The 128,337-nt window shown below is 43.8% G+C and overlaps 3 protein-coding genes across 5 annotated transcripts in view; all 3 read left to right on the forward strand.

The window, feature by feature from the left end:
- The first annotated feature begins 41,806 nt into the window (after window positions 1–41,806).
- On the forward strand, window positions 41,807–95,143 carry SKOR2 (SKI family transcriptional corepressor 2). Its single transcript, XM_087958643.1, is given in 11 exon segments — window positions 41,807–42,530; window positions 55,567–56,756; window positions 56,759–57,222; window positions 57,225–57,980; window positions 69,829–69,892; window positions 72,980–73,051; window positions 79,930–79,995; window positions 80,424–80,522; window positions 87,620–87,687; window positions 92,226–92,291; window positions 95,030–95,143. Coding segments are annotated over 9 exon segments (2,808 nt in total). The 5' UTR covers window positions 41,807–42,530; window positions 55,567–55,600; the 3' UTR covers window positions 92,289–92,291; window positions 95,030–95,143.
- A 15,231-nt stretch (window positions 95,144–110,374) lies between these two features.
- On the forward strand, window positions 110,375–120,407 carry IER3IP1 (immediate early response 3 interacting protein 1). Its single transcript, XM_026687701.2, has 3 exons — window positions 110,375–110,558; window positions 115,063–115,164; window positions 120,169–120,407. Exons 1-3 carry the CDS (start codon window positions 110,468–110,470, stop codon window positions 120,222–120,224), a joined length of 249 nt encoding a protein of 82 aa, XP_026543486.1. The 5' UTR covers window positions 110,375–110,467; the 3' UTR covers window positions 120,225–120,407.
- Window positions 120,408–124,232: 3,825 nt separating this feature from the next.
- The window catches only part of HDHD2 (haloacid dehalogenase like hydrolase domain containing 2), a 19,220-nt gene continuing 15,115 nt past the window's right edge, over window positions 124,233–128,337 (forward strand). Inside the window, exons 1-2 of one of the 3 annotated variants that reach the window (XM_087958690.1) lie at window positions 124,233–125,035; window positions 125,437–125,538. In XM_087958690.1, coding sequence (XP_087814816.1) covers window positions 125,438–125,538 — 101 coding nt within the window. In that variant the 5' untranslated portion in view covers window positions 124,233–125,035; window position 125,437. The remainder of the gene's footprint in view (window positions 125,036–125,436; window positions 125,539–128,337) is intronic. The other 2 variants (XM_087958689.1, XM_087958691.1) reach the window with 2 other exon arrangements.

Below are 128,337 nucleotides of genomic sequence, written 5' to 3' on the forward strand. Positions count from 1 at the left end.
CTGTGTCTGTCCTGTTGGGTTGCAGAATCGAACCAAACAGTTATGGAGGTGCAGATGACAGACTCAATCATTCCTCTGTAGAACTGGATCAGCAGCTCTTTGGGCAGTTTGAGCTTTCTGAGTTGGCACAGGAAGAACAGTCTTTGTTGTGCTTTTTTGATGACGTTTTTGATGTTAGGTGTCCGTTTTAGGTCTTGTGATAGAACCTAGAAATTTGAAGGTCTCTACTGTTGATACTGGGTTGTCTAGTATTGTAAGAGGTGGTAGTATGGATAATAAACTGGTAGAGGACAACTCATTGACTCTCCCAAAGGTTCAAATCGAGACAGGCCTCCGTCTCTGTGGTAGCTCTGTACACCAAAGGAGTTAAGGTATGGTTTGCTTAAACCTGGTTTATCAAATACTCAGCTAATAAGCAGGACCAGGTGGGTAAAATGGTGTAAGCAGAGTCTTCTGCTTGGGTGGGGGAGAGGGGGTTGGACTAGATGACCTACAAGGTCCCTTCCAACTCTATTAAACTTAATCTCAGTTCAACCAGACAGAATCCCAATGTATGTTATGTATTTTATATTAGGTATTATAAATATAAGGGAAAAAGATAAAGGCATCATACTCCATATAGTGTACAGGAGAAGTATTTCTTCTTTTTTTTAAAGAAGAAAAATAAATGATTGGCTGGAATAGAACAGACAAAGAATAATAAATATTAGGATATGAATTGAGAGGAGGGGAAAAAAATAAAATAAAATTAAGAAAATTTAAAGGAGAGGAGAAGTTATATAGAAAATTGAAAATGTTAATAAGATATGAAATGGTATGTAAAATGAATATGAAACTGAACTTGTGTCTGTACCAAGAGTTTTAACCCGGGACTAAGCAACTTTCAGAAAAGATATTTTTTATGCTTTTATGTTTTGTGTTTATGTGTATTTATGTATTGTTTGTCTTGAAAATAAAAACTTGTTTAAAAAAAACAAACTTAATCTCAGTTCAGAAAACCAAGCCAAAAGCAAGCAGGTTGATCCGACATTCCCTATGTAGGTGACTTTCTTCAAAGTTCTAACAGGTGGATAACCTTCCTTTGAATTGCCAGGTAAAACTACCCATGCAGGAAATGCATCCATGATGAGCCAGTTTGATTCTAGTGGTTAAGGCCCAAAGCTAGAAAGTGGGAGAGTGTGAGTTCTAGCTCCCCTTTAGCCATGAACATCAAAGCTGGGGTGACTTTGGGCCAATCACAATGAGACTGTGTTTGTCAGTTCGAGTCCTGCCTTAGACATAAAAACCAGCTGGGTGACTTTGGGCCAATCACCAGGAGATGGTGAGTTCTAGTCCTGCATTAGGCATGAAATCCGGCTAGGTGACTTTGGATCAATCACCAGGAGATGGTGAGTTTGAGTCCTGCATTAGGCATGAAATCCGGCTAGGTGACTTTGGATCAATCACCAGGAGATGGTGAGTTCTAGTCCTGCATTAGGCATGAAAGCGGCTGGTGTCTTTGGGCCAATCACCAGGAGACTGTGAGTTCTAGTTCCATCTGGGTGACCTTGAGCCAGTCATTCTCTTTTACCCCAACCCACATCACGGGGTTGTTATCGTGGGGAAAATAGGAGAAAGAAGATGTGTTAGATATGTTTGCCTCCTGAAGTTATTGGTAAAAAATAATAAAGGTAGGATACAAATAAATAAATAAATATAAACCAAAGGAGATTCATTATCTGGCTGAATTCTGAATACTGTATATTCAAAGGCCGGGGGCTGGGGGGAAGGGAGAGGAAGTTTGAAATCCATCCTTGGAACTCCTTATAACTTATAACTCCTAGATTGAGACATTTTAAGCAATAATTTAAATCAATTTGTGTTGCGTTAGCCTGAACTTTATGTAAAGAAGTTAAAGGTAGATCTTTGGATGGGAGATCACCAGGAAGTCCCAGGGACATAGACTAGACTGAGAATTTAAATATATATTTAATTTCTAGACTGAGAATACAGATAGATAAATAGATAGATAGATACAGATATATAGATGTAGATATTTTCTTAAGTTTTCATGGGTATTTATATATATGGTATTCAGCTTTGTTCGGGTATTTTCCCACGTCATTATAGTTGTGCTTTTAAAGTTGTAGCAACGTTTCGGCAGAATCTCATCTGCCATCATCAGGCTTCTGTACAGTGTTCGTCTGTGAGTCAGACTTTCACAGCCGTTTCTGTTTTAAATTTGGTGCTAGCCATTCTGGCACAGCAGTAGGCTAGCACCAAATTTAAAACAGAAACGGCTGTGAAAGTCTGACTCACAGACAACACTATACTGATGAAGCCTGATGATGGCAGATGAGATGCTCTGCCAAACGTTGAATACCAACTGAAAAGCACAACTATAATGATCTATAATATATATAACTATATAAGCTGAATATATATATATATATATATATATATATATATATATAGATAGATAGATAGATAGATAGATAGATAGATAGATAGATATAGATAGATAGATATAGATAGATAGATAGATAGATATAGATAGATAGATATATATAGATAGATAGATATATATAGATATAGAGATAGAGATAGAGATAGAGATAGATATAGATATAGATATAGATATAGATAGATATAGATATAGATATAGATAGATATAGATATAGATAGATAGATAGATAGATAGATAGATGATAGATAGATAGATAGATAGATAGAGATAGAGATAGAGATAGAGATGATATAGATATATAGATATAGATATAGATATAGATATAGATGATATAGATATAGATATAGATATAGATACAAATATAGGTATATCCATCCCAGGAGGAGGCAAATAGTAAACCCGGGAGGAAAGAACTAGAAAACTATGCGAGGTTTGACTGGAAGGATTTTTGGTTTTAACTATGTTGACCAAGCCGGGTTAAAGCTAAACAGAACTTTAGAAGGTTGTGTGAGCCCAACTCAACCCTGAACTGAAGAGTGAAGAGGGAATTTGAACTGAGCCTTATTTCTGGCAGGCTGAGTGAAGTGGGGGGGGGGGTGAAAGGCAATCAGATTTTGTAGCCCAAGGCAAGGAACAGGATTGTGTTTGAACCACAGATGCCCTCCATGGAGTGATTGAATTAGAAAGCCAACCACATCCAGAATGTGGTGCGAAGTCAGAGAGGTTAGTTAGGAGTTCAGTTAACCACGGAGCACACAACATAAACTGCAACATCGGTATACAGGTAGTCCTCATCTTACAGCCATAATGGACCATTTGTTTCTAAGTGGGAGAGATGTTCAATGAGTTTCGCCCCATTTTATAACCTTTCTTGCCACACTTATGAAGGGAATCACTGCAGTTGTTGGTTGTTAAATGAATTTGTTTTCCCCAACTGGTTAGCAGAAGAAAACCATCATACCACCAGTTTTTTCAGTGCTGTTGTAACTTTGAACCGTCCCTTGTAAACGAAGGACAACCTGCACTCAGAAACTTGTTCACTCTCTCTATATGGATCGCTTATGGGGACGGTGCACAAGTTTCTTTAGCTAAGTGCTGTGTATCTTCTACAGGTTTGGTGATACTCCCTGGGACATTTGCATAACCAACATCAGGTGGGTTAAGTTAGGCCAAGCTTGCGTTTGATCTTGTTTAAAGTGTAAATTCAAATGTAAATGAAAAAATGAATTCAATTCAGCACAGGGATTTGAAACACAGCAAATCTTTCCAAGTAGTTGAATGCTGCGTGTAACCATTCATCTTTTACGTCGCGGGAACAATTACTCTCAGGGTTGGACAAGGCTGACTGGGGTGAGGCTGGGAGCAAGAGTTGGAAGTCCCTGGTCCTCAGCAGATGGCGGCACCCAGCAGATCCCAGCTAATCACAAGGAAGGTTGAGTATTCGGAGCAGAGACCGCAAGTCAATTCTAAGGCTGCAGCTTAGAATTAGGAAATTTAAAACAGCAAAAATGCTTCCATATTGTTGAAGGAAAGGGAGGGAGGGAGGGAGGGGAAGGGGGAGAAGGAGAGAGTGAAGGAAAGGGAGAAGAGGAGGGAGAGGAAAAGGGAGGAGTGGGAGAGGGAGGGAGGCAGAGAAAGGGAGGGAGAGGGAGGGAGGAGAAAGGGAGAAGAGAGAGTGAAGGAAAGGGAGAGGAAGAGGGAGGGGAAAGGGGGAAAGGGGAGGAGTGGGAGAGAGAGGGAGGGAAAGGGAGAGGGAGGGAGGGGAGGGAAAAAGGAGGGAGAGGAGCGGAAGGGGAAAGGGGAGGAGTGGGAGAGGGAGGGAGGCAGAGAAAGGGAGAGAGGGAGGGGAGGGAAGGGGAGAAGAGAGAGTGAAGGAAAGGGAGAGGAAGAGGGAGGGGAAAGGGGAGGAGTGGGAGAGGAGGGAGGAGAGAGAAAGGGAGAGGGAGAGGGAGGGGAGGGAGGGGAGGAAGAGAGAGGAAGGAAAGGAAGAGGGAGAGGGAGAGGGGAAAGGGGAGGAGTGGGAGAGGGAGGGAGGCAGAGAAAGGGAGAGGGAGCGGAGGAAGGGGAGAAGAGAGAGGAAGAAGGGAGAGGAAGAGGGAGGAAAGGGAAAGGAGGAGGGAGAGAGAGAGAGGGAGGGAAAGGGAGAGGGAGGGAGGGAAGAAGGAGGGAGGAGCGGAAGGGGAAAGGGAGGGGTGGGAGAGGGAGGAGGCAGAGAAAGGGAGAGGAGGAGGGGGGAGGGGAGAAGAGAGAGAAGGAAAGGGAGAGGAAGAGGGAGGGAAAGGGGGAAAGGGGAGGAGTGGGAGAGAGAGAGGGAGGGAAAGGGAGAGGGAGGGGGAGGGAAGGAGGGAGAGGAGCGGAAGGGGAAGGGGAGGGGTGGGAGAGAGAGAGGGAGGGAAAGGGAGAGGGAGGGGAGGGGAGGGAAAGAAGGAGGGGAGGAGCGGAAGGGAAAGGGAGGGTGGGAGAGGGAGGGAGGCAGAGAAAGGAGAGGGGGGGAGGGGAGGGGAGAAGAGAGAGTGAAGGAAAGGGGAGAGGAAGAGGGAGGGGAAAGGGGAGGAGTGGGAGGGAGAGAGGGAGGGGAGGGGAGGGGAAGAAGGAGGGAGAGGAGCAGAAGGGGAAAGGAAAGGGGAGAGGAGAGAAATGCTACCTGGATTGATCCTATCAAATAGATCAGAAAAATATACAGGTAGTCCTCAACTTACAACAGTTCATTTAAAGATCCTTCCAAGTTACAACAGCACTGGAAAAAGTGACTTGTGACTTTTTATCACACATACGACTGCTTGCAGCATCCCCATGGTCACGTGATGCAAATTCAATTGCTTGGCCAGTGGTTCCTATTTATGACCGTTGCAGTGTCCCGGGGTCACATGATCCCCTTTCGCGACCTTCTGACCAGCCAAGTCAGTGGGGAAGGCAGATTCGCTTAACAACCGTGCGTCTAACTTAACCAACGCGATGATTCACTTTAAGAACTGTGGCAAGAAACGTCGTCCGATGGGACAAGCTCACTCAGCGGCATAAAGGTTGGACTCCACTGTGGTCGTAACTCGAGGACTAGCTGTAAAATAGCTTCAGCCTGACTGTAATGCGAACTTGAGGGCAGCAGAAGACAAGGGAGAACTCTTTGGGGCAACCTGAGCCAACTTTTCTATCCTAAGATGCCCTCTGGGGGAGCCCAATATTTATGCCGCTAAGTGAAACTATTTGTTAAGTGAGTTTGTCCCATTTTTGCGACTTTTCTTGCCACGGTTGCCAAGGGAATCATCGCATTTGTTAAGTTAGTATGATGGTTCTCCCCAGCCAGTATGGACACATGGAAACTGAGGAAGCCCCTCATTTGAAACCAAATAACTTACATGTATTCACTGGAGAACAACAGTTCATTTTTGCTGCCTCTTCTCGTCGCATCTCCCTTGGACAAGATGCCCAGGACATGTTTAACCTTGGGATGGAATTAACTCATTTTTCTAGACTCCCACAATGTCAGGGTATATTCATTAACTGGCAGGGACATGGTTAACAAAGTCAGCAAGTGAGTAAGCATGGCAACAGACCAGCCAATGGGAGCTGACAAACTGGGTGTGGGTTGGCTCTGTGTGCTTTGCTGAGAATTGAAAGTGAAACTAACTTGCTTGCTTGCCGAAACTGAGTTCTGCTCTCAGCTGCTGCTGCTGCTGCTTGGTGGTTTTGCTTGCCTTACGTTGAAAGAATCTACAAATGGTGTTGTAAACTTTACTCATGTTAATATGTTTATAAAGAAGTTAATGATCTTGCTAAATCTGTGTGTTTTCTGGACGTGAATTTCTGCTGTAAACTCTAACACAGAGGTCTCCAACCTTGGCGACTTTAAGCCTGATGGACTTCAACTCCCAGAATTCCCAGCCAGCTGGCTGGGGAATTCTGGGAGTTGAAGTCCACCAGGCTTAAAGTCGCCAAGGTTGGGGGCCCCTGCTCTAACACACAATACCATCAAGCCCAAGGAGAACTAACAGGGTATGGTGGTTCAGATATGGAACAAAACCAGAGAGACCTGGGTCCAAATCTCCACTTCAACCCTGTGAATTCACTAGGTATCTCTGGAGATTTTCCGTCATCCAGGTCACGGTTGTCCCAAAGGTGCTTTTTCAAGAAGCAACTGGACTTTCTGGTTTTTCGTTTCGCTTCTCAGTTGAGTTCAACCAAAACTGAAGAAGCTTCTTGGACGAGAAACAAAACATCTTCAATGAAAGTCCAGTTGCCTCTTGAAAAAGCATCTTTGGGAGTGACTTTGGGTGATTTTGGGCCAGTTCCAGAGGTGGTATTCAGCAGGTTCTGACCAGTTCTGGAGAACCAGTAGCAGAAATTTTGAGTAGTTCGGAGAACCGGCAAATCCCACCTCTGACTGGCCCCGCCCCCATCTCTTCTCTGCCTCCTGAGTCCCAGATAATCAGCTGGGTCTTCTTTGGTTGTCCTGCACAGGAGAATGGAGCTGGAAAGCAGGTTAGTGGGGTGGGGAGGAAACGGGAGCCTTCTCCTGCCACGCTCACCAAGCCACCCCTACAGAACCGGTAGTAAAAAAAATAAATAAATTAAATCCCACCACTGGCCAGTTCCTCTGTCCCAGCCCAGCCTACCTCACAAGGATGTTGTTCTAGGGAACAATGAGTTGAAGGGAATACTATGCACACACCCTTTGAGCTCCTGAAGGAAAAGCGAGATACACATCTAGGAAATAATAACCGACTGGGTCCCTTTCAATAAAAGGATTCTAATCCAGTTTTAACCCGTAAGAAATTTGGTATCTAGGAATGCAGTTCTTAAGACCAGTGGACTCTCCTCTCCCCCCTCTCGTCCAGTGTACAGGGCATCACTGGTGCTGTACAGATTCCTGCAAATAATCCCCATCTGGGGGTCACCACGATCCAACCAGTTGGATCCAGATAATCCAGTGTTTGTTTTCAGTTTGGCCTCTTCTGTGAAATCTTACTTAGTCAACAAGCCGTGGTTTACCAAAACCCGAATTGTCGTGACATCAGAGGTGGGTATTCAGCAGGTTCTGACCAGTTCTGGAGAACCAGTAGTGGAAATTTTCAGTAGTTCGGAGAACCAGCAAATCCCACTTCTGACTGGCCCCGCCCCCATCTCTTCTCTGCCTCCCATCGAGTCGGCTGGGTCTTCTTTGGTTGCCCTGCACAGGAGAGAACGGAGCTGGAAAGTAGGTTAGTGGGTTGGGGGAGGGAATGGAGATTTTGCAGTATCCTTCCCCTGCCACGCCCACCAAGCCACACCCACAGAACTGGTAGTAAAAAAATGTTGAATCCCACCACTGCATGATGTACCTTCCTCCACACTCCTTGTGCTCTTCATGGAGCTCCACAGAATTAACCCAGGTTTTTAAAAAGCAGATTTCTAGGTTCAAGGTGAAGATTGGTAAAGGTTGTCAACCTGGATATTCTCAGTCCTCTAGATCAGGGGTCTCCAACCATGGCAACTTTAAGACTTGTGGACTTCAACTCCCAGAATTCCTGGGAGTTGAAGTCCACAAGTCTTAAAGTTGCCAAGGTTGGAGACCCCTGCTCCAGATCACGGTTGTCCCAAAGATGTTTTTTTTCAAGAGGCAACTGGACTTTCTGGTTGGTTTTGTTTTCTCGGAAGACATTTTTGCTTCTCATCAAAGAAGCTTGTTCAGTTCTGACTGGCTGGTGGGGAATTCCACCAACCAGTCATAGCTGAAGAAGCTTCTTGTGGGTGAGAAGCCAAACGTCTTCTAAGAAAACAAAACCAGAAAGTCCAGTTTGCCTCTGGAAAAAAAAAAAAAAAACCATCTTTGGGACCTTGGCATGGTTGAGTTCCTGGGTCGATTCCTACTCTAGGTGTCATCAGGTCAACTCAAGACCGATCGCTTCCCATCGCTGGTGACTTTTTTTTTTTGACTCGCGCAACGACCAGCCAGCCCAGAAACGGGGTTCCGCGTGTCGTGTGAACGCAGCCGGTGGCCAGGGCTCCTATGGGAGGCGATCGCGCGGGGTCTCTCCGTTCCCCAACCCAGCCAACTGGCTCGTAGGCCTGGCAGAAGCTCCGAGGGCGTTCCGCTTCCTCTCAGGAGGGGAGAGGAAAAGGCGATGGGAGGAGGTTGATTGGTTCCAGTCGTTGCCGAGCCCTGGAGGAGGAGGAGGAGGAGGAGGAGGAGGGGCCGGTGGCAGCAGCGACCCCCACTTGCTTGCCTGCCTGCCTGCTTGCCTAGGAGACGGCGGATGCCCTTCGCCCGGCCCACAAGAGGGTGGGCGAGAGCCACCGCCGGCCTCCAAAGTTGCCGGAGACTAGGGGAGGGGGCCACCTCCCCGCTTGGCAGGGCGGGAAGCGCCGTCGAGCCGCCGCTCCGCTCGGATGGCCCGCCTGATGACAAGCGCCCGGGCCGCTTGCGGGAAGCTGAGCGCGCGGTGCTGAAGCAGGTAAGTCGCTGCGATCGGGCGGACAAAGGTTTGGCGGGCGCTCTTCTTCCCCGTGCGGGGTCCCCCTCCCGGGGGCTGCGAGGGGGCAGGTGCCCGGGGCCCCCGATCCCTCTTTCCTGCCGCTTTCAATCTGCCCAGCGGCCAACAGGAACCCTGATGTCGAGAGGGAGGGAGGCATTGAGGAGTAGGTACCAATTGCGGGTTTCTTGTTCGGGTCCCCTTTTGCCTCTTTGCAGAAGTATCTGTCTTTAGGGCTTCTTTCTTTCCTTTCTTTCTTTCTTTCTTTCTTTCTTTCTTTCTTTCTTTCTTTCTTTCTTTCTTTCTTTTCTTTCTTTTCTTTTCTTTTCTTTCTCCCTTCCCTCCTTCCCTCCTTTTTCCCCTTTCTTTCTTTCCTTTCTTTTCCTTCTTTTTTCTTCCATCTTTCCATCCTCCCTCCCTCCGTCCCTTCCTTCTTTTCTTCCTTTTCTTTCTTCCATCTTTCCATTCTCCCTTCCCTTTCCCTTCCTCCCCTTCCTTTTTCCTTCTTTTTTCTTCCATCTTTCCATCCTTCCTTCCTCTTCCTTCCTCCCTCCCTTCCTTCTTTTCTTCCCTTTCTTCCTTCCATCTTTCCATCCTTCCTTCCTTCCTCTTCCTTCCTCCCTTCCTTCCTTCTTTTCTTCTTCCTTTTATTCCTTCCATCTTTCCGTCCTTCCTTCCTCTTCCTCTTCCTCCCTCCCTCCCTCCCTCCTTTTCTTCCTTCCATCTTTCCATCCTTCCTTCCTCTTCCTTCCTCCCTCCCTTCCTTCTTTTCTTCCTTTTCTTCCTTCCATCTTTCCATCCTTCCTTCCTTCCTCTTCCTTCCTCCCTCCCTTCCTTCTTTTCTTCCTTTTCTTCCTTCCATCTTTCCATCCTTCCTTCCGCTTCCTTCCCGTCCCTCCCTTCCTACCTTCCTTTTTTCCCTTCTTTTTCCTTCCATCTTTCCATCCTTCCTTCCATCCTTCCACCTTCCTCTTCCTTCCTTCCCTTTCTTTCTTTCTTCCTTTCTCAATCCTCTGTCATTTTCTTTTTCTTTCTATCTTCTCTCCCTCTCCCACCACCTCTCCCAACTCATCGCACAAACCAATCATCCTACTAACTTCACGCTTATTATAATCGTCCTATAATTTGTTGCTAGCACCATCTTAATTTGCTGAGGGTGGATCTATTTGATTAAGACAATTAATCTTCGATTACAGGACTCCGATGTCACTTGACAATAAAACTTCATCCGTGATATTTATTTGGTGCTACTGCTTCCTCCCTGCATTTCCTTTTTATTTCCAAATTAGCTTTCTTCCCTCAAATTGAAGCTTCCCCCTACTTTTGTTTTTAATGTTGCAACTGGATGATATGAACCGACTGACCTCTGTCGAGAGACTTGTGTAGAAGGCCACATAGTACAAACTACAGTGAGCTGCATTTAGGTTTTGCTTTCCAAGTGCATTTTGAAAAAGTTGGATTAGCTTAAAACTCCAGCTGTTGTGGCCGGACATTTTTTTTTTAACCTGGGTTTTCGATTTAATTTAAGGAAATCATTTCCCAAATAATTAATGTCTGTGAAGAGTCAGTGGAAAGAGCCCAAGTATTCTTCTGGGGCTTCAGAGCAAGTATCTATTTTGAAGTTTAAAAACGGAAGCAGCTCCTTGGGGAAAGCAAAGGATGATTCAGAATCATAACTACCCAAAGGCTGAAGCAGTGGGGAAGAAATTGCCCTGATGCATAATCTGAGCCCCCAGGATGAATTTAAACCCTGGAGGGGTTTAAAATAGAAGAATTGTCTCTCCTTTTTCAATGAAATCAAACGTTTACTTCTGCTTGGCCCCTCTTCCCCTTCTCCACAAAAGTCTCCCCAAGTTGTGAGATTTTATTTATAATATTTTGTTTCTTTTTTAAAAAAAAACAAAAAAACCTGTATTGGATCGAGTGAGAAAGTTCAATTCTTTAAAAGGCTTCGAGACGGGCGAAGGTGACGGTGGCTGGGAAGGCGCTGTCCGTTCAGCACCACCAAAGTTGCCTTGCGAAGGTTCGTGGAATCACAACCACAACCCTTCGCCGCTTTTCAGCATCCTTTCCCACAGATCATCTTTCTTAGCTGCCCAATAATCCTCATCTTCACGGTACCCCAAATCCTAAACTGCATAAATCCTAAACTTTCAGCTGCAGAGAGATCTCTAATTTGCATAGCTTGAAATCAGCAAAGACCCCTGCGCAAGGATCGCTGCCGGCAGCAAGGACCCCTGAAGTAAAATAAGTTTTCGTATATAACTCTTATATCCCTAGGCGAGATGGTGGGAAGTATTTTATATAAATAAGTTAAACACGAAATTTATTTTTATTTAGGGTATGGCATCTACAGAGGTCATGCAATCATTTATATATAAATTTAGCTTGAATAAAACTTCAGTATATATCTATCTACCTATTTACCTATCTATCATCTATCTATCATCTATCTATATATCTATCATCTACCTATCTATCTATATTTATCTAGTGTATGTGGACAATACAATATAGGAGATTTTAAAATTTTGAAATGATGGAATTGCTTGAGTGCCTTTTGCTTTCTGTCTGGCTAAGTTATTTCTTCTCTTTATTTGCCAAAAAAAGAGTGAGAAATAAATAAATAAAAATGACAGTTTCTTGCTTGATTACTGGGCATTAATCATTAAGAATCATTAAGAGTGCAGGTAATTGAAAATCTGAACACAGAGGAATTCCCCCAAGTTCAAACCTTCACATTCCACCCTTGCATGTTGTCTCAGTTACGCTCCTCAAATAAAGGACTTTTTCTGTCCATTTCCTGGATGCCACGTCATAGTGGTGCAAAAAAAAAAAAAAAAACCTGCCAGGAAGACAAGACCTTACACATTAATTGGGCACCAGGTGGGCAAGGGACATAAAGCAAAAAAAAATGGTGCCCATCTCCACTACTACTGTGTAAACAGAGATATCACTACTTTTTCTATAAAACTCTCAGAAAAGACCATACTACCGTTAGGGTATGGCATCTGCAGAGGTCATGCAATCCCTGATTGACAAATTGAGTTTGAACAAAGCATTTGTTTTTGAATAAAAATAAAAAAGGGGTCTTAAGTTTAGGCAAGTGGTCTGGTAAGATGGAGGAAGGGATTGCTGAAATTATTTAACCTGCAGCGATAAAGGCACAAACCCAGCCGAAAAGGTGGCTGGGTAATTTATGGTCCAGAGTGTTATAAGAATCCAAGAATCTTTCTCTTAGCATGCCATGTGAACCAAGCCATCCCGGGAAGTTTATTTGTTTAAGCATTAACCATTATGGGAACTCAACAGCTGTTGTTTCGTTAAGCCAGGTTTCATGTGAACCCTGGTATGTGTGTGTGTGTGTGTGTATATATATATATATATAAAATCTATCTATCTATCTATCTATCGTTTTCGCGGGTACTTACATGTATGGCATTCAGCTTTGTTCGAGTATTTTCCCACGTCATTATAGTTGTGCTTTTAAAGTTGTAGCAACGTTGCAGCAGAATCTCATCTGCCATCATCAGGCTTCTGATGATACAATTCAATACAGAAGCCTGATGATGGCAGATGAGATTCTGCCGAAACGTTGCTACAACTTTAAAAGCACAACTATAATGACGTGGGAAAATACCCGAACAAAGCTGAATGCCATACATACATACATAGAATATAGAATATTTCTAGTCCTTGAAAGATCTGATCTATTGTAAGCCAGCACTGAGGACCCTATAATTAATTCTACTTGTCCTTGGGATCTCAGCAGCCAGTTTAGCTCCCGCTTTGGGGCCATTTCCTCTTTTTTTCCCCCTTCTACTGCTCATCAACCACTCTTTTTTAAAAAACGTCCTTTAAAAAAAGAAAAAGGGCTGCCCTTTCATTTGCCCCCTCCCCACACTTTTCCTCCATCCTTTCCAAGTCGCATCCTCAAGCGGCTGCCAGGTTAACTTCCCAGGAAGCTGATGAAAACATGCCAGTGAAGAAGTAGAACTGGGCAACAGGCGTTTTTCTCTTTGGGGCGTCTGGTTTGGGCTCTAAACCTCTTTACATCTTAAATTATGTGCGCTGAATACATCCTGCCTGTATTCTATTTAGTCTCTGAGTGGATTTTTTTCCCCCTTGTGCTTAAAATATGACATCCTTTCTTGCCATCAATTATTATTTTTAAAAAAATCTAATTAAAATTCCATCCCTGAGCATCTCTCTCGCATTGCCTGACTTCAATCATATTCAGCTTTGCTTCGAGTTTATCTACTTCATGGCCGTTCTTGATGAGTAGATTAGGTTGTCTTGGTCTCTTCTCTTCTCTTTTCTTCTCTTCTCTTCTCTTCTATCCATTCTTATTCAATTCAATTCCATTCCATCTCTTCTCTTGTCTTCTCTTCTCTCCTAACTTCCTGGGGTGAACCTGATCTGATTTCTCCAGCGAAGTGGGCGGGGGTAGCAATTAACTGTCCTCAATATTTTAAACGCCTACAGCTAAGGACTGACGCAGAGTCCGCTTAAGCTGCAGGAATTGGTTCCTAACTAACACATCCCAGTTGGTGTCTGCGGATGTCTGTTCGACAACCCGTTTCAAGTTGTTGTTTGAAGCGAAAAAAAACAAAAAAAACGAGGGAGGGCCCGATCCACCGTCTGGGAAAGACTGCAACCCACGCCATGTGCCTGGAGTAAACCTCACTTACACACGCTCTCTCTCCCTTCTGAGTTACGCTTAAGGAGTAAAAATAAATAAATAAATAAATAAATCCGGGTATTCAACGGAAGGAAACCCCCTTTGGAAGTCGAAGGGATTCCTACAACCGCGTTTGAGGTTCGGTCTTCCTTCAGACCGAGAAGAGGGAAGACGCAACACGGGGGCGGAGGGGATCAAGACCCCTTTTCCGTAACTGCGGGAGGGGCGGGGGCGAGACTGCAGCGCCCCGGGCTCGTTGGTCGGTTGATGGTTGGATCGCGAAAGGATCCAAGCGCGGCTTGCGTTAGGGCGGGAGTGTGTCTCTGTTCAAAGGGGCCCCGCTTGGTCGATTCCTCCCGAAGGAAACCGTCCCCGCAGGCATTGCATCAGTCCTACGACAAAATCGATCCTTTATTGGCTCCTGTAAAGATCGGCCTATGGTTGAACGCCTGCCGCTCGTTTACAAAAAACCTCCCCCCCAAAAAAAAAAAATTGAAATCCGGAGAAACAGAAAAGTGACGGGGTAGAGGAGGGACTCGAACTCATCTTCCCGAGCAGGGGAAACCTAGGAAAGCCGGCGAAATCTCCTTAGGAAGGCGTCGGAGCTATTCGTCTAATTCCCTAGGCCGGACCCGCCTTTCTCGTTCAGCCTTTGAAGATCCGGGACGGGAATCCCGCTCGCCCGACAGAGTTGATTCTGAAGGTTTCGGAGTTTCTTTGATGGTTCGGGACCGAAACAGGCTCCGGGTGCAGTTTATTTTATTTTATTTTATTTTATTCCTACTCAAGGCTCTGCCCCCGAGGCACCTGCGGATGTCCCCAGAGATTAGGGTGTGTCTGGGCTCGGTTAACAAAAGGGGATCGAATTGCGTTTTGTAAAGGTTCGTTAGAAAGACGAGCCCGCTGGGGGGAAATCTCTGAGCATGGATGTTCTTCCTAAAAAGAAACCTTAACTCCAGCTATACATATATATTCTCCACCCTGGGAATTGAAGATAATAAATAGTAAATAACAACGCAGTAGCTTCTAATTAAGATCTTCTCCCTTTCCTCGTCCGGTTCTGCGCAAAATAGACCGGATCCAACCACAGCTTCCTAGAAAGCCCCCCTTTTAAAAATGATAATAATAAATCTCCCTTAAATAAAGTACCTCAGAAAAGAGCCAGCCACACTGGATGTTGTCTATTTTGTATGGGTAGCTGCCTACCCCGAGCAGGTTGCAATCCGTCCGGTCATCTTTCAGTTCTTGTCAAAAAAATAAAAACAAACCCCAACCCTGTAAAAACATGTTTCCATGTTCCATTGTCCTAAATATTAATAATAGAGGAAGAATTTAAAAAAAGAAAAAAGAAATAAGGATAAGGTGTGTGTGTGTGTGTGTGTGTGTGTGTTTATTAACCTTTTCCTCACGGATTTTCTTTTTTTCTCTCCTTTGTTTGAGCCCACTCAAAATCTAAAACACTTCCCGAGGGTGGGAGGGATGTATTCAGAGGACATCCTGACTCGGAAACCAGTCTTGCCTGCTGTGTGAACCCAAGTGACTGGGAGTTAAAGCGGATCTGGGACCAGCGTCTTGTGCGAACGCCCTGGGTTTTTTTAAAATATATATATTTATTTATTTATTAAATATATTGGCAGCCCCATCGTAGCACAGGGTAACTCCGGGCGGCTTACAATATTAAATGGATAACAACCATACAAGAGGCTAACCAACGAGGCCTCCCTCCTTATTCCCAGGGGAGTCAGTCCCCTCGCCCCCTAGTTTCCCTCCCCCCCCCCTTCCCTCTCTATTCCATTTCGAAGTCTCTCTCCGTGAAAATCCTTCTGAAACGGAGGAAAAAGGAAGGCGGGGGCGCGGGGTTGCTTGTGGGTGGGGGGGAAGGTTAGGAAGAGTTAGGAATCTTTGGCGGATTCCGAAGTGTCATTAACATTCCGCTTTAAGTGAATGTTAACAGTAAATAAAGTATTCTCTTGATTGTAATAGTAGGAGCAAAGCAACCATAAACCAGTAGGTGGTCAGATTGTCTTGTTATCTCGGTGTGGCTGAGGCAGGGAGGGAGCTGAAAGGAGAAGGGGAGGGGGAGATGGAGAGAGAGAGAGAGAGAGAGAGAGAGACTGCGGGGTTCGGCTGGTTAGTTTTACAACGACCCCTGCCTGGCCCCCATTTCTCTACATCTTTACTCAAGAAGGAAGCCTGGTGACGCCCTGTAATACTTCTTCCTTCCCTTCAACGGATGCCAGCCTGTGCCAACCAAAGGGAAAGGGCGCGTGGTCAATCTTGAAAAAAAAAAAAGATAACCAGGTGTATTTGATAATTGGATTGAGGACCACCAGGAAAGTCTAAAGTTGTAAATGAGACGGAGAAGCCAACGAAACAGCCCAGCAGGAAAATGGCAGTGACAAACCCTTTGTCATTTGTAATACAGTCATTAAGAACTCAGCTCAATCGGAAGAGATCTTTTCCTCTTTATGCTTGGTTTGTTTGCTTATATCTCACTTTTATTATTTTACAAATAACTCAAGGCGATGGGAACATATCCAACACACCTTCTTCCTCCTCCTCCTTTCCGTACAACAACAACCTTGTGAAGTGGGTTTGGGCTGAGAAGAAATGACTGGCCCAGGATCACCCAGCTGGTTTTTTTTTTAATGCCTAAAGTGGGATTAAAACTCACAGCCTCCTGGTGATTGACCCAATATGGCTTTCATGGCTGAGGCAGGTCTTGAACTCACCGCGGTCTCTCAACTTTCTCGTCTGGTTCCTTACCCACTAGACCCAACTGGCTCTTTTAATTCGTTCTAAGACTTAAAAGAAACTAAACCTTTTTTTTTTTTGGTCGCTATTTAAGTGTGCTAATATCAGCGTTAAATACATTTGGCACGAAAGCCAGCTCATATCAAGGAAGCCGCCTTCCCCATTAATAAGGTGGGAGTAAAGAGGCTTGAGTTGTCCGCTTTTGATCTTCCTTTCTCCGCAGAAATGGACACCTAGGCGGCCGCAATCCATTAGGGGAATCCGCTCCGTTGCATTCTTGGTTGCAGCCTTACTAAGGACTAACGCCATCCAGAAAGTGGGAATTGCTCCTGACTCTTTTCCTTGGCTGAAACGCAGCGGAATCCTGGACTCGTTTCCTCTGAACCCAGTTTGGAGTGATTTTGAATGAATCGGAGAACTATATATTCTAGGATAGGATCCAAGATGTCACTAGACTTCCTTTACAAACACTGCAGGCATTGGCAAGGAGCTTAAAGTAGCAGCGTTAAACAGCAGTTAGAAAAGATTAAAATCCAATCTACTCTTTCTTTCTTTCTTTCTCTCTTTCTTTCTCTTTCTCTCTCTTTCTCTCTTTCTCTCTCCTGCCCCCCAACTTCTCAAGTTTAAAGTCCCTCCACAGTGGCTGAATCCACACAACCATGGCCGCTCTAAACCGGGTTTATTAGCAATAGCACTTAGACTTATATACCGCTTTAGAGTGCTTTACAGCCCTCTTATCAAATTATATCTGCCCTCTTAGGCTAACGGACACTAGCTTAATTCACTACATTATGTGATATCGGGTTCCCACGAAAAGGTAAAGCAAACGTTGGATTCCCACAACCCCACTGAACGGGAAATCACTGCCACCCGATGCAGACGAAGTTTATTTTCTGAAATTGTAGCCAGGAGACGAATCTAAGCTGGGGCTCACTACCAAGCCAGGAAACCAAATCCATTAGAATATAATTTCCGAAATCGTTACAGTCATCTCATGCTCTCTCCCTTGTTGTTTTTATTATTATTATTATTGAGAAGAAAGCCATCGGCTGTAGTATGAAGGGGGGAGGGGGGCACAGGGGACTCTAAAGAATATTCCGCCCCACTCGAAATCTTGAAAAAAAGACCCTTCCTGGAAACTCTGTTATTCGTGGGAGCTAAATTCTCCTTGAACTCCCACCCAGTTCAACAGCTATCCCCTATCTATCTAATCGCCTATCACGTATATATCTCTACTTATCTATATTTCTATCTATCATCTCTCAATCAATCGATCTATCTTCCATCTATCGATCGTCTATCATCTATGTCTATCAACCTATATCTGTCATCTATCAATCTAACATCTCTTTCTCCCCTATGCCGCTCGCCTTCCTATCCAAAGAGACTCTGGCTATTTTATTTTATTTTAATCTGAATTTGACCCACACGAGTCCTTGAAAACGTTGGGAATCCGTTTCTGCCCCCTGCAGTGGGTTATATTATCTTCTCCCCCCCCCCCGTTTTTTTTTGGGGGGGGGAGGGGAGGGAAGGGTAGGCGGAGTGGCGATGGCTCAGCCGTCTTCCTTCCCTATCGGAGGCTTTCGCTTCCGCTCCTCTGTCTATATAGACCGGAACAGGGGAATGAAAGGTTGTTGCGGGAACGAAAGCGGCCAAGAAAAAAGCTTCAGCGGCTGTCTACCTCCGTCCGTCCGTCCCGTCCCCCCCCCTCCCCGCGGGACGGGCCCGCCTCTATTCCCAGGGAGAGCCCCAGCTGCGTCTTTGGCGCTGCCGTGATTGTCTCTCCTTCCTGGAGTGCCTAGTCTTGCAGAAAAGAGCTGGGCCCTTAGGTACAAGATGCCTTGGGTCATTTGACGACGGGAGGGAGGGAGGGGGGAATGGAACACACACACACACACACACACACACACACACACCTCTGTCTCAGCCTAAAGCTACCCCAGCTCCAGATCTCCAGAAACCGCCTTGCATACTGGGCGCTGCCCTCTTTTGTCCTCTGAAATGGTGTTGGGTTTCCTTAACAGATCATCAGAGCTGGAAGGGACCCTGTAGGTCATCTAGTCCAGCCCCCTGCCCAAGCGGGAGACCCTACACCATTTCTGACCAATGGCAGTCCAGTCTCTTCTTGAAAGCCTCCAGTGATGACGCTCCCACACAACTTTCGAGGGCAACTTCTGTTCCATGGGTGGAATTGTCCTGCCTGAGCGGGGATGAGGGCGGGGAGGGGGTTGGACTAGAAGACCTCCCAAGGTCCCTTCCAGCTCTGTGTTATTCTGCCATTCCTTGCGTTGCTGAGAGAGAGAGAGAGAGAGAGAGAGAGAGAGCCCTCTCGTTTGCTCGCCCTGGCGGCGGACGGGCGTGGATTTCTCCGCCTCGCTCCCAGCTCGCCTTCTCTTCCAAATGCTCCTTTTGAACGCTCTCTCTCTCTGTCTCTCTCTCTCTCTTTCTCTCTTTCTCTCTCTCTCTGTGTCTCTCGGTTTTGCCTAGAAGGGGATTCAGGGGAAGAGATTGGGGAGTGGGCGCGGGGTGGGGGGAGGCGGGAGAGAGCCGGAGAAAGAAGAGACCCTCTAATTGAGTGGCCTCCTCTTCCAGATGCGACCCCGCGCGCTCCTTTTCACATTCAAATAACCACCCCCCGAATTGGGAAGACGGGTCTCTCGCTGGGCGAGCTGGAAGGAGTAGGAGCGGTTGCCAAGCAAGGAATAGAACCCCCCCGCCTCCCATCCCATCCCATATCCCCAATCTGCTTTTTAAAAAATAAAAATAAAAAGTTAAATGGACACCCGAGCAAAGAGAAACACTTTCGAACCGACGGCTTCCCTCTCTGCCCAATGGCTTTGCCTGCGTCTTTGCTGGATTTTATTTCCTTTCCTCCCCTCCCTTCTTTACGTGTTTTGTCTTTCCTGGGCAGGTTGTTTAACCGTGGTCAGGTAAAGCGTCTCGGCTCGTGTTACATGCTTGTTTAGGACTAACCTTGTTGTGGTTTTGTTTGTTTTGGTGGCTGAATCTATTAAGGATAGCCAGCCCCCCCGTTGCGGGTGAGTCGTTGATTCGGTGCGTTTTCCCAACCTCAACATGTATTGACGGAGTATCAGTTTATGCTTATTAGGTTGACACAGTCAAACGAAAATCCGGTATAATTATTATTGTGGTTAGTCGCACAATCAGCCAGATATTTAGACTGAATGTGGCATTTTGATCCACCTATCTAAATAATAACAATAACAATAACAATAACAATAACAAGAACAAGAACAAGAAGAAGAAGAAGAAGAAGAAGAAGAAGAAGAAGAAGAAGAAGAAGAAGAAGAAGAAGAAGACTAAGACTAAGACTAAGACTAAGACTAAGACTAAGACTAAGACTAAGACTAAGACTATAAACAGCAAGATTAGGAACCTTGCTTCATTCAGAAGACAGACTTGGGGTGACGTGATGCCACTGTTCCAATATTTGAGGGGCTGCCACAAGAAAGAGGGGGTCAACTTTATTTTCCAAAGCACCAGAACACAAGAAACAATGGATGGAAATTAATCAAGGAGAGAAGCAACCTCGAACTAAGGAGAAATTTCCTGACAATTAGAACAATTAATCGGTGGGATAACTTGCCTCCAGAAGCTGTGAATGCTCCAACACTGCAGGCTTTTAAGAAGAGATTGGACAATCCTTTGTCTGAAATTGTATAGGTTCTCCTGCCTGAGCAGGGGGCTGGACTAGAAGACCTCCAAGGTCCCTCCCAACTCTGATTATTCTGTTAGACGAACCTGATAGCTCAATTTTACAACATGTTGAAGTACATTGTTTCTTCTTGGATAAATATTGGTGGAGTCCCCTTACCAAAGTCGGATTGTGGGGAATCTCAATCAGACACCTGTCTTGGGTGATGAAGGATTGCCTTCTGTTAACGGAGGCTCTGCCCTTTAGCCTACCTCAAAGGGTCGTTGTGAGGGGCATCTTCTTCTCGTAACATCCTCAACCAAACATTGCCATTGAATGCAGCAGAGAGATGGCATCTTCCAGACAGGTCTTTTGCTAGGCTAAAGCTTGGGTTACAGGGCTCTGCCCCCCCCTCCCCGAAAAAAAGGTGGAGGAACAATCTTTACTGTGTTGGTTGAGCAGTGAAAATTAACCCCGAGGCTCGTAGAGCAAATCCAGGGAGGGGAAGACCCCCTTCCCAGTCCCATTCCGCAGAGAGAGGGACGCACGTGGTGAAGAGAAGTTTTCCTTTCCAGGCTCCGAGGCTTTCCTGGAAATCATTTGCCTGCAGTCGCTAAGGCAAGGAGAACTGAGAGGGCCGCCCATAATAGAGTTGGGAGGGACCTTGGAGGTCTTCTAGTCCAACCCCCCCCCCTGCTCAAGTAGGAAACATATCCCATTTTGGATAAATCATTATTCAATACCTTCTTTGAAGCTTCCCAGTGTTGGAGCATTCACAACTTCTGGAGGCAAATCGTTCCACGGATTAATTGTTCTAACTGTCAGGAAATCTCTCCTTAGTTCTAGGTTGCTTCTCTCCTCGATTAGTTTCCACTCATGGCTTCTTGTCCTGCCTTCTGGTGCTTTGGAGAATAGCTTGACTCCCTCTTCTTTGTGGCAGCCCCTGAGATATATAGGAACACTGCTCTCGTGTCACATCATATCTGCATCTGAACAAGGGAGCATCCAGCCTTGGACCGAATCAGTTCTGAAACATGCCAGCCCAGTGATGGAATGGGAGGGGAAGGTTTTTTTTTTTAAGGGTAGCATCTTCCCCGTTTAGTAGACCCTCCCCATTTGGTAGAATAAACGGGGTGGGTGTGTCTTTTTTTTAAAGCTGGTTGGTGCAATTCAGTGCAACTGGCTGAGAATGAGGATCTTGGCTTCAGCAGCAAAGATCTGAACAATCTGATGACTTAGACAGAAGAACCTCCCATCCTGTGTTTTGTAACTGAGGGCAGCCTTGCACAAAATGCACACTCTTCTGACAACAGCACTACCCTCCTCGTTACATACATACTGATGGACACGTGCACCCAGCAAGTTTCGCTTCCTCCATCTCTGCAGGGCTGCCTTCACAGCATTATGGGCCCCCGGGCAAAGCAGTGTACTGGGGCCCCTGTGACAGCTACTCACGGGAATAAAAATGTAAATGGTCGATAAAATTAAACATATATTTGCATGTTAGTATTAATTTAAAATGCAGCAAAATGCAATAAGTATGTTGCTGTATTTATAGGATACAAGGTGCATGGAAGGGTTAGCATACACAGGTTAGTAATGGGGCCCTTATGCTCCTGGGGCCCACAGGCAACTACCCATCAGGCCCATGTGTTAAGACAGTCCCGCATCTCTGAGATTCCCAGCAACTGAGATTGTTTGCTGGTGCAGGATAAAAAGGGAGCCATTCCTGCGTCCCAAACTTCGTGCTGTGACAATGTGGCAGCCTCTCGCATTCCAAGAGAAAGACAATGGACTACGTCTCTCATAATGCCCAACCAAGCACTCACCTAGGGTCCATCAGAAGTATAATTCCACAAGAAGACTAGAACGGGAAAAGACACCATTTGCACTACTGTATACCATGAGCCACGGAAAAAAAAAAAACAAATTAACCAAGGTTACTGTTACCCAAATTCAGTATTTTGAGGGAATGCTGCTAACTTTCACAGCTCCTGCACAGATACCCTCTGTCTAAAACTGGGACACCAGTAGAATAAGGGAAGGTGAATGGTCTCCCTTTTTCATGATTCAGCATTTCCCTTTACTTCCCTTGCCCTGCCCAGCATCTCACCTGCCTGACTTCAGGTGATTGGCCTGGATTACATAGTGCTCAAATGCCCTACTTCAACCCAGGAAGTATTTTCCAAAAGCAAGATTGCATTTGAAAACCTAGCACCTCGGGGAGAGTATTTATATTAAGTCTCTGATTTATTCACTCATTGCTTGAGGCAATGTTTCTCAGGCTTGATGATGTGTGGACTTCAAACTCCCAGAATCCCCCAGTCAGCATGGCTGGCTGGGGAATTCTGGGAATTGAAGTCCACACATCTTAAAATCGCCAAGATTCTGAAAATAACAGAATAACAGAGTTGGAAGGGACCTTGAAGGTCTTCTAGTCCAGTGGTGGCTAATCTTGTTGGGCTCCTGTGACAAAAATAGCATGCACATTTGTGCTCACGTGCTAGCACCCAGAAGGCAATGTGCACGCCTGCCCCCATGCCCCATGCACAAGTGTGCGATCCCCTCTGCCGCCGCTCCCCTTACCTACACTGCATATGTGCGTGCCTCCCAGCTGATTTTTGAGGTCCTTTTCAGCCTCCCAGAGGCTCGAGGGAAGCTTCTGTAGCCTTTGGAGGCCAAAAAATGGGTCCGTTTTGTCATTCTGGTATTTCCAGAAAAACAGGAAGTGATGGAACAGGCCTGTTTTTCGGCCTCCAAAGGCTGCAGAGGTTTACCTCGAGCCTCTGGGAGGCCAAAAAAGGCCTCAAACAGGCCAAAAATCCGCTGGGAGGTGCATGCATGCGCAGTGCAGGTAAGTTTGGCTGTGGTTTGCATGCCCATACAAATGGCTCTGCGTGCCACCTGTGGCACGCGAGCCATAGGTTTGCCATCACGGTTCTAGTCCAAGCAGACCCTATATAGCATTTCAAACAAGTTGACTGTCCAGTCTCTTCTTAAAAACCTCCAGTGTTGGAGCACCCACAACTTCTGGATGGAAGCCGTTCCACTGATTAATTGTTCTTACTCTTAGGAAATTTCTCTTTAGTTTTGGTTGGCTCTCTCCTCGATCAATTTCCATTCGTTGCTTCTTGTCCTGCCTTCAGATGCTCTGGAGAACAGATTGATTGGCAGCACCTCAAATATTGAAACACTGCTATCATGTTACCCCTAATCCAGGGCTCTTCAAACTCAACAGCTTTAAGACTTGTGGACTTCAACTCCCAGAATTCCTCCTCCAGTCATGTTAGCCCAGGAATTCTGGCAGTTGAAGTCCACAAGTCTTAAAGCTGTCAAGTTTGAAGACCCCTTGTACTAATCCTTCTTTTCATTAAACTAGACATACCCGATTCCTGCAACCATCCTTTGTATGTTTTATCCTCCAATCCCTTAATCATCTTTGTTGCACTTCTCTGCACTCTTTCCAGAGTCTCAACATCTTTATTATATATTTAAAATTATATATGCACAGTATATAATACTAGCATAGCAAGACCAAGGCTTGCTGATTCCAACATGGCAGACTGTTGCTCAAAAACTTGCATACATTTTTAACAGGCCTTTTCTAGCGTAGAAAAAAAAAGAACCGTCCTAAATCATTACAGGTGTGGTGCATGTTGTTCAGAGGAAGACGAAATTGGGCCTCTGTATGAATCCAGTTTGTCTCTCTTTAGCACCTTTTCTCTCTGCTGTTTTTAATACATCGCAGAATCTTTGCTTTCAGACTTGTTCCTTCTCCAGTGACCCAACAAAATCTCATTTCCCTGCCATTTCCTCTTGTGGCTACGTCTTAAATATACCCAAGTCAGTGTTGTTGCTTCTTGTTGATCTACAGTAGTTGGATTTCTAGGGTTGGGGCTGACATTCCAAGGCACAAACCTGATTGAATCCTACTTATGACGTTGAGAGTTGTGCTCACTTTGAGAGTTATGCAGCCAAGAATTTGGATGGATGGATGGATGATGTATACATGACATCCCAGTTATATCTACCTGATCTAGCAGCGTGGGAAGGCTGGGGATGTTATGGGTCCGCTTTTTTAAAGAGGTCCATCCGGTGGGACCAAGAAGAGCCTTCTCTGTGGTGGCTCCCTCTCTATGGAGCATCATCCCTGCAGAAATAAGGTTGGGCTCCATCTTGACACCTTCTGAAAGGCCTTGAAGACATGGTTTTCCCAGGGGACCTCAGAGCAATACAGATCCTATCAAATGGTTTTTTATTTTTTTTATTTTTTTATTTTGTCAAGCAATTATAAGATAACAAGTATAAGTATAAACATGGTTATGAATACATGAAATGGGTACATACAAGAAAAATAAAAGAAACAATAGGACAGGGGCGGTAGGCACGTTGGTGCGCTTATGCACGCCCCCTACAGACCTCCTAGGAAAGGGGTGAGGTCAATAGCAGACAGTCTAAGGTTAAAGTTTTTGGGGTTTGGGGAAGAAACCACAGAGTCAGGTAGAGTATTCCAGACATCGACCACTCTGTTGCTGAAGTCGTATTTCCCGCAATCAAGTTTGGTGCGGTTTACCTTGAGTTTGTATCTATTGTGTGCTCTTGTATTTTTATGGTTGAAGCTGGAGTATTCATTAACAGGTAGAATATTGCAATGTATGATTTTATATACTATACTTAGATCGGACCGCAGGCGGCATAGTTCTAGGTTGTCTAGGTCTAAAATTTCAAGTCTGGTGGCATATGGTATTCTGCAACGAGCAGAGGAGTGGAGAACTCTTCTTGTGAAATATTTCTGCACTTTCTCAACTGTATTAATATCAGATACGTAATGTGTATGGGTATAATGTAATTATGTATAATTGTTGTCATTGAGGGCAAGGGAACGAAGATTTATTGGGGTTTACATTGGGATGTTATTTTTGAAATTCACCCAGAGTTACTCTGAGTGAATTGGGCAGGCATATATATTTTCTTAAATAAATAGGATGGATGGAGCCATACATGCATGTATGTTAGGATTCAATCTCAGAATTTTACCTCCAGCCTGGTTGTATTTTGAGGATTACCTGTACAAGGGCTATAGAGGGTCTTAAAGATAGCTAAACCAGTGGTCGCCAACCAGTGAGAATATTTTGGTGGTCCACAGAGAAATGTCACCCCTAAAACACCCCCTAAAGCAATTTATCCAGGCTGTGCAGGAACACAAGGCTGCACTGCCCACATGGCCCGTAGGAACACAAGGCTTGTGTCGCTTGCATTGCAAACAACACGAGGTAGTGAGGGGAGGGGGGAAAGGGCGGAGGAGGGAACTTGCCCCACTTGTCCCATGTGCCTGGCCTGGCCACTGGGCAGCTTCTTTCCGCTTCTTTCTTCTTCTGCTTTTGGCTGCAGGCAAGGAAAGCAGCAAAAGTCTTTCTTTCTTTCCCTCAAACTCTACCAGAAATGAGTCTTTGGGACTCTGCAAGGCCTCCTGCTCCAAGAGGTTGCACTGGCAAAGACTCATTTCTGACGGAGTTTGGGGGGGAGAGAAAGAAAGACTTCTGCTGCTTCTGCTGCTTTCCTTGCATTAAGCCAAAAGTCTCTCTCTTTCTCCCTCCCTGAGAACGGAGCTGGAGTCGATATCCTGCAATCCCAAATAAAGAATGATCAATCGGTAGGAAAATGGAGTGGGGAATTTTCCTGCAGACTTTTTTTTGTCATTTTCTCAGGGTCTCTGGACCACGGGATTTAAAATTCTGAGTTTAATAGTGGTCCCTGAGGTCCAAAAGGTTGGCGACCCCTGTTCTAGTCCAACCCATGACTCATTGGGTCATCCTTGCAGATATATTTCCTTACTTAAACAGATAAACAGAATGACCAAGGAGGAGCAACTTCCGGCTTCTCGCCAGCTTCTCTATTGACTTTGCTTTGAGAAGCTGACTGGGAGAGCATTGGAAGTCATGGTGACATGACTGCAGGGACCACAAGTTTGCGATTCAGCTGATGTGAAGATCCTTGAAATTTAAATTATATGGGAATAATAGGTCCTGAATTTTGTATGCATTTGAGGTACCCTTGATTCAAAAACGTTCACGCTATAATGGACTGTTTGGGCTAATTGAAAGCTACAAATAGAATAACAGAGAGAAGAGTTTCAGTAGTATATACCTAGATGACCAGCACTTTGAACTGAATCCATAGTCCACTGGTACCTAATGCATTCATCTTAGGATCATTTTTACTCTATCCTAGTGAGGTTTCCAACCAAAAATTGGACTACTGCATTTTTTAAGCTCCAAAGGAAGCCCATATAAAGTAATTTACAATAGTCACCTAAGTGGCAATTAAGTTACAATTGCCATGGCATTTTAATGAGCTATTTCTGAGGGCTTGGCTTTTTGGGGAAAATTCAATTTAAAGGATGGTTAATTAGGACCCTGTTGTTTGCTGAAGTCCTCCTTCTGAGTCAAATGAGTCCAGATGCTTGCAGTAGGACTGTCAGACCTGGGTTACAAACATCCTGATAGCATCAAAGACATTCAACAAAGAAACCTCTCTTTGCTGTATTCTAGTAGTCATCTGGAGTTTTGGAGTCCAGATCTGTCAACCCTATGCGATGTGTCAAGCTATCCAAGGTGGTGTGGTCACTCAGCTTAACCCAGTTAAGATGCTGGGCTTGTCGGCTGGAAAGCCAGCAGCCCAGGTATGAGACATGAGCACCATGCAATGGGGAGAGCTCCTTTCCTTGCTGCAGCTCCTGGCAACCTAGCAGTTTGAAAGCATGCAAATTTGAGTAGATAAATAGGTACCATTTTGGTGAGAAAGTAGCAACTGTCCATGATGTCATGCTGGCCACATGACCACAGCACTGGCTCAATGGCCTTGAAACAGAGATGAGCAATGAGTCATGGAACAAAATCCGCAGGGACTCCTTGTCCAGATTATCCACTATTTCAATGTTGCTTTATTGCATCAAACCTTCTTCTTCTCCTTTTTTTTTGTAAATTTTATTTAAGTTTTCACAAAGAGAAAAAAAAATACAATAAAACATCTTTTTTGAAAGTAGCATAATCCCAGGTTACATTTCTTCGTACTGACACAAATTCAGGTTCATGCTCATTTTTATATTCTATTCCATATCTTATTACTATTTTACATTTTCTGCATAGCTTTTCTCCTCTTTTAATTTTCTCAATTTTATTTTAATTATCTCATCTCAATTCAAATAATTGTATTTATATTTTTTGTCTGTCCTGTTTCAATTATCTATTATCTTTTCTCATTAAACAAAATTTCTCCTGTAGTTACTGATTGGAGTATGACGCCTTTATATCTTTTCCCTAAAGTTGTAACATTCAATATAATACATAACTTCCATTCGGATTCTGCTTGGTACATTCTTAAAATACACACTGTATTCTTAAAAAAAATATTATAAATGTATATAATAAAAACAACATTCCATTCCAATTCAATTCTATCATTAATATTAATATTCATTAAAGTCTTAACATCTTTAACATTACTTTTCAATTAAATATCATACTTCTATGGGAACAATTATAAACTTTCCACAGTTAATTCCCCCCCTCTTCACTTATATTTTATAAAACATTAACTAATTAAAATGTTCCCGTTCCTTCCTAATTCAATTTTCTCATTTATTTTATTTCACTTATTTTATTCACAAACATTTCACTAAATTACACTAACTATTTTATCCCTCATTTTAATCATACGTTGTTTCCAATTTTCTAAAGTTATTTCTATTACTAATATAACAATACAATCTTATGTACCTTTACAGAATCCCCTTTTCAGTTAGATTTTCACCCATTATCTCTAAATAGGTCCTGTTTCTCTATATCTTGCTCCGGTCCTTTGTAACTTCTTTTCCTTTCCTTCTTCCCTCTCTTCTTCTCTCTCCCCTTTTTACCCCCTTGTCTCTCTACCTCTATTTCTCTCTTCTGTATTCCCCTCTTCTGTTGCTTTCCAGTATTATACATATTTTTCAAATTATTTTTCCTTTCTTTGGTTGTTTTTTTAAGTCTTAAATTCTCCATTCTCTTTCCCCCCTTTCTTTTTTCTTCCCCACATAAAATGGCTTGTTCATTAAAGATGGCTTCTTCTTTGTCCCAGTCTTCTTGTTTTGCAGTCATTTCTTGTTGTTTCTCATAGTTCCAAATTTCCATTTCTAAGAATTGAAAAACGAAGCCAAAAGAACCCTTCCCTTCTTGTGCATCTTCTTTGTACTTTTTAAGTTCCATTTTCAATTCATCCAGAAGTGGTGCCATTGTATAAATTTTTAAACAACCACCTGATTGATTTTAGTCATTCAAATATAATAACCAAGAATCCAAAGATCACCAAATAATCCAAATACACGCAAGCTGTTTCTTTTTTTTTTTTTTCACACTTTCTCTTCCTGGGGTTACTATTTAGTTGCAAAGTTTCAGTTAAAATGTATCTTTTAGAAGTCTTGTTGAAGTTTTACTGTAGATTCTTTTTAATTCCAGGCAGTCTCCTCCCTCTTCCAGATGCTGCCCTTATTCTTTTTCTCTCCCTTCCTGCTTATGAAAAAGAAAATTTTTAATGTCCAGAAATCTTTATTATCCCTTTGGCATTTTGTTTTATTTTCAGCTTAATTGCCTATTGATGTCAAAGCGGATTTTTCTGATTTCTTATTTAAGTCTCTTAGTTGTCAGTATAGGGAAGGAGAGAGAAGGAAAAAAAAGCCAAACCTTTCCCTTTTCACTTTCCTTCGCTGCTTCCGACTCTTCTTTGGGAGCGATGTTATTTCTTGTAAGTTTAAATTCCAGGGTACCTTAGTTGTTGCTTTTACAATTTAACCCGGTCAGCCAAAACTTTCGCTTCTTATCTTCCTCCTGCATATTCTTTTCCGGTCGAGTTCTTCTTTGAGGTGGCCATTTCTGACCACCGCTGCAACCGCCTTCGGGAAAGGGAGTAATGGCCAGCTGAGGAGGAGAGATGCAGCTCTCCTCGACCCTGCTGGCAGTCTCCCCTCTCTTCACCACCTCTACGGGGTGGCTTAGCCCCGAAACCATCCAGCTCGGGGCGCTCCAGTGGCGAGCCCAGACAAAAACCACGCACGATCGCGGATTTCTGTCTATCACCGAAGCCCTTCAAACCGGAAGTTCCAGACCATTGCATCAAACCTTCTTAAGACCTTTTTGCTCTTGCACCATGGCACAATATGCCGTGGCAAACATCTTTCTGGCCATGACTGCATTATATTGTTTTTATGTGATCCCCAGCTCAAAAAAAAAAAAAAGGCAGGTATTCTCAGTTCTGGTATGAAAATAGTGCCTCTCCCTTCTTCCATCTTGCCCGAGGGCAGCTTCAAATAGAGGGATAACCTAGACTGCACATCCATGACAGATAGTCCTCAATTTACAACCATTTATTTAGCGACCATTTGAAGATACAACGGCACTGGGGGAAAAAGAGACTTACAAATTGTCCTCACACCACAACCATCACAGCATTCCAACAGTCGTATGATCAAAATTTGGGTGCGAGGCAACCAGCATATGTATTTATAATGGTTGAAGCATAACAACTTCAGTGATTCTCTTAAGAACGGTGGCAAAAGATAGTAAAATCAGGCGTGATTCATTTAACAACTACCTTCCTTGGCAACAGAAATTCTGCTCCCCATTGTAGTCATAAAGTGAGGACTGCCTGAATGACCTTCAGATGGCAGCATAGAGGCTTAGAAAACTGTATGTCTTTGCTGCTCCCTAGTGGTCACATGAAGTTCTGCAGTTCGATCACGTAGTCCTCAAATGACCTTCCCCAATCCTGTTTAATTAAGGTTACATGGTTTGGGCTGATTAAGTGGGTATTATTTTAATCAATTTAACATCTTAATTGGCTTTCAAAATTGGGTCCTGAAGTACTTACAAAAGAAGAAATGGCAAGCACTCCTTTGAGAGAGCTATTCCCATCCTAATGGGAGAAAAAAGTTTTTTTTTTTCTGGGTCGGTTTTGGCGCTTAGCTGCCTCTTCTGAAAACAACACATAGATTTGTTTGTTTTCCAGTGCAAACATGCGCTGTTATAATTGGTTAATTGACTGCTCAATCAATTCTGATAACTTGCATTTATCAATCTAGATTTTTTTTCCAGTTGAGTGACAGTCCTCATTTTCATATGGGGTTCCCAGAAATTTCCCCCCCTATAGATTCAGATGAACATTTGTTGACTTGCCAGTTAGCAAGGCAGCTTCTGCAGATGAATGAATAAAGAGAAGAATAAATGTGTGTATAGAACACTGTTGAAAAAAATGTCACATTTGGAGGTCCACAGTTACAGGCAAGAAAATTTGGAAAGGCCTCTAAAATCCAATGTGATCTCCCACAATCTATTTCAAAGGACTTTCGTAGGAAGCTGGTTTTTAATGAGAAAGGTTTAAATCAGTCTTGCTAATGCTAGTAGAAATTCAAGTCAGAAGTTCAAATTTTCGCTTAGCCTGGCCTGGAAGTGCTAGGAATTAAACAGCAATCAATTAATGGCGTGCAAACATAGGCTTCACCACAAGTTATGGCTTTCGTGTAACATTTTTTTTCTGGAGTGTCAGGAGCAGAATAACAACAGAATGACAGAATGGAAGGGACTATGGAGGTCTTCTAGTCCAACCCCCTATTCAGGCAGGAGACCCTATACCATTTCAGACAAATGGCTATCCAATCTCTTCTTTAAAAGTTCCAGTTTTAGAGCATTTGCAAATTCTGGAGGCAAGTCATTCCACTGATTAATTGTTCTCACTGTCTGGAAATTTCTCCTTCCAGGTTGCTTCTCTCCTTGATTAGTTTCCATCCATTGCTTCTTGTTTCAGGTGCTTTGGAAATTAGGTTGACCCCTCCCCACCTTTTCTTTGTGGCAATCCCTTAGATCAAGGACCTTCAAACTTGGCAAGTTTAAGACTTGTGGATCAACTCCCGGAATTCCTGAGCAAACATGACTGGAGGGGGAATTCTGGTAGTTGAAGTCCACAAGTCTTAAAGGTCTCAAGTTTGAAGACCCCTGCCTTAGATAATCCCTTTAGCAAACAGTCCCAGTTGAACATAAGTAGTCCTGTATATACAACCATTCATTCAGGGGCCACTTGAATATACCACAGCACTGGAAAATGAACCTCTGGCCAGTTTTGACACTACTGTGGGAACATACCCATGGTCATGTGATCAAAATTCAGGCACTTGGCAACTGGCGAGATGTGATCACCCTTTGCAATCTTCTGACAAGCAAAGACAATGGGGAAGCCAGATGAACTCAAGAACCGTGTTACTGACTTAGCAACTGCAGTGATTCACTTAGCAGTTTTGGCAAGAAAAGTCATAAAATGGACCAAAATTCACTTAACAACTGCCTTGCTTAACAACTGGCTTGCTTAACAATGGAAATGTTGGGCTCAATTATGGTCGTAAGCCGAGGACTACCTGTATTGCAGGCATATCAGGACTGCAACTACTAAAAGACCACACCAGATTGAATTCTAAGCCTAGAACTTATTTTGGGAGGGCAGTTTAGGGAATGCTGATAGGAAAGGTCAAGTTATGAGTCTCAAGATGTTACTAACTGCCTCTTCCAACTCATCTTATTATTGTATGTACACTGAGAATTTATGCACCGAAGGCAAATTCCTTGTGTGTCTAATCACACTTGGCCATTAAAGAATTCTAATTCTACTACTTCAACTTCTAATATTTGACCATTGATCATGCTGGTAAAGGATACTGGAGACCAAAAAGTTTTGTCTTCTTATTTCTCCAGAATTCTTCGACGGTATTTATTTATTTTTCTTTCTTCTTTCTTTGCCTCACATTAACTTTCTAAGGCAGGTGAGGATTTCTTCCAACTTGGGGAAATCTCTAGATGTGTTAACCTACCATTCCATCATCCCTAATGGCCCAAAACATCAGCAGCGTCCCAAATGTTGGGATCCTGGATTAAAGTAGATATGTGGAAACTCAGACTCAAAACCCCTGTGGTTGATTGTCATGGTCTCATTTTAGTTCAGATTGGATTTGCAAAGCACAGTGAAGATGCTGTATGCAGGCAGGCAGGCATGTCCATAGGGTGTAGTCCAGAAAGTGTAAATCACATCTACATGGTGGAATTGAAGTTGCCACCTATGCAACACATATTTTTAAAAAAGAATGTGGGATTTTGATCATACCAGCCACCATCCAGTGGCTGCCATCTTGATTTTTTGATTCTTTTTAGTGTATCCTACAGACATCCCTGGATCCCAAGTTGTTCAGTGTCATTTGACAAAACATAGTTATGCAAACATTGGCTTGTGAAGGAGTCTAATCATCTGTAATTTTCAGAAATAAAACATAGAGGAGAATCTTTCTTGTCAGGGAATTGTGCAGTGGTGTCCAAATGGAGTCAGAGGCAAATTCCTTGTGTGTCTAATCACACTTGGCCAATAAAGAATTCTAATTCTACTACTTCTAATCTTTAACCGTTGATCATGCTGGTAAGGGATACTGGAGACCAAAAAGTTTTGGTAAGGGTCTCCAGGTCAAGGGCTTTGTCTTCTTATTTCTCCAGAATTCTTCTAATCTACGGTATTTATTTTTCTTTCTTCTTTCTTTGTCTCACAATAACTTTCTAAGGCAGGTGAGGATTTCTTCCAACCTGGGGAAATATCCAGATGTGCTAACTTACAATTCCATCATCCCTAATGGCCCAAAACATCAGCAGGGTCCCAAATGTTGGGATCCTGGATTAAAGTAGATATGTGGAAACTCAGACTCAAAACCTTGACACGAACTTGTACTTTTACATAAACAATATATTTTGCATTTCTATTTAGAGCAAACAAGTTAGTCAGGCACATCACTACTACATCCTGAGGTAAATTGTCAGGTAAATCACAGAAGCAGCATAAGGAGCACACAGAAGAAAAAGGCGGGAAAAAAGGGAAACCTCCCCCTTTCTGCCCAGCAACCAATCCTCATGCAGGAGCCCGCATTCTCCAACCAATCAACTACTATTATGTCTTCTGGCCCATTTATACCTTTTACTGTTCCAGCTCTTAAATTAAATATCTTAACCTTTCTGAATTGGATTTCATGAGAGAGATTACAATGTATGTCAACTTCACACAAAGGATGCCCAGATAATTGAAAGGGGTGGAAAATGGAGTACAAAAGTTTCTGGAAGCACATCAGTTTGAGGAGGCTGCTTTTGAAAATTTGGAGGAAGCTAAACTGGTATGCACAACACCCATATATGCCACTGCATGTATGGATGTTGACATCATGGCGTAGTTGATGTTATTCCTTCTTGGCAGATGCTCCTGTCCATTGTTACATTAGCTCCCAATGTCTATAGCTGAGGTGAATATTGTGAGCTGGTTGTGACACGTTCCTATGCATTACTATATTTGGAGTTGATAGCAGTTGTAACTATCTTTAGTCTAGGGCAGAGTTTCTCAACCTGAACAACTTTAAAATTGTAGACTTGTGGACTTGTCCAATTGTGTGGACTTCAACTCCCAGAATTCCCCAGCCAGCCTTGCTGGCTGGGGAATTCTGGGAGTTGAAGTCCATAGATCTAAATATTGTTCAGGTTGAAACGGAATCTAGCGGAACTGAACTTCAAGAAAACATGTCTCAGTCAAGCTAGATTATCCATCCCTTGCTAAGGAACATATACATACTTTTATTTTATTTATTAAATTTATTTGCCACCCATCTCACTGATAAGGTGACTCTTTCCTAAAATGAACCAATGTCCTGCATTTACACAACTCTTTAAGCCATCTACTAACCAAAGAGGGTGGATCCATGCAACAGGCTAAGCCCACACATACATACAAAAAGAAGCAGGCTCAACCTTTTCCCAGCTTAGCATATTGCAGAGTGGGATGCAGGGATGCCTGTAGGATACACTAAAATAAAAAATCAAGATGGCAGCTCCAGGATGGTGGCTGTGTGGTTTCTTACAAACCCAAGCAAGAGTGTTTTGTGAACACAACCCTATAGAACCGTGATGACGAACCTATGGCACGTGTGACACAGGTGGCACGTAGAGCCATTTGTGCCGGCACACGAGCCGCAGGCAAACTTACCTCACTGGGCATGCGTGTGCCTCACAGCTGATTTTCGGCCAGTTTGAGGCCTTTTTCGGACTCTCAGAGGCTTGAGGAAGGCTTCTGCAGGTTTTGCAGGCCGAAAACTAGCCCCGTTTTGTCACTTCCTGTTTTTCCGAAAATACCGATAGTGACAAAACGGGGCAAGTTTTCGGCCTGCAAAGCCTGCAGAAACCTTTCTCAAAGGAGGCCGAAAAAGCCTCAAACGAGCCGAAAATCAGCTGTGTGACGCAGTGCAGGTGAGGGAGCAGCAGGGGTGGGTGGGTGGGTGGGGATTACGCACGCATGCGTAGGGCACTGGGGGGAGCGCATTGCCTTCTGGGTGTTGGCACGCAAGTGCGAGCGTGCAAGCACGCACAATTTTTGGCACAGGAGCCCAAAAGGTTATCCACCACTGCTACAGAACAAACCTTTTGACTAAATGAACTCGGTGGGATTGTGTCAGGCCAAGAATAACTGGAACGAATCAGCCGGAGTTCAGTTCTTTATTTACTTACATGCAGCAGACAGAATCTTGCCAGACTAAACCCTTACTACAAGCAGTCCTTGACTTACAACAGTCCATTGAGTTTACTAAAGTTACAGCGGCACTAAAAAAGTGACTTAGGGCTGTTTTTCACACTTATGACCATTGCAGCTTCCCCAGGATCCAAATTCAGACGCTTTGACAACTGATTCATATTTATGACGGTTGCAATGTCCCATGTGATCCCCTATGTGATCCCCTCTTGCGACCTTCTGACAAGCGGGGAAGTCAACGGGGAAGCCAGATTTACTTAACAATCGTGTGACTAAGTAACTGCATTGATTCACTTATCTGTGGCAGGATAGGTCATAAAAATGGGGCTAAACTAACTTAACTGTCTCACTTAGCAACATAAATTTTGAGCTCAATTGTGGCCATAAATTGAGGACTACCTGTACTCTCAGTTATAGCCTGGGAGATTCTAGGAAGCGGCTATCCCATCTCTCTTTTTGTGTCTTCTATTCAGCTGTGGGCTGTGCTGTTTCTTGTGTCACTCCCCTTCCTCCAATGTGCTCCACCCAATATTTATACCACTTCAGGGGTGGTCATCAGCAGGTTCTGACCAGTTCTGGAGAACCAGTAGAGGAAATTTTGAGTAGTTTGGAGAACCGGCAAATACCACCTCTGATTGGCCCCACCCCCATCTATTCTCCGCCTCCCAAGTCCCAGCTGATTGGCTGGGTCTCCTTCTGTTGCCCTGCACAGGAGAACGGAGCTGGAAAGCAGGTTAGTGGGGTCGGGAGGGAATGGGATTTTGTAGTAACCTTCCCCCACCAAGCCACGCCCACCAAGCCACACCCACAGAACCGGTAGTAAAAAAAAAATTTCAACCCCACCACTGGAACACTAGTGTGAAAGATGTAAAAACAAACTGAGCTTTGATCATACTGACAACAGCTACCACTTTGACTTATTTTATCATACGAACGAAAGTAAATAAATATATCTCCAAGGATAATGTTGCAAGATCCAATCCGAGTCGGTCACTGGGACCAAAGCTTTGTTCTTTTTGGGGGGCTCATACTGAATCCCATCATCATTTTATCACATCATATAATTTTATCGACTCCCTTACCAGCATGTATTCGTGCTACAGGTGAACGCTCTTACATTTTCCCCCTGTGGAAAAATTCAGAAATACCAAGCAGAAGGAAATAGGTTTATTGAAATATCCGTTTGGGCGCCTGCTTTACAGTAAAGAACAACCTCGAACAAAGGGAAAGTAAATATTCTAATAGGGTGCTAAGGGCTCCAAAGTGGGAAATCCTAGGTCTCTGATTAGCCGGACAATTTGAGGAAGCTAGGCAGGTCCTTCTCAATGGATCTGGGCTTAGTTCTGTTCTTAGGGGAAAAAATGCCCCTTTTGGGAGGGGAGCAGCGTTGAGGAAGTCCAATGGTAAAGCATGTTGAGACAATGAGGGGCGTGTCCTTCATTGAGGATGGAAGGTTGAGGTTTCTCACCTTGTGACTATCTGGCAATTCTCTCCTTAGGGCTACCTTTGAGTTGTATTGTAAGCAGGTGATGGGGCTGTTTTTCCCCACCCTTAGACTGGACTGCACAGGAGGGGGGGCTTGGCCTGGGGCAGGGAGGGTCAGTTTGGGTCTGAGAGGATTGGGCAGAGAGATATGAAACTGCCCACCTGCCCAACTGCCCACAGGAGGAAATGGATGCAGCCTTTATTTTGTACTTGCAGATCTATTCCCTCCCCCCCCCGCCCCCCCCATAGACACCAAGTATCTTTCCTGGGCTCAGATGCTGAGCAGAGTCGGGCTGCTTATGACTTGGATGGGAGACCAACAAGAGCTCCAGGCGAAGTAAGCCACATCCCAGAAAGTGGCAAAGGCAAAACCATTTCCGCATTGCTCCCAAGACAACCCTATGGACGCTGAGACAACTCAAAGGGTGACTTTAGGGTGGTTTCCTTTTATTGCAGTTTATTTATATACCTTCTCTTGCAATGATTTCCTGACAACACGGAGAGGGGACCACGAGGTGATCCTTCCCTTCCACTCATTTTTTATCTTCACCATAATTTTCTGAAGTAGGCTAGGCTGGGCTGGGCTGGGCTGAAAAAGCCCCGAAATAGCTACCGTGTCAAGTGGGAACTCGATTCTGACCCTTCTTGGTCCTATCCCCATGACTTCTCCGATAACAGCCCTTGCAAGTGAGTTGGGTTCCTTCTCGAACCGCAAAAAGAACCAGCTTTCCTTTGGAACGAGCTTCTCTCCCACGCCTGCCTTTTACAATTCAAGCAACGCCGATCAGAAGCGGATTCCCATCCCTCTTCGCGGGTAGATAAAGCCATTTAAATCAATTAAACGTCGGGGGTGGGGGAGGGAGAACCGATCTGCCGAAAGTCGTGTCCGCCTGGCTGGAAGCGCCGGGGAAAACGCCGCGACGTCCAAGATGAAATGAAACCGCGCATTTCTCGTTCACAGCAACCAGCGGTTCCTCGGTTGACGGGCGGAGAGATCCCATTAGCCATCGATCCGTCGGATCCCTGGGACTGGAGGCTGCTCTAAGGAGAACCAAGAGGGAATTCGCGCCTGGAAACCAATTCGTAGCCCCAAAGTGGCTGATAATGCTTTAAGAAAGTTGGTCGCAGTGACGGAGATCCAAGTCCCAGTTAAGCCGGACCTGTGCCAAGCGCTCAAGCAGCCTCGTTTTTCCTCGTTTCCTTGGGAGCTGGGAGAAGGAGGCCCGGCCTACATCGGCCTGAAGAGACGGCTGGCTGCTCCTTTCGGCTTCACGGGATCCGTTTCCACGGTGCGCAAAAGTGCCTCGGCCGCGGCCAGCCGCAGTGCTTCCCAATTAGCTGAATTTGCACTCCTTACCCGGCGGCATAGGAGAAGGTCCCAGTTTAGGGTCACCGGATCTGGGCTAGGAAAATCCGGGGAGTCACCAATCGGCAAGGAAAAAGTCGCTTCCCCACGACAACCTAATTCAGCGGATCTCTCTTGGTGAGCCGACTAACCGATGGGCTGGGGTTTCCGTAAAATACTATTTTAAAAAGTATTTCAAGTTAGCACGAACGCAACTTAGCCCATTGTGAGAATGCAGCCATTAAGCACACGTACCTTATGCTAATTGGGCCAAGCTTGCTTCTTCTTAATACTGGCTAAATTCACACGACACACAAACTCGCAATCCAACCAACCCCGCTTTAGCTTAGTTTAGCCTTGGTGTGATTTGGGAAATCAAAATCCTGCCGCCAACGTATGGTTTGGCTCCTCTTGGTAACTCAGAATAGGGTAATAGCCGAGTAATCCCCGATCCGATTAAATATCGGAAATTGTATGTACACGTGTCTTGCAAATGGAGCTCCGGGGTTTGATGGCCGCAACCTCTCTAAGACAAAACAGGTCAACCCATTCTTTCAAAACTCTTTTTAAAAGCGAAGTACACATTCAGAGGTGTTTCTCAACTGGTTCTGTTTCAATCGAAATCCGAAAACCTGCAGCTCTTTTTAAGAATCCGGCATTCCATTTCTTTAACATTATTCCTGATAGAACCAATCCTCTCGAGAAGAAACTACTTATTTTAATAAGCAGAGACAGACGTGCTGTCGGAGGGACTAATCCCACGGGTTATAAATCTCGTCTGAATCTGTGAAGGCAGGGATATTTGTGCCGCAGTCCAGGGGTCACGTCCCGTGAACCTCAAGTTCTGTGGGATGTGACTCGCTTGTTCGCGCCCAGCCCTTCCCCACGTTCCCTTGGCGGAAAGGTGTCCCTAAACCCCAGCGAAAGGGAGTGACTTTCATGCAGTTCCTCGACTTCAGACCAACTATCCTGATTGTGAGGACCTACCCAGGCCCCAGTACAGCCATTGATGGCATTTTAGCTTCTGCGGTTAATTGTTGGTGGAGAGCATAGATCTCAAGTGTAACCCTCTGGGTTGATTGAATAAACTAGGATTGCCCTTACGCATGTTGTGCGAAAGCCAATGTCCCCCGGAAGTTAGTCTGTGTAACAACTCATGTATCTGCACTTCGTTGGAAAGAGAGCGAGCACGAACCGGTGGTGTTGACACAATTAAGTAGGGATGAGATCAAGTTAAAGATCTACCAGATTACTAGTGACCGAGTGAGCAGGGGTGGGTAAGGTGAGGGGTGGCTATTTCTTTCTTCTGCAACGCGAACCTTCTTGGCTTGTCAGTTTGGTTTCGTGCGAATGAGACGGGCGAATTAAGCGCGTTGTGTGAAGGTGGACTTCAGGGAACACGGGACGGCTCACTTGTCACGGCCCGAGATTAGCTCCGTTTGCTCAGAAAGAAAGCCAGCTGCTTTCTCCTGGGTCGGCATTCATTTTCCCCACGCATCCTTCCCCTCGTGGAAAAGGTTCCACGGGAACACTTTCGGCGCGCCGATTTCCACGGGACTTTCGCGCCGGCCAAAGGCTCTTTTGTTTAAAGCAAGCCGCAGCAGCCTCGCCCAGAGACGGAGAACTACATCTCCCATGCTCCACTAGCAAACACCAAGGAAACTGAAGACTGTTTCAACCCGGATAAAGAGGAACTAAGGAATTTCTCCAAGAAAGACGCTCTTTCTTATTGGCAGGCAGCTCGGCCTTCCTCTCTGCCCAATCGGATGAGCAGCTTAAGAAGCAGGATCGCTGAAATCAGATCCAAGTTGGGTCTCCTTTGGCCAGGGTGGTGGGTGCAAAAGTCTGGGAGGGCGCGCGGGAAGCTACCGGGCCCTCTTCCTTTGGCGAGGAGGGTTTATTCCTCCGCGGAAAATACCGCCAAGCGTTTGGCTTCCTTATGGCTCCGCGGGATTGGCAATGCTTAGATGCCTCTAAAAACCTGCAGTGGCCATTTTCAGGCTTGTATGATGAAGTTGCGCCCGAAGGCCTCCTTTTGCATTAATAAAGAGTACATTAATTAAAAGAAGGGGCAATTCAATCGGGAACCAGAGCCGCTCAGTCCTTGGCTGTGGTCGGTGAGATCTCGCCAATTTAAAAAAAAAATCTTTTTTTTTCCCAGCGCAGGGTTACTTTCAGTTTAATTCCAGCAGGCTCAAGATAGTTCTCTAATAGGATGGGGTCGGAGGCCTTGTATAGGCTCAGGCGCGCCAGGGAATCACACGATGTGCTAAGCCAGGATAAAACCCAGGTTGGATCATTCGTGATTCAGGGTGTCTTGGGAACGTATGAATGGAGGCGTGTTGCTAGAATATATCCACGTGTTTTGTGAATTTGGCTTTAGGTTTCTTTATGTTAGGTGGAACTACCAGTTTTGGGGTTTTTTCCTGGAGAATCCGGAAGATTCTGCCCAAGGATTCCAAGTTTTGATCGGCCGGGCAAGGATTGAATTTTCCTTGCACACTTTGCCTAGGGAGATTCTCAGCTGGTGGTTGTCCCAAAGATGCTTTTTCCAAAAGGCAACTGGATTTACTTTGTTTTTCCTGGAAGACGTTTTGCTTCTCATCTGAGAAGCTTCTTCAGTTCTGACTGAATGGTGGAGGAATAAATCCTTCCATTCCCCACCATCCAGTCAGAGCTGAAGAAGCTTCTTGGATAAGAAGCAAAACGTCTTCAAGGAAAAACGAAGTAAATCCAGTTGCCTTTTAGGAAAAGCATCTGTGGGACATCCTGCACACTTACTTTCTAATGCTTTCCAACTGGTCTGTCAATGTTCTCACCCTCATTTCTTCATCCGTTGTAATTAAGGGGTAGTGACTCTGCCTACTTTATATATCCTGGACACCCATCAGACTCCGTTACCAGGGCTGGTCCAACAGTACTGGAGGACTCCAATTCACATGTTGCCCATCGTGTGTTCTTAATTCCAGATTTATTCTTATTTTCGCGGAAGCAGAAATCAAGACCTATTCATAATATTTCAAGTCTTACCTTTGGGGATCGGAGTGCCGGGCTCACAACCTCCCAATTTACTTGTGAATCTTGTGCTCTATAGGTATTTTACTGGAGGCTGCAAGTAAACTGGTCCTTGGCCTATTTCATCCTTAAGTAAACCTTGTTTTGGATTCAATCTCTACGATTTCTCTCTCGGGAAAACAAGCTTTGGGCGCCATTTTCTGCAACTTTCTTTGAAAGGAACTTTTGGTCTTGAAAGGCTAAGAGTCGAGCTTCCGGGAAAAGTCGCAGGTTGTATGTGGAGGTCAATATTTCTGGGTTTAAAAGAGATTGGGCCCTTTCTGACCGATTCTTTGAAAAAGGGGTCCATATGTCTGAGTATTCAGATACAGTTCAAGTGATCAGCTCCGCTTGCTCTGGTTTAAGTCCAAAAACAAAACAAAAAAACCCAGGAGAAGATGGGCCTGATACAGCGTTTCTCAACCTTGGCAAATTTAAGATAGGTGGACTTCAACTCCCAGAATTCTATGCTGGCTGGGGAATTCTGGGAGTTGAAGTCCATCTCTCTTAAAGTTGCCACCATTGAGAAGGACAGCCCGGTGTATTCTCGGATAGGAGACCACCAAGAAATGCCAACAAGGCATCTTTGAAGGTGGCTTTACTAGATCGAGAAAGGATCGGGCTGCAACCTTCCAGGCAACTGAGATGTCAATCATCCTTCCAACCTGGCAGAGCGAGGGGTTAAAATGATGGGACTGTAATCCAAAATCTGTGATTACTTGCAATCAATAACTAATCGATTGAAATAAGGATAAACGTGGCGACAGAAGTGACGTCTTTACACACATTCTAAATAGACCTTGAGAAAGCAATGGCTTGCTAGCTGTGTGCGTTGTAACTGTATGCATATATCTCGATGTGATAATATGCTAATTATATTCGCTACTAGATATTTTTTTTCCTTTTAATGTACAACCCATTACTATCTTGCAAACTGGGAGGTGGGGGGAGGCGGGGCGGCGAGGGAACCGGAGAGCGAGAGAGAAAGTCAGTTGTAATATACCTCTGTCCAACACGCATCTCCAAGTCACAGAAAGCTTAAGCGGTTGGTTTCACACGATAAGCCAGGGTAGAGTTTAACCTTGGTGAGTTTTGGGCTGGCTTAGATTCGCCAGGCTTGAGGGTTAGTTCCCCGTCCAACAATGACTGAATAGAATGGAATGGAATGGAATGGAATGGAATGGAATGGAATGGAATAGAATAGAATAGAATAGAATAGAATAGAATAGAATAGAATAGAATAGAATAGAATAGAATAGAATAGAATAGAATAGAAAATATGGAATAGGATAGGATAGGATAGGATAGGATAGAATAGAATAGAATAGAATAGAATAGAATAGAATAGAATTCTTTATTGGCCAAGTGTAATTGGACACACAAGGAATTTGTCTTGGTGCAAATGCTCTCAGTGTACATAAAAGAAAAGATACATTCGTCAAGAGTCAAGAATCATAAGGTGCAACACTTAATAATAGTCATAGGGTACAATAAGCAATCAAATCATACTAGGAAACAATTAATTGGGTCAACCCCGGATTCGGTGCGTTGTGTGAATGCAGTTCCGAGAAACGAAGCAGTATTTCGACAAGCCCCCCAAGTTTTAACCCTCGGGGAAGACGCAGCTCGCCCCCCTCGCCCTCACCCTGGATCGCCTCTTTTGGGTTCGGGGAGGTTTCTCTTCCTTCTCGCAGGAAGCGCGATGGGGGGGGGCGGTGACGTCACCGTGGCCACTGGGTGTCGTCCTTTCGGTCCGCCTCAGAGGCTGTGAGAGAGAGAGGGAGAGAGAGAGAGCGAAGAAGCGCAGAGCGTGGAGATTCCGACTCCTCCCGGCGCTAGCTCGCTTCCACCGGCTGCCAAACGGAGAAGGCCGCTTCTGCTACCGCAACTAACTGCCTGGGCTCCGGATCCAAGGCTGCGCCGCCACTTTGCGCCCGAAGATCCAGCGAGCGGGCTGGCGCTCCAAAGGCGGTCTGGATGCGTCCTCCTCGGAGGCTGGCGGACGCCCCCGCGAGCAGCAGCCGGACTTAGCAGAGGTAAAATCGGGGTTGCGCCCGTCCTTGGCGGGTGGGGTGTGTGTGTGTGTGTGTGTGAGAGAGAGAGAGAGAGAGAGAGAAAGAGAGAGAGAGACGTTTCTCAACCCAGGCCAAAGAACTGCTTCAAGGGAGCTTCCACGTCTAGAGGCAGTTTATCGTCGAAGCTTGGACGGGGTGAAGCCGTGGTTCCTTAGAAAGACGCGATCTTTCAAAGCCCGCTTGGCAGGGATCCGGACTTAGCCTTCGACCTGGATTGACGACAAACCTGGATGATGGGATGCCTCTTCGTTCTTGGGAAGCCGTGTTTTATTCTAGAAGGGAGAGGAGAACAGCTGGGAAAACTGGGACGAGAAGCGGAGGGGGGAAAAGAAAAAAAAAACTGGGACAAACGGGGCTTCTCGGTTTGTCTTGGCGCAACTGCCGTTTTTCTAATCCGGTCCTCTCCCCTTCGCGAGTCTTTTAACCTCCTTTTTTTTTTTTTTCCTCCCTTCCCTTCTTCTTCTTCTTCTTCTTCTTTCTCGATGAATTTCCCACCCTCCCAAACCCTCCAAAAACAGCGCCGGGCTTCGCGTCTTCGCCAGCGAAGGGTACAAGTCGCCTTTTCTCCCACTTTTCCCCCATCGAGTCCAAGGGCTCTTTCCCAACGAGCAACCCCAGCTGGAAGAGCCGTCGGGGGGGGTCGCTTCTCAGACCCGGGATGGGGCGGTGGGCAAACCCCGCCACAGCGCAGGAAGGTGGAGGCGCGGGGAGTGGGGAGGGGATTTCTCTGGGTGGGAATCTAAATTCCCCCCCCTCCTGTTTTTGGTGCCGAGACTTGGAAGGCAGGTGAGTTTTCGGTGTGTGTGTGTGTGTGTGGAAATGGTGCTCCGGAGCGATGAGGATGAGAGGAAAGGGTTGATCCCAGCGCCTTTCGATCCAGCATCCTCTAACAGATACTTGGAGGAGCTGGGGAGATTCCCAGCCTCCCCCCTTTGCCCCCCTCAACCCGGGCTGGAAGGAAGAGGAAAGTACCAAGAAAGGAGAATATTTGGCCCAGGGTTGAAACGAGGGGTCCTAGGTGCTCTCTGCAGCTTGCTTGTTTCTTGCAGACGTTTCATGACCCAAACTAGGGATCGCCACCAGTGCTAGGCTGATTTAGCCCTGAGGATAGGATATGACCTAGTTTTGGGTCACGAAAACGTCAGGATGAGAAAAGGTCGGGTCCCATCCATCCCCAGCGGCGGAGTTCCCGCCTGTCCCGAAGGCTTACTGCGTCCCACTTGCTGCCCCGACGCGGCCGTCGGCGGGCGCAGATCCAGCATCCCTCAAAGGGGCTTTTGCGTTCCCTTCCTCCAAATTGCTCTTTCTGAATCCCCCGCGCGGACAAGCTGGATTCCTAGTCTCGGCTCCGGGCTCCGCCGTTGCCCAGCCGGCTAAGTCAGCAGACGCCGTCGGCTCGCAGCAGAATGCAAAAAAATTCCATTATGCCCAGACTGGTCCGGTTGCAAAAAAGTCTAGGGTGAAAGCAAGCAAAAATGAAACGAACATTTAAAAAGAAGGCAGCGCCAGTGCCAAGATTACACACACACACACACACACACACACACACAAACGCCTGGGCTGAGTCTTTGGCACTTGGAGGGAGGACGTCCCCCTTCCTCCAGTTTAAAGCATCCTCACTCAAATGGGTTGTAATCTGGTGGGGTGAAAAGACAATTTGGTCCCTTCCCTGCTACCAAGCACAGGATATTTATTGACAAATACCTTTCATTAAATAAGTTAAGAATCTTATCTTGGCTGGCTGATGCAACCCGACCAGATCTAGGCTTAAGTATTTGTGGACTCGGGCTGCGGAATAATCCGTTTTTTTTTTTTAATTTATCTGAATCCTGAAGGGTTGTTATTGTTATTTAGACCCTAAACGGTGATACGATGGTGCAGTTTGCCTTGTGTGGTGTGTGTGTGTGTTACATTCTGTGTTAGAATCTGTACAATTACAGACACACTAGTTTGCCTTATTCTTGTGATCTTTCTTCTCGTGTCTCGGCCCTGCCACATTTTTCTGCCTTCTCCTTCAATTTTGGTCCTTAGTTGTGTGTTTGTGTATTGGTGTTCTTTTCTGAAAAAAAAAAAGTCAAGTTGGAAACCTCAAGCCAGTCCATTGCTAGGGATTGGATTAGTTGCAAGAATGATTATTTAGTACATAATAATTAATAGTTCGATTATAAAGCAATAAATAATCTGTGACCAATGTTCCGAAAATCCCTAGAATTAAACCCTGGCTATGTTGGCATTTTTGTCCAAATACTTTTTTTTCACATTTCCATTGGAGTTTTGGCCCACTGAGATAAAAGACACCCCTTTTTTAAAGGTATTTTAATATATGATGTGAGGAGGGGGTTGGTTAATATAATGCTTACTGAGTAAACTGGAAAACTTCCCCATTTTAGTTGCTTTCTTTAATGGAATGGCTGAAGGAGGGAAAAATGGATATTTCACAAAAAGAAAAGAAAAATCGAGGGCATAGGCAAGATAAGTTTATTTTCTTGGGCATTTTTTTTCCAGAGGAATCGTTTATCCTCACAACACACACACACACACACACACCGCATACACACTGTCAAACTGTCAAACTCAGTGGGGGTTTATGAGACACCTTTATGCTACTTTGTGGTCTTCAGTTTATCAGAGATTCCGAGATCCAGAAATTAGGCAGCTGGAGAAAGAGCTTCCGGAATGCCTCAATTTTTTTTTTTGCAGCTTTCCAGTCCTGGATCCTGCAATGTTAAGAGAAACTGGTCTGCAGGGTCCAACAGAACTGTGGGTTTTATGTAGCTGAAGTGGGAGGGTTGTGTATGAAGGCAGTCCTGACTCCTGGCAAAGGAGCTGGAATGAACTTGGAATCAAGCGATAGAATCACTGACTGCTTCATCCGCAGAACTGAATGGGCAGCAACGATGCTTTTTCTCCATCCTGTACTGGAAGTCGTTCCTTGATCGCGTTGCCATTCAGACAATCCTAACTACCTGAGACCCTGATCAGATCTTCCAAAGCACTGAAAACATCTTGCACTTCAGACTTAAGAGTCCATTCCATGCCTGAGTCCTGGGGCCTTTAGTTGTGATGGGAAGGAAATGGCTGTGCCTCAGACTTTGAAAGATTCGCACACAGAAACACAGAAACAAACAGGGACACAGGAGAAAGAGAGAGAGAGAGAGAGGAGAGAAGAGAGGGAGGAGAGAGAGAGAGATAGTGAGACAGTGAGAGAGAGAAGGAGAGAGAAGGAAGGAAGGAGAGAAAGAGAAGGAGAGAGAAAGAGAGGGAGGGAGGGAGAGGAGAGAGAGAGATAGTGAGACAGAGAGAAGGAGAGAGGGGAGAGAGGGAGGGAGGAGAGAGAGAAGGAGAGAGAAAAGGAGGGAGGGAGGGAGAGAGAGAGAGATAGTGAGACAGAGAGAGAAGGAGAGAGAGGGAGGGAGAGGAGAGAGGAGAAAGAGACTGAGACAGAGAAAGGAGAGAGAGGGGGGAAAGAGAGAGAGGGAGAGAATGAAACACAGAGAGAGGAGAGGGAGGGAGAGGGGAGGGGGAGAGAGAGAGGTGTGTGCCTCGTGGAAGAATAGTTTCAGGAGGTAAAAGTGGCCTCTGATGAAATCCTGCCTAATAGGGGCCTAGAAGACAGGGATAGCTTATTCTCCTTTTTTTTGTGTGTGAGAATCTAAGATAAAACAGAATTTCTCAGAGAATTCGTGCAGGTAAGCTAACAAACTTTAGATAACAGGAGCTGAACCTTTGTGAATAAAGGGAGTTGGTGTCAGAAGGAGCATTGCAGGGAATAGGAAGTACAGGCCTGCCTCTATTTAAATAGGCACAGTCTATTCTAGGCCAAATAACTAAGAGGTTTCTTTCTTCTTCCAAAAAGACACTTTTTCGAATTGAACTGAATACTTTATTTGGCCAGCTGTGATTAGACACTCAAGGAATATTCCCAATATCCCATTCCATTTGAAATATAAGTCCCATCCTAATTTTTTTTGCCTTTTCTTTTTCTTCTTTGCCCTTTCCTTCCTTCCTCCCTCCCTTTTTATGTATTAAAAATGTAGCTGTTCAATTGATCTTACATAACTCCTTTTCCCTTTGAATGACAGTTTAACTTTCCTATTTCAATTTTCTCAGCAGTGAATCGAGATGTTTAATTGAATTTGCAGAGGGTTTTTTTTTTTTTTGCTTCTTCTTACCTCCATTGCTCTAGTTCTGTTCATTTCTGTACTGGGATCTTTACCAAACAACAACAGCATAATTCCCATAAGAAAATGCAGGAGGCCTTGAAATGCCTCTTTGGTCCGAGTGTATTTGTTCACTGATTTATTAGAGAGGACAAAGCTAGTTTTTTGCTTCAAGCGGATGTATCAGATTTGCAAGATACTGAACTGTGGTTTGATTTAATCCTGAAGATCTTCCCTCTTTGAAATTATATTGAAACTCCCACAATGTTACCCTTTCTGTCTAATATGCTTGAATTAAGGATTCCTTTCTCTTTCTTTCTTTCTTCTTCCTTTCTTCTTCTTTCTTTTTTTCTCTTTTCTTTTTCTTTCTCCCTTCCTTTCCTCCCTTCCTCTTCCTTTTTTCTTTTTCTTTCTTTCTTTTCTTTCTCTTTTTTTCTTTCTTTTTTTCTCTTCCTTTCCTTCTCTCTCTCTCCCTCCCTCCTTCCTTCCTTCCTTCCTTCCTTCCTTCCTTCCTTCCTTCCTTCCTTCCTTCCTTCCTTCCTATCTTCAAATTGCCAAGATTAAGAAACATTGAATTAAGGTATTTTGATCCATTCTATCATTTCACAGGCAGCAAGCAGTGGAAAAGTATATTCTTTAAAGCTGACCCTGTTGAGTTGGGAAGTAGCTTGGTGGGTCTCCTTGCTCCAGCATCAGAAAATGGGCCTCCTGTCCATTCAAGCTGGCAAGCAGGCTGAGCAACACAGCGGCCCCATTGTATATTTATGAAAGTCTGGAGTTAGCAGGCCATATTAACTACACAAATGAGCATAACTGGCTGTGATTGGTTATTTCAGTTTGTCATGGGGGGGGGGGGAAAGGGAGGGCAGAACAGACTTCCATCTTTCTGGGTTTTGGTTTTCCTTTATTTTTCCTTTTATTTTATTTGTTCTTTGAGCTAGCTTTGATGCCTGGCGACTGTCAGGATTAGTCCCTGCATTTTTCTTGGCAACAGTTTTTGGAAGAGGTTCGTCCTAGCCTTCTTTGTAGGCCTGAGAGAGGTGGGAGTGGCTATCCAGCTGGTGATATGCCTAAGGCAGAATTAGAACTTGTGGCCTCCTGGTTTTTAGCTCAGTGCCTTTAACTACTAGGCCATGCAGCTTCTTTGGTTTTCCTTAGCTCCTTCATTATTATTATTATTATTTCGTTTTTAATGAAGGGATCACAGGAGGAAATAGGGGGTTTCTTTGAGTGGAAAGGCATTTAACATTTGGAGACATAAATGTTTAATTGGTGCTCTGGTAAGGGCTACAAATACATAGCTGGCACTGAATGAAAGCTAATGTAGTGTAAGTCAGAGAAGCAATGTTCTTTTATGTATGCAGCTAGTCCTTGACTTATAACCACAATTGAGCCCAAAATTTCTATTGCTAAGCAAGACAGTTATTCAGTGAATTTTGCCCCAATTCTTTCCTTCTTGCCACAGTTGTTAAGTGAATCACTGGAGTTGTTAAGTTAGTAACACAGTCATTAAGTGAATCTGTCTTCCTGATTGACTGCTTATCAGAAGAATCACAAAAAGGGATCACATGAACCTGGGACCCTGGAACTGTCATAAATATAAGTCAGTTGCCAAGTGTCTGAATTTTGATCATGTTTCATAAGAATGAAAAATGGCCGTAAGTCATTTTTTCCCTGCCATTGTAACTTCAAGCATTTACTGAATGAAATGTTGTAAATCAAGGACTATCTGTGTTCCATTTCATTCTTTTCCTTCCCTTCTCTGACCAGCGGCAGGCAGAAGTGCATGAATCCTCAAGGTTGGTTCAATAACCTTTCCTTAAAATTTCCCCCCCATTTTAGTGTATAGTTTCCTCTGAATGAACAGAGTATTTTGCCTACATGAGAACACAGACAGCTGAGTTCCCAGTTAGCATAAATGATAGCAAATCCAAGTACTTGAGCCATTATGCGTGAGCATGAATTTGGTTTAACTACTGAGTGGGGAGTTTGCTATTGAATCAACTTCATCCATGTTTCTTTACTGCCATTGGCTCAACAGTTGATGTCTTGCAACTGCTGAGTCTGGGAACGGGCTGTGAATGGGTGTTGTATTGGCATAGATATGAATTTTGATGAGGGAGTTTGGCTGGCGACATCTCATTCAGACATTCAGAGAACCAATTCTCAGTTTCCTGAAAATTAACAGCCTATCTGATATAGTGGTTAAGGTTTTAGCCCAAAACCCAGGAGATTTGTGAGTTCTAGTCCCACTTTAGGCATAAAGCCAAACTGATGACTTTTGGGCCAATCTCTAGGAGACTGTGATTTCTAGTCCCACCTTAGGCACAAAAGTTGCCTGGGTGACTTTGGGCCAATCACCAGGAAATGATGAGTTCTACATCTCACCTTGGGTGAGGGTACAAAAGCCAGCTGGGTTATTTTGGGCCAGTCCCTCTCTCTCAATCCAACTCATCTCACAGGGTTGTTGTTCTGGAGAACGTAGGAGGAGGAGGATGTATTTGGATATGTTCACCATTATTTACAAAGTAAAAAAGGCAGGACAAAAATCTAATCAGAATAAAATAAATAAATTTATGAACAAATTTGATTAAATATCCAATATCTCTTATCAAGCCAGTCAGGTGTAGCAATAAGAGCATAAGCTTAGGTCCAATGTATAAATCCCTTATTTGACGTTGAATTTGAGCTAGTCCCCATCTTGAATAGTCAACCAGCAAAGGGGGTGCTGTGCTCAGGACCTTGGACAGAGCACACCAAAAGAGAGAATTGATATTTCAGCAAAACGTAGAGACTTTCTGTAAGTTAATGTTGGTCTTTTTCTTCATCTTTCTTCTTTTCTATCCTCAAAGAGCTGTGGTGCATTTCCCTCCCCATCACTTGTTAAGGTACAGGATAGGGGTATTCCAAGTCAACAAAGCAACTTCCTTGAGCCTCAAAGGTCTCGTGGCGGTTCAAAATTGCAATCTGATGGAAGAGAGTATTTGTAGCTCAGAGCTGAATTGTGGGGACTTATAATTTATGACCAGTTTTTCCCCCGCTTACAACCATTGCAGCATCCCCATGGACCCATGTGATCAAAACTTAGATTATTGGCAACTGGCTCATATTTGTGACGGCTGCACTGCCCCAAAGACATGTGATTCCCTTTTGCAGCTTTCTGACAAGCAAAGTCAATGGAGGAAGACAGATTCACTTAACAACCGTGTTACTAATTTAACAACTATAGTGATTCACTTAACAACAGTGGCAAGAAAGGTTGAAAAAAAGGGGGGGAAACTCTTTTAACAACTGTCTTGCTTAGCAACAGAAATTTTGGGCTCAACTGTGGCCGAGGATTAGCTGCATTGACCTGACCCAAGACTGCAACGATTAGGGGAGATTTGCTTATGGCAGCATTCCAAACAAGGGAAATATTTCCGCAACTGGGAACAGCCGGCGAGGCTAACTTTAATTCCACAGTCTTCAATGGAAAAAAAAAAAGATACTTGATTAGAAAACTTCAAAGAATTGGGGAACCAGTAGCTGTCACATTTGACAGTACTTAATTAAAGTGGAAGACACTTTTCCAGCTTCCAATCAAGAATGACTAGCTTGGATTTCAATCTACCTTCCCATCAAACTGACATTCTCTGGACTTGTGGCTGTACTGAATCTTAATTACTTAGCTGCTAAGAAAGTCCTTCACAAGTCCACGGAGAACTGAGATAGTGGGGGAATGCCCGCTGATTTTGGGGTGTGGTGGAGTGGGGTGATGCTTTGGTAAAGTCCTGTGGCTAATTAATTTTTTGTTAAATTCCTGTTGCTAATTTTCAAAAAGAGGGATATTTTTATGCATGTAGTTCTCCTGGTTGGTTTTCTTGCTTGTTAGTATGCATCCTGGATAGCCATGCTAGTGCTGTTCCCTCGTGCAATTTCTGCCAGACAAATCTCTCTCAAAACTTGTTTTAATGTTGCAAAAGAGGCTTCTGTTTTACTACTTTATTCTCAGGGCACTTTAATAACACTTTTCTTGTGGTGGGAGAAGAGGCAACTGGTGGAGCTGTTGGTGTTTTGTGAGACCTTTTTCCATTTTGTTTTTTCCAGAAACATCCTTGCTGCCCAGCCAACCCAACTGAAAAGGGCCTCTGAGAATGAGCCCCCAACTGGAAACCTCTCTTATAATTTAATTTTAATTGTTTCATATGTTAAGAGTCTAGAAAAAGTGCAGAGAAGAGCAACAAAGATGATTAAGGGACTAAAGGCTAAAACGTATGAAGAACAGTTGCAGGAACTGGACACGGCTAGTCTAGTGAAGAGAAGGATCACGGGAGACAGGATAGCAGTCTTCCAATATTTCAGGAGAACTCAGCCTATTCTCCAAAGCACTGAAAGCAGGACAAGAAACAATGGAGGGAAATTAATCAAGGAGAGAAGCAACCTAGAACTAAGGATAAATTTCCTGACAGAACAATTAATCAGTGGAACAACTTGCCACCAGAAATTGTGGGTGCTCTAGTACTGGAGTTTTTTTTTTTTTTTTAAGAGACTGGACAACCATTAGATGTTAGAAAGGGTTTCCTGTTTGAGCAGAAGGTTGGATTAGAAGACCTCCAAGGTCCCTTGTAACTTGGTTATTCTGTTAACTGAGAAGCGGGGGAGGCTGTCAGCTCAATGCTGAGATACTTGTCCAATGAGGAAAGCAGGATTTTGTACGTCTTGCCCACTTCCTTGTAACAAAATCATAATGCCCCCACCCCCGTGAAAATTCTCCACTGAAGAAAATTGCAAATGCGAACTATGTCAGCAGACTGAGTGAGAAACTAAAGGAGGGGGGAACTCCCGTAGCTAAATTTTATTGCATGCTTCTGTGTTAAATAATCATTAACTAATGACTGACTCAATAGATAGGATCTATTTTGGTGAATCTTGGCACATCAGCCTTGGTTCTATTGGATGCAAAAAAAAAGTGGCCACAGGGGTCAAAACGGGTGCAAATTGGATATTATGCCTATGTACTTTCTCCTGCAGGACAAAAATAGCTTCTAGACTGAAGAAAGTTGCAAAACCTTAAGTTTCATATTGGTTTGACCCCCATGTCCAATTCTGGGGCACCACAAGACAGATTCAGAGGTAGAAGGTGCAGACAAGGGCAGTAAGGACGATCAGGGATGGGAAACTAAGCCTTACAAAAAGGAAGGGCATTGTTGGAAATTTAGCCTTGATAAGTGCTAATAATTAGCAGTTATTAAGGACTTGAGAATTCTTCCCTACTGATCCAATACGGAACCACAAAGGAAGGATTGAAATGACAGGAAGGCAGATCTTGTTTGAATATTAGAGAAAGCTGCTTAACAATAAGGCACAAGCAGTAGCTAAGAGAAGTGGTGAAGATTTAGCAAAGATTGGTCAACATTTGTCAAAATGCTACAATTCATGGATCTTATGGCAATAACTCCTGAGTCTGTTTACAGAATAACAAAACAACAGAGTTGGAAGGGACCTGGGTAGCCTTCTAGCCCAGGGGTCGCTAACCTTTTGGACCTCAGGGACCACCAAACTCATAATTTTAAATCCTGCGGACCACTAATATGAATTTTGACTGGCGGTGGCTTGCTGACGTTGGTGGGAAAGTCGGTCCCATATTCCAGAGCTGCAGTAGTCACAGGACTGGCCCTTTGGTCATCCCAGAGTAGCTGCTCCTCCACCCGGGTGCACCGGCCTGCCATGGACTGGAGGAGCTGCTCCGGGATGACCAAAGAGCCAGTCCTGTGACTCCTGCAGCTCTGGAATATGGGACTGGCTTTTCCACCAATGTCAGCAAGCCACCCCGGGGCGGATTTCCCTCCCCTACCATTGGTCTTACCTTCCAGTTCCAGCTCGCGTGGCTCTACTCAAGGTAAGGTTTGCACTTGGCCGAAGGGTGGGGGCCAGTGGGTGGGCGGGCCATGCAGGCAGTGCAGCCTTGTGTTCCCGCACATCCTGGATTAATTGCTTTGGGGGTGTGTGCTTTGAGGGGGACAGTTCTCTGCGGACCAACAAAATTTTCTCGCAGACCACCAGTGGTCCCCAGTCCACTGGTTGGCAACCACTGTTCTAGTCCAACCCCCTGCTTAGACAGGAAATCCGATTCCACTTTAGAGAAATGGTTGTCCAATGTCTTCTTAAAAACTTCCAGTGTTGGAGCATTCACAACTTCTGGAGGCAACAAGTTCCACTGATGAATTGTTCTCACTGTCAGGAAATTTCTGCTTAATTTTAGATTGCTTCTCTCCTCGGTTGCTTTCCGCCCATTGCTTCTTGTCTTGCCTTCAGGACTTTTACAACCTCAACTTACAACAATTCATTTAGTGACTTTCTGAAGTTGGAATGCCCCTGAAAAAGTGATTTATGACCATTTTTCACACTTGACATTGCAGCATCTCCACGGTCATGTGATCAAAATTTGGATTCTTGGCAGCTGGCCTGTATTTATGATATTGCCGTGTCCCAGGGTCATGTGATCACCTTTTGTGACCTGCTGACAAGGAAACTCCATGGAGAGACCAGGTTCACTTAACAACCATGTTACTAACTTAACCACCTGGGTGATTCATTTAACAACTCTGGCAATGAAGTAAAATGGGGCAAAACTCACTTTACAATTGTCTTGCTTAGCAACAAACAATTGTGGTCATAAGTCAAGGACTTTTATGTACATTGAGAGCATTTGCACCAAGACAAATTCCTTGTGTGTCCAATCACACTTGGCCAATAAAAGAATTCTCTCTCTCTCTCTATCTATCTATCTATCTATCTATCTATCTAATCTATCTAATTATATTATCTATCTATCTATCTATCTATCTATCTATCTATCTATCTAATTATATCTATCTATCTATCTATCTATCTATCTATCTATCTAATCTAATTATCTCTATCTATCTATCTTTTGATCTATTTATCTATCTAATTATCTATCTAATTATCTATCTATCTATCTATCTATCTATCTATCTCTATCGATCTATCTATCTATCTATCTATCATCTATCTATCTATCTAATCTATCTATTATCTCTCTAATCTAATCTATCTAATTATATCTATCTAATCTATCTCTATCTATCTATCTTTGATCTATTTATCTATCTAATTATATCTATCTATCTATCTATCTATCTATCTATCATCTATCTATCTATCTATCTATCTATCTATCTATCTATCTAATTATCTATCTATCTAATCTAATTATATCTATCTATCTGTCTGTCTACCTACCTACCTACCTGCCTGCCTACCTGTAGGAACTTCATGGGTCCACCTGTTCCGTGAAAGGTTTTAATCCATTACTTTGTAAAGTGACTTGACATGCCCAATTTTAACTGAGTGACGTCAGGATCAGGAAGCTATAAGTTCTTCCAAATACATGGTCATTTCAGGGAACCCACATCCATTCAAGGATGAAGTTGGAGATTCTCCCGTGGAGCTTGTAAAAGAAGAGTCCTGTTGGCTTATAGTGGCCGAAATAATGGCTCTGGCTAACCATTTTAATTAAACGGTTGGCACCATGGTGATGCAGTGGTTAGAATGCAGTATTGCAGGCTAATTCTGCCCACTGCCAGCAGTTCGATCCTGACCAGCTCAAAGTTGGCTCAGCCTTCCATCCTTCGGAAGTTGGTAAAATGAAGACCTAGATTGTTGGAGGCAATATGCTGATGTTGTAAACTGCTTCGAGAGGGCTGAAAAAACCAAAAAAGGGGGGCCCCGGGAGAGAGGAAAGGTATTTTAGGGGGGGGAAAAAAAAAAAGAAAAAAAAATATAATATATTATTATTTTTTTTTTTTTTGTTGGAAGGGATTAAAGTAAATTTTTTTTTTTTGGGAAAAAGGGAAGGGCTGGGAACCAAAGCACTATGAATAGCAGTAGCAACAGCATATACTGCTTTACAGTGCTTTTACAGGCCTCTCTAAGCAGTTTACAGAGTCAGCCTCTTGCCCCCAACAATCTGGGTCCTCATTTTGCCCACCTCGGAAGGACAGAAGGCTGAGTCAACCTTGAGTTATTTCTGAATAAACAGGATCATGTCCTAATAGGCCCAGCCCAGTTTTAATGCAGTAGGACGAGTGGTGGGATTCAAATTTTTTTACTACTGGTTCTGTGGGCGTGGCTTAGTGGACGTGGTGTGGCTTGGTGGGCGTGGCAGGAGAAGGATACCACCCCACTAACCTGCTTTCCAGCTCCGTTCTCCTGTGCAGGGCAACCAAAAAAGACCCAGCCAATCAGCTGGGACTCAATGGGAGGCAGAGAAGAGATGGGGGCGGGGCCAGTCAGAGGTGGGATTTGCCGGTTCTCCGAACTACTCAAAATTTCCGCTACTGGTTCTCCAGATCCAGTCAGACCCTGCTGAATACCACCTCTGAATATGACCATTTTTTAATGGAAAAGATCTGGGTGGAAGCTCTTTGAGGCTGCTAGCTTGTACCATGATGGGCCACTCGTAAATAAAAAATTTGTCTCCTAGTTAAGCCGCCTATTGATGTTTGTTGAGTTTGTTGTTTTTCTCAACATAGTTTGTTTAGTTCTCTCTCCAGCCTCTCTTCCAGAAATTCAAGGAAGTCATTCAGTCTCCAATTCTGTCTTTATAATGACAAGGTTGCGGAGGCTGTGGCAGAGAGACCAAAAAGGATCCATGGTTATCGATAAACGGATCCGGGGGTTTCTCTCGGCTTAATTCAGGATCCAGCAGTTAACTGATACACAAGACTGGCTCTTGCTCAGCAAAGGCAGTTTTAGGGAGCCGCTAATGAATCAAAGTCAGCCTTTCCAAGGCGCTAGTCCTCATGCAGCATTTTCTTTCTCTCTCTCCCCAGCGCTCAGCGAGGAACCCCCAAGGGGGCCACGACCATGGCCAGCAGTCCTTTGCCGGCCTCCACCGAACTGCTTCTGTCCGCCCCGTCCAACGCGTTCCCACCAGAACCGCTGACCCAGCCCCCTCCTGCCTCCCGCGGCGGCTCCTCCTCGGTGGTCCCCTCGGCGTCGGGCGCCATGAAGCCCAACCAGGTGGGCCAAGTGATCCTGTACGGCATCCCCATCGTCTCGCTGGTGATCGACGGGCAGGAGCGCCTGTGCCTGGCTCAGATCTCCAACACGCTGCTCAAGAACTTCAGCTACAACGAGATCCACAACCGTCGGGTGGCGCTGGGCATCACCTGCGTGCAGTGCACGCCCGTCCAGCTGGAGATCTTGCGCAGGGCCGGCGCCATGCCCATCTCCTCCCGCCGCTGCGGCATGATCACCAAGCGGGAGGCCGAGCGCCTCTGCAAGTCCTTCCTGGGCGAGAACCGGCCGCCCAAGCTGCCCGATAACTTCGCCTTCGACGTGTCGCACGAGTGCGCCTGGGGCTGCCGGGGCAGCTTCATCCCGGCGCGCTACAACAGCTCCCGGGCCAAGTGCATCAAGTGCAGCTACTGCAGCCTCTACTTCTCGCCCAACAAGTTCATCTTCCACTCGCACCGCACGCCCGACGCCAAGTACCTGCAGCCCGACGCCGCCAACTTCAACTCCTGGCGTCGCCACCTCAAGCTGACCGACAAAAGCCCGCAGGACGAGCTGGTCTTCGCCTGGGAGGACGTCAAAGCCATGTTCAACGGCGGCAGCCGCAAGCGGGCCTTGCCTTCCTCGGCCGGCCCGTCCAACCACCCGCACTCGCACCCGCCGCCGCCGCCGCCACCGCCGCCTTGCCATCCTCTGGCCTCGGTCAGGGCCGGCGGGGTGGGGCTGGCGGGCGGCGGAGGAAGCGGCGGAGGAGGCCTGTTGAGCCCGCACCTCCTCGCCGGGCCCCCGCCGCCTCCTCCTCCGCCTCCGCCGCCGGACCTGAGCCAGAAGCGGCCTCGCTTCGACGACGACAGCGAGCTCCAAGAAGCGGTGGCGGCGGCTGCGGCGGCTGCGGCGGCGGCTATGGCGCACGGCAAAGCCCCGCGGAACTATCCGGTCATCCCGGTGCCCAGCAAAGGATCCTCCTTCGGGGGCGTCCTGCAGAAATTTCCCGGCTGCGGCGGGCTCTTCCGCACCCTTACGGCTTCCCGGCTGCCGCCGCCGCCGCCGCCGCCTTCAGCCTCTGCCACAAAAAGGAGGAGGCCGACGGGCTGGGCGGGGCGTCTCAAGGCGGATCGGGGGCTCCCAAAGCGGCGTCGGGAGCCCCGTCGGCCGGCGGAGCGGGTCTCTCCGGTCTCTTCTGGCCCGGGAGCCGCAAAGACTCGACGGCGGCGGCGGCGGCGGCGGCCGCTGCTTTCTACCCGCCTTTCTGTATGTTCTGGCCGCCCCGCGCACCGGGAGGGCTGCCCGGGCTGCCCACTTACCTGCAGCCCCCGCCGCCGCCGCCTCCTCCTCCGCAACCGCCGGCCTGCTCGGCCCTGGGCGGGGAAAGCTCCAGCCTGCTTCGCCAAGCCTTCCTGGACCTGTCCGTCGAGCCCAGCGGCGACGGGGCGGCCGCCGGGCTGGGGGCGCCTACCGCCGCCGCTGCCGCCGCCCCCAAGCTAGCGGCACTGCGGGCGGGGGCAGCAGCCGGGAGCCCCGCGCTTTCGAGGGCGGCGGCGAGGGCGGCGGGTCCCCCCCCACCTCCGAGGGCCCGGTGCCCGCCGCTGCCCACCTGCTGGACGGCCAAGCGCGGCCCAAGGGGGGCTCTGCCTACCACCACTCCAGCGCCTTCCGCCCGGTGGGCGGCAAGGAGGACTCGGCGGAGAGCCTGGCCAAGCTCCATCAACACCATCAGCCGTCGGGCCGGCCTTCCTCGCCGCCACCGCCGCTCCTGCTCCTGCCGGGCGACCGCGAGCCTGTCCTCCAACCGGCCGGGCCCCGGCTTCCTTCCCCCGGCGGGACCAGTTGCAGCTTCCCCAGCGAGGACAGCAGCGAGGAGGAAGAAGAGGAAGAGGAGGAGGAAGAGGAGGAAGAGGCGGAGGTGGACGTGGAGAGCCACCGGCAGCCCGGCGAGGAAGAGGAGGAGGAGGAGGAAGAGCGAAGGGAGGAGGAGGAAAGAGGAGGGGAGGCCGGCCACTTCCAGCAAGGCCGGGGACTGACGGACAAAGGGAGCTGCCGGGAAAGATCGAACTCTTCCAGCGCTGCCCCGTCGGGGTCTTTCGCTGGGCAGGAGAGCCCGGCTCACCCCGAGACCGAACAGCTGCCGCCACCGCCGCTGCCCCCGGCTGCGCCCCCCTGCCTCCCCAAAGGGCCCGGCAGCCCCGCCCTCCAGACAGCCCAGGAGATCCCAACGACGCCCTACAAAGATGTAAATAGTCCCCCTTCCCACCCTAGGAGAGGGTGGGGGGATGGGGTGGTGTGTGCTGGGATTTCCCACTGAGTTGGGGGGGGTGTTCAAATTTTTATTGCCTTTTCAAAATATAATATATGTGCAAAATACGGAAGAAAACAATAGGAGCATAAAGGAAGAGAAAAGTGTAGAGCGAGAGGGGAAAGGAAAGGAAAGGAAAGGAAAGGAAAGGAAAGGAAAGGAAAGGAAAGGAAGGAAAGGAAAGGAAAGGAAGGGAAGGAAAGGAAAACGGTTGATTTCCAACTCTTTTTGGTGCAAAGGGATAATAGCATCAAACCTCAACTTTTTACTTTTATATAATAATATCAGCCAGCCATTTTCTATAACAACAAAACCTAACTAATCGGCAAGACCCCAAATCGAAGTTTCACATTTCCACCCAACCCCCTCAACCTCCAGCACAAAGTCCAGAAGTGGTTTCCAAGTAGAGGTAGTCCTCGGCTTCGGACCACAATTGAGGCCAAAATTTCGGTGGTTTAAATGAGGCATTTGTTCCGTGAGTTTTGCCCCATTTTACGACCTTTCTTGCCACCGTTGTTAAGTGATTCCCTGCAGTTGATAAGTTGATAAGTGAAGTGAATCTAGTTTCCCCACTGACTTTGCTTGTCAGAAGATTGCAAAAGGGGTCACATGACCTTGGGAAAACAGCAACAATCCTAAATATGAACCAGGTTGCCAATCATCTGAATTTTGATCATGTGAACCATGAGGATGCTGCAAAGGTCGTAACTGAAAAACGGCGATAAGTCACATTTTTTCAGTGCTGTTATAACTTTGAATGGCCACTAAACACACGGTTGTAAGTCGAGGACTATTGTGATGGCCCTGGATGTGGCACAAAGACAACAAAGTCACAAAAGTAGGTAAAGTCCCTTTAGTACCTCCAACTTGGCCCCCAATGTCCAGTTACCTTTGGCTGGAGAAAAAACTCCCAAGAACAGTTTTTAAAGGGAAGAAATTCAGTCCGAACCCAAAGTTAAATTATAAATGAAAACCAACACAAACCACAAAGCTGCAGCAATTAACAAGACAGGGCAGGATAAGGAATTGCAGACTTCAAAAGATAACGCAACACATACAGTTGAGAGGATGTCAGAACCCAGATAAGACTTGACAAACAAAGATAATGCATGCTTTGCTTCCAGCAAGGTGCTGTGCGCAAACACCCTCTTTATCCTGTTTTCCTAGCTGCAGCTAATGAAGGGAATCGGGGCCTTTTTCTCCCCCGTAACCCACATTGCTCCCTTCTCCATTCCTCCCTGCATGCCCTAGGATGAAGAGGAGTTGGGCCTGGGTCTTCCTCTGAATGCCCAGCTGGATTCTGCCCTTCCCCAGTTTCCTCCACAGACACCGGAGCCACACCCCCACTCCTTGTCAGTTGCTCCACCACTCCCTCAGAATCAGATTCCAACAGGGGCATGACAACTACCTGTAGAAACAAAAGTAAAAGCTCAGCTTTGATTGGCTACTCTCTTCTGCAAAATCTTCTTGTCGGGAAGGAACAACTGAGAGTGACTTTAGAAAATCCTCACATATACCCCCTCCCCAATCTGAGATGGAGCCACTGCTAACTTTGCTTCCAAACCCAGATGGATTTGCACAACCGGCTAAACTTAATCCCAGTGTGCTGGGAGTTGTGGAAGCCAATTGTGTAAACCACACCTTCAGGGGAAGCAGTCTAGTTTATTCCTTGGGGAGACACAGTTTAAGAAGCAAGAGTGTCGCTTAGTGTGGCATTCGCTTAATTTGTTGTGTGATATGAACCCAGCCAGGGAGCTGCTTCTCATTTAAATGGAATAGAATAGAATACTTTATTGGCCAAGTGTGATTGGACACACAAGGAATTTGTCTTGGAATTTGTCTTGCAAATGCTCTCAGTGTACATAAAAGAAAAGATACATTTGTCAAGAGTCAAGAATCATCAGGTACAACACTTAATGATAGTCATAGGGTACAATAAGCAATCAAATCATACCAGGAAACAGTCATATAAATTGTAAGGATACAAGCGACAAAGTAACGGTCATACAGTCACAAGTGGGAGGGGATGGGTGATGAGGAGTGATGAGAAGATTAAAAGTAATAGTAATGCAGACCTAGTAAATAGTTGGACAGTGTAGAGGGAATTATTTGTTTAGCAGAGTGAAGGCGTTCGGGGGGGAAATTGTCCTTGTGTCTAGTTGTTCTGGTGTGCAGTGCTCCATAGTGTCATTTTGAGGGTAGGAGTTGAAACAGTTTATGTCCAGGATGTGAGGGGCCTGTAGATATTTTCACAGGCTGGTGTTCTTAAATTATTTTCTCCTAATACAGGTTGTCCTACATTTGCAACCACTGTTGAGCCCCAAATTTCTGCTGCTAAGTGAAACAGTTGTTAAGTGAGTTTTGACCCATTTTAGGACCTTTCCGGCTGCAATTGTTAAGGGAATCACTGCAGTCGGTTAAATGAGTAACATGACGGTGAAATGAATCTGGCTTCCCCATTGACTTTGCTTGCCGGAAGATCACACACAGTGATCACAAAACCCTGGGGTGCTGCAACCATCATAAACACATGCCCACTGCTGGGCACCCCAAATTTGATCACGTGACCACAGAGATACTGCTCAAAAAACAGCCATAAGTTCCTTTTTCTCAGTTCCCTTGTAACGTTGAGCAGTCACTAAAAAAAAGTGTTGCAAGTCGAGGACTACTTATTATCATTCCACTTCTGTTGCCTGCAAAATGCTGCCTTCCTTTCCAAATCGTATCTTTTTTCCTCCCCCAAAGTCACTGAAAAGCTGTTCTTCCCCCACCCCTGTCAAACCTCCGAGACTAAATTTGGGAGAAAAAAATCCAAGCCAAGTGTTTCATCCGCAAAGCAACTTACACGGGTTACCAGTTGAAGGTTCTTGGTTTTAATTTCCCTGACCTTCAAAACGGATGGGACGAATAGCCATTTTAGCGTTAGCCCCCCAGTCCAGACTACATTTAAGTAGTAAAGCTGACTAGGAATGAAGCCCAACTCCTGGGGTCCCCACTGGGTCAATTGATGTTGGTTTTTTGGGAAGAAACATAGACAAGAATATTTATAACTCGGGGTTGAACTGTGGGGTTCCTGGTGCAGTGCTTGGTTATTTCTTGCAGTTGTTTCATTACTTGACAAGGTAACATCATCAGTGCTAGTGAGTGTGGATTTGCTCTTTGTTTGTATGCAGGTAGCTTGTTCTTGCAGTACAAGGTAGTCCTCGACTTACGACCACAATCGAGGCCAATATTTATGTTGCTAAGTGAGAAATTTGTTCGGGGAGTTTTGCCTCATTTTACCATTTTTCTTGCCTCACTTGTGACAAGCATCACTGCCGTTGTTAAATTAGTCACGCCGCTGTTAAGTAAATCTAGCTTTGTTTGAAAAAAGAGGTTACCTTAAAAGGGATCAAAGATGACCCTGGGATACCGCAATAAATATGTATGCCTAAATATGAACCAGTTGTCAAGCATCTAAATGTAAATCACGTGACCATGGGGAAGCTGCAACAGTCATAAGTCTGAAAAATGTTCACAGGTCACTTGTTCCAGTGCCGTTGTAACTTCGAATGGTCACTAAATGAACTGTTGTAAGTTGAGGACTGTCTGTAGTTTGCTGTGCCAATGCTGAGCAAACCCCACACTCACTAACACTGATGATGTTATTTAGTTGGGTAATGAAATGTCTGCAAGAAAACAACCATGTCAGAGAGCACCAAAGACCCCATAAGCCAGGGGTCGCCAACCTTTTGGACCTCAGGAACCACCAGACTCATAATTTTAAATCCCGCGGGCCAGAGACCCTGGGAAAATCCCCCCAAAAGTCTGCAGGAAAATTCCCCACCCCGTTTTCCTACCGATCGATCGTTCTTTATTTGAGACTGCAGGATACCGTCTCCAGCTCTGTCTCAGGGGGAGAGAGAGAGAGAAAGAGAGAGAGAGAGACTTTTGGCTTCATGCAAGGAAAGCAGCAGATGCAGCAGAAGTCTTTCTTTCTCTCCCACAAACTTTGCCAGAAATGAGTCTTTGCCGGTGCAGCCTCTTGGAGCAGGAGGCCTTGCAGGGTTCCAAAGACTCATTTCTGGCTGAGTTTGGGGGAGAGAAAGAAAGACTTTTGCTGCTTTCCTTGCGTACAGCCAAAAGCAGAAGAAGAAAGAAGTGGAAAGAAGCAGCCCGGTGGCCAGGCCAGGCGCGTGGGGCGAGTGGGGCAAGTTCCCCCCCTCCGCCCTTTGCCCCCTCCCCTCACTACCTCGTGTTGTTCACAATGCAAGCGACGCAAACCTTGTGTTCCCGTGCAGCCTGGATTAATTCCTTTGGAGGGTGCTTTAGGGGTGACATTTCTCTGTGGACCATCAAAATTTTCTCTCAGACCACCAGTGGTCCCCAGCCCACTGGTTGGCAACCACTGCCATAAGCAACATAGAGGTAGTTTTACTATTGTGTTCTTTGGAATTTAACTGCCCAGGGATGTCTTGATAGTTTTCCATCCAATTCCTAATCAAGCTCAACCTTGCTTAGCTCTCCAAATAGAGGTAAAATCTGCAAAATTGTGCCCCCCCCCTCCTGAAAGTGATCACAAGCCAAGTGTGGGTTTCCACAGAATACGGTCAAAAGTTTCAAGTTGCTGGTAGCCACGCCCTGCAAATAAACATATTTAGAATTTGTGGAGTTTTCGTCTCCCCGGACTACTGTAGAAAGTCAGATAAACCCTGGAGGCAATAGAGAGAAATTAAAGTAGCTTTTTCTGCTGATATCCTAAAGTCAAGAAGTATGAATCCCATTGCTGAAAAATTGCATCAAACCAGAACGATACTCTAAGCCAGCACAATCTAAAAATGAGCTTTATAGTTTTCCTGCAAATATATTCTTTTCTCTTTGGCTTAGTTGGCAATCATTCGCATTGATTTTAAGAGCTAGAGTGCACTGTTTCAGGCTTCCAGGGTTAATAATCATAAAGATTATAATTTCACAATATTTATTTATTTATTTGATTTATTATTTATTTGATTTCTTTGATTTGCCAATTGTTTACAAGATAATAAGTATAAGTGTATACATAGTTGTGAATACATGAAATGGGTACATATAAGAAAAATAAAAGAATAAGAGAAACAATAGGACAGGGACGGTAGGCACGTTGGTGCGCTTATGCACGCCCCTACAGGCCTCTTAGGAAAGGGGTGAGGTCAATAGTAGACAGTCTAAGGTTAAAGTTTTTGGGGTTTGGGAAGAAACTACAGAGTCGGGTAGAGTATTCCAGACATTGACCACTCTATTGCTGAAGTCGTATTTCCTGCAATCAAGTTTGGTGCGGTTAACTTTGAGTTTGTATCTATTGTGTGCTCTTGTGTTGTTATGGTTGAAGCTGAAGTATTAAATCAGACCGAAGACGGCGTAATTCAAGGTTTTCTAGTTCTAGAATTTCAAGTCTGGTGGCATAAGGTATTCTACAACGAGTAGAGGAGTGGAGAACTCTTCTTGTGAAATATTTCTGGACTTTCTCAATTGTGCTAATATCAGATATGTAATGTGGGTTCCAGACTGATGAACTGTATTCGAGTATTGGTCTGGCAAATGTTTTGTATGCTCTGGTTAGTAGTGTGATATTACCAGAGAAAAAGCTACGTAGGATTAGGTTAACATCTCTTAATGCCTTTTTGGTTATGTAGTTGCAGTGGGCTCTAGCACTTAGATCATTAGAGGTGAGTATTCCAAGGTCCTTTACAGAGCTTGGGTCATCAACAAGATCTTGACTATTCAGCTTGTATTTTATTTTCTGATTTTTTTTGCCAATATGTAAGACAGAGCATTTATTTGTTGAGATTTGAAGTTGCCATTTGTTTGACCATTCTGATAGGAAGGAAAAGCAAAACAATTATGTTTTCCTCTTCAGTTATGTTAGGGATAAAGTCCCAGATTTCTCCCAGATATGTGAGTATTGTAATCCCAATGCACCTGGAGGGCAAAGGCCTACAATCTTCCTTTTTGTGAACCACAAGAATTTGATTGCATGAGAACAGGAGTCTCCAAACTTGACAACTTTAAGACTTGTGGACTTCAACTCCCAGAATCCTGGCTGAGGAATTCTGGAGTTGGTCCAACAGCCTTAAAGTGGAGATCCTGCATTAGAATCAGAAAGATCCCACCAAAGGATCAATCGGCAAAGGGCATTTGGGTGCTAGAATAGATTCCAGATGGGCAAGAAAGAGAAATATCACATTTAGAAGTCTAATAGAGGAATAGCTGCCTTGTAAAGACGACAATTCTAATTTGAAGAGAGGTATTGGTTAGAACCAGTGGTGGGGTTCAAAAACGTTTGCTAATGGTTCTGTGGGTGTGGTTTGGTGGGTGTGGCATGGCTTGGTGGGTGCCACTTGTTGGGCGTGGCAGGGGAAGGATACTGTAAAATCCCCATTCCTTCCCCACCCCGCTAACCTGCTTTCCAGCTCCGTCCTCCTATGCAGGACAACAAAAGGAGACCCAGCCGATCAGCTGGGACTCAGGAGGCAGAGAAGAGATGGGGTGAGGGCAGTCAGAGGTGGTATTCCAAACTACTCAAAATTTGTGCTATTGGTTCTCCAGAACTGGTCAGAACCTGCTGAATACCACCTCTGTTTAGAACCCACACAAATCTTTACAATTCACGTACATGATCAAGAAATAAAGTTTTCCTCCCTCTTAATATTAATAAATATTTAAGATTTCAAGTCTTCCAAGGATGCTAAATGGAAGATTTAAGTTGGGGGTGGGGGAAGAGCCACCTTGAGAAATTGGTCTTTGGGACTCTCTCCCATGTTGTAGCATTCTGTATGAGGAAGAAGAGCTATAATAGCGGGAGGATTGTTAATGTTAATATTAATGAACAGGTCTATAAGAACCAGGTGTGAGTTATTTTCTTTCCACTTCTGAATGTCTTGGGTTGGTCCAGTTCTTCTCTGTTAAAGCAGAGAACGTTCACCTTGCCATTGGAAAGCAAGGACAGAGGCCACCCCATTTGTGACATTTGTCGTACCAAAGAAGTTGCAGAGGTTTTGGGGGAACGGGGGAATTCCTTGCTAGGTTAGGTCTTATCCCCCTAAGCCAGGGGTCTCAAACACAATTTACCTGGGGGCCTCTGGAGGCAGAGGCTGGGTGAGGCTGGGCCGCACATAGAAGTGTTTAGCCAGCTAGCGACGCATGGAGAACGCACTAATATTATACTTTCATATCACAGTGGGGGCCACAGGATATTGTCCTGCGGGCCGCAATTGGCCCACGGGCCGCGAGTGAGACTTCTGCCCTAAGCCATCCCTGAACGAGAGATTTGGGCTGCAAAACTGGACCTTCCATGCTGTTTCCACTGAACTCAGAAGGATGTCTTTTGAAAAAGTTTTTTGTCCAGAATGACATAGGGCAGTAGTGGCTAACCTTTTTGGGTTCCTTGTGCGCACACTGGCACGCTCGTGTGCCAGCACCCAGAAGGCACTGCGCACACTCCATGTATGTGCGCAATCTCCACCCACCCACCTACGCCACCCCCGTACCTGCACTGTACCTCACAGCTGATTTTCGGCCTCCCAGAGGCTTAAGGAGGCTTCTGCAGGCTTTGCAGGCGAAAACTAGCCCGTTTCGTCACTTCTGCTATTTCGGAAAATACCAGAAGTGATGAAACAGGGCTAGTTTTCGGCCTGCAGAAGCCTTCCTCAAGCCTTTGGGAGGCCGAAAAAGGCCTCAAACTGGCAGGAAATCAGCTGTGAGGCATATGCATGCACAGTGAGGTTTCCGGCACAAATGGCTCTGCGTGCCACCTGTGGCATGTGTGCCATAGGTTCGCCATCATGGACATAGGGTCTCTTTCTTGAGTAAGGGGGTTGGACTAGATAATCTCCAAGATCCTTTCAAACCCTATTGTTCTATGTTCTAAAAAGGCCCATTTTGGCTCTTCTGGTTCAGTGCCTCAAGGTGGACAAGTTTTGAACGAAGCCCCTTTAAGGTGTTTTCTGCAGTAGATCTTTGACTATTAAAAATGCCACTTGTTTTCCATCAGGGGTACCACACCGAGGATACCACTGGTGTTTTCCTCATGTTTTGGACTACAGCTCCCATAATGCTCAAGAAATAATGAATAGTGCCCAAGAGAAGGACTATCAAAGCCCTAAGACTTAGCTAAAACACAGAGAGGACACCGGGTAAACTTCCCTGCAGCTAAAGCAGGGAAAGAAACTGGAACCCCTTCCTGGGATCTGTGTTAGTGGTGGTATGCTACCGGTTTGGACTGGTTTGGCCGAACCGGTAGTAAAAAAAAAAAAAGCCTTCCACGATCAGCCGAGAGGAGAAAGAAGAGAAAAACGCAGGATCGGCCCTCCAACCCACCTCTGCACTTTTCTCTTCTCTTCTCTCCTCCCAGCTGATTGGCCCTGCAGGCCTCACCTGATGTGGGGAAAGCTGTGTGGACGTTAGGTACGCATGCACGATCATCAAACTGGTAGTGGAAGAGACAGGATCCCACTGCTGATCTGTGTCTTTTAGTTATGGATCTGATTGTTTACATAACACAATGTTTCTCCATCTTGGCCACTTTAAGATGTGTAGGCCTGAGCAATTCTGGAGGGGGTGAAGTCCACACATCTTACAGTGGCCAAGATCAAGAAACATTGATTTAACCCTGACTTGCTTCCCAATAGATACTTATCTTCCCAACAAGCTTCGGCTACAGGACATAAGCCCCCTCCCTTTTGAATCAGTACACTGGCAATTTGTGTAAGATGTAGTGATGCCCCTTCACAATATGCCTGCCGTGCTAAGCCTGGACTCTTGCAAGACACCCAGAGTCATTTCTGCAAATAAATGGGATGTTACAGGGAGATACTAGGTATTGCATGGATTTTATTCAAATAAGCCTAATGTTGTGGTTCACCAGCAGCCTGTGCAGACAGCAGCAGAATTGGACAGTGGGGAAGAACAGGGACCAGTTGGGGGTCTGGGGGGAGGACTTGGACGAGGGTCCTGCATCCGATACAGAGATGGGGCCAGGACCATCTGGGAGTTATATGCTGACTCCAGAGCCCCAAGATTCTGGCAGAGCGAGGCTGAGGAACAAGCGGAGGGTGTTCCCAGTGTGCGTGTGCGCAGAGCTGCCAGAAAGCAAGAACAGTTAAGACAAAAGGGGCAACTCGGGAGTAAGGCTCGGAGGTGATTGGCCCTCCCATAAGGTATAAAGGAAGTGCAAAGGTAGGAAAACCTGATGGGTTCAGACTCTGAAAGCTCCATGGTGAATTTGTTCTCTGTTTGGTTTTGAAAGACTAAATTGGCAAGTCAGATAAAGGTGCGTTCTTATCAGACGTCTCCCGAAGAACCTTGGCAGACATCCCTGGGACTAATTATAACTAGTTGAGACTCATTCCGGGCTGTGAATGATGATAATTCACAGCCATTGAACTAAAATAAAAGGGTTTTGGATTTTATGTGTGTTTGTTGGTGTCTCAGGAAGCCTTGGTCAGAGAACAACTAGGGTTGAAGTGTCAATGCTTGTCAACTTTAAGATATACAGTTGTCAAGGTCTGAAATTCTCTACCTGATTCAGCTGTTTCAGCTACAAATTTTCACAGTTTCAGTCACAAATTGACTTCCGTGGACCTTACATCATACTTAAGTGGTTAGTAGAGGGGGCGTGCATAAGTCACTAACGTGCCTATTGTCCCTGTCGTTGTGTTTTTATTCTTTTACTCTTGTTCTCGTTTTTGTTTGATAAATTCTAATAAATAAATAAATAAAATCTGTGGACTTCAACTCCCAGAATTCCTCAACCAGACATGCTGGCTGGGGAATTCTGGGAGTTGAAGTCCACAAGTCTTGAAGTTGCCAAGGTTGGATATCCCTGGTTTAGGGGAACAAGTTACGTGGACTAGAATCTGATAGGCACCAAGGGAGTTCTGGATGAGGCAGGTGATGTTTTGCAACAATATTTAGTGCCTGGTAACCATCACATCGCCAATACTGGATCTAAGCCATTTTTTAAAGTAGAGCCTTAAATACCATTGATTTTGGTGGGTCTCCTTTAGTTATGTCTGGAGCCAACTGTCTACCTCTCGATTGCCCAAAATAACTTTATAATCGACAGAAGGTGTCAACATCTAGATTGACTGATTTCAAAAAAAGCTAAGTATATGAGATACGGATTAGACTTAGATGGGAGATCATCAGGGCAATTCAGGGAGGAAAACTAGATGGAGAAGTTGAAAAAGTATACAGTCCTTGCTTAGTGACTGTTTGCAGTTACATTGGTGATGAAAAAGTAACTTCGCAACCAATTCTTACCTTTATGGCTTTCACGGGTCTGTAAAGCAAAGGAAAGCCAAAGGAAGAAACAGCACAGTGGCTGTTTCACTTAGTGAATGCTTTGCTTAATAACCGAGTTGCCAGTCACCATTATGGTCACTAAACAAAGACTAGCTGTAATGGAAGAAAAGAAAGAAAGAAAGAAAGAAAGAAAGAAAGAAAGAAAGAAAGAAAGAAAGAAAGAAAGAAAGAAAGAAAGAAAGAAAGAAAGAAAGAAAGAAAGAAAGAAAGAAAGAAAGAAAGAAAGAAAGAAAGAAAGAAAGAAAGAAAGAAAGAAAGGCTATTTCTATACAGTTGATAGAAAAATTACCTGTATGTGCACTGATATCATGAAAACATAAGTTTGACATATAAACTCTACTGCAATTCATCTCCCAAAATCTGGTGCCCAAATCCTACAAAGAAACCCTTGGCAATACAGCTAGGTTGATTAACCAGGACCCTCAAATCCAAGAGAATTTGCAACTTTCTCCACTTGGAGGTCATACCCCTCCATCAACTCTGGCCACAGCAGAAGATGGACTCGAGCAATCTCTAAGGAACCTCAGATTTTTCCTACTATGGTTACTCTTCTAAAATGCAATGACCTTCACCTCTTTTGAAGGACAGCTCTCAGCATCTCTGCATCCAGCGGAGCCAATAGTTATGTCGGCTTATCAGACTTGGCCTGCAGACATCCACACAACCTCTTGATGCCAGCAAAGGCAAACAATGGCCATCTCTTTGCTGCCATCTGGTGGTGATCTGGAAGTTGGTGGACAACATCTGGTAATCTTAAGAACCACCAGGTAGAAACATGCCAGGTGAACTAATTCTGTTGTAAGGATTAACATAATCTTGTAAGGCTGAAAGTACAAATCTCCTACCATTTCTATTGCAGACTGACAACTTCAGAATCCTTTCTGAATCTCTTCCTCTGCCCATTATGTCAGCTGTGTCTTCTCTTATCTGATTATCCCTGTACCTTCCCTTCCTTCTGTTTCCCAAGGTCATTCTCACACCCCATTACAACATAAATCCTAGTACATTGGGAGGAAAAAAAAGATCTTGGAAGTGGATCTTTTTCAGTTCAAAAAAAGGTTCCCATTGACATTAGTGAGATTGCTCAAACCCACCATCAGGATCCAACCATTGTCACCTTTCATAGCTTTTGATTTATATGTTAGGTTACAAGTTGAGTACTAGTTGGGTACTCAAGAAATGACCCTATCTCCCAATGAAAACTACCACAAATCTTGATATGAGATTTACCCTGGGTGTGTTATTCTCTCCCTCCCCCCTCTCTCACATATACATAGTGTGTGAGACAGAGGGGGGGAGTGTGTGTGTGAGAGAGAGAGGGGGGGAGGGAGGGGGAGGGAGAGAGAGAGAAAGAGCACTAATGTTCTCTAATCACTAATAATTGGGGGTGGGAGACTGTTTTCTTCCTTTCTTCCTTCCTTCCATCTAATTTTTGCTTGTTGTTTATTTCTTTCCATGCCGGCAGATTCCGAAAAGCAAGGAAGCCCATCCCGTCAGTCTCTCTTCTTCCAAGGAAGATAATTTCTCAGGCAAGGCAATGCAATGGATTCCTATTGTGTTTCCACCCCTGGGGTGCAGTCAGCAGAGAGCAAAATGGACTTGCATCCCCTAAAATAGACCCCCAAACTGTTTTGGTCCTGCTGTGTAGTTCCTGAAAAGTTTTAGTGTCAAGATTCTGAACCTTAAACAACATGTGTTTGTGTGTGTTTGTGTATATGTGTATGTATATGGGATGGGGATGAAGGATATTAAGAGAAGAGACCTATTTCTCCATTTGTATCCATCTTTTAACGTTTATTTTTTACAGCTAGATACAGCTTTCCATCTCTTTTTTATTGATAGCTAGCTTCTCTCTTTATCTCTTTTATAGATAAATAGAGCTGTTCTGTCCTGATCTAATTTATATTTAATGAGAAAATGAGAAGGAGGAGGAGGAGGAGAAATTCAGCCTCATAATAGTTGCCTACACAAGATGCCTAACCAGATCACTGAATTAACCCATTTTCTGGGTTCGTGCGATATGAGCCACTCACTGACCAAATGACCTTCATTTGTGGTGCATTGTAAGTCAGTCGTACACAGGTAGTCCTCGAGTTACGACCACAATTGAGCCCAAAATTCATGTTACTAAGTGAGATATTTGTCAAGTGATTTTTGCCCCATTTTACGACTTTTCTTGCCACCGTTGTTAAGTGAATCAGTGCATTTCTTAAAGTTAGTCACACGGTTGTTAAGTGAATCCAGCTTACCCCTTGACTTTGCTTGTCCAAAGGCGATCACCAAAGGCGATCATGTGACGCCGGGACATTGCGACCGTCATAAAAAATGAACCAGTGGTGAAGCATCTGAATTTTGATCCCATGGCCACGGGGATGCTGCGAGGGCTGTAAGTTTGGAGAAAGGGACATAAATCACGTTTTTTCAGTGCCGTAACTTGGAACGTTTGCTAAAGGAACCGTTGTAAGTCGAGGACTACCTGTACAGCGTAGGTTTACAAGATTAACCTAGTTTAACCCTGGCCACACTTAGCAGGGTTATCCACAAGGCGTGGTCAAATCAAGTCAAGATACAAAATGCAGAAAAAGCAAGGATGGAAGGGAACCTTGGAGATATTCTAGTTCAAACTGTTAAGTATGGAGAATAACGGAGACCAGACATCTGACCAGTGACTTCAACTCTTTAATAATAACAGGAATCAGAATGGAACAGAGCAATACTATGGGCAGCAGTAACCCTTTTATAGGGTTAGCTGCTGCCTTATTAACCAATGAAAATGTGCAATCAGTTCAAACTACTAACCAATAAGAACAGTCCCAAAAAGTGGCCAATCAGGGACTGGTTCTGGCCCAATCCCAAATTGTTGTATAAGGACCAATCAAGTGTGCAGGTTTTCAACCCCTAATTTGCATTTAGGTTATTCACTTTTATTGATTCACAACACAAACCATTGGTGGGATGCTACCGGTTCAGACTGGTTCACACGAACCGGTTGTTCTGATGGTCAGCTGGCCCATCCCGCCCTATCCTGTCCTTTATTTCTTGCTTTGCAGCTCATCTCAAACACGAGGCACAGCTGGTTCCTCCCCGCTTGCTGTTCTGCTTACCATTGCTGACTTGGAAAGTAAGCAGCCGAGCTTCTAAATGCCCCATTTTCAGCGCTGCGCACAAGCACCTTAGGTGAGCGCGCACGCGAAGCACGCACTCACCAAACCGGTTGTTAAACCGGCAGCATCCCACCACTGGTTCAAACCCCTGATCAAGCAGGTGACACTGTACCGTTCTGGTCAAATGGTTGTCCAATTTCTTCTTGAGGTGGGTGCTCCTCCACTAACGGAGCACCACTCACAACTTCCAGAGGCGGGATGACGATTGTAGCAGTGCTTTCATTGTACCATCGCAGCCGCCATCTTAACTTTCCCGGACAAACCTGTTCACCCTGGCTGTGCCAGTATAACATCTAGATTTCTAACTGATCTGAGTAAGGGTGTCGTATGAACCTAATTAGTATGTGAAGAATAAGACATCCGCAATGAAACGCAGGTAGTTTTCGACTTACAACCACAATTGAGCCCAACATTTCTGTGGCTAAGCCAGATAGTTTTTAAGTGACTTTTGCCCCATTTTACAACCTTTCCTGCCACAGTTGTTAAGTGAGTCACTGCAGGGGTTAAGTTACCAATGCGGTTCTTAAATGAATCTGGTTTCCCTATTGACTTTGCTTGTCAGAAAGTTGCAAAAGGGAATCGCATGACCCTGGGACACTGCAACCTTCCTAAGTACATGCCAGTTGCCAAGCACCTGAGTTTTTGTTCATGCGATGCTGCAACGGTCGTAAGTGTGAAAAGCAGTCATAAGTCACTGTTTTCAGTGCTACTGTAACTTCTAATGGTCACTATTTTATTTATTTATTTTTTCCAGATTTTGTTCTATTTTACTTTACTCATTTGATTATTTTTATTAGTTTTTATTGTTTTTTTTATTTTAAATATGGTTTTACATATTCTGTAAGCCGCCTCACGTCGCCATGGGTGAATAGGCGGCAATATAAATTCAATAAATAAATAAATAAAAACATATGAACCGTTGTAAATCAAGGACTACCTGTATAACACCTCTCTCATTCTGAGTATCTCTTCTTCCAGTTTCAACAGAAATGTTAAGATTTCTCTGTTTTGGCCAATACAAGTAATCCTCAAGTTACAACTACGACTGAGCCCAGAATTTATGATGCTCAGTGAGAAATTGGTTGTGAGTTTTGCCCCCATGTTATGATTTTTCATGCCGTGGTTGTTAAGTGAATCACTGCAGTTGTTAAATTAGTAACACGGTTGTTAAATAAACCTGGCTTCCCCACGGACTTGGCTTGTCAAACATTTTGGCCGAAGGGGATTAATGTGACCCCGGGACACTGCAACCGCCATAAAACTGAGTCAGTTGCCAAGCATCCAAATGTAAATCACGTGACCCTGGGGATGCTGTCACGGTCGTAAATGTGAAAAATGGTCATAAGTCACTTTTTTCAGTGTCATCGTAACTTTGAATGGTCGCTAAGTGAACTGTTGTAAGTCAAGGACTGCCTGCATTTACTTTTTCTTCCTCCTTTTCTTTGTGCTTAGATAAGAACAAGGAACACAGTTTTTTCATCACAGACGCTGAACGTCCAGGGGACTTTTGGAGAAATATAGCAGGTGGGTGTCGAAAGGAGCAGGAATCAAACCCAGAACACGTGTTTACTTCAAAGTAAGCCTACTGATTTCCGCGGTGTCTCTTCCCTACTTGGCATGCACAGAAGCTCCTCTTGAAAATTCTTAATCAAACGACTGAATATTTCGTAGGGTTTGTTTTTGTCCCCACCCCACAAAATAAAAATAGAACAACCCTTAATAGATGGAATAACTAAGGGGAGAATACAAATAAGCTGGGGTGGCACTGTGTTAATAGCAATAAGAATATTAATTGCGGGTCATATTTTAGCAAGAAATTTCAGAAATATATCAGGTTACACAATGGAGCAGGCTGGGAAGGGGGGGGGGAACGGCATAAAATGACAATAATTGAAATGTTCTCTTTGAAACCTTCCATTAAAAAGGATCACAGCTTATTGCTTTTAATATCTGTCAGAGAGACATTAAAGGTGTTTTATGAGATCTAAGGCAACATTTATATTATCTCCGTGATAATGATCTCTACACAAAATGTATAATACATTGACAAAAATTACATTATACAAATTAAATGGAACCACCTTTTACTGATTGCTAAATGTCTCCAAGGGTTTTGGGAAGGGGAGGGAGGGAGAGAAGAAGGGGAGGAAAAAAAACGTGATTAGAAGTTTTGATACTAAGTTGGGTATTGCCAGGGAGGGTTGTAAGGAAAGAGGTTTTGTTTCAGGGGAGACAGAAAAGACGAAAGGGGGGAGGAGGGAGGGAATGTAATTTTCCATTTATGTAATGCAAACTGTCTCGGCTTTGACTATTCACGCTTAATTGACTGTCAAACGAGGTTGTTATCCTCGGGCTACGTCTGCAAATTTGCCTGTCAAATGAGACAGAGAAAGCAAGCCAGAGAGAGAGAGAGAGAGAGAGAGAGAGAGGGAGAGGAGAGGGAGGGGGAGAGAGAGGGAGGGAGGGAGAGAGAGATGGGATATAATGGAAAGCAGTTGCAAAAATTGGGTCTCAAATCTTGGGCATTAAAGCAGGAGGGAAACCTTTGCAAACTCGGAATTAAAAACACCAAACAAAGCAGCCTGCAGAAACCAGGGTTTGGCTGGTCAAGGAGTGCATGATAGGAAAGATTTCTCCTGATTTTTTTTAATTAAAAAAAAAAAGTCTGAAAGAAGAAAGGGAAAGAGGAAACAATAGACTTTTAAATAAAGTGAAAGGATTGTCAGAAGAGAAATCAACCTTAGAATGGGGTAAGGTGGAATGGAATAGAATATGAATAGAATAGAATGGAATTGTTTATTGGCCAAAGTATTTTGTCTCTGGTACAAAAAGCTCTCAGTGTACATAAAAGTAACAAAGTGATAAATCATAAATCATAAGATGCAGAAATATTACGTATCAAAACTATTACACACAAATACAAAAATATTAAGTTTCAAAATATTATGGAGGGAATTATTAATGGGATTGGAGGTGTTGCTTAATTTCTTACGTGCCATGTTATGATAAGCTAAAGACTGAGTAAAAATAAGGAGCAAGAGGTCCTTGGTGCTCTCTGAGCCGGTTGTTTTCTTGCAGACATTTCATTTGCCAAATTAGGTGGACACTGATGACTTCACCTCGTTTGAGTAACGAAATATCTGCAAGAGAAAAACCAAGCTCAGAGAGCACCAAGGATCCCATAGTTCAACTCTGGGCTATGAATATTCTCCTTTGTTGAAATTAGAAACGCCGTTCTGGATATTTATCATCCATCTGTCTGCCCTATTTATTTGAGATCGGTTACATCGAGTCATACAGAAATATATCCGAGAGTTTGCAAAATCTTTAATTCTACTTAGATGGTAGTAAGCTTTTAAGGGCCAGGGACTACTGCAAGAGACACAACTGATGCTTTCAAAAGCTTACAGAGTCATAACATATTCTCCCTCTCTTTTTCTGTTTGTCGAATCATCATCCCATTTTATTTCAAAGGTGCTTTTTTTTCTTCTGTGTGGTTTTTCCCTTGAGGTGGAAGAAGAAAATGTTTCACTTCTTATCCAAAAAGCTTCATCAGTTTATCTGCAAAACACTTTCCTCTTTTTCCTCAAAGGAAAAAAATAATAGTCCAGGTGCCTTTTGAAGACGAAAAACTATGACCTGGATGACTGAGAATCTCCACAGATACCCCAAATCATATTTTGTGCAGCCGGCATAGACTGAGATAGTCATTTGCTTTTGGGAGATTGAATGCATGTTCTGCCTGTTGTCTCATTCCTGTTCTCCAACTCTACAAGACAAATAATGTTATCTTGTAAATAGTCCGGTAGCACATGAACAACTACTGCATTTATTATGACATGATGAACTCTTATAAGGCAGAATCCACTGCGAGTTGCAAAACCAAAGTGCCATAGGAGTGAGCTGCCCAGAGTTGCCAAAAACTGTGAGATGGACAGCATATAAATTTACTAAGTAATAATAAGTAATAACAGTAATGTTCAAAGGCAATGTAGAAGGAGACATATAGTAGACCTCGACTATTCATTTAACGACAATTCAAAGTTACAACAACGCTGAAAAAGCACTCACACTTACAACCGTTGCAACATCCCCACGGCCGTGTGATCAAAATTCAGATGCTTGGCAACTGACTCATATTTATGACCGTTGCTTTGTCCCTGGGGGAGGGGTGTCACGTGATCACCTTTTGAGACGTTCTGACAAGCAAATTCAATGGGGAAGCCAGATTCACTTAACAACCATGTTGCTAACTTAACAACTGCAGTGATTCACTTAACTATTGTGGCAAGAAAGGTTGTAAAATGGGGCAAAACTCACTTAACAACTGTCTTGTTTAGCAGTTAGACTCAACTACCTGTATCACCTGAACACTCTCACTACAGAGATATCCCGTTTGGGCTACAAATATCTTATGGCTGCTAGATGGCAGCCCAGATACACGAGATCCTTACTGTAATTATTTGCTGCCCTCTAGTGGTTGTGTATCTTTTTGCAGTTCAGATCTTAAATCCTTATTGGATTCCTAGTTTTTAGTCATGTTGGAAATCTGACAGAGACTCCAAGACTGAAGAAACCTCGAGTATGCAACGTTAGGAATTGTGTGACCAATAAATCTGATTTGGTAGAATTCAGCATCTTAAATATTGATTTATGTATCTAATGAGCTCACGTGACAAGAGACTCCACATTAATTAAAGCCAGTAGAAAACAGATAGTATGTACTTTATGACTTAGGAAGGCACACTGAATTGTTCAGCCCTTTGCAAAATTATAGTAAACACTATAGATATGGCCCTCCTTCTACGTATCTTAAATAACACTGAGTAAATTTATTTCTTTGTTATGTTCCCTACCTCTTTTCTCCATTAAAATGGGTTTTCTATTCCTAGGATCAAGCACTGGATTTCTTGGGGCTGTGGATCCCAGAATTCCTAGCTATCATCAGCAAAAGATAACTGGAATTTGGAGAATTAACCCCACAAAGTGTTGCTTAACTTTTAGACAGGTGGACTTCAACTCCATGGCTGGTTGAGGAATTCTGGGAACTGAAATCCACCCGTCTTAAAGTTGACAAGGTTGAAAAAACACTGGTCCCTGGGCTGGTAGGATCTGGTTGAGAACATCTAGTAGTAGCCACAATAATGTTTTGCTATTAGACTACAATACAGGCATAAGTCCTTGACTTATGACCACAAATGAGCCAAGATTTCAGTTGCTAAGCAAGGCAATTGATCAGTGAGTTTTGCCCCATTTTACAACCTTTCTTGGCACAGTTGTTAAGTGAATCATTGCATTTTCAAGACAGTAACACAGTTGTTAAGTGAATCTGGCTTTCCCATTGACTTCTCAAAGGTCACAAAAGGTGATCACATGACCCCAGGACATTGCAACTGTCATATATATTAGACCCTTGCCAAGCGCCTGGTATTTGATCACATGACCATGGAAGATGCTGCACTGGTCATAAGTATGAAAAATGGTTGTAAAGACACTTTTTTCAGTGCCATTATACTTTTGAACGGTCCCTGAACAAATGGTTGTATGTCCAGGAGTACTTTTACATTCAACCAAAGGGAAATTTTTGGAGAATGTACCTTGGACCAATTATTGTTTGGTGTGATAGACAGTTCCGTGCTGCTTCAAAAATTAGACAGTTGTATTTTTCTCCACGGTTATCCTTTGACGTGAGGTTCTTCTAACCCCTTGTGAATCTTTTCCACCTGAAAGAAGGAAGATGTTAATTGAGGCTTTGGGAGACAGGAAGGAAATTTCATATCTTTCATATTCATTGAAATATGAGCCACCAACCCATTAACAACTTCCAGTTGATTAAGCATCTTCCTTTTAATTACTCCATCAATTATATTTAAATATATATTACTGAACTTCAAGAGGAATGCCATCTCATATCATGAAGTGATGGAAACATAAGATCATTTTAGAATTTAATAAACAAAGCAGGCATCCGTTATTAAAAGAAAAAACAGAGCAATATAGAGTAATTGTTGATCATTTCCTTTCATTTATAATAGTAACACATTAGAGATAGCTTCTCTTGATGAGCCAAAATATGTTTATGACTGACAGCAACAGTAACTAACATTGGCCTTCACCAGTTATTCAGACTCTAATGGATTAATCCACCAATTTAATTAATAAAAAAACTCTAGTCTTAATGGTACTGTACTGAACAGTCTGCTTACATCTGCCAGAAGTCCTTGGCTTACAACCATTCATTTAGTGATTGTTCAAAGTTACAACAGCAGTGAAAAAAAACACTTAGTCCTCATGGTTATGAACATCCCAGCATCCCTCAAAATTTGGTTACAGAAAACCAGGGTAAATGGTTGCAATTTCTGGTCTTCTCAGCCAACATCCAACCAGCAAAGTCAATGGGGGATGCCAGATACGCTTAATGACCACATTATTCACTTAATAACTGCAGGATTTGCTTAAGAACCATGGCAAAAAGATGTGAAATTGGCCACAAGTCACTTAACAACTAGTTAAGGACTATCTTCCATATATCCAATATTATAACATTAGAAAGAAGAAACTGCTGCAGATTATCTCAAACTAGGTTTCAGTCTTGAGCTGGTTGTTTAGAATTAAGTCTCTATTCCATAATAGACAGACAGACAGACAGACAGACAGACAGATAGAAGAGAGATGATAGTTAATAGGTAGGGATAGATAGACAGATATTGATAGATGATAAAGAGAAATAGATAAGACGGACAGGTATCTGTCACTATCTGTCTGTCTACCTATCTATCAATCTATCTATCTATCTATCTATCTATCTATCTATCTATCTATCTATCTATCTATCTATCATCTCTTAATAAAATGGGAAAAATAGATAAGCAAATTATATTTAGCAAAAATTAAAATACCCAAAATAGCTGCAAAGGAAAAAAAAGAAAAGAAGAAAAGGAATTATTCGGTTTCTAATAACTTGCACAACCACTAATGTGCCCTATTTTAGACATTTAAGCCTAACCACTAGAACTTTGCTTGGAATTGTATTTGCCCTGCTGTGTGATGTTATTGTATGAAGAATAACCATCCTTGCTTACATTTTCAGTTAAAATTTCTATTGTGTATTTATACTGTTAGTTTTTACATTGTTGTCTGTTCTTCAAGTATAGGTTCCCAGTAGAATATTAACTGAATCTTTCTTCCAATATTGAGCAAAATTTATTTTTGCTACTACAAGCACAGATCTTATTAAATTGTTATATTTCTTGTTGGTTTTTTTCCTGAAATTTCACCTAAGAATGTTTTGGTTTCTCTTTGAAGGGTGTAAATCTTTTATCTATCCTGGCTGCCTCCGTGGCCATTTTGAAATTCCCCCTGTAGAGATCTTTGCCACTTAAGATGGATTCTGCAAAAAAATATATATATGCATGATTTGCATGTTGCCCTCTGGAGTTATACAGAGTTGGATTAAACAGAACCAGCATTTCTGAGCATGTTTTGCTATTTCACAAGAATGCAATATGATATATTGGGAGAAAAAGATCAGACGATTTAAGCCGGTGGTCACAATTGTGTGATCAAAATTTAGCTACTGTCTTAATTATTTTGAACCCTTCCCAAGGACTACTATAAACACTTTACCTGATCAAATGTAGCCTGATGCATGGTGCAAATAAATAAGAACAGAATAGATGGGATGGGATGGGATGGGATGGAATGGAATAGAATAGAATAGAATAGAATAGAATAGAATAGAATAGAATAGAATAGAATAGAATAGAATAGAATAGAATAGAATAGAATAGAATAGAATAGAATAGAATAGAATTCTTTATTGGCCAAGAGTGATTGGACACACAAGGAATTTGTCTCTGGTGCACCAGCTCTCACTGTACATACATGTACGAACAATAAAGTGATATATCATAGATCATAGCTACAATCATTAATCATAAAATACAACAAGTGATAAATCATACCAATAGGAGATGGTAGTAAGAAAGATGAGAAGATGAGAAGGATAATAATAATACAGCCTACTACCTTTGGGCCTAAGACAGTGCACAGGGAATTAGATGTTTAGCAGGGCGATGGCATGCGGGGGAAAAAATCTTCGGGTCTAATTGTTTTGGTGTGCAATACTCTATAGCAGCATCCTGAGGGGAGAAATTGAAACAGTTTATGTCCAGGACATGAGGGGTCTGTAGATATTTTCTCAGCCCTTTTTCTGGTTCATTGCAGTGTACAGATCCTCAGTGGAAGGCAGGCTGTTTGCAGTTGTTTTTTTTCTGCAGTCCTGACTATCCTCTGAAGTCTGTGAAAGTCCTGTTTGGCTGCTGTGCCAAACCAGACAGTTATAGAGGAGCAAATGACAGACTCAATAATTCCTCTATAGTAATAATTCTCTTTTCATTCAGGTGACCCAATCCAGGAAACCAGCGCACCCCATTCTTTGAAAAAGGACATGGAAAACATGGGAAAAGGTAAAAAAGGTGGGGGATTTTTATAAAGATAAATAGATACAAATCTCCTAGTGAGGCTGACTTTTGTTTTAGCGGAATATCAAGACAATTAAGGGTAATATATGTTTTTTACTCCCAACCATATTTTAAGCTTGACAAGCAACATATGAATAATATATGGACCTTTTGTGTGGCTATAATTGAGATTAATGCATATGTATCAATCAATACACGACACTGGGCTATAATACTTTAAAATAATATATTGCATTGATTTGTATTCATGGATTTCTGCACAGAACCTATCCAAAGCTGCTCAAGGCATGGTGCAGCCACCCTTAAGCTGCCAAAAATATTTTTCCTTTGTAATTGTGAATGTTCGGTCTTAAGAGTCAGTATGCTCACAAAATTATTTCTTTTTTCTTTTTTCTTTTCCCTCTTTGGTCTAGAAGAACTTCAGAAGGTCTTGTTTGAACAGATTGATTGGCGCAGGAGGCTTGAACAGGAATTCCAAGTGCTCAAAGGAAGCACCTCATTCCCAGTTTTCAGTAAGGTTTTGTCTTTTTAATTCATTTAACTTGAGATAATGCTGAACTACAACACCCAAAAGCCCCAGCCAATGAGACCAATAAAGGGATGATCAGACATAGATCTCATATCATCAGACACAGATCTAAACTAACCATTTTGAGTGCTGCAGTCACATTTCTAGGAATATTCGCACAAGTCATGTGAAATCACGTGAAGTACTAGTACCGCTTTATGAAATCTTAGTAAGACCATACTTGGAATACATCGTCCAGTTTTAGTCACCACATTACAAAACAAGATGTTGAGACTTTGGAAAAAGTGCAGAGAAGAGCAACTAAGATGATTAGGGGACTGGACTGGAGACTAAAACATATAAAGAACAGTTGCAGAAATTGGGTGTGTCTAGTTTAATGAAAAGAAGGACTAGGGGAGACAGGATAGCAGTGTTCCAGTATTTGGTGGGGCTGCCACAAAGAAAAGGAGAGGACCGTCTTATTTTCCAAAGCACAAGAAGCCAAGACAAGAAACAATGGATGGAAACTAATCAAGGAGAGAAGCAACGTGGAATTAAGGAGAATCTTCCTAATAGTGAGGATAATTAACCGTTGTAATGGCTTGCCTTCAGACTTTGTGGGTGTTTCATCACTAGAGGTTTTTAAGAAGAGATAAGACAGCCACCTCTCTGAAATGGTATAGGATCTCCTGCTTGAACAAGGGGTTGGACTAGAAGACCTCCAAGGTACCTTCCAGTTCTATTCTGAATGGATTGAATTTAAAAAAAAAATATGTGTGTTATTTCAAAAAGGGATACACTCAAACAGACTCTCCCTATAATAATTGGGATAATATGATAGTGAATGTGAACTGGAGAAAATCATAATACAAAGATCTGTAAATAGAAGTAGAACAACTGTGGGGAAAAGAAAGCAAAGGTAGTACCAATAACGATACGTGACTTGTGTACCATCCCAAAACATCTAGAAAACCACTTGAAAAACATTGGCATTGCAAAATATCATCATTGGTCAATTTAAAAAGGTAGTTTTACTTGGAACAGCTTACATCCTCCAACAATATCTTTAATAATACTTTACAGGGTTGTGTGTTGAGTCCCTTGCTTTATACTCTTTATGTGCATGACTGCATTCCCACTCACGCTAGTAATACTATTACTAAATTTGCAGATGATACAACAGTGGTGGGACTCATCTATGGGCGGGGGGGAATGAGTCTGCCTATCGAGATGAGGTGGACCGGTTGCTTTCATGGTGTGGAGACAATAACTTGGTCCTCAATACCAATAAGACCAAGGAGCTTATAGTGGACTATAGAAGGAACAGATCAGACATCCAGCCCTTGCTTATCAACGGAGACTGAGTAGAGCAAGCGGCCAGTTTTAAGTTTCTGGGTGTTACCATAAAAGAGGACCTGACCTGGGGTGCTCACATTGCAGCCCTGGTCAAAAGGGCCCAGCAGAGATTATACTACCTGAGACTTCTCAGGAAACAACAACTGAATGGAAATGCTGGTGACCTTCTACCGCTGCTCCATAGAGAGCATTTTAACATACTGCACCTCTGTATGGTTTGCCAGTTGCACAGGGGCAGATAGGACAGCACTCCAGAGGGTTAAAGTCATTGCCCAGAAGATCATTGGTTGCCTTCTCCCCTCTTTGGAAGAGCTTTATAACTCCCGCTGCCTTAAGAAAGTTCAAAACATTCTCAAAGATCCATCTCATCCTGGGAACCCTTTTTTTGAACTATTACCATCTGGCAGATGGTACAGGATAATAAAAACAAGGACAAATAGGCTGAAAAACAGTTTCTATCCCAGGGCAGTAGCTCTTTTGAATTCTGCTGTATAGTGCAGTTTTGGTTCGGTGTCGGGGATTTTCGGTTCAATGTGTGGAGGGTGAAGGATGTGTGTTTGTGTTTATTTTCATGGTCATGATGTGCACTGAAGATGGTGTTTGATTTCATTGTACGAGGTGCAATGACAATAAACTAAACTAAACTAAATACCATCAAAGATACATGTTTCTCTGTCCCAGATCCTTGGAAAGGACTTGATAGGTAGATAAAAATGCCCAATCCGGTCTAAACATCTAGCTGACTGTGTGACAAACCATAATCCCTTAGGAACACAGGTTGTCCAGAGTATTAAAACATCCTATTTGAGATCACTGGAACCTCCAGCCAAGAGTAACAGAGTTGGAAGAGACCTTGGAGGTCTTCTAGTCCAACTCTCTGCTAAAGCAGGAGGCCCTCTACCATTTCAGACAACTGGCTGTCCAGTCTCTTCTTAAAACCTCCAGTGATAGAGCATTACAAGTTCTGAAGGCAAGCCACTGATTAATTGTTCTCACTGTCAGGAAATTTCTCCTTAATTTTAAGTTAGTGCTCCCCTTGATTAGTTTCCACCCATTGTTTCTGGTCCTGCCTTCAAGTGCTTTGGAGAATAGGTTATGGCAGCCCCTGAGATATTGGAACACTGCTATCATGTCATCCCTAGTCCTTCTTTTCATTAAACTAGGCATACTGAATTCCTGCCACTGTTCCTCATATGTTTTAGCCTCCAGTCCCCTAATCATCTTGGTTGCTCTTATCTGCACTCTTTTCAAAGTCTCAACATCTTTTTGGAAGAGTTTCTCTTCTATGTTCTTGTTTTGTTGTTGATTGGAAGCATCTTCTCCCCAGCTTAAGTGAAGCACAAAGGGAATTCTTTTCCTCACCACAATGTCACAAAAGCCATGGTGCTCAATCTTTGCCAAGGTAAAGAGAAATCCAACCAGGATCTCCCACTGGTTAATCTGGAAGAGCTAAGCAGATACAAAACACCTCCCAAAGCTTTTTTTTTCATTGTTGTCGAGGGAGGAAACATTTATTATCCGAAACCCAAGGACACAAAGAAAGCAGAAGACAATGGATCACCTGAAAAAAAGCCAAGGAACTAATTTATAGGCTCCCATTTGCTGAGTCAAGAGCCTTAAAGAGACAGTGCACCACACAGGTCAACGCAAAGATACTTTAAAAAAAAAAAGACAAGATACACAAGGTTGTTGTAAAGGTTAGGACGAGTAATGCATGTTAACCACTTTAAATACGGTATACCACATCTTTGTAGAGATAGTTGTATACACATATATGCCTGTCATATATGTCTCCTTCCAGGGAAAGGAATGTGATGCAGGAGTGCAGAAAAGAAGAGAAAGCCAAAGAAAGATAAGACATGAAAAAAGAAAATAAAACTTTTTTCACACACCCCCGCCCCCCCAGACAAGAGCATTCATTGTATTTCTCCGTAGCTTTCTATTCTTGCAAAACATCCTGGCTCTAGATTCATCTACCATAGGGGTGGTCCAGCTTTAAAACTTGTGGACTTCAACTCCCAGAATTCCCTAGACAACATGACTGGCTGGGGAATTCTGGGAGCTGATGTCCACAAGCCTTTAAGAGTCCAAAGTTGGACACCCCTGATCTACCACTTCATGCGTTGCTTTTTTTCCTTTAATCTTCCCATCTTTTCGTTTCTGAGGGTCTCCTCAACCTCATCTTAGTGTGATTTTTCTCCCTCTCCCTCTCAACTCTTTCACTCTTCCTCTGTGTAATGGTGCTGCAATTCAACCCTCATTCTCTCCATATGACCAAAACACATCAGCCTGTTGATTCCATCCCGGAAATTCATTTTTATATACAGTCCACTTTCATGCTGAACTCATTCATCCTGCTTGGGCGGGGAAGGGGGTTGGACTAGATGACCTATAAGGTGCCTTCCAACTCTGTTAATCTGTAATCTGTAATCCTTGGTCCTTGTATTATCACACACACTTATTAATTCAGATAGCCCTTGACTTAACAACCACTATTCAATCAGAACTTTTTTTGCTCAACGTGTTGACTGCTTTTTCTTCTTTTTTCTTTTATATATATATACATATATACATACATACATACATACATACATACATACACACACATATATAAATTTGTAAAAGGGGAGGAAAATTCATTGCTTTTTCTCTTCTTTCAGCACTCAGCCAGGTTGGACTCTACACGTTAGATGTTAAATTTAATTTACCACTTTTTCCTCCCTTTTTGTACACTATTTCTTGTCGTTATGGTTGAATGGTTTTTTTTTTTTTTTTTTGCTAATTTTGTTTGTTTTACTGTTCTGTATTTTATTCTCTATGATAAAACAATACATTTATATATATAAAAAACAACTTCCTTTGCTAAGCACGGAGGTTATTCAATGAGGTAGGCCTGATTTGACAACTTTTTTTTGCCATGGTTGTTAAGTGAATCACTGCAGTTGTTAAGTGAATCGGGTGGTCGTTAAGCGAATCTGGCTGCCCCCCCCCCTTGACTTTGTCAGAAGCTCCCTAGGAAGGTTGCAAATGACAATCCCATCGTAAATTGTTAATATTTTTAAATTTAGTAGCTGGAGCTGTGGGGTTGTACGATGAGCCAGAACACACAGTTATAGTTGATTGACTGGAGAGGGGTGGCTCCTGCGGGAGGCAATCTGCACTGTGATTGGTTGCTGTGGGTGTGGAGGGGGAGGTTCCCTTTTTTCCCGCCTTTTTCTTCTGGGTCCTCTGCGGGCACTGAGATTTACCTCATGATGCTCCTGTTTCCTTAACGATCTAGTTTGATGCAAAATATATTTCTCTATTTAAAGCTACAAGTCTCGAACTTCATTTGAATACCTGCTGCCCGATTTCCTGACATAAATGGCTGTTTCCCAAACACGCACATTTTGATTAGATAACTGTGAGGCTGATGCAAGTGTCATAAGTGTGAAAACTGATCATAACTTACTTTTTGTAACTGTGAACGGTCATTAAACAAATGGGCATAACTCGAGGACTACCTACGTGTGTCATCGAAGCGCCAATTTCTAGCAATCACATTTCCAGATCAGTGATGGCTAACCTTTTCAGCACCAAGCCAAAGCATGCACATGTGCATCCCCAAAATGCAGTGTGCATGCATCCCCTGTGCATGTGCCCGGCGCATGCTCACAAGTCCTCATGCATGCACTCATGTCTTCTGGGCATGCACACACATCCCCCACGCATGCACCCTGCCCCATGCATGCACTCCACCCCCTCACATGCGTCTCCCGCATGCATGGCAGAGGCCCGAAGACCAGCTGGCCGATGAGAGGCACGCAGCAGAGTTGAGGTGATGGCTCGTGTGCCCACAGAGGGGGCGGTGTGTGCCATCTCTGGCATGCATGCTATAGGTTTGCCATCACAGACATAGATAGTTCCTTTCCATAAAGATTTATCCTTAAAACTATCCCTTCAAGTCTTCCAATAGTGTAATTTAGTATCAGCTGGCTGTCAGGACTCCAACAAATCCACCCCCATTCAAATCATAAGTCTCTAGCCGCATCAGAGAAAAGAAAATTGATTTATTAGAAGTGGACATGTTGGTGTTGGCTGGATGCAGCCGATACTAAATTACATCATTCATTTCCCCCTTGACCCTGGTCTCCCCCCTCCATCCCCTGGATGTGTATTCTCCAATGGGATACATCCATCCCCAAGAGTCTGGGTGATTATCTAGGCACTTAAGGAATGCACTGTTTTCCCCCACTCCCTTTTTCTGGCAGCTAAAAAGACCAAAGGAGTATCTTTTTAGTCGACAGGTGCCTTCATCACCTCTGTAATTGAGTTCATCCACCTCACTATTGGTCCTCCTCTTCTTCTCCTTCCTTCCACCTTTCCCAGCAGGAGAGCCTTCTCAGTCATCTAAGTCATGTTGTCCCAAAGGTGCTTTTTCAAAAGGCACCTGGATTTTGTTTCTCCATGAAGATGTTTTGCTTCTCACCCAAGACACTTCTTCACTACTTCAGAACTGTTCTTCAGAACCGAAGGAAGCTTCTTGGATGAGAAGTGAAACAACTTCAAGGAAAAACAAAGTCAAGCTGCCTTTTGGAAAATGGTTTGAGCCTAGCTGTTTGTGCCTTGAAGCGAGAACTCTAGGTTGACATGGGATTATCAAATTATATTTATAATATAAGATACATGAAAAGCAGATTTAAAAAAATGTTCTTTCACATATCTGCTGCCTCCAACTTGATTAGGCTACCAAGTCAGCTGCAAATATCTGGATAACTACCAGAACACAGCTAGAAATGATATATCATAATCAACTTGAATTTTGAAGCCCACATCTGGTAGCTTTAGATGTGGTGTCTCCAAGAGATGGAATTATAATTCCTGTTATTCCTAAATTACAGTACAATACTGCAAATATAAAACAGATAGTCCTCACTCGTTCAGCGACCATTCAACATTGCTGAGCAAGTGGTACTTATGACTGGTCCTCAAACATGCCACCATTACAACACCCCTGTGTTCACATGATCATGATCCACATTATTGGCACTTGCAACAGTTGCAGCTTCTCTTGATCTTGTTATTGGCATTTGCGATCTTTCCTCCCGGCTTCCAGCAAGTAAAATCAATGGAGAAGCCAGCAGGAAATGTTGTAAGTCGCTCAGATAAGTCTTCCCCACATGGTGGAAACCACTGCAGGTCCAACATCGTTCACCATGCCACTGTAGCCACCCATGTACCTTCCGCCACCCAGCAGCACTTATCTCTCTGTAGAACGGCTTGTGGACCTGCTGGGACTTACAACTTCCTGCTGGCTTCCCCAGTGACTTTGCTTGTTAGAAAGTGGAAGAAAGTTTCAAGGAGGGCCTTTGTTTAAGGAATCATGATTCACTCTTAATAATGGCAATGCGGAGTGCCTGGAGCTTGCTACTGTTAAGCAATGCAGTCATGTGACATCATGCTTTATCGCCACATTGCTCAGTGACAGAATTTCCACCCCCAATTACCATCATTAACTGAGGACCACCTGTATACAGACTGAGGATAATTGCTTAAATATTTTATTTCATGTAAGATAACAGACTTCCTACAATCTTAACACCACTGCACATCCAGATCTGCTCTTTTTTTTCAGCCATCTTTTTTTTTCCAGTGCAAAATTATCAGAGAGTAACAAACTGCAGCTTTTTGGGGGGTGAATTGGTAGCGTCTAACAAGAAAATTTTTCATGTACTTTTTTGTTTTTGTCCTTTTCTTTTTGCACAGATAATTTTCAAGATCAGATGAAGCGGGAGTTGGCCTACAGAGAAGAAATGGTTCAACAATTACAGATTGTAAGATTCTCCCTCTGCTGAGTGGCTTTGGATTAAAAATGCCCTCGTCTGATAGCTTAGCCCAGATGTCTATGAATATCTGCCCTGGTTGGAACAAAGGAATTTGGGATTTTCTCTTTTCATGCAGAGCATTAGGGTTCCTTTGATTATTTTCTGTCTTCGAGATGATCTTGACTCTCGGCAACTGCCTGCAATTTTTCTTGGCCACCTTGTCAGAAGTAGTTTGCCATTGTCTGCTTTTCAGGGCTGAGAAAGTGGGATCGTGCCAAGGTCATCCAGCATAAAGTGGAACTAGAACTCACTGTCTCCCAATTTGTACCTTGGTGCCGTAACCACTATATTTAGCCCTCAACCTATGACCTTAATGCGGTCCAGAATTTCCATTGTATGTCATGGAATGTTTTACCAGTTACTAGGATTTCAGGGCAGTTTCTGCAAAAAAAAAAATCCCCATAGACTCACTTTACGACTGCCATGTTCGCTTTACAACTGCCCCATTTGTTTAAATGACCACCACAAAAAATGGTCATAAAATTGAATTGAGTCACTCATAAGTCGAGTCACTCACGTGACCAATCCAATTTTAGATTTTTGTGTGTGTGATGGTCATTAAGTAATTGAGGCAGTTGTAACGTGAACATGATAGCTGCAAAGCAAGTCCATACATTTCTATGGGGATTCTTTTTGGAGAAACAGCCCCAAAATCCTGGAAATTGGTAAAACATTCCATCACTCTTCCTTTCATGAATCAAGGCAGAGTTAGTTTGGTCTAGTGATTAAAGCAGCAGGCTAAAAACTAGGAGACTGTGAGTTCTAGTACTACCTCAGGCACCAAAGTTGGCAAGGTGACTTTGGGCCAATCACCAGGAGACGGTGAGTTCTAGTCCCACCTTAGGCACCAAAGTTGGCAAGGTGACTTTGGGCCAATCACCAGGAGACGGTGAGTTCTAGTCCCACCTTAGGCACCAAAGTTGGCAAGGTGACTTTGGGCCAATCACCAGGAGACGGTGAGTTCTAGTCCCACCTTAGGCACCAAAGTTGGCAAGGTGACTTTGGGCCAATCACCAGGAGACGGTGAGTTCTAGTCCCACCTTAGGCACCAAAGTTGGCAAGGTGACTTTGGGCCAATCACCAGGAGACGGTGAGTTCTAGTCCCACCTTAGGCACCAAAGTTGGCAAGGTGACTTTGGGCTAATCACCAGGAGACGGTGAGTTCTAGTCCCACCTTAGGCACCAAAGTTGGCAAGGTGACTTTGGGCCAATCACCAGGAGACGGTGAGTCCAACCTTAGGTATGAAAGCTGGCTGGGTGGCTTTGGGCCGGTCCTTCTCTCTCAGCCCAGCCCACTCACAGGGTTGTTGTTGTGGACAAAATAGGAGAAGTAAGGAGTATGAGGTATGTTCGCCACCTTGAGTTACCTATAGAAGTAATCACGGTGGGATAAAAAAAAAATCCAAGATAAATAAATGTTACTCCCAAGAAGAGTTTCAGCTGATGGTTTGGCCAGCTTACCGTCAAAGATCCAAAAACCAGCTGAGCTTTTCTGTAGTCATCAGACCAAGAAGCAGTAGATCTGTTTGGCCAACCATGGGAGATGCCTCCTGCCCCACCAACTGTCTTCAGTTTCTGTGTAGTGCTGTGAGTGTCCACAGAAACCTAACAAGACAAAATTTCCTTGAAGAGGAGCTTGATTGCACACCCACCCACACAACTCCCTGTACTTTTCTTGCCAAGGTGATAGAAGGGTTTCAAGCTAGAATAGGCTTTTTAAGGCAACCCAATCTCCCAGTGCCCTCTGCTGCTTTCTTTTTATTATTGCACCCACCCAGCAGCTCAGTAGGGGACCCCATTACTATCTACAATTACAATAAACCTCAATTAGGAGAATCTTTTTCCATTTTTCTTCTGGGTTTGTAAAGAAACTTATTTTACTGCTTTCTGGTGGATTGATCTCCTTGACTTACATACACGCTACTATTTCTTCCTCCTATTTTCCCGATATGTGAGATGGGTTAGCTGAGAGAGTTATTGGCCCAAAGTAACACAGATGGTGTTTATGCCTAGCGGGGGACTAGAACTCAGAGTCTCCTGGGGATTGGCCCAAAGTCACCTTGCCAACTTTCGTGCCTAAGTTGGGACTAGGATTCACCGTCTCCATCCAGTTTTCCTGCCAAGTTGGGACTAGAATTCCCGGTCTTCTAATTTCTAGCCTGGTGCACTAACCACTAGACCAGTGGTGGCTAACCTTTTGGGCTCCAGAATGCAATGCACCCCCCTTTCCACGCCCCCTGTGCATGCATGCGCAATTCCCACCACCACCATCCTTACCTGCTACTGCGCCTCACAGCTGATTTTTTTGGCTGGTTTGAGGCCTTTTTCGGCCTCCCAGAGGCTTGGGGAAAGCCTCTGCAAGGCTTTTCAGGCCAAATTATAGGCCCGTTTCGTCACTTCCGGTATTACAGGAAGTGATGAAACAGGCTTATAATTCATCCTGAAAAGCCTTGCAGAGGCTTTCCCAAGCCTCTGGGAGGCCGAGAAAAGGCCTCAAACCAACTGAAAAAAAATCAGCTGTGAGGTGCGCGCATGTGCAGTGAGGTACGTTTGCCTGCGGCTCACGTGCCAGCACAAATGGCTCTGCGTGCCATGGGTTCGCCATCATGGCACTAGACCAAACTGGCTCTCATTGACATCCCAAAACATCCCCTTTCCTAGGTCAATGGGAAATGGGTCACTGGGCCTTTCTCCTTGACTGCTCTTCCCTTGCCAACAGAGAATCAAGATCTGTCAGCTGGGGCTGCAAAGAATGATGTGCGCAGAGGGTGTGAGAAAATACGTTAATAGAACATCTTTTTGCCTGCTGCTGTATGTTAGCCTTTCACCGTCTCCACTAAGAGAGCATTATGCTTTATTCCTGCCTGCATAGGTTGCTGTATCCCTAGGAGTTCAAGCTAGCACAGATGGTGCTTGTCATGTTTTTATCCTCACAACAAAGGCTTGCCATGTTGAAGCGGTGCTTTGTTCAATGACTCTTTGTAGCCATGGCGCATATATTTGCTTTTTCAATGAAGAGAACTAGGCACAGAACCTGGCCATCTCTGTGACATTCTCACCGGTTAAGTTAGCTTGACTCCGTGCATGACTAGGCCTGTTTGGGGCTGAGTACAACAACATCCTGAGAATTAATTGATTGGGCCAGCTGATCTTATCAGGCTTCTCCCGGCACATGAACCCCCTCATTAAACCAGTTAGGCAGGTTGTAGGGACAAAGTCAATTGGTTGTAAAAAGGCGGAAGAGTGATTGCAATTTGTTTCCTCTCGGATCTAGTGGAAAATATCAGAACCGGGCTGACAAAATCCAAACAGTGGTTACAGTAGATGGCAACAAAAATTGGGAATTCAGGTGTGCTGCTGCCATCTAGTGGCTGTACAGAATCTTGCAGACTAGATTTAGTTGCTCTCTCTGTGTGTGTGTGTGCGTGTGTGTGTGTGTGTGTGTGTGTGTGTGTAGTGCAATGGTATTGGTAGCTTTTATGATGTGGACTTCAATTCCCAGATATGTACCAACTCCCAGATATGGACTTCAACTCCCAGAATTCCCCAGCCAGCATACTGGCTGGGGAATTCTGGGAGTTGAAATCCACACTCCTTAAACTTGCTGAGGTGGAAAAACACTGGTATATAGTGTGTTATCTGAACTTTGAGATTGGCAGAGGAGACAAGGACACAATGGTGCGCAACTGGTTCGGTGAGTGCGCACTTTGCAGGCATGTGCAGCATTCAAAAATACCCATTTTAAGCTTCAAAATTATCTTCTATGTCAGCGCTGGTGAGTAAAACAGCTAAGGTCCAGCAATCCGCTGTGCCGCGCTAATCAGCTGAGCTAAAAACAGGGAAATATAGGACAGGAAAGGGCAGGGGTGGGTGGGCAGGGCCAACTCCTCACCAGAACTACCGGTTCGTGAGAACCGGTGCGAACCAGTATTAGCCGACCACTGAGAGGACCATAAGTCATCTTTAACCTGATTTGTGAGGGGTGGAGAGAGGAAACACCATGTGAAAAGGTTCTTGATACCCTCCAGAATCATCTAGAAATTAAAACTTGGATTGAAGTACTATATTATACTTCAGGGGTGAGCGTCTATGGCCCCTTTACACCCTCAACTCCCTGAGACACCATGGTACCCAACATGACTGGCTCAGGAATTCTTGGAGTTGAAGTCCACAGGGTGTAAAGTTGCCCACTCTGTGGTACAATATTGGAACCCAGGCGTTCAATGGCATTTTGCCCCCCTGCAAATGCCATTTTACTTTAACGGAGGAACCTTTTCTCTAGGAACCATCCCTTTTGTTCGATTATATATTTACTCATTTCAAATGAAATATGTACACATTATATCTACATCCATCTTATGGTCTGCAAAATAGATACGATTGCCTTCCTACCGGGAATTTCAGATTTGTGGGTGCCTTCTTTCTTGTCTCTCCTTTCTTCGCTAACTCATTGCCGCTGAGTGAAATGTTTCTCTGTTTCCTTTCAGATCCCCTATGCAGCAAGCTTGATCAGGAAAGAAAAACTTGGCACACACCTCAGCAAAAGCTAAAAGGTGAGCTCGCACGAATAGGGGATGGGCCCCGAATATTTTTTTGCCAATGTGGCTGTTAGGTTTTTGCTATCTGTCCTTCAGGGAGATCTCTGAGGACGTGAATTTGACAATCCTGCTGCACCGTAATAAAACAAAACAGGGATCACATGATCCCCCCTTTGTGACTTTTCGGCAAGCGAAGTCAATGGGGAAGCCAGATTCACTTTACGACCATGTTACTAACCGAACAACTACAGTGTTTTAGTTACTTGGATGAGTTATGAAACAAATTGACAAACTTTGGTCCAGTTGCCATGATTTAACCTTTTTAAAATACTTTTGGCTTGAATGTTGAACTATGTCTTCGATGACATACTGCAACATTTGTTTTAAGCAGAGTCAAGGAAAAAAAGTTGCTTCAAATGTTGACACGACTGTATTTCCCTCTTATGGCCTGCAATTTAGGACAGTGAGGAACGGGGTGAATAAATTCACTGTTTTGAGAGGCACTGCTGAACAATCACAATGAAGTGATGGAGCCCATCGCTCGTGTTCCCGAGAGCTGAAATTAAAGGCACTGTCACAATTCTGTGATTTTCAGCCCTCAATCTCTCCAGAAACATTTGAATTTGACCTGCAGTCACTTTTTGTTTTGCTGACTCAGAAATGCTGAGAACAAATAGCAAAGAGAGCCATTCACTCACTGTCCTGTCCCTGGAGGGTTTTTTGTAAAAAAAACCTTCACTAGCTGGACTAAACAAAGATTTTGTCAGGTCAGACTTGATTCTTGATTATGTACCTTGGATATATCCATGCATCTTTCATAGCTGTAATATGGAATTAGATTGCCATTGCCACGTTCTCAAGTTTTGCTTAAGCCCCACTAATCTATGACCTTAGGATCTTCATGTCTAAGTACTATCTTGATATAATCCCACTTAGTGTATAATCCCTCTTGGAATACTGCATTCAGTTTTGATCACCATGATATAAAAAAGATGTCTGAGACTCGAGAAAGAGTGCAGAGAAAAGCAACAAAGATTATTAGGGGACTGGAGGCTAAAACATATGAAGAACCATTGGAGGAAGTGGGTAACTCTAGTCTAACACAGTGCTTTACAGAACCTCTAAGTCAGAGGTCTCCAACCTTGGCAACTTTAAGACTTGTGGACTTCAACTCCCAGAATTCTCCAGCCAGCTCTGCTGGCTGGAGAATTCTGGGAGTTGAAGTCCACAAGTCTTAAAGTTGTCAAGGTTGGAGACCTCTGCTCTAAGTAGTTCACAGAGTCAGCCTATTGCCCCCATCAGTCTGGGTCTTCATTTTACTAACCTAGGAAGGATGGAAGCAGGGGTGGGGGAATTCAACCGGTGTAACAACTGATTCGGTGAGCGCATGTGCGGCGTTTGCAACTCACCTTTTGCTGCAACCACTGTGTGTAAAACAGCTGACGCACGGCAATACGCTGCGCCGCACGAATCAGCGGAGCTGGAAAACCCAGAAATAAAAGCGCAGTCCAGAGCAGGGGTGCGTGGGTGGGCCCAACAGCTGATTGTCAGAGTGAACTGGTTCGCTCCCAGCTGATCGTCGGAGTTACCGGTTCCCTCGAACCGGGTCGAACCGTTAGGATCTTACCCCTGGATGGAAGGCTGAGTCAACCTTGAACCGGTGAGAATGGAGCTGCCAAACTGCAGTGTTAAGCCTGGATTCCCCAACGGGTGTTAAGGAAAACAAACTAAACAGAATGTGCAGCGAAGTCAGATAGGAAGACAGGTAAATGTGTGAGATAAGTTTTTTAGTTAACACGCAGTAAAAATACAGATACGCTTGTGCTATCAAAAATATTGTTTATTCCATTTAAGAATTATAGCATAGTCAAAATAAACGGTCCATTAGTCATATTTCAATTTCAGTCAAGTCTTGTCGGGGATACTCTATTTGCAAAGTCCGTGTTGAATAGCCAATGTCAGTTCACTTACAATAAATCAGTCCAATCTTTATATTCTCTCCGTTGAGAAAAATCAACACTCCTTCTTCTCTCTCCGTTTCAGCAAGAACGCACTCATCAATCCATTCAGTAATTAGGGATCAGTAAGCCAGAGAGAGCGAGCTGCAGTTGCCTCGCTTCTTATATAGTGCTTATACAACCACACCCTTAATTACATTCTTGCTGTTAAAGTTACACACACTTTAACTAACAAACCATGATACCATATTTATTATTTTTACCCAAACCAGTTAGGGTAAACAATGTTATCCCTAACACTGCAGGCAGTCAGCAGAAGTAGCCTGCAGTGCCGCATTCTAAGGACCAGGGGTGACATGATATCAGTCTTCCAGTCTATGAGCAACTGTCGTAAGGAAGAGGGGGTCAAACTATTCTCCAAAGCACCAGAGGGCAGGACAAGAAGCAATGGATGAAAACTAATCAAGGAGAGAAGCAACCTAGAATAAGAAGAAATTTCCTGACAGTGAGAACAATTAATTAGCTGAACATCTTGCTTCAGAAGTTGTGGGTGCTCCATCACTGGAGGTGTTCGAGAAGAGATTGGGTGGCTATTTGTCCAGAATGGCATAGGGTCTCCTTCTTAGGCAGAGGGCTAAACTAGAAGGCCTCCACGTTCTCTTCCAACTCTGTTATTCAGCATTCAGTTTTGAAGACCAGTCAAGGTTGGCTAACCTAGCTGCCCTTTAGCTGTATAGTGAGCTCCATTTGGTGGGCTCAAACCTTTCTGATGTTTCCTTTTCTCTGTCTTTCTAGCAGGACCACAAGACCCACTTGTAAGATACCACTCATCACTCCGAGTTTGGATGTATCTAGAGACTGAAGTTGGAAGGACTTGGGGCATTTCAGAAAAACAATACGGAAGAAATAAAAACGGCGCTTCTAATGTCAAGCGGCCTCAAAGCTTTACGGACAACCATAGACATTAGAAAGTAGCAGCCATTTATTAAGAACCAAAAGGGAAATGAAAGGGGGGGTAAAAAAAAACTGGAAATACATCTTGGATTTTGTTTGATGGTACCAAAGGTTGGTTCGGTGATTTTTTTAGAAGGACTCCGGAATGTGATAGAAACTGTGGAAAGGCTGTGGCCATCCAGACTGATCCACGGGCATAGGATCTCATGGTGCTTTCAATTCCAATGCTATGAAACTCATTTGGGATGTTGGCTCTTCTCCTTCGGCAGAACAATTCTTCTACAGAATGAGATCTAAACAGACCTGGGAGAGCGTCATCCCTGGACGTATTGATGGAAACGCATTAGCCATATCCGGCTCTTTGTGAAAGGGAGACCACATTACACAACAGCGCTCACAACTTCCTTCTTCTTTTTCCAAGTTCTCCCATGGTACTTTGCTTGCTGTACAAATTGAAGATGATAATCCTTCCGGAAATATTTTACAATGTACGATTGAGTGTAATTTAAAAGAAAAAAAATTATAACCACTCAGACTAAAACAAAAACAAAACAAAGGTATTTAACTCTGTTGTAGTTTCTTTAACATTCATGTGGATTAAAACAAAGTCTATAATAAAAAACTGAAAACTATACGAGGTGACAGCTTGTCCTTTCTCACAGTTCATTTCCTGCCTTGTTTGACGAACTTCTTGCCGTCTTAGTTGTGTCTCACAACTAAGGGAAATTTTGTTGGTTGCAATACTGAATACATTAGAAATGTGGGAATTTAATTCTGCCCCAAGCTCAGTAATTCGATTAACTGGCTGATCTTTGAACTGAATACAGGTAGTTCTGGACTTGCAACAGTTCATTTAGTGACCATCCAAAGTTACAAAGGTACTGACAAAAAGTGACCTGGCCATTTTTCACACTTAGAACCGTTGCAGCATCCCCATGCAAAATTCAGACACTTGGCAACTGATTCATATTTATGACGGTCGCAGAGTCCCGGGGTCACCTGGTCACTATTTGCAACCTTCTGATAAGCAAAGCCAATGGGGAAGCCAGATTCACTTAACAGCCGTATTACTAACTTAACTGCAATGATTCGCTTAAGAACCATGGCCCAAAAAAAGGTTTTAAAATGGGGCAAAACTCCATTTAAAACTGTCTCGCTTAGCAACATACATTTTCAGCTCAGTTGTGGTTGTAAGTCAAGGACTAGTTGTAAGTCACTTTCCAACTCTGGGAGACAAAGATCACCAAAACCCACAGTCTTTTTTTCCATGAAAAATCAGGCTTGTTCCATAGTGGCAATGTCCCACATATGTTGCTGGAGACTGTGCCAGCTCCTTCCATGAATTAAAACCCTTGTTCCTGGTTTTCCTCTCTCGTCTAACGAAAAGCAGGACTAGCGGGTGACATGATAGCAGTAAGTTTTTAAGAAGAGATCGGATAACCATCTGTCTGAAATGGTATAGGATTCCCTGCCTTAGAGCTCCAAGGTCCCTTCCAACTCTCTTATTCTATTTTTCTGTCTTCACATAATTTTCCCAAAGTAGGATAATTTGAGCCTGGTTGTCTGTACCTCACGTGAGAACTCTGGATTGGTTTGTTTGATGATCCATGTGTTTTTCTTGGGTGCCCATGGTATCCTCAGGGGGTTTCTCCAAGACTGTTAAGAATGTCAGAGCAAATACCGTTCTTTGTACAATCCTGATCTTCACCTAGCTCTTGCATTTGAATAGCTGCGGAGGGCCATTTTTAAAGATGGCAACTGAGCAAGGAAAAAGGGGGAGAAGTGAACAATGCCAGGGGTGTGAGGTGGTCTTGCTGTGTTTTTCTGCTTAAAATGTCTTTGTGGCTATTTTTGTGGTTAATGACAGGAGCAGATTTAAGCTAATGGAGGGAATCTAGAAATAGAGGCAGAGAATAAAGCAAGAAGGCCAGTCTCTCTCTCTCTCTTTCTCTCTCTCCCTCCCTCCCTCCTTCTCCCTCCCCATCCCTCTCTTTCTCTCTCTCTCCCCTCCCTTCTTCTCTCCCCATCCCTCTCCCTCCCCTCCCTCCCTCCTTTTCTCCCTCCCCTCTTCCTCTTCTCCCTCTCTTTCCTCCCTCCTTCTGCTTCCCTTCTTCTCTCCCCATCCTTCTCTCTCCCTCCCTCTCTTTCCCACTCTCCCTCCCTCCCTCCTTCTCCCCCACTCCCTCTCTTTCTCTCTCTCTCTCCCCTCCCTTCTTCTCTCTCCCTCCCTTCCTCCCTCCCTCCTTTTCTCCCTCCCCTCTTCCTCTTTCTCTCTTTCCCTCCCTCCTTCTGCTTCCCTTCTTCTCTCCCCATCCTTCTCTCTCCCTCCCTCTCTTTCCCACTCTCCCTCCCTCCCTCCTTCTCTCCGTTCCCCTCCCTCCCTCTCTTTCTCTCTCCCCTCTCCCTCTCTCTCCCCTCCCTCCCTCTCCCCTCCCTCTCCCTACAATCCTCTCTCTTTTCCTAAAACATTCAAGAAAGAGAAATGTCTATGAAGATATTCAATCATCCAGGTCATGGTTGTCCCAAAGCTGTTTTTCAAAAGGCAACTGGGCTTTCTTTCTTTCTTCCCCTTGAAGACATTTTGTTCCTCATCCAAGAAGCTTCTGCAGTTCTCTCACTTCTTCAGAACTGAAGAAGCTTATTGGATGAGAAGCAAAAAGTTTACAAGGCAAAAAACAAACAAACAAGAAAGTCTATTTGCCTTTCAAAAAGCACCTTTGGGATAGCCAAGGAGAGAATACTGAATACAATTAGGGAATGTGAAGTACCACTCAACAGTCAATACGGGATGCATCCTGATTTAATAGAAAACAATCTAATTCTAATAGTTTCCTCAAGGGACAGCAGTAGCAAGCTATGTTCAAGGTGAATCTGCATTTCCTCCAGTTCTGTTGAAATCAAGGGTATTGCAATGTTTTCAGGAATATTTTTAAAGCCTAGAAATTGCTGCTCTCTGACAGATAGGACAAAAAAAATGAGTGGTTATTGCAAAAATCTAGTGCGATAAGTTTGATTTAATTTACATCAAATCAAATTAATTAAGTACAATTAACAAGATGCTTCTCTCAGGTACTTAATAATCACACCCCTTTGGCACATTAAAAATTTGGTGGTAACCTTTGAAAGAACGTTAAATCTCTTTTGGTTCATTGGATCTATGGAATGTGCTTCAAAACAGCCTCTTGAGACCCAAACAAATCTGTCCAGTTCAGTTGACAAGAGATACAGTGCTGGACAGACTAAATTCAAATATTTGAGAATGCACTATAGGTAGTCCTTGAGTTACGGTCACAATTAAGCCCAATCTTTCCATTGCTAAGCGAGACAGTTGTTAAGCAGGTTTCACCTCATTTTGTGACTTTTCTCGCCACCGTTGTTAAGTTGAATCACTGCGGTTGTTAAGCTAGTAACATGGTTGTTAAGCGAATCTGGCTTTCCCACTGAATTTGCTTGTCAGAAGGTCGCAAAAGGGGATCAATGACACCGGAACACTGCAACCGTCATAAATATGAACCAGTTGTCAAGCGTCAGAATTTTGTCCTTCTGTTGATGGGGATGCTGTAAAAGTTGTAACTGTGAAAAACAGTCATAAGTCATTTCTTTCAGTGCCATTGTAACTTTGAATGGTCACTAAATGAATGGTTGTAAATCAAGGACTATCTGTGCCTGTTGTTCTTCTTAATCAAGTAAATGTAGCTCTCATTTTGGAGCAGAATACCAAACACCGGAGGATAATGGACATATATCTCTTCAGGTAGTCAGGTAGTTGCAACAGTTTGCTTAGTGTCATGCCCCTGTTGGAATCTGATTCCGAGGGAGAGGTGGAACAGCTGACAGGGAGTGGGAGTGTGGTTCCGGTGGCTGTGGAGGAAACTGGGGAAGGGCACAGTCCGGCTGGGCATTCAGAGGAAGACCCAGGCCCACCTCTTCATACTAGGACACGCAGGGAAGGGAGCAACATGGGTTACAGGGGAGAAAAAGGCCCTGATTCCCTTCATTAGCTGCAGCTGGGAAAGCAGGATAAAGAGGGTGTTTGCACACAGCTTGCTGGAAGCAAAGCGTGAATTATTTTGGTTTGTCAAGTTTTATCCGAGTTCTGGCATCCTCTCAATTGTGTGTGTTTTGCTATATTTTGAAGTCTTCAATCCCTTATCCTGCCCTGTCTCGTTAATTGCTGCAGCTTTGTGGTTTGTGTTGGTTTTTCTTTACAATTTATATGTACTTTGGGTTGGGACTGAATTTCTTCCCTTTAAAGAGTGTTCTTGGGAGAGCTTTTTCTCCAGCCGAGGATAACTGGACACTGGGGGCCAAGTTGGAGGTATTAAAGGGACTTTACCTATTTTTGTGACTGTTGCTTTTGTGCCACGTCCCAGGTCATCACAGCTTAGTGACCATTCGACGTTACAATGGCACTGAAAAAAGTGACTTATGACCCTTTTTCACACTTATGATCATTTCAGTATCTCCATGGTCATGTGAAGCCCTTTTGCGACCCTGTGAGAATTTGAATTTGAATTCTTTATTGTCATTGTACGTATATACACAGTATACATGCAACAAAATTCACATAACACCCAGAGACTAGACTCAACATGCACACACACATGACAATCCCCAAACATCCCCCCAGCTGCCAAAATTCCCCGCTCCCTAAAACACACATGCAAAGTTTGTGGGGAAGCCAGATTCGCATAACAACCGTGTTGCTAATTTAACAACTGCAGTGATTCACTTAACAAAGGTGGCAAGAAAAATCGTAAAATGGGACAAAACTCACTTAACGAATGTCTCACTTAGCAACATAAACACTGGGCTCAACTGAGGTCGTAAGCTGAGGACTACTTGTTTTTGCATCTGATTGTCCAAGCAACATGGTTGGAAAAGAAAATGCTCAACTCCTGTGAACTACATGGAAATGCACGTGAGGATTTGGCCTCGCTTAGCAACAGAAATTTTGGGCTCAATTGTGGTTGTAAATTGAGGACTACCTGTAGACCTGCTTGAAAGGCTACGTCATCAAGACACCTTACTTGAGAAATTAAGTTATGAATTAGGGTGATTATATAATATAGAATAGGTGATACCTGGCTCAGCAGTAGTAACTGAGGGGGGGATTTTGGAGTCCTAGTGGACTTGAATATATGAGCCAGCAACGTGCAGCAGCAGCCAAAAAAGCTCATACAATCATTGGTTGTATAAACAGAGGCACAGAATCAAAATCATGTGAGGTATTAATACCACTTCATAATGCCTGGATAAAACCACACTTGAAATGATTGCATCCAGTTTTGTTCGCCACAATATAAAAAAGATGTTGAGACTCTGGAAAGAATGCAGAGATAATGAGGGGAATGGAAGCTAAAACATATGAAGAACAGTTTCAGGAACTGGGTAGGTCTCGTCTGATGAAAAGAAGGAGTAGGGGAGACAGGATAGCAGGGTTCTGATATCTCAGGGGCTGCCCCAAAGAAGAGGGAGTCAAGCTATTCCCCAAAGCACCTGAGGGCAGGACAAGAAGCAATGGGGGGAAACTAATCAAGGAGAGAAGCAACCTAAGGAAAAATTTCCTGACAGTGAGATCAATTGATCAGTGGAACAACTTGCCTACAGAAGCTGTGGGATCTTCAACAATGGAGGTTTTAAAGAAGAAATTGGACAACCATTTGTCGGAAAACTAGAACTTCTTTGGACTAGAAGACCTCCAAGATTCCTTCCAACTCTGTTATTCTGTTGCTCTTTTATCCATCCTGGGCTATCACTAGGGCTGTTTCTGGAATCTTAAGTAATTTCAAATATACCGTTCTCATTCAATGCCCAGTGGAATCTTCTTCCTGCTTTTCCATCCAAGTTCCTGCTTCTTTGTATAAGCAACTCGTGGCTAATGGATTCTCTCTTCTCTCCCATGAATCCCTTCTGACTTAAAGATGCCGCTTCCAAGAGAATAGAATTCAAAGGGTCCCATACATAACACAGAGCATTGACTGTCCAACACCAAGGAAGACGTTGTCGCAGATGGTTGATTAACATATTTATTAAAGGTGTGTTAGCGAGATACAACCTCCATAATTCCACACCTCATTTATAATCTGGAATAAGGGGCAGCTAGGGTCACGGCATAAATGCCATAAGGAAGGCATTACATTAACACTCTAATGTCAAACCAAAATGCTTCGGGGATGGATTTACGGGAAAGAAAGGCCTTTAAACCCTGTGGCTTTAAGGAGGGCTCAAAAAGGAACCAGTCTCTGAAAATATTCACTGTAATGGTTTACGGGATTGTTGTTGCCGCATGCATTATTTCCCCCCAATAAGTAAATATAACGCAATAGATGAATAGATGGATAACGGTGGGTTTCCGTGTGCAGATAGAAAAATAGTTCATTTCCACATTAGGGACTTGGGGTGTCATTCAGGGACATCCAAGGATCATTCTGCTAAGAGAATGGTAATAAAACAGGCTATTTATCATTTCCATGATGATGGCTGGATGATCTTATGGAGATACGGTAAGTCACTGGTGGAGAAATGGTGATAGATGAAAGAGAGGGAAAGAGAGATGACAGATGGATAGATAGAGGAGAGAGATGATAGATAGATAGATAGATAGATAGATAGATAGATAGATAGATAGATAGATAGATAGATAGATAGATAGATGGATGGATGGATGGATGGATGGATGGATGGAGATAGATAGATAGATAGATAGATAGATAGATAGATAGATAGATAGATAGATATAAAGAGAAAGAGATATAGACATAGTGAAGAGAGAGAGAGAGAAAGAGAGAGAGAGAAAGAGAGAGAGAGAAAGAGAGAGAGACAGATATAGTGAAGAGAGAGAGAGATAGTGAAGATAGATAGATAGATAGATAGATAGATAGATAGATAGATAGATAGATGATAGATAGATAGATAGATAGGTAGATAGAGATGATAGACAGAGAGACAATTAAACATGACATAGATAGATGCTAAATAGAACAGATAGATGATGAATGGATGGATGGATGGATGGATGGATGGATGGACAGGTATGATAATGATAGATGATAGATAAATATAAATGGATGGATGGATGGAGCTGAAGAAGCTTCTTGGATGAGAAGCAAAATGCCTTCAAAGAAAACTAGAAAGTCCAGTTGCCTCTTGGAAAAAGCACCTTTGGGACAATCATGACCTAAATGATTGAGATTCTCCAAAGATGCTTAAAAGAGATATTTCCTTATTTTTTTTTAAATGCAAACAAAAACTTGGGAAAATTACATTGCTTTACTGGGCGTCTGTGGTTTTACAGATTTTTACACTGCAATTCTGGGGTCCAAAGACAGCTCACATGCCCCTGAAATGGAGGGGAGCTGTAGCATCAATATGGCCCTCCTCCCCTGATCTCCTCCCCCCCCCCAGCTAAACGGATAAATTCAGGAGATTCACAAGCAAAGGACAGGCTTGGTTTGCCCTAAACAACATATTCACATCCTATAATCATCTGAATCAAAAGCCAGCGTAATTCTAAATCCACGTTTCAGTACGTCCCATGCAGATGAATGTAGGATTGCAAGTAAAAAGCAGAATCTCCCTTCAAGCCGAGCTGATTTTCTTACTAGAAATATGTAGTCCTTCATTTACGACCACAATTGAGCCCGAAATTTATCTTGCAAAGCCAGACATGTGTTAACAGGGATTTGCCCCATTTTACGACCTTTCTTGCCACTGTTTAAACGAATCACTGCAGTTGCTAAGATAGTAACACAGGCTGTTCAGTGAATCTGGCTTCCCCATTGACTTTGCTTATCAAAAGGTTGCAAAGGGGGATCACTGTGACCCCGGGACACTGTGACAGTCGTAAATACAAGTCACTTGCCAAGTGGCTGAATTTTGATCACGTGACCATGGGGATGCTGCAACGGTCATAAGAGTGAAAAATAATCCTAAGTCAGGTTTTTTTCCCAGTGCCATTGTAACTTTAGACCAGTGATCTCCAACCAATGGGCCAGGGACCATTGGTGGTCCACGAGAAAATTTTGGTGGTCCGCAGAGAAATGTCACCCCCAAAGCAATTAATCCAGGCTGCGTGGAAACACAAAGCTACGCTGCCCACATGGCCCATGGGAACATAAGGCTTGCACCGTTTGCATTGTGAACAATACGAGGTAGTGAGGGGAAGGGGGAAAGGGCGGAGGGGGGAATTCGCCCCATGTGCCTCGCCTGGCCACCAGGCTGCTTCTTCTGCTTTTGGCTGCACACAAGGAAAGCAGTAAAAGTCTTTCTTTGTTTCCCCCAAACTCTGCCAGAAATGAGTCTTTGGGACCCTGCAAGCCTTCCTGTTCCAAGAAGCTGCACCGGCAAAGACTCATTTCTGGCAGAGTTTGGGGAATAGAAAGAAAGACTTCTGCTGCGTCTGCTGCTTTCCTTGCATGAAGCCAAAAGTCTCTCTCTCTCTCTCTCCCTCCCTCTCAGAACAGAGCTGGAAATGGAATCCTGCAATCCCAAATAAAGAATGATCGATCGGTAGGAAAACGGGATTGGGAATTTTCCTGCAGACTTTTTTGGGGATTTTCCCAGGGTCTCTGGTCTGCATGATTTAAAATTATGAGTTTGGTGGTCCCTGAGGTCCAAAAGGTTGGCGACCCTTGCTTTAGACAGTCACTAAACGACTGTTGTAAGTTGAGGACTGCCTGTAGTTAGAAACATTCATTTAGCAACTGTTCAAAGTTACAAGGGAGCTGAAAAAAAAAGGTGACTTATAACTGTTCCTTGCACTTAGGATCATTCCAGCATCCCCACGTTCACATGATCCTAATAAAGGAAAATATTTGTAGCTCAGGGTTGACATCAGGGGTCCATGGTGGTCTCTGAGCTTGGTGGTTTTCTTGCAGACATCTCATTACCCAAACTAGGTAAGGTAATGAAACATCTTCAAGAAAACAAGCAAGCTCAGAGAGCAACAAGGTTCACACAATCAAAATTCAGGTCCTTGGGAACCGGCACATATTTACAATGTGTTTGCAGCATCCTGGAGTCACATGATCATCAATTACAAACGTATCTGTCAGTTTCTGACAAGCAAAGTTCAATGGAGGAAACCAGATTCGCTTAACGACCATGCAACTCACTTAAGAATTGCTGTAATTGGCTTAAGCACACCGGCAAAAAAAACCAGGGGGGACTTTGAATCGGGCACAAGTCACTGAATGCCTTGCTTAGCAATGGAAATTCTGGCACCTGGAAATGGTGGGTGTTAAGTTTAGGACTCCTTGTAATAAATGCATTTTGCAAAAGGTCTCGTTTCTTTTAATTCTGAGCTGAAACAACTATTTCAGAATCACAGTGAATAATCACCGGAGCCAAAGGCAGCATCTGGAGTAAACCCGACGTGTTAGTAAACTTGCTTCCAAAGCCCAAAATTATCTATTTTTCTTCCTCCCCACCCGCCCTGGCCTCAGCGTGCAAAGACCATGTTCTAATGCTGCATATTCTAGCTAGATCAGATTCATCTTTTCTGGCGAGTCTATTCTAACCCTCTCGATGGACACATTTATATCCCATTTACACTAATGGAATTCGCACAGGGGAATCGAGGAGAGCAAAATATAACTCAGCTCTGTCATCCTTTACGGCTCTCCGACCGAATTTCTGAAAGTCTCTGTGCTGATGATCCCAGGAAAGAGAAAACAGGAGCTCTTGAGGACATAAAATCTGCCTCTCCCCAGCTATCACCCTCTTCCAAATTCCTGCACACACAAATGGGATTCTTTTTTTTTAAAAAAAAGTGCAGGAAGAGGATTAGTTTTTGGGTCTACAGTGGTCTACTTTCAATCAATCAATCAATCAAAATACAGCTGAAAGGGACCTTGGAGGTCTTCTAGTCCAACCCCCTGCTCAAGCAAAAGATCCTATACTATTTCAGACAGGTGGCTGTCCAATCTCAAAACCCTCCAGTGATGGAGCACTCACAACTTCTGAAGACAAGCTGTTCCGCTGGTTAATTGTCCTCTCTTTTAGGAAGTTTATCCTTCGTCCCAGGTTGCTTCTCTCCTTGATGAGTTTCCATCGGTTGTTTCTTGTCTTGCCTTCTGGTGCTTTGGAAAATAAGTTGAGCCCCTTTTCTTTCTGGCGAGCTCTCAAATACTGGAATACTGCTATCATGTCCCACCAAATCCTTCTTTTCTCTACACTAGCAAAACCCAAATAGATCCCATCCATATTAAGGAGTTGTATGTGGAAAGAATGGAATGGAATAGAAATGGAACAGAACAGAACAGAACAGAATAGAACTGGAAGGGACTTTTGAGGTCTTCTAAGCCAAGCCTCTGGAGGCCAACCCTATACTATTTCAGATAACTGACTGTTTAGACTCTTCTTAAAATCCCTCCAGTGATGAAGCACCCACAATTTCTGAGGGCAACTTCTGTTCCACTGGTTAATTGTCCTCACTGTTAGGAAGTTTCTCCTGAACTTCAAGTTGCTTCTCTCCTTGATTAGTTTCCATCCATTGTTTCTTGTCCTGCCCTCTGGTGCTTTGGAAAATAAGTTGACCCCCTCTTCTTTATGGCAGCCCCTCAAGTACTTGAATACTGCTACCATGTCACCATGTCACCCTTAATTATTCTTTTATTTAGACTAGCCAGACCCAAAACCTGCAGCCGTTCTTCCTATGGTTTAGTCCCCAGCCCTTTCATCATCTCAGTTGTTCTTCTCTGCACTTTTTCCAAAGTCTCAACATCTTTTTTTTTGTAGTATGGTGATCAAAACTGGTTGCAGTATTCCAGCTGTGTTCTTATTAAGGTTTTTTACAAAGTGGTAGTTTGTTTAGTGACTGTTCAAAGTTACAGCAGCACTGAAAAAAGTGACTTAAGACCGTTTCACACAACCGTTGCAGCATTCCCATGGTCACATGATTTATATTTGGATGCTTGACAACTGACTCACATTTATGACGGCTGCAGTGTCCCGGGGTCATGGGGTCACCTTTTGTGAACTTCGCACAAACAAAGTCAATGGGGAAGCCAGATTCACTTCACAGCCGTGTTACTAACTTAGCAACTGCAGTGATTCAGTTAAACTTCACTTTAACTTAACGTGAGGCTGTTTTCATTCTCCCAAGGGCCTCCTCCAGTCCTCTGGAGGCCCACCGGAAGCTGGAACCAGGCCCGTTTTATACCTTCTGATTTTTCCAGGAAGGCCATTTTTCGTCCTCCCAGAGCCTCCATGTGGACGCTGCCCTTACCTCCATCAAAAATGGGCCATGTGGAGACTCCTGGGAGGGGAGGGGAGAGGAGGGGCCAGCGGCCGGTTGAAATACCAGTTAGGCGAAGCAGCTGTAACTTTAACATCCGGTTCGTTTGAACCGGTCCAAACCGGTAGAATACCATCCCTGCTTATACCCATGTTCCACTGTCTCACTGCTATGTATCAGTGTCAAACAAATCGTCCTCTCCAAGCAACGTAATATCAGTTGGCGTGATGGAGTAATAAAACCTGCCCATCATTCAGAATTAAGGCATTCATACATCCTGCAATTATTACAAAATAAAAATCACCATGATAATGATCAGAACTCAGCTGCCAATCAAAATGCAAGGCAGGCGAAGAAGAACATGTATCTTTATGCATCGTTAGCGGCGTAATATCTGTCTGCTCCTTTTATGATTTGCTTTGTTATTATCTATATTACAGAACTGCCCAGAAGCCACATAGAGTTGATACAGCGCAAGACATAATTGTTTCAGCCTAGAAACAGTTATTAATCTTGACACCTGCATTTGGGGTAAATAACAATTAGGACCTGATGAGATTTTTAATTACGACTTCAAACGCTATTTACACCAGTCGTTGTTTGGTATATGTGCTTTTTTTCCTTTCTCTTTTTAATTGGATGTTTTTAATTGTTGAACAGAGATGCTGTGCTTTCTATGGTTGTGCTCTGGGCTCTTTTAAGAGAAAGGATGGTCGGTGCCAACAAAATAAAAATGAGGCCGTAATGAAATTAATCAGCTAAATATCATAGTACTGCTACTTAAACCAAATGTAGTGAATTAACAATATTTAAAAACTATCCAAGCATTAAAGCAACGGATATATGAGCCCTAATTAAGGCATAATTTTGCTTCTTATTTTAAGGGGTACACCATAAAATAGATTTCCCAGAATCTCTGAAAAATAAAAGTAGCTTATTGGGGCTTTATGGATGCTTTCTGTATTTTCAATCAGTTAAACAGGGGAAAGGTTTGTGACCTAAGCCGGCATTATAGGTAGTCCTCGACTTATGATCACAAGTGAGTCCAAGGTTTCTGTTGCAAAACAAGCAACAATTCTTAAGTGAATTTTGCCCCATTTTACAACCTTGCTTGCCACAGTTGTTAAGTGAATCACTGCCGTTCTTAAGTTCATAGTATGGTTGTTAAGCAAATCTGGCTTCCCCATTGACTTTGTATGAAGGTTGCAAAAAGGGATCACCGCAAAAGTAATAAATGTGAATCAGTGGTCAAGCATCCGAATTTTGATCACGTGACCCTGGGAATGCTGCAATGGTACTTAAATGTGAAAAATGGTCACTTTTTTCAGTCCCGTTGTAACTTTGGACGGTCACTAAACAAATGGTTTTAAATTGAGGGCTACTTTGTAATCTGGGTCTTTTTTAACCTAACTCTTCTGGGATTTCCAGATGGCAATGCAAACCCAGAATATTCCTAGTCTAACCACCATGTGTATGTGTATATGTAATGTATATGGGTATATGTATGAGTGTATATACATACACATATGTGGATCTTTGGTTATTCGGGTTTTCTCCCGCGTAAGATTGGAAGTATCTAGGCAACGTTTCGATGATGAATGAGACTTCATCGAAACGTTGCCTAGATACTTCCAATCTTACGCGGGAGAAAACCCGAATAACCAAAGATCCACATACAAATACCCGCGAGAACCTCAGAAAACAAATACACATATGTATATATATTATACATACAGATTACAGATTATCAGAGTTTGAAGGGACCTTGTAGGTCATCTAGTCCAACCCCCTGCCCAAGCAGGAAACCCTACACCATTTCTGACAAATGGCAGTCCAATCTTTTCTTTAAAGCTTCCAGTGCTGAAGCTCCCACAACTTCTGAAGGCAACTTCTGTGCTATCGGTTGATTGTTCTCACTGTCAGAAAATTTCTCCTTATTCCTAGGTTGAATTTCTCCTTGATCAGTTTCAATTCATTATTCCTTGTCTGGCCTTCGGATGCCTTGGAAAGTAGCTTGATCCCTTCCTCTCTGTGGAATTGAGATACTGTACATCAGAAATTAAACATTAGGTTGGGGTGTGTAACTAGATTATATAAATAGTGTTTTCATTCAAGACTGAAATGACAAGACTCAAATTATTCCACTTGGACACAAGATGTTAAAGTCCAGCTCGCTGGAGAAGTCCGTAACGTTAGGAAAGGTGGAAGGCAAGAGCAGAGGACAACCACCAGCAAGAAAGGTAATGGGTACACCCTTGGAATACCTGAAGGACTATGTTAGGAACAGATCATCATGGAGAAAATCTATCTAGGTGGTCTATAGGAGCTGGCACTGATTTAAAAAGCACATATCTAATCTGTCAATCAATGCAAGGACCCAATTTCCTTTGAAGAGTCCATAAAGCTGGGAAAGCTGGAAGAAAAGAGAAGGACAACCAGGACCACAGTGGATGAACTCAATTGTAATGGTGATGGGTGCACCATTGGAAGACTTGAAGGACTAGGTTAGAAACGGATCAACATGGAAAAAAATCTATGACCCAGAGGAGCTGACACTGACTTAAATAGCACATATGTAATCTGCCAATCAATATGCAATATAGACCTCTCAATATCCCTTTGAGAGGTCTATATTGCTGTGAAAGTGGAAGAAAAGAGAAGATGACCAGCAACAAGATGGATGAACTTGGTTATAGATGATGGGCCACACCATTGGAAGACCAGAAGGACCAAGTTAGGAACAGATCATCATGGGGAAAAAATCTGTGTAATCTGTCAGTACAAGGAACCAATTTTCTTTGAGAAGTTCATAATGCTGGGGAAAGTGGAAAGAAAGAGAAGACAACCTAAGGTGGATTGATTGTCATAGTGATGGGTGATCATTAGAGGATTTGAAGGACCAGGTGAAGAGGGATGGAGAAAACTCATCTTTGCCAATCACTAAGAGTCAGCAATAACTTCTTAGCAGATAAGGAAGCATTTCTATGTTTCTACAAAATGCTAAACCAGGATAATAGAGTCGCTCAATGTCTATGGAGATTCTAAGTCATCCAGGTCATGGTTGTCCCAAAGGTGCTTTTTCAAGAAGCAACTGGACTTTCTTGGTTTTTCTTTAAAGACGTTTCGCTTCTCATCTAGTGCTGAAGAAGCTTCTTGGGTGAGAAGCAAAATGTCTTCAAAGAAAAACCAGAAAGTCCAGTTGCCTCTTGAAAAACCACCTTTGGGACGGCTTAATAGAGGTTTTTTAAAGGTAGGACATCCTATTGTTGGGGTAATTTATGGTTGGTTATCTTGTCCAAATCCAGAAAGTGGAATAAGGTTCCGACAAACGTATTAATGCTTCAAGGGAGCCTTTTAATCAAATAGGTAGCACTGCTGCTGCAAACACCCCAAGTGGCCACCAGGGGCAGCTCAGAGAGAAAGCGTAAGAAAACCAGAGCTGCTGCCCCCTGGCGGCCACCCAGAATATTGCAGGGCACCGAAATTTTTGGGTATTTTACCTCAAAGTTAAACATTCCCAACTTTCAAAAGGCAGGATAAACGTCTAAATATAAAGTTTCCCCCAGCCTTGCAGAGGAAAGATTCTCGGACAAAGGACCCCACGAGCCTTTTCGCTCGTTTTATGAGGTAGAAGCCGAGCTTCAACTCATCCTAACGTTCTCCTGAGGGGTGAGAAGCGTCAGAAAGGAGGATCCTGGTTGTTGGGGGAAAACAATAAGCTGACTTTGTAAAGCGCTTCGAGGGAGCTTTAAAGCACCGCGAAGCGATACGAAAGCGCGCTATTGCTATTCTCGTCCACCGTCGCCCGAGGGCGCCAGATTGAAGAAGGGAGGGAGGCTGCAGGCTTAAGGCCCCCCCCCGGCCCCGCCCTCTGTATTTCTCTCCTCTCTCTGGCGCGCATGGGACGTGGGGGCGTGGCTCTCACGGGCCGCCCCCTCTCCAGTGACGTCCCGTCCGCCCTGCCCCCGCCACGTTCCGGGCGCGCTCCGCGCGTGCGCAGAGGCTCAGCCGGTGACGGCGGCGGCGCTGGCGCTGCCGGAATGGCGTTCACGCTGTATTCGTTGCTGCAGGCCGCGCTGCTCTTCGTCAACGCCATCACGGTGCTGCACGAGGAGCGCTTCCTCCGCAGGAGTGAGTTAGCCGCAACCCCCCTGGGAGGGGAGGGGGGGTGTCCCCATCTCTGGGTCCCGGGCGGGGAGGGCTGATGGAGGAAATGCAGGTAGTCCTCGAGTTACGACCACGTTGGAGCGCCCCCCCCTCAAGTTTATGTGGCCAAGTGAGACCTGTGTCTCGTCCCATTTTGCGACCTTTCTTGACACGGTTGTTAAGTGAATCGTCGCAGTTGTGTAGTCAGTCAACACAGTTGGTAAAGGGAAGTCTGGCTCCCCCATTGACTTGGCCAGTCAGGAAGGTCGCAAAAGGGGATTCCGTGAGCTGCGACCGTCGTAAATATGAGTCAACGGCCAAGGGTCCTGAATTTGGATGGTGTGACTGGGGATGCTGCCAAAGTGTGAAAAACGGTGATAAGTCACTATTATTATTGTTATTGTTATTAAATCTTTGGTGACCTAGGAACTGTTAAAGTAGAGTCAGAGGATATAAGCTGTTCCAAATAGGGTGATTTTTTTGGTAGAATCAGGGTATTCAAGTCTGATAAATTCAGAATTTCCAAATAGTGAGGCATCCCTTTAGGTATTGCTCCAAGGGCTCCAATTACAATTGGGATAACACACGATTTCTTTTCCAAACTCGCTCAACTTCAGTTTGTAAGTCCCAATACTTTGTGATTTTTTTTCTTGCTGCTTGTCTTCAATTCGTGCATCACCAGGTATTGCAATGTCAATGAACCAAACCTTTTTCTTTTCAACTATTGTTATGTCAGGTGTGCTGTGGGTCAAGTGCTTGTCCGTCTGAATTCTGAAGTCCCACAAGATCTCCAGGACCTTCTCAATCTGATGTTCCCAGTAGTTGTTACTATACTCAAATCCAAACTTTTGGCACAGTTTCCAGTGAATGATTTTTAGCAACTTGGTTATGGTGTTCTAGGTAGTCAGTTTGTAAAATTTTGCTGCACCCACTGATTAAATGGTCAACTGTTTCATCACCATCATTATTATTATTCACAAAAAACAACAGCACATGAGATAACTATGCTGGGTTTCGTATCACAAACCACTAGTCGAACACTTCCCAAGCATTTAGGACTGCATGATGTATTGGCAGGTTATACAAGCAGATCCCAGTAAGGGATTAACCTGGGCGATGACCGAGCCAGTATAGGCTTCGTTCGGTTGTGTTTCACCATGATTCATTAATTTGCATGGGTTGTTGGACGCACTCAGTTCTGCTCCTCAGCCGAGATTTCTCTGGCATGGTTGAACCTGCTGGTAGTTTGCACTACCGCCAGTGCACTCTCAGCTTCATTGGAGCGGTTAAGCCCCCCGCCACGTCAAGATGGCACCCTGAGCTATAAATATTCTCCTTGATTGATACAGATACAGATTAACAGAGTTGGAAGGGACCTTGTAGGTCATCTAGTCCAACCCTTTGCCCAGACCCTACACCCAAACTGACAGATGGCAGTCCAATCTCTTCTTGAAAGCTTCTGGTGATGAAGCTCCCACAATTTCTGAAGGCAACTTCTGTTCCATGGGTTGAATGTTGGTAATGCAATGTCTGCAAGCAAACAACCCAAGTTTAGAGAGCATCAAATATAGAATTTGTCAATGACACCTTCCCATAATTACACAATTATGTATTAGGGTGCTGCAAGACTGCAAGTCAGAATGGAGCTGGAAGGGACCTTGGAGGTCTTCTAGTCCAGCCCCCTGCTCAAGCTTAAATTTATTTTTCTTCTGTTTATATAGCTGCCCATTTTCTGAAAAAGGTGACTGTAGGTGTGGGGCACAATAAAAAATAAATCATAAATCTTCAGCTTTGCTTTTTTTACCAGTAGCTTTTACAGATACTCCATGACTCTTAAACAGTTTAATTGCCTTTCGAAGTTACTGCCATACGGAAAAAAAGTGACCTAAGACCATTTTCCAGACTTACAACTGTTGCAGCATCTCCATGGCCACATGATCAAAATTCAGACTCTTTGCAACTGACTCGTATTTATGACGGTTGCAGCATTCCAGGATCATGTGATCCGTATCACCCATCCCCTCCCACTTGTGACTGTATGACTGTAACTTTGTCGCTTGCATCCTTACGATTTATATTGACTGTTTCCTAGTATGATTTAATTGTTCATTGTACCCTATGCCTATTATTAAGTGTTGTACCTGATGATTCTTGACTCTTGATGAATGTCTCTTTTCTTTTGTGTACACTGAGAGCATTTGCACCAAGACAAATTCCTTGTGTGTCCAATCACACTTGGCCAATAAAGAATTCTATTCTATTCTATTCTATTCTATTCTATTCTATTCTATTCTATTCTATTCTATTCCCTTTTGCAAACTTCTGACAAGCAAAGTCGATAGGGATGCCAAATTCAGCTAACCATCTTCCTAACTTAACAACTGTATGCGGGTGTATGCATAATGCTTATCCTTTGAGAGTGGAATTGCAGCAAAATTTCATTTTAACGTATGCTGATTAATATACATTTAAAGTGACAAAGTTCTATTCTAACTGCAGTGATTCACTTAAACTATGTCAAGAAAGGTCATAAAATGGGGCGAAATTCACTCAACTGTCTTGCTTAACAGCAGAAATGTTGGGCTCAATAAACTGAGGATTACCTGTATTAATTAAGAATTCTTAGCACTTAAGATGATTCCTAATAGGGTAATGAAACAACTACCAGAAAGCTACCAAGGAGTCCACAGTTTCACCCTGAGCTACAAATATTCCCTTCTGTTGGTGCGAGCTACAAGGTTGTGCAAACCAAATGTTGTGCAAACTGCTGAACTGTTTGCTAACTGTCTCTAACTACTACACTTGCGATTTCTGAACTTTCAGGTAGCCAAGCAACCAAATTTTGACCCCGTGACTGAGGTTCTGTAATGACTGTGTGAGAACCAGTTGTAAATCACTTTTTTCCCGCTGTAACTAAATGAAGGATTTGTAAGTCATGGAATACTTACGTTTGCTAGTTCCCACAAACACATAGTCCTCGAATTAACAACAGTTAATTTAGTGACCGTTCAAAGTTACAACAGCACTGAAAAAAGTGACTTACAACTGTTTTTCACGCTTACGATGGTTCCAGCATCCCCATGGCCCCGTGATCAAAATTCAGGCACTTGACTCATATTTATGATGGTTTCTCTATCTTGGGGCCGTGTGAACTACCTTTGGCGACCTTCTGACAAGCCAAATAAATGGAGCAGCCAGATTCACTGAGCAGCTATATTGCCAGCTTAACAGCTGCAATGATTCACTTAACAAATGTGGCAAAAAAGGTTGTAACATGGGACAAAACCCACTTGAACAAATGTCTCACTTAGCAACAGAAATGTTGGTCTCAATTGCGGTCGTAAGTCAAATGCTACCTGAATCTTGTAAGTTTGTAGTCAAGCTCAGCTCCCATCCATTTTCTCAGATGCTGTGGGGATGTGGTAGAACTGGATTCCATGTAATAATATTGAGTGGTGGTGATGGCTGTGACTTAAGTCTGGAGGCTTCTCAAGAGCTCCAAACCATTAAAAGAAATCCTTATTGGTCTTTCCACCTTTGTTACTGAAGGAATACTAAGATAGGAATAGAATAGGAATAGGAATGGAACAGAGGATGGGATGGGATAGGGAACAATGCAGAATAGAATAGAATATAGAATAGAAGAATAGAATAGAATACAGACAATAGAGAAGAGAGAATGCAGAATAGAATAGAATAGAATAGAATAGAACAGGAATAGAATAGAACAGAACAGAAACAGAACAGAATACGGAACAGAATAGAATAGAAGGATTGGATTGGATTGGATTCTTTATTGACCAAGTTCGATCGAACACACAAGGAATTTGTCTCCAATGCATAAGCTCACAGTACATATAAACAGCAAGTAATAGATCGTCATAGGTCATAATCCTAGTTACAATCATTAATCATGAAGTTACAAATAACAATTGATAGGAGAAGATAGTAGGAAATCTGAGAAGATGAGAAAAGATTTGAAAAGAGACAGTGCTGTGGGGATGAAGTATTGTTAAATAAATAGTGTTTTGGTATAGAATTTTAATCTCTAAAAACTAGCATTCTTTAGAATACCAAAATTCTGAAGTAACGTCATATATATTCTAGCAATCACTACTACTGCGTTTGAGATTTAAGAACTTTCTGATACTTATCAGATTTAAACAGTGGTGCTTCTCAGTAATGATGGGATCATTTGGTATTTTAATTTTCTCTGATCAGTTTTCCAAGGAAAACTAATTTTCTGCTGCTTTCCTGATTCCTGGAAATTCTGCTCTTTGGCCATTATGAACGTTCTGGTTCATTTTATGTGCTTATTTCTGCTCGTTTTGTTCATTCCTTTAATGTTTAAAAAAAGAATTAGGAATTTCTCTTATTCATTAGGTTTGAGTTTGAAACGGGCCTTTCTTTTTAAGAGAAGTTATTGATTTGTATCACTGATTATTTACCTTATGTTCGCTTTAACCAAAAATAAAACTTTTCCCTACAGTTGGCTGGGGAACTGATCAGGGTATTGGAGGATTTGGGGAAGAGCCTGGAATTAAAGGGCAGTTAATGAATCTAATCCGATCTGTACGGACGGTTATGAGAGGTAAGATTGACATAATATTATTGGTACAAAACAGTTGGGAATTAATTGAATTCTTTATTGTCATTGTACATATATACACCAGAGGTGCTATTCGACCAGTTCACACCTATTCGGGCGAACTGGTAGTGGTTATTTGGCATGGGTCGCCGAACCGATGGCAATCCCTGGCTGGCCACGCCCCCAACCCGGTCACCCAGTGGCTCACTTGCGATCGCTCTCCTAGCTTTCTGTTCCCCACGTCCTCTTTCTCCCCGGGGAAAAGGAAGAACGGCATGGACGCTGCAAGTATCACTTTCCCCATGTGAGTTAAAGTGTCGGGAGTGAGAAAGACTGCGGTCTGACAGAGGGGGTGGGGGTGAATCGAGCCTTGGAGCACTTTTACAACGTAAAAGAAATGCATTTTGGAAGCAGGTCTTTTAAAAACTTCTCCAAGGATTCCCCATGGACACTGCAAGTATCGCTTTCCCCTTGTGAATTAAAGTGTCTGGAGTGAGAAAGAGTGCGGTCTGACAGAGAGGGTGGAGGGTGAATCGAGCCTTGGAGCACTTTTGCAAGTAAAAGAATCCACTCAAGCCTTGGAGAAATTTAAAGGAGCTGCTTCCAAAATGCTTGTCTGTTAAGTGCTCTGTGTGTGTGTGCATGTGTGTGTGAGAGAGAGAGAGAGGGAAAGAAAAAAAAGGAAAAGGAAAGAAAGAAAGGAAAGAAAGAGGAAGGTAGAGAAAGAAAGAAAAAAATAGGAAGAGAGAGAGAGATAAAAAAAACTCTGTGCTATTATTTTTAATTGTTCCATTATTTATCATTTTACACTGTCCCGACACCTAGAGTGATTTTTCTGCCTTTCTTTTGCCCAGGGCTACCACATATTTTTCAGGGTTTACATGCATTCAATGTCAATAGTCCAGAGCATAAAATACACATGTGTTTAACAAGAGTTGAAAGGGACCTTGGAGGTCTTCTAGTCCAACCCCCAGCTCAGGCAAGAAAACTGAGGATGCCAAACTCTGAGTAGAAATCCTGAGAAAGGTGTCAGAATAATACTTAGAAGGGACCTTGGGGTGAACCCTATACCATTTCAGAGAAATGGCTATCCAGTCTTTTCTTAAAAACTTCCAGTGATTGAGCACCCAGAACTTCTGGAGACAGGCAGTTCCACTGGTTAATTGTTCTCACTCACAGGAAGTTTCTCCCTTCTCTGTTTGTTCAGTTTCCATCCATTGCTTCTTGTTTGCATTCTGTTTCTTTGGAAACTACATTGCCCCGCTTCTCTCTGGCAGCCCCTTAAAAGCCTGTTGCCTATCACACTCTTGAGTAAAGCATGTGAGCCATTTCCTCCTTTCAGTGGTCCATGAAAGTACATCTATAGTATGCAAATAATAAAGTCAAAAAAGGTGAACAACATTTTTACAGAACTATAGATAAGTTATGCCTGGGTGACAAGGAATACCTGGGAGGGGAGGGGTCAGGTGAGGCACCCCTTGATGTGAGTGACATTGAGTTGGGCACGCCCACCCAGTCACATGACCACCAAGCACGCCCACCCAGTCACATGACCACAAGCCACACCCACCAAATAAGCCACGCCGACAGAACTGGTAGTAAAAAAAAATTGAATTCCACCACTGATATACACAATATACACATACAATGAAATTCACGTAACACCCAGAGACCAGACCCAACACGCACACACATATGACAATACTCAAACACCTCCCCACCGGCCAAAATTCCCCACCCCCTAAAAACACACAAGCATACATACACCACACCAAGTAATACTGTCCAACAGCTCACTGATGGTGGTCCTTATGTTCATTGTTAAGTGCAATTATAGCTCTGGGATAAAAAAAATGTTCAGAAAACATGTAGTCCAAGTTTTAATTGTTCCGTATCTCCTACCAGAAAGCAACAGTTTACAAAGATTGTGAGCAGGATGGGAAGAGTCTCTGAGAATGTTGTGCAACTTCCTCAAACAGAAAGATGTGAAGATGTCGTCCAGGGCTGGTAGCTGGAGCCCGATTATATTCTGGGCAGTTTTAATGATTCTCTGTAGAGCTTTTTTGTCCGCTACAGAGCTGCTCCCATACCATGCAAGCATGCCATATGTCAGGACACTCTCAATGGTGCTGTCATGCCCTTGTTGGAGTCTGATTCTGAGGAGGAGGTTGAGCAGCTGACAAGGAGTGGAAGAAATGGGGGAAGGGCAGAGTCCAGCTGGGCATTCAGAGGAAGACCCAGAGCCGCCACCTCTTCATCCTAGGGCACGCAGGGAGGAACGGAGAAGGGAGCAACATGGCTTACGGGAGAGAAAAAGGCCCTGATCCCTTTCATTAGCTGCAGTTGGGAGAACAGGATATAAGAGGGGCGTTTGCACACAGCTCTTTGCTGGCAGCAAAGCGTGCATTATCTTTGTCGAGGCTTATCTGGGTTTTGGTGTCCTCCCAACTGTGGATGATGCGTTATCCTGTGGAAGTCTGCAATTTATCATCCTAGCCTGTTGTGTTAATTAATTCAGTGTGGTTTGTGTTGTTTTTTTATTTCTAATTATCTTTACTTTGGGTTCAGACTGCATTTCTTCCCTTTGTAGACTGTTTTTGGAAGAGTTTGATATCCAGCCAAAGATAATTGGACATTGGGGGCCAAGTTGGGGGCATTAAAGGGAATTTATTCTGCTTTTGTGACTTTGTTATTTTTGTGTCACGCCCCGGGTCATCACAGGTGCTGCGGTAGTAGGACAGAAGTACAGATAGTCCACGACTTACAGCCATTCGTTCAGTGACCATTCAAAGTTACAACGGCACTGAGAAATTCCTTCCAGCATCCCCAGGATCACGTGATCAAAATTGGGATGCTTGGCCACCGGTTCATATTTATGACAGTCTCAGTGTCCTGGGGTCATGTGGTCACCTTTGGCGACCTTTTGACCAAGCACAAATCAATTGGGAAAACAGATTCACTTAACAACTGGGGCAAAATTCACTTAAACACTTAGCAACAGAAATGTGGGGTTCAGTGGTGGTTGTATGTCGAGGACTAGTTACAACTTTTTGCTTCTTTGAATCAGTCTTGGCTCCTTGGAAAGGCAGGCCAGGACAAATCCATGCAATTTTCATAGTAGTATTTTTCTTTTTTCTTTTAATTGTTTGCTTTTGCTTTCTTCCTGGGCTGAGAGAGGAGGGTTGGCCCCAAGTTCAGTCAGCCAGCCTCACCCCCTAAGGCAGGACTAGAACTCACATCTTCCTAATTCTAGCCCCAGTGTCTTTAACAACGACACCAAACTGGCTTTTCCCCAGACAACTCGGTATTAACTAAATGTTAATGCTCTTCTAACATTTACCAGGCTAATTTCAAACTGCTGTACATTAATGGCACATTTGATTGCACGAATGCATCTAATCTTATGACAACTTGCATCTAATGACCTGTTCCATTCCTAAGAACCGAGCAGATCATTAGCAAAAGATGTTATTATTCATAAGGTCTGTACGCTTTTTAGAAGAAATTCAGTGGAGCATCATTGCTTCCCTGTTTCCAGATCTCTAAATTTTAGTCTAAGAGCTCTCCTTTTTCTAAAGAGGAAAAGATTCTCTATTTTAAGAATCTATTTTAATGAGTTATTTATTCTAGCACGAAGTGAACATAAGAATGTTGCATTTAGTCAGCTTTCAGTTGCTACTCAAAAAGTACGACTTACTTTTAATGTAAGTGCATCATAGTGCAGAGTGTAATATTATATACCACAATAATAGTAGAATGGTGCAATGAAGCCAAAGGTTCAGGAGGCAACTGGACTTTCTTTGTTTTTCCTTCAAGACGTTTCCTTTCTCAACCAAGAAGCTCAGTTCTGAACTGAAGAAGCTTCTTGGATGAGAAGGAAAAATCCTGCAATGGGTGGGTGGGAAATCCAGTTGTCTCTTGAAGAAGCATTTTTGGGACAACCATGACTTGGGTGACTGAGAATCTCCATAGACATTTAGCTGGGCGCTAAACTTTTCAAAATAGGAAAACTATTCTTCAGCCTTGAAACATGTTCTTGGTACTTTTAGCAGCTGTTGCCTTTTTTGTTGTCGTTTACATGATTTAACTCCCATTAAGCTGGGTATTGTATGTTGTAAAAAGCAAGAAAGAATATAAACACTCATAAAATATTCCTATGGTCTTTTTAGAATTGCCAACAGAAAGGGAGGGGGGAGCAGTGCAGCAGCTTGCAAACCGAAACCGCATTCCATAAATGTTTTCAAAGACAGTAACTAGGTGACCGAAGTTTGTGCTGCGCAAAATTCTAACGAGATCATGATTGATGACTCTTGGCTATGGATGTGTCCCATTGGAGAATAGGAATTACGATACACCCAGGGGGTGGGGGAAAACCAGGGTCAAGGGTGACAATGAATGATGTGCTTCAGAGTTGGCTACACCCAGGCAGTGCTGGCATGTTTACTCCTAATAAATCCTTTTGAAGTTTTGGGAGTTTGGCTCGAGACTCATGGTTTAAATGGGGGTAACTGCCAGAATCCTGACAGCTAGCCGACTCTGAGACACCATAATTCGTTGTGTGACACACGGATACAGATAACCTATCCTTAGAAGACAAGCCATAAAGGCCATCCTCAACTTAGCAACCATCCATTTAGCAACTGTTCAAAGTTAAAACAGCACTGAAAAAAAAGTTACTTAGAACCAGTCTTCATATTTAGGACTGTTGCAACTTCCCCACAGTGAGATGATCAAAATCCAGGCACTTGGCATGTATTCACAATGGTTGCAGCATCACAGGGTCAAAAGCAATTTAGAAATATTTTTTGTGAAGTGAACTTTGTCGTGGACCGTTTCATTAAAGTATTATCCTTGTCCTATTTAAGTTTTGTTCTGAAAAATTATCAAAACCACAAAGGAATGGAGAAAGAGAAATGATGTTTTTCTCCCCTTAGCTATTCTTTTGAGTTCAACGCAATAGGCTGTTGTTTGAAATGATGCTTTTCTTCCTTTCTGTTTTTTCCCCAGTGCCATTAATTGGAGTGAACACAGTGACAATTGTGCTGTTGTTATTATTTGGTTGAAATTGTCTTCGGAAAATCTGGATAGCGTCTAAAGCAAGCAGACTGCAGACCGATTTGCACGTGGGATCCAATCTGAGGGAACTGCTGAAGAAGCCGCATATATGTCTCAATAAAGATGCAGTTTATATTTATTGTATCGCTTAATATGCACTCCGTTTCATTAAACCCAATGATTAAATTGAACCAGTTTTTTTCCCCCTCTACGTATTGTGGTAGTAGTCTAAAGGTGCGATTCTTTCATTCCTTTAAGCTTAGGGCTGAACATTCAGTCACTGAGGATTTCCCCCCCCCCCCAAAAAAAAAAATGATTTAGTGTTGGTTTATATATATATATACTAACTCTATACCCGTGCTTCGCTACGAAACCATGTGGTCGGGCTTAGTTTTTGGAGAGGCAAATAAGGGGAGGAAATTCTGCCTCTGCCTACCAGCATCCATCGGTATTCATCTGGCTAGCGTCCTGTCAGTGTGTGAGAGAGTTGAGGGCTGTTTGGAAACTGAAACATGGAAACTGAAACAGTATTTGCCATGTGAGCAAGAAGGAGACAGCAAGGAGCCTGGGCGTGGCTTAGCTCAACTGTTCTGTACTAAAGCTGCTTTCTAAACTGAAACTGAAACTCCTCTGCTTGTGTTTTGCATTTGGAAGAGATTTCTTTCCAGGTGGGGAAGGGGAGTAGAACTCCTTAGCATCAGAATGTGTTAATAATAATAATATAGGAAATACTAATGATCCGATGGTCATTTCGAAAATTCCTTAGTGAGCACCTAGAAGCCAAGAGGAACATACGGGCCAAATTTCAAGTTTCTAGGCTTTACGGTTCTGGAGATTTTGTGATCCATTCCCCACTGTCCAGTTAGAGCTGAAGAAGCTTGGGTGAGAAATGAAACGTCCTCAAAAGAAAAAACAAAGTCCAGTTGCCTCCTGAAGAAAGCACCTTTGAAACAACTGTGACCTGGATGACTGAGAATCTCTCTACACGTTTACAATGGTTTGCAGCATCCTGTAACTGAAAAACAGTCGTAAGTCACATTTTTCAGTGCTGTTGTAACTTTGAACAGTCACTAAATGAACTGTTGTAAGCCAAGTATTTCATAGAGTCTTTTAAGGATCCTACTGATCTCACCTAAATCCCAATTCAGCTTCCTGGGTTCCACTACCCAGCTTTCCCCCTCAATCAACTCCCTGCAACCACTATATTCCTTTAACTCGGAGGGATTTTCTTCTTTCTCACAGCCTCTGGATTTGCACAAAACAAAACATCAGGTCCAGGAAAGCCCAGCAGGTTCATATTGTACAGCACGATAAGTTGGGTTCAATTTAGTGCAGTGTTAGGAAGGAAGATGCAAGGCACGGCACAGCTGGTCTCGGGAAGTTCGATAATGCACTGTCAACAATTCTTTTTATCAGTTTAGAAGTGCCCTGTCTAAATAGAAATTGTGTTGGCAGAGTTTCAAACACTCGGTAAAGAACAAAAATCTTGAAAAGTGTTGAATTACCTATCACAAGAAATTTGATCACTCGACAACATAAATGGATTCTCCAGGCTACTATTATAGCTAAAAGGTGGATATTGTTATATTGGAAAGATACATCTATGGCCTTTCGCTCAACAGATTGAAAACCTGATCGTATTTGCTGCCCGTGAATGGATTGTGTGTAGATGTGGACCTTGTATGGATAAATGTAGGGAAATATGGGACTCAAAGAACAGTAGATTCAAAATAGTCATATGAGTATTACAGACACATGATAATGATGAGAATATTTGTAGCTCAGGGTTGACATGAGGATCCTCCTCTACTAGCACTGATGATGTTACATAGTTTGGGTAATGAAACGTCTGCAAGAAAACAAGCTCAGAGAGCACCAAGGATCCTTCCTCACACACATGAATGTTTGTACCAGATAATTACACATAGAACTTTAACTGCTTATTGTTCTAATCCAGGGGTCCCCAAAAACTTTAAGACTTGTGGACTTCAACTCCCAGAATTCTCTGGCCAACTATGCTGGCTGGGGAATTCTGGGAATCGAAGTCTACAAGTCTTAAAGTTGCCAAGTTTGGAGACCTATGTTCTAATCTAATAACATACTCTGCATCTTATTCTTTCATATGGTTTCATTTATTTTTAAATATGAATTTTTAATAATGTATATATGTTTTGCTTTTGCTTCTTTTGTTACTATTTTTTAAAAGCAATGCAAATTTTATTTTAAAAAGCTACCCTGAAAATTGGCTATGCTTTGTCTATCTGTGCCAAATTAATCACACGTCAAAACTGGGAGTCTGCCTTGACCACAATAAACTGTGTTTCTTTCTGCCATTATTCCCAGATTGACCACAGGGAATCGTGGGGTTGGAAGAAATGTTCATCTGGGTTTAATTCCAAGGTGGGTGGGAGAAAGACATTGGAAACAAGGAGGCTGCTTGGAAGGATGGTTTAATGGTGGACAGGACCACATGGGTTTGAAGTCCTGGGTAGCTGGCCACATGGAGTGGAGAGCTGGCCACATGGAGTGGAGAGTGAATGTTATTTATACCCTCTCTTGGGCTTTGAACTTGAGCTTCCTGTTCCTGTGGCAAGGAATGTATTCAATTGGTTGCAGTAAGACTCCCATGTGGAGTCATGTTTGTCTGAATCAAGTTTGGTTGAACCTGATGTAATGGGCTTGGTTGTGCCATGTGGTGAGATCCGCTGATAGATAATCCTATTATGTCCTGGAGGGCCACGTCTTAATCCCATCACCCTGGAACTGAAGGTCTTTTGTCTTGCAGATAGGCTGGCCCAGTCTTAACGGGCACCAAATATCTGCTGGGGGGGGGCAGGGAGCTGCTTTTTGTCTTTAAAAAAAACTGTTTCTCCTTTTCTCATCCAGGGAAATATAATATTCTGCCTTTTTAATATTTCCTAAAGTATTTCATTCACCCAAGAGGTGCTAACTTTCTTCAGTGGCTTAGCAGCACTTGGATGTTGATCTGGTATCATAATTACTGTTTCTGTATTGCTCTTTCTCCCCAAGGAGCCCAGAGCAGTTTACGAGAGAAAGGAAAAAGTCTTCCTGCCATTGCAATAAAAAGAAAAATTTAAAATATAACCACAGCAAACTCAAAGGCAGCTGTGTGAACAAGAGTGTCTTTAGTTTAGTCTTTAGTCCGATCTAAGTATAGTATATAAAATCATACATTGCAATGTCCTACCTGTCAATGAATACTTCAGCTTCAACCATAATAACACAAGAGCAAACAATAGATACAAACCCAAGGTTAACTGCACCAAACTTGATTGCAGGAAATACGACTTCAGCAGCAGAGTGGTCAATGTCTGGAATACTCTGCCTGACTCTGTGGTTTCTTCCCCAAACCCCCAAAACTTTAACCTTAGACTGTCTATTGACCTCACCCCTTTCCTAAGAGGCCTGTAGGGTGTGTGCATAAGCACACCAATGTGCCTACCATCCCTGTCCTATTGTTTCTTTTATTTTTCTTATATGTATCCATGTATTGATAACTATGTTTTTATTTGTACCTATTATCTTGTAAACAATTGACAAAAATAAATAAATAAAATAAATAAATAGTTCTCTTAGAGAAATACAATGAATTTTTAGAGTTTTGGGGTAAAACCTTGTAAAGTGGAGCAGCATCTGCTGCTATTCCCTGGTTTACACCAGAGATTCCTGTATACCATCTCCTTTAGGATCTAGGGTCCCATAGACAGGTAGAAATTCAACAGGAATGTATTTTTTTTTACTGTAGTAGAAAATAGATCATGATCTGTATATAGCATCAATGAAATTGATGTGAAATAGGTGTTTATCTAACCGCCTGTTCAAAAATGTTAGCGTCGAACAGGATACAAAGTAAGCGTTATCATCTCGATTAATGGACACGTTTATTTGTGCTATTTAGGAAAAATATATCTCGATTGCTGAAGAGAACAAGAAAAAGAAACGAAGGCCCATACAGGCAATTTTTTAGACGACTCCAAAGGTCCTTAAGCGACAGGACCTTCCGCCAAATCCCAATGACGGATCAGAGCGAGAGCAGGCTGGCTCGTCCCTCCTGCATATCGTAATAGTACAGTCCAATCCGAGACGTCCCCCATAGTGGGGACGGTACCAATGGTGTGAAAGAGGGGGAAGTGTTGCCTCCTGTCTCCTTACTTAGGGTCTCACCAAGGGCTCAGTCCGCTCAGCAGCAAAGAGAGAGACTGGGGTGTCGAGGTACGGAAGGAAGGAGGGCAGCGGGCGATTTTCCTTCCCCTTGTGACATTGGCAAGGAGTTGGGGCTGCTTTCCTCCTTAATAGGGCAGGTGTGTGTAGTAAGGCTGAATGGGGGTAATGATGAAGTTGGTAAAAGAGTTAAGACCAAAGAATGCAACGGTGGGGAGGGTGCATGTTGTGCCTTTGCATGCATCTCTGATCTTGCCATAGCTCCTTCCAAACTTTTTTGGGGAGCAGGCCTGGTGCCTGCTGCATCAATTGCTGAATGGGGTAGATTTTAATGCCCCAAAGGGGGTGCCCCCTGCCACTCCCCACCATTGTCTCTGTATGAGTCCCCGTTCTGGCTTTGCATTCCAACAGTTTCGGCTGCATCCCTCCCTTCCTTGGAGCTGCACAGAACAAAAAGGAACACATCCTGCTTCTTCCTTACAATCTCGTTTCTCAACCCGAGCCAACCTTTTTTTTAAGATGTGTGGATTATGGGAATTGAAGTCCATGCATCTCCCAATAAAGAGTGGCATCTTAATTGCTGTTGAATCGCTTAGGACCGCTTGTTTCTATTGTAGCAAGAGAATTTATGAAATAGGTGAGTTCAGCTAGGCAATTCTCCTCTGAAACTGAAGCTGGACGTGATGTCCCAGATTTTGTTTTCTGTGTAACTTTCTCTGTTTAAAAGAAAATGAATTTTTATTTTTATTTTTGGGGATTGGAGGAGAAGTTTCTGATGGATCAATTATTGATTTATTTTTATATGTTCCCCGCCCCCCTCTTCTTCTGAGCGGGCTCATCTACTTAGCAGGAAGATGCCTCCAAAAGATGCTTTTTTTCCAGGACAACCATGACCTGGATGACTGAGAATCTCCGTAGCTATTTAGCAGGGAAATGTAGGGGAGAGGTTTCCTGCTTATTTTAACCATCTGTTGTTACCTAACCATTTATGCTCTTTTTCCTCCCTTCTACCACCTCCATCTTCCCCTTGGCTTGAAGGATGGCAGCTCGGCGTGCAATAAAAGCGGTCTTGGTGGATCTCAGTGGTACGCTTCATATAGAAGACTCAGCTGTGCCAGGAGCCCAGGAAGCTCTTAAAAAGCAAGTTATTTCTTCCAAGTTCCGTCGAAGGTTGGGCGGGAAAGTGACAATTTTACCAATCCCATTTCTTAGCTGAGAAGATGCTTTTGCAGGCAGGAGGTATCGCTTCCTCCCCTGCCCCTTGTTCGTATAGTTGCATCTCAAATTCCAAAATTGTCCTCTTGCACCAAAAGCAGCAAACATTTAAGACTCTTGTTTCTTTAGTTATTAATTGCTCTTTTTGGAAGGAAAAATCCACCTGGTTCAACTCTAAGCTGGGAGAAAGGCACTAGAAATAAAATGGAGGCTGGAGGCTGGTTGGAATGAAGGTCCACTTATTGATGAACAGAACCACCTGGGATATGGTTCTGGGACAGCTGACAAAATAGAGTTTGGAGTGAATGGATTTTTATACCTTCTGGATTCCTATGGGGTCATTTAGGGGTCATGGCTGGCTCTATAGGCAAAAGGGGAAATGCAAATCCTAGGTGTCTGAGCTAATTTTGTCAAGCTTTTGTTTGTTGCTTATCTGAGTTTGTATCTTGAACCAATCTTTCTGAATGGATTACCAAATCTGCATTTCTAAAAGCTGGCCTCCTCAGTTTCTGCTTGGGGCAAGGAAACTGGGGCTGGTTTTTGCTTCCCTTTAAGATTTTTTTTTTCATTTTTCCTTTAGGGGAAATGTTCAATCCTGCCTTTTTAATATCTCCCAAAATATTTCATTCTTCAGGAGGGGGGGGCTTCCCACAGGTTTAGTTATTTATTGGTCAATTTAGATACTACCTCTCTCACTCACTGAGTAGTTCTGGGCAGTGTGCAATTAAAACCTAAAAATCTAAAAACCATATAAAAATAAAACACATCAGTAAAAGAGCCAGGTAAAAAAAACCAGAATAAAATAAAAGTTAAAAAGCAAGGGGAGAGCTGTTAAGGCATCAACCACCTCCAGGGTTGAATGCTGCTAGGGCTCTGATGGCGAACCTATGGCACGCATGCCATGGGTGGTACGCAGAGTAATTTGTGCTAGCACGTGAGCCCCAGCCAAACATACCTGCACTGCGCATGCGCACGCCTCCCAGCTGATTTTCGGCCTGTTTGAGGCCGTTTTCGCCCTCCCGGAGACTCGAGGGAAGCTCTGCAGCCTTGGGAGGCCGAAAAACGGGCCTTCTGGAAATACCAGAAGTGCCGAAACGGGCCCCTTATTCGGCCTCCCAAGGCTGCAGAGGCCCTCCGGAGGCTGAAAACAGGCACCTCTGGTATTTCCGAAAGGCCCATTTTTCGGCCTCCCATGGTTGCAGAGGCTTCCCGGGAGGATGAAAACGGCCTCAAACGGGCTGAAAATCAGTCAGGAGGAGAGTGCATGCACAGTGCAGGCAAGGGGCCGGAGTGAGGGTGTTGCACAGGCATGCGCAGGGGGGGCACATTGCATTGTGGGTGCCAGTGTCCGTGCGTGCTTTTGGCACACCACAACGAAAAGGATCGCCATCACTGTGCTAAGGGAACCCCATGTGAGTTAGCCTAGCCAGGTCTTCAAACTCTTTTGAAAGGCCAGGAGAGTCCAAGCCCAACTCACCTCAAGAGAGATTATTCCAGAGGGTGGGAGACACGGCAGAGAAGGGTCACTTCCTGGATTCCGCTAGTTGTAATCCTTTAACCGATGGGATCCATAACAACTTTCCAACCTGACCTGGAGGCACCTGTTGCTGGCCAGGAAAACTTATAAAAGATGCAGCGAGTTCCTGTAGAAAACAGTATTTGGTAAAATTCTCTTTTTGTGTTCATCTCAACTTGATGCAATCGTGATACAGCAAAAGCAATAGCACTTAGACTTATATACCACTTTACAGTGCTTTACAGCCCTCTCTAAGCAGTTTACATAGTCAGCCTATGGCCCCCAACAATTTGGGTCCTCATTTTATCCACCTCAGAAAGATGGAAGGCTGAGTCAACCTGGAGCTTGGTGGGATTTGAACTGCCAAACTCTAGGCAGCTGGCTGCAGAAGTAGCTTGCAGCACTGCACTCTAATCACTGCGCCACGGAGGCTCCGTGTAGTACCTTGGTATTCAGTTGTTTCCAAACTCTTCAAATTTGATCCTTGATGCATCTTGATGTGAAAACGTTGTCCCAATACTCGTGAATCTTTGGTATTTGACACTGTGCAAAAAAGGAGGGAGGGGCAGCTGCAGAGGGAGGGCAGGCCATGCTGGGAAGGTCTCTGATAGGAAAAAGGATAGACAGAAAGTCCTTCCCGGCAAAAAAAGAAAAAAAGAAGGATCATGTTACAGGCTACCTGGCACGCATAGTTTTTAGTACTCCTTGGGCCTTCTGGAACCAATTAACGTTGACTATCGAGGTACCATTGTACAGATAGTCCTCAACTTACAAGAGTGTCGGTTTAGTGACCGTTCGGAGTTACAATAAGAGCCTCGGTGGCGCAGTGGTTAGAGTGCAGTACTGCAGGCTGCTTCTGCTGCTTGCAATTTGGTAGTTCGAATCTCACCAGGCTCTAGGTTGGCTCAGCCTTCCGTCCTTCTGAGTTGGTAAATTGAGGAGCCACATTATTGGGGGCCAGAGGCTGACTCTTTAAACCACTTAGAGAGGGCTGTAAAGCACTGTGAAGCGGTATATAAGTCTAAGTGCTATTAGGAAGGAAGGGAAGGAAGGAAGGAAGGAAGGAAGGAAGGAAGGAAGGAAGGAAGGAAGGAAGGGGCTGTAAAGCACTGTGAAGTGGTATATAAGTCTAAGTGCTATTAGGAAGGAAGGAAGGAAGGAAGGAGGGAGGGAGGGAGGGAGGGAGGGAGGGAGGGAAGGAAGGAAGG

This window comes from Notechis scutatus, chromosome 2 (genome assembly GCF_049901735.1).
Source record: "Notechis scutatus isolate UNSWTSFEM ecotype Mainland chromosome 2, rNotScu1.2, whole genome shotgun sequence".
In the NCBI taxonomy this organism is placed as follows: Eukaryota; Metazoa; Chordata; class Lepidosauria; order Squamata; family Elapidae; genus Notechis; species Notechis scutatus.

Bases quoted from the DNA above. Each gene is read 5' to 3' on its own strand.
- IER3IP1 (XM_026687701.2), top strand. From the start codon at position 110,468: ATGGCGTTCACGCTGTATTCGTTGCTGCAGGCCGCGCTGCTCTTCGTC. The intron at 110,559-115,062 runs GTGAGTTAGCCG...TTTTCCCTACAG, and splicing joins GGAGCGCTTCCTCCGCAGGA to TTGGCTGGGGAACTGATCAG. The intron at 115,165-120,168 runs GTAAGATTGACA...TTTTTTCCCCAG, and splicing joins TGTACGGACGGTTATGAGAG to TGCCATTAATTGGAGTGAAC.